At 40.4% G+C, this 109,155-nt stretch overlaps 16 protein-coding genes and 1 long non-coding RNA gene across 31 annotated transcripts; 10 read left to right on the top strand and 7 right to left on the bottom strand.

Moving 5' to 3' along the window:
* Positions 1-9,790: 9,790 nt before the first annotated feature.
* Positions 9,791-14,020, top strand: LOC104420019 (DUF724 domain-containing protein 3-like). 3 transcript variants are annotated; one of them, XM_039302005.1, is made up of 8 exons: positions 9,792-10,500; positions 10,993-11,148; positions 11,179-11,259; positions 11,422-11,548; positions 11,616-11,696; positions 12,301-12,426; positions 12,512-13,187; positions 13,729-14,020. In XM_039302005.1, exons 1-8 carry the CDS (start codon positions 10,042-10,044, stop codon positions 13,730-13,732), a joined length of 1,710 nt encoding a protein of 569 aa, XP_039157939.1. In that variant the 5' UTR covers positions 9,792-10,041; the 3' UTR covers positions 13,733-14,020. The 3 variants fall into 3 exon arrangements, with proteins under 3 accessions (XP_018718329.2, XP_039157939.1, XP_018718328.2); XM_018862784.2 differs by having other exon boundaries at positions 9,791-10,500; positions 10,993-11,259; positions 12,307-12,426; XM_018862783.2 differs by having other exon boundaries at positions 10,993-11,259.
* A 1,968-nt stretch (positions 14,021-15,988) lies between these two features.
* On the top strand, positions 15,989-17,169 carry LOC104420017 (glucuronoxylan 4-O-methyltransferase 1). Its single transcript, XM_010031903.3, has one exon. The coding sequence runs from the start codon at positions 16,087-16,089 to the stop codon at positions 16,951-16,953; it is 867 nt and encodes a 288-aa protein (XP_010030205.1). The 5' UTR covers positions 15,989-16,086; the 3' UTR covers positions 16,954-17,169.
* Positions 17,170-17,651: 482 nt separating this feature from the next.
* LOC104420016 (ras-related protein RABA2a) lies at positions 17,652-19,661 on the bottom strand. The gene is made up of 2 exons (XM_010031902.3): positions 19,216-19,661; positions 17,652-18,412 (listed from the first exon to the last, which is right to left on the bottom strand). The coding sequence occupies exons 1-2, from the start codon at positions 19,378-19,380 to the stop codon at positions 17,930-17,932; spliced, it is 648 nt and encodes a 215-aa protein (XP_010030204.1). The 5' UTR covers positions 19,381-19,661; the 3' UTR covers positions 17,652-17,929.
* Positions 19,662-20,831: 1,170 nt separating this feature from the next.
* Positions 20,832-23,598, bottom strand: LOC104420015 (putative 12-oxophytodienoate reductase 11). Its single transcript, XM_010031900.3, has 5 exons — positions 23,448-23,598; positions 23,023-23,163; positions 22,761-22,891; positions 21,706-21,867; positions 20,832-21,606 (listed from the first exon to the last, which is right to left on the bottom strand). Exons 1-5 carry the CDS (start codon positions 23,516-23,518, stop codon positions 21,014-21,016), a joined length of 1,098 nt encoding a protein of 365 aa, XP_010030202.2. The 5' UTR covers positions 23,519-23,598; the 3' UTR covers positions 20,832-21,013.
* Positions 23,599-29,481: 5,883 nt separating this feature from the next.
* LOC104420014 (elongation factor 1-gamma) lies at positions 29,482-33,258 on the top strand. Of its 2 annotated transcripts, none has more exons than XM_010031898.3 (8): positions 29,482-29,615; positions 29,827-29,871; positions 30,654-30,800; positions 31,082-31,142; positions 31,233-31,285; positions 31,406-31,507; positions 32,000-32,507; positions 32,602-33,258. In XM_010031898.3, exons 2-8 carry the CDS (start codon positions 29,863-29,865, stop codon positions 32,979-32,981), a joined length of 1,260 nt encoding a protein of 419 aa, XP_010030200.2. In that variant the 5' UTR covers positions 29,482-29,615; positions 29,827-29,862; the 3' UTR covers positions 32,982-33,258. The 2 variants fall into 2 exon arrangements, with proteins under 2 accessions (XP_010030200.2, XP_010030201.2); XM_010031899.3 differs by having other exon boundaries at positions 29,531-29,611.
* A 726-nt stretch (positions 33,259-33,984) lies between these two features.
* LOC104420013 lies at positions 33,985-35,456 on the top strand. The gene is made up of 2 exons (XM_010031896.3): positions 33,985-34,222; positions 34,915-35,456. The coding sequence occupies exons 1-2, from the start codon at positions 34,144-34,146 to the stop codon at positions 35,154-35,156; spliced, it is 321 nt and encodes a 106-aa protein (XP_010030198.2). The 5' UTR covers positions 33,985-34,143; the 3' UTR covers positions 35,157-35,456.
* A 1,900-nt stretch (positions 35,457-37,356) lies between these two features.
* LOC104420012 (KH domain-containing protein At1g09660/At1g09670) lies at positions 37,357-41,527 on the bottom strand. 4 transcript variants are annotated; one of them, XM_039301741.1, is made up of 9 exons: positions 41,332-41,527; positions 41,077-41,187; positions 40,469-40,554; positions 39,976-40,115; positions 39,385-39,519; positions 39,180-39,299; positions 38,023-38,166; positions 37,782-37,943; positions 37,357-37,709 (listed from the first exon to the last, which is right to left on the bottom strand). In XM_039301741.1, the coding sequence occupies exons 2-8, from the start codon at positions 41,175-41,177 to the stop codon at positions 37,782-37,784; spliced, it is 888 nt and encodes a 295-aa protein (XP_039157675.1). In that variant the 5' UTR covers positions 41,178-41,187; positions 41,332-41,527; the 3' UTR covers positions 37,357-37,709. The 4 variants fall into 4 exon arrangements, with proteins under 4 accessions (XP_039157675.1, XP_010030193.2, XP_010030195.2 ...); XM_010031891.3 differs by having other exon boundaries at positions 37,411-37,940; positions 41,332-41,526; XM_010031893.3 differs by having other exon boundaries at positions 37,411-37,940; positions 39,180-39,296; positions 41,332-41,524.
* Positions 41,528-42,365: 838 nt separating this feature from the next.
* Positions 42,366-51,203, top strand: LOC104420011 (regulator of nonsense transcripts UPF3). 2 transcript variants are annotated; one of them, XM_018862725.2, is made up of 12 exons: positions 42,366-42,813; positions 43,809-43,915; positions 44,257-44,352; positions 44,462-44,560; positions 44,689-44,768; positions 45,600-45,713; positions 46,630-46,777; positions 47,896-47,975; positions 48,373-48,805; positions 49,612-49,736; positions 49,865-49,916; positions 50,301-50,499. In XM_018862725.2, the coding sequence occupies exons 1-11, from the start codon at positions 42,674-42,676 to the stop codon at positions 49,901-49,903; spliced, it is 1,461 nt and encodes a 486-aa protein (XP_018718270.2). In that variant the 5' UTR covers positions 42,366-42,673; the 3' UTR covers positions 49,904-49,916; positions 50,301-50,499. The 2 variants fall into 2 exon arrangements, with proteins under 2 accessions (XP_018718270.2, XP_010030190.2); XM_010031888.3 differs by lacking the exon at positions 50,301-50,499 and adding an exon at positions 50,506-51,203 and having other exon boundaries at positions 42,367-42,813.
* Positions 51,204-52,053: 850 nt separating this feature from the next.
* On the top strand, positions 52,054-59,292 carry LOC104420009 (shaggy-related protein kinase kappa). Of its 4 annotated transcripts, none has more exons than XM_010031886.3 (13): positions 52,054-52,466; positions 53,777-54,001; positions 54,755-54,847; positions 54,948-55,007; positions 55,142-55,414; positions 55,883-55,957; positions 56,843-56,899; positions 57,040-57,180; positions 57,266-57,316; positions 57,888-57,983; positions 58,497-58,580; positions 58,670-58,772; positions 58,928-59,292. In XM_010031886.3, the coding sequence occupies exons 2-13, from the start codon at positions 53,855-53,857 to the stop codon at positions 59,014-59,016; spliced, it is 1,269 nt and encodes a 422-aa protein (XP_010030188.1). In that variant the 5' UTR covers positions 52,054-52,466; positions 53,777-53,854; the 3' UTR covers positions 59,017-59,292. The 4 variants fall into 4 exon arrangements, with proteins under 4 accessions (XP_010030188.1, XP_010030186.1, XP_010030187.1 ...); XM_010031884.3 differs by having other exon boundaries at positions 53,774-54,001; XM_010031885.3 differs by having other exon boundaries at positions 52,055-52,466; positions 53,847-54,001.
* A 1,598-nt stretch (positions 59,293-60,890) lies between these two features.
* On the top strand, positions 60,891-66,408 carry LOC104420008 (phosphoribosylamine--glycine ligase). The gene is given in 6 exon segments (XM_010031882.3): positions 60,891-61,128; positions 61,332-61,649; positions 62,512-62,688; positions 62,691-62,881; positions 63,174-63,704; positions 65,654-66,408. Coding segments are annotated over 5 exon segments (1,605 nt in total). The 5' UTR covers positions 60,891-61,128; positions 61,332-61,360; the 3' UTR covers positions 66,071-66,408.
* Positions 66,409-68,702: 2,294 nt separating this feature from the next.
* On the bottom strand, positions 68,703-69,776 carry LOC104420007 (NDR1/HIN1-like protein 1). The gene has a single exon (XM_018862244.2). The coding sequence runs from the start codon at positions 69,610-69,612 to the stop codon at positions 68,980-68,982; it is 633 nt and encodes a 210-aa protein (XP_018717789.1). The 5' UTR covers positions 69,613-69,776; the 3' UTR covers positions 68,703-68,979.
* A 4,765-nt stretch (positions 69,777-74,541) lies between these two features.
* On the top strand, positions 74,542-77,744 carry LOC104420871 (phosphoribosylamine--glycine ligase). Its single transcript, XM_010032642.3, has 4 exons — positions 74,542-74,830; positions 75,301-75,671; positions 76,003-76,533; positions 77,223-77,744. The coding sequence occupies exons 1-4, from the start codon at positions 74,542-74,544 to the stop codon at positions 77,640-77,642; spliced, it is 1,611 nt and encodes a 536-aa protein (XP_010030944.1). The 3' UTR covers positions 77,643-77,744.
* Positions 77,745-77,963: 219 nt separating this feature from the next.
* On the bottom strand, positions 77,964-78,975 carry LOC104420870 (NDR1/HIN1-like protein 1). Its single transcript, XM_010032641.3, has one exon. It carries the CDS (start codon positions 78,968-78,970, stop codon positions 78,137-78,139), a length of 834 nt encoding a protein of 277 aa, XP_010030943.1. The 5' UTR covers positions 78,971-78,975; the 3' UTR covers positions 77,964-78,136.
* A 1,222-nt stretch (positions 78,976-80,197) lies between these two features.
* On the top strand, positions 80,198-84,220 carry LOC104420006 (stromal 70 kDa heat shock-related protein, chloroplastic). Its single transcript, XM_010031880.3, has 8 exons — positions 80,198-80,890; positions 81,297-81,549; positions 81,774-81,853; positions 81,961-82,103; positions 82,215-82,313; positions 82,533-82,722; positions 82,844-83,242; positions 83,426-84,220. Exons 1-8 carry the CDS (start codon positions 80,327-80,329, stop codon positions 83,852-83,854), a joined length of 2,157 nt encoding a protein of 718 aa, XP_010030182.1. The 5' UTR covers positions 80,198-80,326; the 3' UTR covers positions 83,855-84,220.
* A 3,481-nt stretch (positions 84,221-87,701) lies between these two features.
* Positions 87,702-93,709, top strand: LOC104420005 (MACPF domain-containing protein At4g24290). Of its 2 annotated transcripts, XM_010031878.3 has the most exons (8): positions 87,702-88,102; positions 88,585-88,888; positions 89,750-89,988; positions 90,503-90,701; positions 91,050-91,118; positions 91,219-91,405; positions 91,682-91,848; positions 92,174-93,709. In XM_010031878.3, the coding sequence occupies exons 2-8, from the start codon at positions 88,628-88,630 to the stop codon at positions 92,858-92,860; spliced, it is 1,809 nt and encodes a 602-aa protein (XP_010030180.2). In that variant the 5' UTR covers positions 87,702-88,102; positions 88,585-88,627; the 3' UTR covers positions 92,861-93,709. The 2 variants fall into 2 exon arrangements, with proteins under 2 accessions (XP_010030180.2, XP_039157594.1); XM_039301660.1 differs by lacking the exon at positions 87,702-88,102 and having other exon boundaries at positions 88,730-88,863.
* Positions 93,710-93,906: 197 nt separating this feature from the next.
* On the bottom strand, positions 93,907-96,495 carry LOC104420004. Of its 3 annotated transcripts, XR_005546471.1 has the most exons (6): positions 96,300-96,495; positions 96,083-96,181; positions 95,921-95,983; positions 95,444-95,513; positions 94,766-95,237; positions 93,907-94,289 (listed from the first exon to the last, which is right to left on the bottom strand). It is a non-coding gene; the product is annotated as an uncharacterized LOC104420004 (long non-coding RNA). The 3 variants fall into 3 exon arrangements; XR_005546470.1 differs by lacking the exon at positions 95,444-95,513; XR_005546472.1 differs by lacking the exons at positions 95,444-95,513; positions 95,921-95,983 and having other exon boundaries at positions 96,012-96,181.
* Positions 96,496-98,750: 2,255 nt separating this feature from the next.
* Positions 98,751-102,449, bottom strand: LOC104420002 (60S ribosomal protein L3). Of its 2 annotated transcripts, XM_010031876.3 has the most exons (7): positions 102,315-102,442; positions 101,283-101,414; positions 101,063-101,169; positions 100,583-100,693; positions 99,947-100,251; positions 99,355-99,764; positions 98,751-99,220 (listed from the first exon to the last, which is right to left on the bottom strand). In XM_010031876.3, exons 3-7 carry the CDS (start codon positions 101,145-101,147, stop codon positions 98,962-98,964), a joined length of 1,170 nt encoding a protein of 389 aa, XP_010030178.1. In that variant the 5' UTR covers positions 101,148-101,169; positions 101,283-101,414; positions 102,315-102,442; the 3' UTR covers positions 98,751-98,961. The 2 variants fall into 2 exon arrangements, with proteins under 2 accessions (XP_010030178.1, XP_010030177.1); XM_010031875.2 differs by lacking the exon at positions 101,283-101,414 and having other exon boundaries at positions 102,315-102,449.
* Between the last annotated feature and the right edge of the window lie 6,706 nt (positions 102,450-109,155).

The raw sequence follows: 109,155 nt of genomic DNA, 5'->3' as shown, positions 1-109,155 counted from the left end.
TTGAAAGGTTGAACAATTTCTCCCATCCAAAAAAATTGGTAAGATTTCTTGCTTTCGAGCATGAAAAGATGTTCATGCGATAATTGTTAATGAAGAATCAAATCCATTTAGGTTGATAATTTTGAGTTCATCAATAATACCTTATTATTTCACGTGACGAGCGAGATGTTTTATCAATATTAGAATTGTATTTCGAATACAAAATTATTTGTAATTGATGGCATAGCTATATGAACATATGATTGTTCGTCATATATTGAAGCACTTGATGAGATTCTACAAGTTAAAAGGACCTTTTTTGGATAAATGAGTGGGAAAAATCTACACCTCTATCTCGAAGCAAACTTGATCGGGGGGCTCGAGTGTAATATTAGGTAAGTTTAAATAAGATTGGTTGGTGAGAAACTTTGGCATTGTCCGTAGAATGGTGCATGAATTCCTTAGAATTGATGAATAAAGGCAACACATTATTGTCAATCTTTAGGTTCCACAAATTTATACAACCTATACGACCACGACATTTATCTCGAAGAAGCTAAAGAAGCTATTTGATTTAGGTAGAAAATCAAGAAGATGCCTGACGTGGATGCTTCTTCCGAAGAGCAAATTTTAATGAACACATACGTTTTCTTCCTTGTATTGGACTAAGCCTTTCCCGACGGGGAAAATCAGGCGAGAAGAGAAGACACTTATGCAGAGAGAGGAAAGAAAACGAAATGAAAAGGAGAGGACACGTCATGATTCGTGAGAACCGTGATGAATCGAAAGAGGTGACTGGATTTTTTTGGAGAAATAATACTTTTCTCCCCGGGCGGGGGCGGGAACACATGTGCAATATGCCTTTCCCTATGACGTTGAGAGTTTTGGACGATCCAGCCAACCACCCTTCGTTTCGTCGCCTTCCCCTGGTCGGCATTGAACAGCGGCTTTCGAGCTCATAATAATGCGGCCGCTCTCCCCTACCAACCTGACGATCCCCACTCCCTAAAATTGAGGCAAACGCCAATCCACGCCAGACGCCTTACCGATTCGCAGTCAGCACAAGACACGAGTCGAGCCGGACCGACACTTTCTCTTTTCATTAATTAATGCGGTTAGAAAAAACTAGATGCTTCGTTCAGAAATTAAAAGGTTAGTCATGACGTATTTGATGACGTTTCTTTTTGTCTATCTTTCTATTTTTTAAGATCCTGAAGTCAAAAAAGAATAGGGATTCGTTCTTTACCAAAAAAAAAAAGAATAGGGATTTGTTTATCTACATTGATTAATTTTTCTCTTTTTTATAACAGAAAAATAATCGAAAAATAATCACCGTCTGCAATGACTCAGTTGGATAAGCGCTCCCGTGACGTCTGCCTAGGACAGAGGAATTCGAATTCCTCAAGTCACACGGGATCTTAAGCGCGATATCAGGATGGTAGGTCCTCACTCACATCTAGATCCATTCTTCTGGAGGTTAGTTATGACATATTTGATGACGTTTCCTTTTGTTTATATTTCTATTTTTTATACCTTGAAACGAAAAAGAATAGGGATTCGTTTGTCTACGTTGGTTAATTTTTTCTATTTTCCATAATAGAAAAAGTAATCGAAAAATAAATTTGGAACTTAAACAATAAGTAAAAATCTACCTTTTTTTTATTCTCGGCAAAAAAAAGTAACAATATCATTTTAGATAAATAAGTTTAGCGTAACCTAATGTTCACCTTTACACAATCTACACAATATCTAAGCAAAAACCCACATCTAGACCCGTTCTCCTGGAGGTTAGTCATGACATATTTGATGACGTTTATTTTTGTCTATCTTTCTATTTTTTATACCTTGAAACGAAAAAAATAATAGGGATTCGTTTGTCTACGTTAGTTAATTTTTCTATTTTCCATAATAGAAAGGTAATCGAAAAATAAATTTAGAACTTAAACAATAAGTAAATAAATCTACCTTTTTTTATACCCGGGAAAAAAAAAGAAACAATATCATTTTAGATAAATAAGTTTAGCGTAACCTAATGTTCAACTTTACACAATCTACACAATATCTAAGCAAAAACCCACATCTAGACTCGTTCTCCCGGAAGTTAGTCATGATGTATTTGATGACATTTCTTTTGTCTATATTTCTTTTTTTATACCTTGAAATGAAAAAAGAATAGGGATTCGTTTGTCTACGTTAGTTAATTTTTTATTTTCCATAATATAAAAGTAATCGAAAAATAAATTTAGAACTTAAACAATAAGTAAAAAAATCTACCTTTTTTATTCTCGGGAAAAAAAAAAGAAACAATATCATTTTAGATAAATAAGTTTAGCATACCTAATGTTCATCTCTACACAATCTACACTATATCTAAGCAAAATCCCACATCTAGACCCGTTCTCCTAGAAGTTAGTCATGACATATTTGATGACATTTCTTTTTGTCTATCTTTCTATTTTTTTATACCCTGAAACGAAAAAAGAATAGGAATTCATTTGTCTACATTAGTTAATTTTTCTATTTTTCATAACATAAAAGTAATCGAAAAATAGATTTGGAACTTAAACGATAAGTAAAAAAATCTACCTTTTTTTTTATTCCTGGGAAAAAAAAAACAATATCATTTTAGATAAATAAGTTTAGCATAACCTAATTTTTTTTCTTTTTATGACCCGGAAACCCTCATACAGCTAACAGCTCGCGAGGTAAACTCGGGGGATGCTAGCATAACCTAATGTTCATCTTTACACAATCTACACAATATCTAAGCAAAAACCCACATCTAGACCCGTTCTTCTGGAGGTTAGTCATGACATATTTGATGATGTTTCTTTTTGTCTATTTTTCTATTTTTTTATACCTCGAAACGAAAAAAGAATAAGGATTCGTTTGTCTATGTTAGTTAATTTTTCTATTTTCCGTAATATAAAAGTAATCAAAAATTAAATTTGGAACTTAAACAATAAGTAAAAATATCTACCTTTTTTTATTACTGGGAAAAAAGAAGAAGAAGCAATGTCATTTCAGGTAAATAAGTTTAGCATAACCTAATGTTCATCTTTACACAATCTACACAATATCTAAGCAAAAACCCACATCTAGACCCATTCTCTTGACTCAATACAAGTCCTCATTTTTTGGAATAAAAAAATAAGTATTAAGTGTCAGAAATTTAGGAAAAAATTTAGAAGTTATATTTTGAGTTGCTTTTACTGTAAATTCAAGTTTAGGATTAGTTTGGCATAAAAAAAATATGAAAATATTTTGCTGAAAATTGAATTTAGAATTGAAAAGGTCTGAAGAAGACATGTTCTTCTCTTAAGATTATATTGCATGCATCATTTAAGATTATTTACAATTATGCTTTAATAGAAAATACATGCATTGCATTGCCGTTTGTTTTTTTTTTATAGCAGTCGAATAAGGTTGTGCTCCATAAATTTTCAATTTTATTTACTCGAAGGTTTGATCAGTTTGTGCAAATAAGCGCACTAACTTTAAGATCGCCTCCATCCTAAGTTGTTTTGTCCTTCCCATTGCACGAGACTATATTTACTCTTTTTCTTACAGCTAAAAAAAACTCAAAAATTCTACGCACTTGGTTTTATGTTGTTATATGTCTAACCATCCATCTTTGACTAGCAACACGTTGGTTGTCTAAGGCCATCTTGGAAATTATCGACTAGTTAAATCCTTACAAAAGTCCAATTTTATCCGGATATGAATTATTAAGTCTCCACTAGCATTTTTATAATTAAATGAAAAAACCTGCGAATATAAATTTTTTGAGTCATGCCAAACACATTTCTGTTTTTTTTTTTCCTGAAAATAAAAATTATGTGTAATTACAAAACACATTATTATTTTAAAAAGAACTATTTATGAATAGAAATTTATTCATTGAAATAGAAATATTACCATACACACCCTTAACAATCAAATGACACGGCTTGGTGTGATTTGTTTGATTTATAGAAAATAATTTTTTTAAAAATTCTTAACAATTGCTTTGTATCGAGTATAAAAATGAGTGAATAAAACATATTTTCAATACCTATGAAACTATTTAGATATAAATTATTGTCAATGATCAATTTTGCATTATTTAATTATTATGAGCAACATTTTATAAATTATTTATTTTTCACGAAATAAATGTAATGGCTAATCCATGCTTTATTAGATTTGGGGTTTAGTGGGGCCGCCCGTTATGGGCTTGACCCAAACCTCGTGCATGGGAATTTTGAATAGTTGTTATTACCAAATTGCAATTGTTCATGGCCTTTCTTATTCTGTTAACTTCAAACTGTAAGGAAAAAACTCCAAGCCAAAATGTTTTTTTCCCCACAAATAGCCCTAAAACTCATCCTTATTTGTAAAATTAGGGAAAAAGGACACATTCAGATAAGAGTGCCGAGAAATGGAAGCGAAATTACTAGCGTAAGCAAAAGTTCTAAAATGAAAATGGTTGATATAAACTTAATTCTCTCAAAGACTTACGTGCCGAGATGAGATTAATGTTATTCGTCTTAAATTCCTAATTTATCGTTTAGTTAATTATAATTGTCTGAAAATCATAAATTAACTTTATTAGTAACCATACGAAGTTTGTTAACAACCAAGGCCATATAGGAGATTGTGTCCTCAATATCGCTTGGGAAATGATTTATCGCTAAACCAAAAAGAACTAATTAGAGTCCATAATACAACATAGAACTAATTAGAGTCCATAAGACAACATCTTAGTAAAAGATACTATAACATCAATCATTTGCAAAATCAACACGCTGAATATTGTGTAAACAATTTTATGGCCAGGATAATGAATATTACAAATAAGTAACTTTGGCCTTTTTTTTTTTTTTGGGCGATTAGATGCTTGTCTAGAGTCCAGACTAGTTTGATCCATTTTTCTGCCCCTTGACTAGTCTACATCTACTGGTAATTTTAAGGGTGCATTCCTCGTATCGACTTGGTACATTCAAAATTTTATTCTCGAAATGTTCTTAATAAGACTTGAATCAAGAATTATAAATAGATCAATAAATTCATTTCCCACTTAAGTGAACACTCTATAGCGATAAGCATATAAACGACGATGCCGCTACACTTAGCATAAATAACCAACGTTAACCTTAGGGATGGTCCCAACATAAATTCCAATATCTTCACGAGACTATGCTCCCCAAGTTTTTTTTTTCCTCATCTCATCAACACCTCGGCACTTCTACATGGATTAAAAGTATCTGTTGGAATTAATTTAAAATACAAAATTATTTGTAATTGATAATATAGCTAAGATTTCGATGATTACTATATCAAGTCAACCCCGCGATGTATTGAAGCATTTGACGAGATTCTACTAGGGAAAGACCTTTTTTCGTAAATGAGGGGGGAAAATCTACACTTTTATCTCGAAGCAAACTTGATTATGGAGGGCCGAAGATGTAATATTAGGGGAGTTTGAATAAGGTTAGTTGGTGAAAAACTTTGGTATTGTCAATTCTTTGAGATTGGAGAAAACGGGCAACATATTATTGCCGATCTTCAGGTCCCGCCAAATTCATAAGACGATGGCACATATCTTGGAAAGGCGAAAGAAGCTATTTGATTTAGGAAGAAAATCGAGAAGATGGCTTAATGTGTCCTGGAAAGCAAATTTTAATGAACACGTACACGTACACGTTTTTCTCGTCTTAGACAAGAGCAACTCCCGATTTGAAAATCAGACGAAGAAAAGACACTTATGCGCGGGGAAAGAAAGCAAAATAAGTAAAGGAGAAAGGACACGGCGTGAGTGTGACTCGTGAGAATAGTGATGGATAGAAAGAGGTGACCGGGTTTTCGGAGAAATAATTCTTTTGGGGGGGACCTATCTGCAATATGCCTCTCCCTACGACGTTGAGAGTTTTTGACAATTCTGCACAGATAGATCCAACAGGCCATCCATTATTTTGTCGCGTCGCCTTGGCCTGGCCTGGCATCATCGTACAGCGGCCTTTCGGCCCTTCTTTTTTTTTTTTTTTTTTTTTTAAAAAGCTTTTTGGTTCCTTTCGAGCTCATGATGCGGCCGGCCTCCCCCGCGAACCTGACGATCGACTGCACAAACAGAGGCAAAGGCCAATCCCCGCCAGACACCTAACCCATTCGCAGTGAGCACAAGAGACGCAAGTCGAACCGGAACCGGAACCGGAGTGGCACTTTTTTCTTGGCGTTCGCTCCAGCTTTCTTTTCACTAATTAAAGTGGTTAGAAAAGCTAGATGTTTTGTTAAGAAATGAAAAGACTAGTCGACAAAAAAAAAAAAAGACTAGTCGACACGCGTTTTGCTATGTTTTTACTTCTCCATTTTTATGTTATTTTATTTCTCGAAACAAAAAAAAAAAACACACATAAATCCGTTTATCTATGTTAATTTTTTTTTTTTTTTCCATAATGAAAAAGTAGTTAGGAAATAAATTTATAAATGAACAATAAATAAATAAAATCTGCCTTTTTATTCCCATGAATAAAAAAGAAGGTCATTTCAGAAAAATATGCTCAACTGACTTAATGATCGTCTTTATACAATTGACACAAGATCCGGGCAAAACTCACGTTTGGATTGGATTTTTTGACCCAATCAATGTCCCCATTTTTAGGAATAAAAAATAAAATAAAAATCAGAAATTTAGGAACAAAAATTAGAAATTATATTTTGAGTACTTTTTGGTGTTAATTAGTATAGAATTATTTTAGCATAAAATATGCAAAAATCTTTTGCTAAGAATTAAATAAGCTTTGAGGACTTCACCATATGGATTTTTGGATGCCATTTTCTTCTAGAGACAATGTTAGGTCACGATAGTTTGGCGACTTCGCTTAGAGAAGACGTGTTATTCCCTTAAGATTCTATCGTAGGCATCTTTTAAAATCATCTACAGTTATGTTCTAATAGAAAATTAGATGACTCTTAACGATTTTTTTTTGCATTACCATTTGTTTTGTGTTCATAGCAATCAAATAAGCCTGTACTCCATAGATTTCTGATTTCATTTGGTTGAAGATTTGATGAGTTTGTGTAGATGAGCACACCAACGTTAAGATTGCTTCCATCCTTAGTTGTTTCTTCCTTGGCCATTCCATGAGAAAATACTTGCTCTTCTTCTTGCAGCTAAAATAGCTCACGAAGTTTATGCACCTGACTTTTCTATGTTCCCATTCCCAACAATTCATCTTTTGACTAACAATGCATTGAATTTTCATGGCCATCTCAAAAAATCTTGATTAATTAAAACCTTACAAAAGTTTAGTTTTATCCAAACATGAATTGTTAAGTCTCCACTAACATTTTTATAATTAAATGGAACAAGTTGGGAATATAATTTTTTTGGGTTATATAAAACGCATTTATGTTATTTTTCTATTTCGGGAATAAAATTTTTGTGCAATTATCAAACGCATTATTCTGCTCAGAAAAACTATTTATGAACATAATTTGTTTCCTTGAACAAAAATGTTACAAAGTGCACTCTTCCTCCACAATCAATTGACAAGACTTGATATGATTCATTTGTTTTGTAGAAAATAAATTATTTAAAAAAATACTTAATGATTGCTTTGTATCGTTTATAAAAACAAGTGAATGAAACATATTTGCATTGTTTATGAAAATATTCGGATATAAGGTGTTGTCAATAATGGATTTTTTATTTAATTATTCCAAGCAATATTTTTGAAATCACTTGGGGTGTATGTGGTAACTTTTTGTTCTCGTGAATAATTTATATTCAAAAACAAATTTTTTTCTATTTTTGTTTCTTATACGAGTTTTTGAGCATTCGAAAGCGTTTGATAACATAAAATTTATACTCCTAAAATAGAAATTTATTTGGTACAGCTCTAAATATTTTTATGACTTATAATTTATTTTAATTTATTAATAATTTTATTACGCATTTGTCTTTTTTTTTTTTCTTTTTTTTCTTCTTCTTCCTCTAGCTTGTCGCTCACGAGGTTGTTGGCCTCGAGAAAGCCTCGCCGATGGCTGGATGAGGTCAAGCTTTGCCCAACCATGACAAGGCTTGGGGGGACCTTGCTGATGGCCGGCAAGCTCGGGGCAACCTTGTCGAGGGCCAAGGAGGCTCCGGCGAGCTCGTTGGCAACTAGTTAGGGGAGGAAGAGGATGAAGAGAAAAAAAAAAAAAGAAAAAAAGCTTATTCCTTGAGTTGTAACTTGTTCTCAAAACAAAAAATGAATTTTTTTTTCTTATTTTTATTCCTAATCTATTGACGAGAATAAATTGTTCCTGAAAAAAAAAAAATTATCAAATAGATTTTTATTTTGAGGAATAGAAAAAATGGAGAAAGTGGAGCGTTATCAAACAAGCCCTTGTTTTTCATGAAATAAATAGAATCGCCCGCAAATGCTTTATTGGATTTTGGGTCAGTTAGGCCGCCCGTCATGGGCTTGACCCAAACCTCATACATGGGAATTATGAAACAAACCTTTGTTTTTCATGAAATAAATAGAATCACCTGCAAATGCTTTATTGGATTTTGGGTCAGTTGGGCCGCCTTCATGGGCTTGACCCAAACCTCATACATGGGAATTATGGATAGTTGCTATAGCCAAATTGCAGTTGTTCGTGGCCCTCTTATTCTATTCACTTCAAATGGTAAGGAAAAAACTCCAAACCAATATGTGTGTTTTTTTTTTCACAAACTATCCCTAAAACTCACCCTTATTTGTAAAATTAGGAAAGAAAGGCACGTTCGAATAAGAGTGACAAGAAATAGAGAAGAAATTACCAGAGTAAGCAAAAGTTGTAATTAGGGTATCGGGGAAATCGGTCTAGATGATTCTAAAATGAAAATGGTTGAATATAAACTTAAATTCTCTCGAAGACTTATGTACCTGGAGGAGATTGATGTTAATAGTCTTAGATTTATAATTTATCATTTAATTAATTATAATTGTCTAAAAATCATAAGTTAACTTCGTTAGCAAACCGTACGATACTTGTTAAAAACCAAGGTTGTACAAGGAAGCATATCCTTGATATTGCTTAGGAAGTGAATGATACCATGTCTGCTAAACCAAAAGAACTAACTAGAGTCCACGATACACTATCAAGAGTAAAAGATATGATAACATAAATTGTTTGCAAAATCAATGCACTAAATATCTCACATTACTCATATCGACTCGGTAGATTCAAAATTTTACTCTCGGGATGTTCCCGATAATACTTGAAACAAGAAATATAAATAGATCCAGTAAATTCATTTGCCACTTAAGCGAACACTCTATTGTGATGAGCATATAAATGTCGACATATATATGATGATGCCATTACGCTTAGAATAGGTAAGGTATGTTAATCTTAGGGATAGTTCCAACATAGATTCCAATTTATGTGTGGGACTACACAACCCAAGTTTCTTTATTTTTTTTTGTCACATCGATACCGCACTTCTACATGAACTTAGAAGTATCCATCATCCGTACGACCGTTAAAAATCTAATGTGTCAGCATTCATTACAGTTAAGAATTCGACGTTGATTATAATCTCGATAGTAGTATCACGTGAATCGAGTTTATCTGGGAATTATGTACGAATATGGCCTCGATCAGATTTTTACAAAGGCCATTGTAAACGGAAGCTGAACGGATTCCATTTGTTAATCACTGATCCGAATTCAGAACGCCAACGTTGACACGGCAAAGGAGGAGTGGATCATCCTTAGAACCCCCCCAACAGAAAAAAGGAGAAAGGGAAAAAAGGACAAGGCAGGGGTATGCTCTAATTCCATGCCAAGTCCACTCCGCACCGCAGTCCACAGCAAGGCGCGTGAATCGCTTTACAGAACTCCCACTACTACTACTGCCGTGCTCTGCAACGACGAAGAAATTCCCCCTAAAACCTTTCCGCCTTCCCCCCACCTCTCTCTCTCTCTCTACCTCTCGTCCCCGCGAGGAATTGACCCCAGTTGACTCCCCCAATTGACTCTCCCCCACCCCATTTCAAGGCGTCGCGGTCTCCGACTCTCCGGCGTTTGTTGCGGCGGGCGAAAGGGGAAAATGGGGAGCGCGGATTGCTGGAGCAAAGGGTCCCGCGTGGAGGTCACCAGCAAGGAGGCCGGGTTCAAGGGCGCGTGGTTCGACGCCGTCATCGTCGACCCCCCGCTGTACCACAAGTCCAAGTTCAAGAAGAAGCGCCTCGCCCGCATCGAGTACACCAACCTCCTCTGCGACGACGGCCAGACCCCGCTCCGGGAGTACAGCGACTCCATCTACATCCGCCCCTTGCCTCCGGGGGAGGCGGAGGGGGAGGAGGGCGCCCCCTTGGAGGAGAAGCTGGTGGTCGACACTTTCGACCGGGACGGGTGGTGGACCGGAGTGATCGCCAAGGTCACCGCGGAAGGCAAATACTTGGTGGCTTTCGAGGACCCCCCGCATGTCCTCCAGTTCGACCGCGATCGACTGAGGCTGCACTGGGAGTTCCAAGATGGGAAATGGAGCCTTCCCCCTAAATGCCTCGTACTCATTTTCTCTCCCCATTTCTTTTCTTTTACATGTTATAATGGATGCGTGGGGGTTTGTTTCCTTTCATGGCCGTCGCAGCGTCTCGTCTGTTCATTTATTTATTTATTATTATTTTTTTTTTGATGAGTTTTTTTCTTTGTATCACGCTTTTCGTATTAACCTAGGATAAGGTATATGGTGAGTTTGATTGAAGTGAAGTCCCAACAACTTTGTGATTTTGATGGCCACCGTTGGGCTACCAGTGTGAAAGGTTGCTGGCTGCGTGAATTTGCCCCCCTTAAGCATCCTCGCCCATTTCCTGTTCTTGAAATCTCAGCTTTAACAATCCATATTTACAGCAGGTTTTCATGGAGAGAGAGATAGAGAGAGAGGAATCTGTCCTGGGACTTTCAGTCCTGTTGGGTTTCTTTTTCCCCAATTTTTACGAGTCTTTACCACTTTGCATGGTCCAATTTTTCACGCTTTATGTTCTGATTTTGCTTGCAGGAATTTTCTGACCACCTCAATGAGCTGATTATTGCCTTTGCCAAAGGCCATAACCCCATTTCTGGAAAGGATGCTGAAGTTAGCGTCGCCACTCCTATGCCATGCTTAATCGAGCAATCAACTCCTAATGGGACGCTCGCTTCTTCAACTGTCGGCAGCTCCAGCAAGAAGGAGACTGAGCAGCAGCGCTCCAGCAAGAAGGAGACTGAGCAGCAGCGCTCCAGCAGTGATTCCCCGCGTGTTCTCCCTCCCAAGAAGCCTAAAACAGTAAGTGCAGCTGGTGACATGACTGAACCGATTAGTATTATCATCAAATTCAATGCCCTTAGTGCCCATCTCTATTTTAATGTTTCTATGAATATCTTTTCTTCATGGCTTCAACTGAACCATCATCCAATTTGGTCCTCCTCCTGGATATTTATTCCGCAGCTAAATGAACCCTCTAATAAGAAAAAATCTACTTCCCAAGGCAAGGATACCGAACAGAGTCAGCAAGGAAAGAGACGAAGACTTGTGAAGTTACATGCTATGCCTGAAAATGCTTCTTCAGCGAACGGTATAGTCATTTTAAGCTGCTACTATTTGCTCTCTTGCACAAGGAACATTGATGGATTACTATGCAGGCAAGAAGAAGGGAGCAGATGAGGCATCTTCTGCGGCAAATGGACTGGGGTTCCCAGTGACTCCAGTGGAACATCTGAATGGTATGGCCCTCGTAGACCAGACACCAATCATTGCCAAAGTCTTTAATGATACTTTTAAGAAGATTGCCTTAATGAAACTGAATACTTTTAGTGTGATCGTGCGCATACATATTTTGTTTCCTTTGCTGGTACCTGGATAGATGCTTTCGACGTAAGCATATAATGGCTTTGGTTTTGGCATGTATGACTTGATCTGATGTAAATAATCTAGTATCTCGCAGCCATTCACACACATATTTCCATACTCTAGCCATCAAAAGCTTTTCAGATTCGACATTTAAGGCCGTCTCTTCTTGTTCTGAATTTCATGGAGCATGTGTCAAAGACATATCCTCTGTCTTCACGAGATATCATGCGATTGAGTAACTGAGTTGAGAGACTTTAGTTAGAATACCCTACCTAAAGTATCCAACTTAAAAATGTATTCACGATTTACAATCTTCCAACTATGGGAATAAATAGCTGAGTTTATGAGAGACATATTGTATTCAGCATGCATCTGCGGAAACTGTGAGAAAAGATCATTTGGTCTGGCCTACTTTTTCTCGCATCCATTCCCATTTTCTCACTCATAGTTCTCAAGATGCATCTGCTGAAATGTTAGGTGCAGCTTCCAAAAAGCATAGGGTGGCAAAAGTAGCAAAAGATGTCACTGCAGGGTATATAACCAACTCAGGGGTCAAAGGATTGTTGCTCAAAGAATTCAACCCTCAAGTATTGGATAGACCTGGTAAGAAGTTCCTTTCTCCAAGAATTAAATTAGTTTAGGAAAGAAGTTTCGCTTGAATTGACTTTTGTGCTTTTGTTTTATCCAGAACATTCTCATCTTGGTGGGGCAAACCAAGTGAAGGAGGCAATAGAGGTTATTCAGCTTGAGGCAGATGGGAACCTTGAGGGTGACAATAGGCCAAATCAATGGCCAGCATTGCCTTTTGTGAAAACCTCACCAATATGGAAAGCAGTGGAATCTTTGGAAGTATTCAAAAAATTTCCTCAAGCACCTCATTTTCTACCTTTGAGTGATACCAAAGCAGGATCTCGTGAAGGACTGGCCATTGCCAAGATGGTGACTTTTGCTAACACAGTACAGATGGCTTCCAAATTGAAGATAACCGATTGCAAAAGTAGATTTACTGCCTGTTTGGAAGACCTTGTAGAATTGGAGATGCATGGTTTTGATGCCCAAGTGATCAAGAGTCATTTGTCGAGGCTGCTTTCGATAAAAGATGGACTAGAAAAGCTTGACAAAAAATGGGAAGAAGCTGAAGCTCAAATTTCAGGGCTTAAGGATGAAAGAGCCAAAATTGCTGAAAGGGTCGAAAAGATCATTAAGGAGTTGAGACTTTTTCAAGAGGAACTGATACTAGCCTTAGCAGAGAGGGAGGAGAAAGATTCTGAAATCACAATGTTGACAACCAGTGTTGACATAATGCATGAAGCGGTTCAGAGTGCCCGGCACGAATTCGAAGAACGTTTAAACAATTTCCCCGGGTAAGCATGTCCTTGCACTTCTTTTTTTCCATCACTTGTGTGTGTGTGTGTGAGGTGCATGTCAAATAAGGTACTCTGTTTTTTCCCATGATGCTCTAGAGTGTAGTATGTATATTAATCACAACAACCAACCCCCCCCTAAAAAAAAAAAAAAGGCGGAATGGCGTACAATTGGGCTGTTTAGTTCATGATTCTGCTTACCTAAAGAGAGCTTCATTAGGAAAAGTTATGATTTTTTCATCAAGGGGGAATTAATTATATCCATAAACATGGAAATTGCAGCATGAGCTGCATTATGTGACTCCGGCACATGTAGATGTACCTCTGTAAAAAAATGCTGAGTAAGACTTTAATTGTGGATTGGACAAGAGGACGTGTAAAAAATCCTCTGGGCCTTCCATATAGCCACTCTTCATCTGCAGCTTCAAGTGAAATCGTCTTGCAAGTATCGCGAATGAAAATCATGTCTAAGTATGCATTACTTGCTGGGATTCTCTATTGGGTCGTAATAACCGGCTTGTCTAATTGCGTCTTGCTGCAGGTGAGGAGTGGTGGCGCGGGATACCACCAGTAACCTTAACTATCTTTCTGTGGATTTGCGTGGGAAATATCCTCGTCTTTTTTTGTTTAGCAGTAGCACTATCTATACTCATATCGGACTTGGAAGTATCCCGCCTTTACATTAGAGTTGGTCTTGTATATTGTTAGGTCAGGAGATGACAGGTTCAACTCTGCAAGTGTTATACTTGTGTGTTTAACATCTGATGTGTAGTTGGAACTTCAGTTTAATGTAGATGACAGTTATTCTATGACTTGAAATTTTTTGTTGGTCTCTTGTTTTTTCCTTTTCACAGTTCAACGTTTGCAGATTTGGCTGTCCATGGTTTGTCGGAATCTGCACAATGTTAGAACTTGGATGGTTTAACTGGGTTCGGTATTCATTCTGCAGATTTGAGGGCATGCTTTGGTCATTTAAGCATGGTACAGTTCAATTCAGCATGAAAATTTATGAATGCATCTGGAACCGTGGTTTCAGATTTCGGGTGGGAAACTCACCTCGGTCCTTCTTAATGCTATAATACACCTCAAATTGTCCTAAGGGAAAAGCACATATTTCACCATTTCCATCAGAACACGTTCAAATAACAGATTGGAAATAATGACATTCAAACAGAAATTGAGAATTATAATGTTCCTCTATTCTTTGCATTCCATTTCCTTTTCTCCCCAAATTCCTTTTATGTTTTACTTCTAATGTTAAATGCATGCCCTCTTTTTCATAAGCCAGACACCCGAAATCTGCAAGGTCGTATGTGAATATAAGCATTTAAAGTCGTACTTGAATTTTTCGGGATATTATACAGGTCAATCAAGTTTTCTGCAAACTGGTCTAAAAAGGGGAAAGGCCCTTGAATCCCATCCCACCAAGCAAAGCAAGGAATTGCGACGGGTCGAGCTCTTTAGTCTCTTTACATTATTTTGAAGAAAATGTGAATTGGTAACCCAGCCAAGCCAAGGCTAGCGTTTCATTCCAACCGTCAAGATTGCATTTTTGCACCCTTTGCCCTTCATATGATCGTCTCCAAAATTTGAAGAGACGCTACACTTTTTTTGTCTACTTTTCTTTTCTTTTTACTTCTTTTAAAATGCCAATCATTAGTAAAGTAAACAATAAAGAATTATCTTTGAGCAACAAAAGAATAGCGAAATTTTTTCTCGATAATCCCCCCTCGCGATTACAGGTTCCCAGCGATCCATAGAAAGAGACAAAAAGAGCTAAACATTGAAGTCCCACGACAACTTTATCTGTGGATTACAAATTTACAAATTCAAACTTCATCTTTTTAACGATCTAGTCGAGTCTTCCGGATACATCATATAAGAATAGATAAAGCATATTCCTTAACTTTTCAAGGCCTAAAGCTTCAAGACATTCTTTAGCCAAAAATCGGAAAAAAATAAGAATAAAAACTTTTGACAACAATCGAAAGTTGGTGATTTAATTATTCACACGTGTTTAGTAAGAAATTACGTTACTTCATCATAGGAAACAGTATGAAAATTTACTCTTTTCAAATAGCGTGACATTTAAATATAATAGAGATGATCCATGCCTGTGAACATATATTTAAAGAGGGTTACTTAAGGAACATTCGATGCATTTCAACCTTTTCACTTGGCTCTTGCTTTATTGTTTGATAACAATACGAAAGCACTATCTTAGAAGTTGGTGTTGGACATAATGTAGTTACAATACGAGACAACAATTTTCAAAATGATTTTGTGGGTAGGACTCTTTGCTTTTTATTTCCTTTATTATGGTCAGAATAGAGAGTGCAAGACGAAGACATGAAAACGGTTTGCGATGATTCCTGCTGGGTTGAGAAGGGAAGTGGGGCACGTCTTTGCCTTGCACTCTCTATTCTGACCATAATAAAGGAAATAAAAAGCAAAGAGTCATACCCACAAAAATCATTTTGAAAATCATTTTGCGGATGATTCCTGCCGGGTTGAGATTCGAGAAGGGAAGTGGGGCATTACAGTAAAGACGACTCGCCTCCTCCCTCCCATGCTAAAGGAGTGTCCTGCCGTCAGACCAACCATCCTACGACACCAACCTCGATATGAAATCTAAGGTAAACTCGCATCATCACTTCGGATCCACCAACAAGGCGTTGCTTCATTGGCACTGCTGGTAGCTCTCTTGTCTTCTTCAAATCACCCAACGTTTCTTCCCTTCCTATCTAAGCATTGCAACTTACGCGTCCCATCTTCTCCCATTTAAGACTCCCCAGCTTCTACAACCTAAAATTCAACCTCCCTATTGCTTCACATTCGACAGCGCAGAGAGTTCTTTCTTATCGCTTCCTGGATCAAAACGAGGGATAGAACTAGAAGCATGAAGCCCAAGGCCACTTACCCCATCAACCACAAGTTCCTTCTCCTAGGCATCTTCCTCGCATTTCTCGTTATCTTCATTTTGAGATCAAGCTTTTCTTCTTCCAATGAAGTCTCCTCTTCCGTTTCCCAAAACTCCTCCTTGAAAGCCTCGTCAGAAGCAAAGGCATCCGACTGCTCGCCGACTTGTTCCAAGATCCCGAATCCACTAGCACAAGCTCTCATCCACTATACAACGTCGACCATCACCCCTCAACAAACACTCAAGGAGATATCGGTGACTGCTCGGGTCCTCAAAAAGAAATCGCCATGCAATTTCCTCGTGTTCGGACTCGGCCACGACAGTCTCATGTGGAGCTCCCTCAACTATGGCGGGCGAACTATCTTCCTAGAAGAAGACGAGGCGTGGATAGAGCAAATCAAAAAAAGGTTTCCGATGCTGGAGTCATACCACGTGAGTTATGATAGCAAGGTGAACCAGGCGGATAACCTAATGGAAGCAGGGAAGGTGCCGGAGTGCATGGTGGTGAGCGACCCTAGATACTCCATGTGCCAACTCGCGCTTAAGGGCTTGCCAGACGAAGTTTACGAGAGACAATGGGACCTTATCATGGTCGATGCGCCGACGGGATACTATGAGGAGGCACCGGGGAGGATGACGGCGATATACACAGCAGGGATGATGGCTAGGAATAGGAAGGAGGGAGAGACGGATGTGTTTGTGCACGACGTTAACAGGTCCGTAGAAGACAAATTCTCCAAGGAATTCTTGTGTGAGGGTTACATGAAAAAACAGGAAAACAGGTTGAGGCACTTCATCATCCCTAGCCACACAGGCGAGTCCAGCATGCCCTTCTGTCCAGTCTAAAATTAGAGGCCAAAGCCAAATTTTCGGATTTCTTTCTCATGGAATCTGGGGTTTTCTTGTTCATGGAGCGGCCACAGGGCCACCGACGCGGGTCTAGGACAGCGTTTTGAGCTTATAAATAAGCATGTGTGCTGTAGTCCTTCCTTGTCATAAGCATCACTTTTCTCCCCGCAATGTAAAAATACACTTGGGCTATTTCACTCTTCTTATATCTTCCTTCGATCCACAAACCATGTCTGCTTAAAAGCCCCGTCTTGTTCAGGGCTACCATGCGTTCTCTCTTTAGGTAACCCCAAAGATCATGACAAGGAAATTCAGTCAGTCTGCCAGAGGATACGAAAAAAGCCTCCAGCGTCCATGAACTCAAAGTTGCATTCGCGTTCACATCGAAATCGTTGGCGGTCGTTTTCATTTAATAAGATAGAGGACCAAGCCGTCTGTTCCACATCATAATCCGCAATCCCACAGTAAAAGATGCAAGGCTGTTCCCTAATGAGTTTGACGAGCAGAGTGCAGACAGCTTAGTTGTCAGAGAATATGGGTCAACACAAAAAAGCAAGAACGCATAAATGTTTCCTTGCTTCCTGTGTTACTGCTTCTGTTCCACATCATTAGAGATTTACCCACAAGAACATGACAGTGAAGTGCGTTGCTCTCAACACTTCCTCCTCATACAAGAGAACCATGCAGCTGCCCTATTTAAATATTCACCCTCAGTACACACTTCAACATTCCAATATTCTTCTACACACGCTCTTAGCTGAGGAAAATTTCCTATATAAATCATCATATAGAACAATATAACTCAAGCCATCACAAAAGATCGTCAAATGACCCAATAATAATCTTGGAAACAGTCAAAAAATTGGAAAAGAAAGAGAAAGAAGAAAAACAAATTGGAGACAACATATAAACCAGCAGAGAAACTAAGGAAACAAGGACCACAATGGTAAGGGAAAAGAACATAGGATGATCTTCAAGACGAAGAGCAGCATGCCTTCTTCGTGTTGGCTTCTGATTCGCCAACTACAATGGTTTTCCCTTCTTTAATGTTGGCCGGGGCTGCATCTTCTGAGGACAGAGGCTTCTTACTAATTATCCTGTATATCTCTGAGAGAATAGTCTGGAAAGCCTTCTCCACATTCGTCGCTTCCAGGGCGGATGTCTCGATGAACGAGAGGCCCTCTTTCTCGGCATAACTCTGGGCATCTTCAGTAGCCACTGCTCTAAGGTGCTTCAAGTCAGTCTTGTTCCCAATTAGCATGATGACAATGTTGGAATCGGCATGATCCCTCAGCTCCTTCAGCCATCGACTCACATTGTCAAAAGTAGTCGGCTTTGTCACATCGTATACAAGAAGAGCCCCAAGGGCACCCCTGTAGTAGGCGCTGGTGATTGCTCTGTATCGCTCCTGGCCAGCGGTGTCCCATATCTGTGCTTTAACAGTCCTTCCCTCAACCTATAATCAACAAGCAAAATCATGCACTGGTGATTACTCGGAACCAAACACCCCACGGAACGGGGGAACTTTGGGATAACTACATGCCAATTCAGACACACTGCTTTGTGGAAGAAGAGAAGACACACACTAAATCTACAGAGTGAGGAAGAATGACAGATCATAGTGAATTCAACTTTAGTAATATTCTCAGACCCAGATGGCTTTGAATCTACAGAGTGTGCAACCAAGATCTATGGACAATAACGCAAATGAGTAACTTTTTTCCAGATATGCAGTCGGATCACAGTTTGCGACTGGTGTGGCTGTATTACAGCAGCACAGATTCAGATGTCGTCTTGCCATTGTTACTTGTGGAATGAGAATCCGGTGGTGCCTTTTGTGAATACATTCGATACAAGCAGGACAATAACCCTCGATTCGATTCAGCACAAACTCCAAGCAGCAAAATGCCCAACTTTAAGTGCATATCAGATGATTTTGTTCCTTTACCAGCACACCCATTCTCGCATGCAGGAATTCCTCGAATTTCCATGGTAATAAAAAGAAAGCAAAGGGTTGGCGAACACAGTGATACCAGGAAATGAAGTAAGAGAAAGCGTGAGGAAGAGAAACATCGACGGCGGCATAAAATCAGAAGGAGCGCAGGCACAAACAGACAGCGGATCGCTTTAAAAAAGGAATGTTAGGAAGGGCAGATCGAGCGAGTCGAAGACCCGAGTCCCCGCGCATCTAAACATCGACTTCCGAAAAGAGGACCGGGGGGATCTAAGGGAAAGGGGGAAAAGAGAGGGGGGATTTACTTGGAGGGTGCGGGTGGCGAATTCGACGCCGATGGTGGATTTGGACTCGAGGCAGAACTCGTTGCGAGTGAATCGGGAGAGGAGGTTGGATTTGCCGACCCCGGAATCGCCGATCAGCACCACCTTGAACAGGTAATCGTACTCCTCCTCCGCTCTCCTCGCCATTTCCAACCCCTCCCCCTACTTTATCCCTCCCTCTTCCTCCTCTTCTCTTTTGGGGGATTGGTCGGAAGAAGACGAAGAAGAAGAAGCAGAGAAAAGGAGAGCGGGATGAAGCCGAAGCCGAAGCAGAAGCAGCAGCAGGAGCAGGAGCAGGAGGAGATGGGACCCTTCGTCAGCGGCAGCGGGAAGCGAACTCAACTCAACTCGACTGCGAAGGAACAATGCCCAATTAGCAAAGAAGAGGAGGAGACTTTGATTTGAATACACCGCTGCCGAGATTTTCTTCGTTTTCTCTGATTTTAAAAAAAGAAAATATCTAAAACTGCTCTCTCTCTCTCTCTCTCTCTGTATCTGTCGTTGTGGTTGCTATTATTAGTTTTAATTATTCCTCTCCCCTTTTCTTTTCTCTCTCTCTTCATTTCTTTCGACGTTAATAATAACAACGAAAAATAATTATAAAAAAAAGGAAGGAAAAAGAATAAGAAAAGAGAGGGGTTCGGGTTTTTGGTTGCCAGCCAGAGTGGAACTGGCAAAACCTCAGACGAAAACTGGCATCCTTAAACCCGAACAGCACACTTGGCCCGATTGTCTTTTACTTCCTTAGCCCATTCCTCATCTTCGTTTATTTAATTAACAATATCTTTTTTTGTCTCGCCCCTATCTTCGATGTATATGCATCCCTTTATCGATAGGGTTGCATGCCCGTTGCTTGAAAGTAAATGTTAAGAGCTCATTTTGTCTCTGTTTTACTCACCTTCTTTTTGTTTTAGGAACTAACATAAATGGTTCGTGGAATTTGACCCACTGTGTAATGACATCCCTAAAACTTTCAATTTATTTGATATGATCACTACATATTCAATTTAATCAAAATGACATTAAATATTTTTATATAATTTAGGGACTAATTTGAATATATATTAAAAGTCTAGTGAATGAACAACATTGCACGTCAACTCAAAATTTATGAATCACATCGTATGTTAAATCAAATTTTAAATACTATTTTGTTTATATAATCAATGAGCCAAGAGGAAAATTACAATTTTGGAACCTTCTTCAATTATTTATTTCAAACCTCGATTTTTACGTATTTAACCATCTTTTTCCTTACTATGCTTTACATACGTTGGTGTACCCACCCAACCGGGTGTTCCTAATGTTTATTTGCTTTTAAGAGAGTCAACAGTCAACAGGACTTTCCGCCCCACGCGGTCACCTGCTCCGTCGAAAAGACTCCAATGTTTATCATTCACTCCGACGACATCCGGTTCTCGGTGGCTGCGGATTGGTTCCCCAACATTTATTTGATTATTTCTGCAATTAGCGGGTCGTCAAGATCCACGATTACCAACCAAAGACATGAGCAACTTATCGTGTTTCTTCTTTGATGACGAGGACCTATGTACCGACTCTTGTTTTCTGACGAAATCTGCGTAATACTTCTATCAATCTTGGCAAACAAAGGTCACCTTCTCATTATAGAAAAGAAGCTGAAAAACACTCCCTGTTCTTAATTTTTATTGTATTGTTGGATTATCCAAACGAGAACGAGGGAGCTTTTAGGGGGTGTGGTACATCAACCGAGTTCGTTCTCTGCAAATACAGAGCCGGGCCGGTGGATGGATGTTGAATTTCATGCAGGGACCTCGAGGAATGGATAATCGGTGTACCCGACCACCGGATCTGGGATGTAAAAGGTGTTCCTGTCGTACTTGTTGAGCGGCGCATTCAGCTCGAGCCGCCTCGGCAAATCCGGGTTTGCTAGGAACACGCGGCCGTACGCTATCAGGTCCGCATAGCCTTCCTCGATTGCCTTGTCCCCGTCGTCTCTTCTGTACCCTCCCGCCGCAATGAACGTGCCCTTGAAGGCCTTTCTCATGGTGAAAAGGCTGTGTGGACTCTCTAGCTTGTCCCCCATTCGGACCATCCTTGGCTCAATCACATGCAGGTAGACTAATCCATAGTTGTTGAGTGCATTGGCCATGTAGAGCCCCAGCGCGTTCGGGTCGGAATCCGCTGTCTCCATGTAATCGGCAAACGGCGATAGCCTCATCCCGACTCTGTCAGCTCCAATCTCATTCACCACTGCTTCTACCACTTCTAATGCGAAGCGACAACGCTTCTCCAGGCTCCCCCCGTACTCGTCGGTCCTATGGTTCACTTGGTCTTTCATGAACTGGTCTATCAAATAGCCATTCGCTCCATGGACCTCCACTCCATCAAATCCTGTCACCACCCATATATATGCACAGTCACACTTTCGTATCGACTACCTTGGTATTCTGGCCATCACGGCTCAATGAATGCAGGATAAGAACTTCTCACCTGCTTCAATCGCATTACGGGCAGCAAGCCTGAAGTCGTTGACGATGTGAGGGATTTCATCGACTCGGAGACGATGGGGAGGGGACCAGTCCCCTCCATCAAGCCCGGGGGTCACCCCCTTGTCCGTACTTGACATCGGAGCTTCACCATTCGGCTGATAACCTGCAGCGGACGAGTTCAAGCATTATGCTCAGGGCCTGCGATCTGCAGCAATCCTTTTCGACGTTTTCGTCACACGCGGCATTTAACATGTGAATGAAGCTAGCCCATGCAACTTCATAACAAGACAAGAGAGAGAGAGAGAGAGAGAGAGAGAGGGAGGGAGAAAAGAAAAAGCCAAATGCATCCTTTTCTTTTGGACCACAGTGAAATTGAACGATTACTTTTCTTTTTTAAAGTCCGTCTCTTCTCTGTTCAGCTGAAAGCCTGAAATCCATTGTCACGACTTCCAAACCAAAACGCCAGCACAGGCATGAAACAGAGATACATAGGATTCACACGTTCTCAACCTCAACCCCACGCATCAGAATAGTCTAACAAAAAAAATATCGGACCGACTATGATCCATCTAAACTAGTTAGGATCGATCTAAACCAGTCCATTTCTGATAGGCTGTCTTGTGTTTCAAATAAGTTGTTTAATAGTTGGCATGTTGAATCGTATCAGTAATAAATGGGTTGGTTTAGATGGATCCATCTCTCCCTTCTTGGAAATGCCCTTGTACAATTGGCTGGGGCTTGCTTTTTTCTTTTTTCTTTTTACTTTCTTTTCCGTAGGACAGGAGCATATGCAGATTCACCGGGAAAGCCACAGAGCACGGCCAAGTGGACAATCTCTTGCTCTAATAATCGACCTCCTTGTGGTTTCTAGCGAAAATCGCATGCTAATACATTCGTTTTCACATCAAAATGCCTCTTAATTTGTCTTTTGCTCATGACAACAACATGAATTCAGTGAATCAAAGTTCAAACCACGGTATTAGAAAGTTTCTGGGAACCAAAATTCAGGTTTTTCATTTACTTCAGTAAATGAACAAAATTAAGAGGTTTTCTTACTATAGCTGGAAACACGACCGACATGCCAAATCTGGCAAAAGAAAACTCCGCCCTTTTCATGAACAGCATCCACGATCGGTTTCCAAGCTTCCACTTGCTCTCTTGTCCAAATACCAGGCGTTTCTGGATACCTTCAAGCATATTACAATAGCGACGCTGTGTCATACTACTTTTGAAGGCAGGAGTCCAAAATGAAATGTCTCGTGTGCAAGGAGGGGGAGAGCATGAAAAAGATATGAAACAAGGAAACAGAGAAATATACCCTTGGGCGGTATTGGAAATGCCCGTGGCTTCGGCGATGAGAAGGCCACCGGGGGTGGTGCGCTGGGAGTAGTAAAGGACGGCATGGGGTTGAGGGATATTGCCGTAGGACCGGCTTCTCGTCAATGGTGGCAACACGATCCTGCGATGATGTTGTGCCGTGAAGCAAACAAAAGGAGTTAAGATCAAGAGACGAGAACGGGTTAGCGGTCCACATCTGATAAACTAAAGGAAAGCTGCATATCCAATCACTCAAGAAAGGACAAGCAAGATAAGCTGATGCTGAAACAGGGGAATACAGTTCTATTCGCTCCTCATTAAAAGCAAGAAGAAGTAACAGCACAGATAGCTCAGGGAGAGAGAGAGGAATTGTGCTTGGAAATGGAAACATGGAAGGGAAACACAGAGAGAGAGAGAGAGAGAGACCTGTGGGACAGGTTGAAGTTGCCCATTTTGTAAGGAGTGAGGAGAGGGATGGAGTTGGGCTTGGCTGCCATGGCTGTTCTTGGCTTATGCTGTCTCGAGCTCTTTACCTGTGTTGTATTCGTTTTCTTTGCGATTCAAAGTTTTAGAGCTGATTCTTATAGATCCGAGGAGAAGATATGAATTTTGCAAACAGGGATGGAACATCATAATAATAATAATAATAATAATAATAATAATAATAATAATAATAATAATGGGGAAAGAAAAGGTTGAATGTGCAAGGAAGGTCCTTCCTTTCAATGAGAGGACATGTGACGACTTTTTCTTATTAGTGCATTGGACCAGTTCACATTAACAAAACATGCAAACTTTGACTTCGATTTTCCCCTTCCAGATGCGTAGCTTTTGCCAACACCACACATCATGTCCTTTCTAATCATTTCCCCTTCCTTTCTGCTTTTAAATACCTAGTTCATCTGATTATATATTTACACGCTTCAATCTTATGTTAAATCTAATCTTACATGAAATGAAATGTTAAAAAGCATTTAAATATTAAATCACACTTTCATGTTATATATTAAATTCTTGAAACGATGGACGTTAGTCTTATGAAATTTCAATATTTATGAAAGAGAAAATCGCTCCTCTTCCTTCATGTGTCGAGCCCCTTGACGTGTTCCGCTATCTAGGTAGGATTCCTAGTCATTCCCAGGGCCAATAAATGAAATCCCCCTCCAAGTCCCGATCACCTCATGCAATGGAGAAGAGCATATTTGGGAAGAAATTCCTCTTATTTATTAAAATTTTCAATTCATGCGTTAGCAAAATAAGGACCTGTTCTCAAAAGGATCCTATAATTTAATTATTGATCTTTGACGTATACCTAACCACTTGATAAAATTTTCTAATCAAGAATGGGATTAAAAATAGATCCATGACCAGCAATCTCGATCGTAGTACAACTGCCCCCAACAAACTTTGCCCCCATTCGATGGATTTTAACCCATGGCGGACCTCGAGCGTGAGATTAGCGTCTTTCATAGTTTAGTTGGGAGAATTGTCCAAAAAGTCTTAAACCTATTGCAATTTTGCTAATTCAGTCATAAACCTTTCAATATTGCCATTGAGTCATAAACCTTTTGTCGGTTTGCCAATTGAGTTCATTCCAATCAATTTCGCCGGAAAATGCCGGTGGTACGTGACGACGCCGACGGCGCCATGTTTAAAAATATTTTAATATTTTTTTTAAACATTTTCTATTTTTTCCTTTTTTTTTTTTTTGAGATCCGCCCTTTTCCAGTATGGTAGAAAGATTCATGTATTTCTGGCCTCGGCGGGCCGACATTTTTTTTGGGCGAATATTTTCTGTTTTTTTCCTTTCTTTTTCTTTTTGGCTTTTCCCTTCACCGTTTTAAATGGCCAGCCTTGCCGAGCGAGGCCAGCTGGCTGGCCTTCGCCCGCCACCGGCGAGGGAGCCCTCACCGAGGCTCACCCTCGCCCGGGCGTCGGCCTCGCACGGCGAGGCCGCCCGCCTTGGCCTTGAGGGGGCGTCGGCTTGTGGTCTGGTCTAGGTCAGGCCGACGCTCGGCCAAGGTGAGGCCGAGCCCGCATGGGCGAGGGCGAGCCGGATCTAGCGAGGCCGGCTTTCACTAGCGAGGCTAGCCTCACCCGACGCGTCGTCGCCGTCACCATCGCCCTCGGCCTCCCTCGCTTGTGGCGGGCGAGGCCACGGCTGGTTGTGGCGGTGGTCGGCCACCGGAAAAGGGCAAGGGAAAAGCCAAAAAAAAAAAAAAAAAAGGAAAAAATATTTAAAAATAAAAAAAATTTAAAATATTAAAATATTATTAAAAATGTCCACGTTAGCGCTGGCGGTCCCACATGGCATCACCGGTGTCCACGTTAGCATTTTCCGGCCAAAATTGGCCGGCTCAATTGGCAAACTGACAAAAGGTTTATGACTCAATTGGCAAGATTGAAAGGTTTATGACTGAATTGACAAAACTGCAATAGGTTTAGGACTTTTTAGATAATTTTCCCTAGTTTAGTTGGTCAATCCTGTGTTAGGGTCACATGCTTAAAGGGAGGCCCCTTGGTCCCTTGCTCTTCTTTCGTTGGTGGTAATTGGAAGGTTACAATGCTCGTCCGAACTAACCTCATATTTGTCGTTTATTCATTTTTACCATGCCAACACTTTTGATTCACGAGAGTGCAGGAGTCCGTAGCAATATGGGTTCAAATAGTGTAGTCGTTTGACCTAGGTATGTTGATGATTATAATCGGTCGTGATTACAGTTTGATCTTAATCTAATGGTGAAGGGCGTGTTATTGTCTGCAGCTGTATATGACCATGCCAACCTCTCTTGCAATCGACTCGACAGAGGACCTAAAGAAACGTGGTGACGGGCTTAGTAGTGCATTAGTCATGGTTTTAGCAATGAGGCCAATAGACTTTATAGAAATAAGAAAGAACTGCGAAGACTATTTTGAATTGGATGAAATGTAAGATTACTAATTTAAATCCCAATTCGAGAAAATTTATAATTAGAAAGGCTTAAGGACATATGGCATTTCGACAGGAGAGCTGAGCACAAGAACAATGCTATAGTTGAGTAAATATGCAAATAAATACTAATGTCCACTTGATTGACTTGAGAAGGTAGTCATTGGTAACTGCTTGTGGTGCCTTTATTAAAATATTTTTTTCCAGAGACAATTCCCATGAAGGAGTTTAAGATTAGGATGATCTGAATTTTAATCGGAATGCAAGATAATTTTAACATGAATGATGACCCTCTAGTATATATAGATCGTGAAATTGTCAGCCGAAGTGCTAAATATTATCAATCACTTATCTCAATATGGCGCATGGGTGATAATGAGTAAAATTTGGATGTATTTTTTTGGGCTATCAGAAATTTCAAGGTTGAAATATATGTGAATTTGGTTTATATGTGGCAAGAAAATATATCAAGTATTTAAAAATAATTTCGATCTCAAGAGAGATGGGAAAGTACCTTTATCCTTTTTTGGTCAGTCGAAAGGACTTCCATTTGCAAGCAATGCTAATTATTGGTTCATAAATCTGGTTTTGCAAGTGACTTGTTAGGCGTGAATGAACCTTTCAAGCAATTGCACCCTATTTAAAGATCAACAACGATACCACATGACCACCGGCCGTGGTGGCTCCGCTAGGTAAGCTTCAATGACCTTTTGCGTAGAAGGGGAGAGGTTCGAAGCCCTTGTAACGCAAGAAGGCTGGCATGAGACGCTAGGTGTATTAAGTGTGACGCCGTGGTGGTGGGTCTTGTGCTAGCGTCACCAGGGGGTTTACGGTGCGGCTATCGGCTGCAAGCCTGTTCCTCCTATCTCAAAAATAAAAAAAAAAACAACGATACCACATGTACCATCAATCGCGGTGGCTCCGCTGGATAAGGCATGATCCTCAATCTAAAGGTGAGGGGTTCAAACCTGAAGATGCTAGCGTCACCGGGGGTTTACGGCTCGACCGACGCTATAAGCTAGTTTCCGTGTCCCAAAAAAAAAAAAAAAGAAAAAAAAAACAACGATACCGCATGTCATTTTATAAACCAAAAAAAAGAAAACAACGATACCACATGTCACTTTATAAACCAGGTTAAGTATGACATTTCCCTTCTTTGCATCTGCCTTCAAATCCGGCTAGCCCAAATCGGCCCACTATCCATTAAAAGAGAGGGATAACGACATAAATTATCTTTAAACTTTGATCTAATGTACAGTTTAATCCTAAACTTTTAATTTGTTCAATGCGATTTCTGAATTCTAGTTCTATATGTAATATAATTCATAAATTTTAATTTATTTAATATAATCCATGAACTTTTGGTATATATTGAATATAATTATTGTATTATATGAAAATGTTCAATGTTGTTATTCTATTATAGATATAAAACTATGTCACCTCTATTGTTGTTGGCTCCAGAGAGGATCGAATAAAAAATGTGGTGGTGAGCCTAGGGGTACCTTTATCGTGATTTTAGCAATGAAGCCAAGGGACTTGAAAAGGCATAAAAGGAAGCATGAATACTATTTTAATTACATAAAAAGACGACCAATTTAAACCTCATCTCAATAAAATCCATGTCAAAATTTGGGGTGATCGGTTTCATAATCGGTAAATTTTGAATCTAGGATCCATCTTATCAGGCTGGTTCCCCATTTCTGTAATTGGGAACTAATCTTGTTAACCTCGAAATGGTTGGTGTTTTTCTTTGTCTTTTTTTTTTGGTACCATTTTATTATGTACAAATATGCCGTGTGTCAAACATGAATGCTATTCTTTCTATTTGAGGATAATATTAAAATATGTTTGATTTCAACAAATATTTTCTTTTTAAAAAGAAGTAAAAGAACTTATTTAAGGTATGGAGTAAACTAATTTAGAATCGGTTTGATTCTAGGTTTTGTAGTAGAATCAGCCTTGTGGGTTCTAAGTTCTAGCTTCCCAAGGAAAATTGATTGGTTCAGGGTATGGAATCGAGAACCAAGCTAGTCTAGGCTGGTTCTCAATTTTTGGAATAGGGACTTGGACTAGTCCTTATGTGAATCGGCTCGGTCATCCTTGGTGACAATAGTGTAAGGACAAATAATACACATATCTAAAAGTAAATATAGCATTTGATAGGAGAGTCGAGCACAATAACAATAACAGAGTTGTGTTAATATGTCAAAAAACCTAATATCTAATTGATTGAATTGAGAAGGCGATCCACCGGAAAATAAAGGATCACGTCTAGCATTACCTAATGCCGAGTGTCATTGGTGATCAGTAGTGGGCCTAACGATCCTAGGTTTAAGGATCAATGGTCCCTTTACCATATTAGTTTTTTGGGATAAGTGGATTGGAAATTTTAAATCCTATTATAAAGTGCAATTGAGTTTCTAAATTTTCAAAAACTGCAATTAAGTTTTTCATTAACTCCATTAAACATGGTTGACGTGCTCTTTTTATTATTTTCTCTCAAACAAAGCATTGATGCAGTTATAACATTAAAACATAAAGCCAAAATAATGTTGTTTTTGTTCGAATCTTATTTTTAATCCAAATCTAATCCAACTCAAACAAGCTAAAATTTAAAAAATAAATAAAAAGAAAATAGAAATTCTAGTCCCTTGCCATCGTCATAAAAAAGGGCTAGCAATGGCGGGCGACCCTCCTCAGCCATTGCCCCACCATCGCCACCTGTTTTTTTTTTTTTTTTAATTCAACTAAATTTTTAAAATCAAAATAGCTTGAACCAAAACAACGTCATTTTACCCTAATACTTCATGTTTTAGTCACGAACGAAAGAGAAAAAAAGAAAAGAGAAACTACCTTAACATTTTCTAATTTGATAAGTTTTAGAATTTGATTTTACATTTTAAAAGTTTTAGAACTTAATTGTATTTTTGTGACAAGATTTGAGGTTTTCAATATAGTTATCCTTATTTTTCTCTAGAAGATAATGGCCACAAATGCTGGTAAGATTAGGACAATTTTGATTTTTAATGGAAATTCGAGATAGTTTTGATGATCATGACAATTCTCTAGCAAAGCTCGATTGTAAAATTGTCAGTTGAAGTGGGATAATAAGTGAAATTTGGAGATACTTTTCTCTGTCTTCCAATAAATTATGGGATTAGCTTAGACTTTTAGGATAGTCAACTGTGGTACCACCAAATTCTCACGTGGTACTAAATAAGGTGTTGGATTTATTTGTCTTTCAATAAAATTATGAGATTAGGTTAAGTTTTTAGAACAGTTGGCTGTGGTGTTATCAAATTCTCACATGATATCAAGTGAGGCGTCGGATGCTAGTGACCCTTTAAATAATCGTGCAGTATTTTAAGTTTGCACATCACTTTATAAACTGATTTTTTTTTTGAATAAACTAATTTAAGTAACAGCGTTTCCTTCCCCCGCAAGTCCCGTCGGGTTCAGGCCCAGCCCAAACCGACCGACTATCCAATTAAAGAACGAAGGAACGACCCGACCCGACCCGCGAAGGAACCCGCATATGCCAATGGTATATTTTTATCTCAAGCCCCACCAAAACCCTAAAACGCAGGCTTGGCACATCGCGCCCTCACTCCATCTCCGTCTGCTCGAGCTTCTCGCTGCTGTAGGAGCTCTCCCATCCGTAGGTATCGCCTCTCCCTCTCTCCGCTGCGAGTCGAGTCTCTTTCGATTTGCACGCGCATGTCCGAATCGCGCTCTCCGCGATTGCTTCTCCGCCGATCGTTCTCAATCTGGTTTCTCTGTCGTTTTCCGTTCCATCGCGTCGCCGATTTGCTATTTTTTGACTTATCCGATCCCCCCCCTTCCCTTTTTTTGCACTCGTGTTTCTTGATGCAGATCTGAAATCGGAGTTGCGAGATTTCCCGCGACGCCATGGCTCTGGTTAGTTCGAATCCGAATGCGTTATCTTTTTCTCACATTATACGTGAATCCGGGGGTGGATGTTTAATCAGCGTTATTCTTACCATTGCTTTTTGTCTGATTTTTGCTTCTTCCTTTTTTTTTTTGTCGTCTTCTTTCTGGGAATGAGAAGGATTTGAACTTTTGGTTAGTGGGCGTGCCTTGGAATGGCCCTGATCTGTTCAGAACGTCCCCTTCGGATGTCCCATGGTTTTTGTATTCCGGCTCAACCCGCGTATCTCTGTCTCCGTAGATTTGTTGCCTGACCAATAATCCTATGCATGTACAGTACAACCATCGTGACTGGTCTCCTAACTGAGTAATCCATTAGATTAATAATATGATACTGCTACTATGACGCGTTCATCACCAGGGACAGATGGTAGGGATTTTTTCTTGTCAGGATAAAAATTAGATCAGTAATTATTAGATTAATTAACATGGTGTTGTTACTATTGAAAAAATATGCTTCAAATTAAAGTTGCCTTGTTTCGTGTGCCTATAGTACTATTTTTCATGGTTTTAGAGCTGTTTTCTAAGTTTTATCAGTTTGCGGGGACAAACTGAAATGGAAATTTTCACTATTGAGTTATCTGCATATCTTCTTGGAAATTTGATGGGGGCAAAATTTATTCCTCAAAGCCAACGTAATATGAAAGTTATCATCCATTTTTGAGTTTTGGACAAGGGCAAGAGCCCCGTTTACCTTCAATATAGGTTTGTCCCTCTTCATAACTCACGCCGCTACTTGATCCCCATTGCAGGTTGTGCACGCCACAAGTAACAAAAATGTCTACAAGGCACTCATTGCTGCAGAATACACTGGTGTGAAAGTTGAACTGGCACCGAATTTTGAGATGGGTGTTTCAAATAAAACTCCCGAGTTTATCAAGATGAACCCTATTGGAAAGGTATATAGATGCCATTTTGGTATTTTATTTTTGTGACAGACTAGTTAACTGAATCCAACACAGCTTAATCTATTGAAGTCCGTGATGATTCGTCATTCCTTTTTCCCCTCTCTTGCCTAGCAAGACAGCTCTTATACATCAGGAGAGGCAACGATGCAATTTGAACTGTGGGGAGAATGCGTGACTTGATGGGATTTTGTCTTCTTGCTTAGTTTAGGTTTAAGATGGTGTAGTGCCAATTTCATATTTATTTTGTTGCTGAAGATTTCTTCTCTCTCTAGATCCCTGTGTTGGAAACACCTGATGGCCCTGTCTTCGAGAGCAATGCCATTGCCCGTTATGGTATCTTTTTCTCTCCCTGTTATTTCATTAGTAACTTTTGGGCAGTGCTCACTTTTACCACATATGATTGTTTGATTCTCTTCAATGCAGTTTGTCGGTTGAAGGCAGACAATCCCTTGTACGGATCTTCTTTGATTGATTATGTAAGACACTTTTATGTGTTTTGCTTGCTTACTTAATTTCCTCTTCGTTTACTTCTGCATTATTTTCTGTTGAGAAACTGACCGTATCTTTATCATATATTGGTGACTTGTCGTTGGCAGGCTCATATTGAACAATGGATTGATTTCTCATCTCTGGAAGTTGATGCCAACATTTTGAACTGGTTGAGACCGAGAATGGGACGGGCAGTGTACCTTCCTCCGGTAAGTTGCCCTTGCCGATATAAAGTGTAGCTTTTCAACTTGTTTTTTTGGACTTGGACATTTTTTATTGGTCCCTACTATAATGAGAATGCTTATTCTACTTCTTCAACACATGATGAAGTATTTTCCAGTATGGTAGGATCAGTTTCTTTTCACAGGCTAAATCCATGTGATACATAGCCCATTTATTCTGAAGGAAAGCTTTGGGTTGACCCTGCATTTTTTTTTCTCTACAATGGGTGATTAAGAGAGTTTCTTCTATTTTTAAGAGTAACAAGTTGGTAGTTTCTTTTCTAGAGGTAACTTAAGTATCTAGCTGATGTGGTGCCTAGAAGGTGCCATATATGAAACCATGTTGCTTTGTTATTTGAGTATTGCTAATTCTACAAGGGGGATACTCCTTATATGCCTTTTACGATGGTATTCTAGCTTGGTTTATCTCATTGTTCTCTGTGCTAATTATAACGCAAAATCATAAAATTTTGCATGAAGGCTGAGGAAGCTGTAATTGCCGCCCTGAAGAGGGCGTTAGGTGCTTTGAATGTGCATCTTTCGTCCAATACCTATTTGGTCGGGCACTCTGTGACCTTGGCTGACATTATCACGACCTGCAACTTGTTCATGGGATTCACCAAACTTTTGCCCAAGAGCTTTACCTCAGAGTTCCCTCATGTAGAGAGGTACTTCTGGACCATGGTTAATCAGCCAAATTTCAAAAAGGTGCTGGGAGAGGTGAAGCAAGCCGAATCTGTTCCACCGATTCAATCAGCAAAGAAGCCTGCCCAGCCAAAAGAGGCAGCTAAACCAAAGCCCAAGGAAGAGCCAAAGAAGAAGGAAGCTCCAAAAGAGCCCAAAGCAGAAGCTGCTGAGGAGGAAGAGGCGCCCAAGCCAAAGGCAAAGAATCCTCTGGATCTCTTGCCTCCGAGTAAGATGATATTGGATGAGTGGAAGAGGCTCTACTCAAATACCAAGACCAACTTCCGTGAAGTTGCAATTAAAGGTATCATGTCATTTATATCTTGATTTAATCTTGTTCATTTAACTTGCCAATGAGAATTTATGTTTACTTCATTTGTGCTATTTTCCTGATGCAGGATTCTGGGACATGTATGATCCTGAGGGATACTCACTGTGGTTCTGTGATTACAAGTACAATGATGAGAATACCGTTTCTTTTGTCACCTTGAACAAAGTAGGTGGATTTCTGCAGCGTATGGACCTTGCTCGCAAGTATGCATTTGGAAAGATGCTGGTGATCGGGTCGGAGGCGCCTTTCAAGGTGAAGGGTCTGTGGCTTTTCCGCGGGCAAGAAGTCCCGCAGTTTGTGATCGATGAGTGTTATGACATGGAGCTCTATGAGTGGAAGAAGGTCGACATTTCAGACGAGGCCCAGAAGGAGCGCGTTAGCCAGATGATTGAGGATCAGGAGCCATTCGAGGGAGAGGCCCTGTTGGATGCCAAGTGCTTCAAATGAGTGAGGGAAGGGGAGGCCCCAGATGATCTGATCTAAACTTTTTTTCGCTGTCTCTTTTTTCCCCCAGCTTTTAAATTTTGATTGATTTGGGTAGAGTCTGTACTTGCAGTCTGAACAGAAACTGAAGTAATAGCAATTTGTCATTTGAGTGACACACGTATTTTGACTTATCCTCGTGGATTTCTACTAGGATATTAAGTATGTATCGTTTATTTTTGGGGTGCCGTGGATCACTGCTTAATACGAAAATGTAGTGAAATGTGTGCTTTTCAGATTATAATGAGATGCTTGTTAGCTTTGGATTTATTGGGTCGAGGATGGCAGGATGGCAGCATGAGCATATGACAGGATGGCTCGTTATTTTGTTGGGACCATAAGTAGGGCGGTGGCGAAGGGAAACGAGTTAGCAGAGGTGATGAGTGATTTTGGGGAGAGGGGGCACTGGCATCGTGTGCTTTTTTTTTTTATCTTGGATCCGTTTTTGTTTTTTTTTTTTTTTTTTTTTTTTTTTGGGGGGGGTTGGTAATTAATGAGCGTGTAGCAAACGTAAATCCTATTGCTTTCGATTCAATTGCCGAGAAAGAAATTTGTCTCTCCTTCAGTTATCTTGGGAATAATAAGAGGAGAAGAGAGGAAGAAATGTTGAGAAACGCAACCTTCCAATTTATTCTGGCGGAGAGTGAAAGAGAAAGAAGAGAAGTCTCGTAAAAGTGGAACTTTCGATCTTTTCAAGTGGCCACCGACAGTGAAGCATATTTGCATAGAAATGCTGACGGATGGTCTGGTTTATATATAAGCCGAAGAGGTTCTCTTAAGGACCATCGACACACGACATGACTTGGTAATTCATATGATTGGGTAGGGAATATGTCCGATCTCAACTTGATGGGCCCAGTTAGCCCAACCATATATATATATATATATATATGTATATCAAATGGAAATTAGAAAATGTGATAAAACAAATTGCGATTCAAAACGAAAGAATAGATGTAAGAAGAAAGAAAAGGCCAAATTTGGTTGGAATTTCATCATCATCATCGTCTCTGGCTTTCTCGGGGAAGGCGGTTGCGGAGGAACATCGAACTACACGTCTCCCCATCTCTCCCGACACCACCACAACCATAACCCGAACATCATTTCCCCAGGAGGTGGGAGTGCCATGAGAGAGATGCCCCCCCCGCTCGGATCGCTTCGATTTCTCCTCGTGTTGGCCTCGATTCTCCTTCGACTTTCCCCAGGTTCCCTTCTTCTTCCGTATTCTCTCTTAATTTCCTGGGATTCCTGTTATGCTCTTGGTTTGCTTGCTGATTGGGTCGCGTCCTCGCGGGCGGGCCGGCGGTTTTGTTTTCGGGGCGATCCGGTAGGTCTTTTGCTTTGTGTTCGTTTCTGCATGCCCAACTGGTATACGACTGATCCCCTTTTCGTGCTCGCACTTGGATTTGATCTGCTCCAATCTCAGTGAGGTCCTCAATTTGTGTCCATTTAATGACGTTTGGGAATTCGCTTTTCCTCAATTCACCGTGACTCCCCGACTTCTACTCTGCATATTAGCCTTAGCCCACCCACCGGTACCCCCGGCCTCTACTGATTCGGAGCTTCAGTTATGTCTTTTGCTCTTTTTAGTTAGTTGACGAATCGCGATTGTTGTTGGATCTGCATTCCGTTTTACCTGAATGCCTCTTGATTGTGGATGTCCGGCTCTTGTCCCTCTTTGGCATCTTGCCTCCCAGTTGTCTGGTCATTTTGCTGCCGTGGTCTTGCGCACATTTGGAATTTGTTTAGGTCACCCCGTCCTCCCCCAGTCCCCCATTTATGCACTCTCTTTGAGGCGGCGTCATCCTCCTTTTGCACCCTCTTCATTTGCTTCACCTGCTCTTTCCTTTTCCTCAGTCAAATTGTGCATCGTAACCAATTTCCACTGTCTTTTCAGGCTCTTCTGATGACGCATCGAGCTCCAAGAATGGCACGAAATCCGAGACTCATGATAAGTCCAGTGGTAACACAGGGTCTATGGTACTGGTGGTATTGGTCGTGATCGTGGTTGTGGCCCTTTTCTCTTTCGTTTTTTACAAGTTATGGCAAAAGAAGAAGCGGGCTGAGCAGTATGCACGGCTTCTCAAGTTGTTTGAAGAGGATGATGAGCTCGAGGTCGAACTTGGTCTGCGAGATTGAATTTTCACGGCGGACTATTCATTATTTGTAGGTGAGACGAAGATGTTTCTGTGTTTATATGATTATATATGAGCAAAGATTCTATTTTGTCCTCATGAGGTTCATTGTGAGGTTGGAATCTACTATGTTTGGGCTCATTTTCCATGAACTTTGGAAGGGCCTGTTGGTGACGGTAGGGTTTGTAGCGTGGCTGAGATGAGTCCTTCTCTTGCATATCTTTGCAGTGCCAACAGGTCCACAGCAGCCATCTTGTAGTGTTCAAATGTTAGGCAGTCTATAATGAGATGGAAGTTTTTTTAAGTTGATGTCTTTTTAGTGGTTAACGTTTGGAAAAATGACACAAATGATCCTTGAACGTTAACCCAATGTGCAATGTCATATCTAAACTTTCAATTTGTTCAATATGGTTCCTGTACTTTTGATGTGTGTTCAATTTAATATTTGGACCATATAAAAATGTTCAATGTTATCCTTAAAATTAATTTAATTGAAAGATAATATTGATTTTTCCGTATAAATTAGGGATTAACTTGAATATGTACCAAAAGTTTGGGGATTACCTTAAACAAACTAAAAGTTCAGGGATGATATTATACATTGGGCTAAAGTTCAAGGATCACATTGAACTTATTAAAATTCAAGGACCACATTGTATGTTGGGTCAAAGTTCAAAGACTATTTGTGTTATTATCTCTTATCGTTTTAACTCAAACTTTGTTGCTTGTTATTCTTTCTTTATGAGTTTATTGATTTCACTTTGGCTGAGCAGAAGAGCTTTTGTTTTTTTTATTCTTTTTTCTCTCTGGGTGTAGTCACTCGCAGCATATCTCTCCCCTACTCTATGGAGCGGAATGCTCTGCTCTTCTGAACTATGATGGCTGTATTTGAATTTAACAAAAGACCAGGCAATTGATTCGGAGGGTCAATATCATGCATCTGAAGTAAACTGTATGTCTTGCATAACCTGCATTATGTGTAATCTTTATGTGAAAATGTTTCTAAAAGGGGCAAGATTGCCTTTGATAATACACATTGCGACATCAATTGGAGGAGGTGGTTAGATGTGAAGTGGTGCTCTTCGAACTTGGCGTATTCTCCTGTTTTAGTGCCAGTGCCTTTGCATTGATATTGATGACAGTTTCCTTTATTTTTGTCACAGGTCCATCTTGGCTTTAATAGCACGTTCAGCTTGGGAATTTTGTGAACAAGATTCTTGTCCTTTTTCCAGTTTATAAGTTGTACCTTTTGTATTCATATTCTCAGAGAGAGTAATTTGTGAGAATTTAACTTTGGTTGGCCTTAGATGAGAGAATTATAAAGTGTAAGAAACATTTGGAGGGGTTATATTGTATGTCATGTTGATATCACATGAAATCAAGGAAATGCAGGTATTTTTTGTTTTTTCTTTGGGGGAGGTCCAATGTCTCTGAGTGCAATTGGATGAACGCAGTTGTGAAATTTCAAAACTTAAATTGTCGGGTGAGGTTGTCTTGCTCACCATTTTTCATTCTTAGGGACAATGACATGATTGATTAGGTCAGGAATACTTGAGCTACCTGGTGTGCAATCCCTCCCTCCCTTTTTTTATACATATATGAATTGTAAGGTAAAAGGGTCTGCGTCCTCGTCGAATTCTCTCCCTGGTACAGCATGAATATGTTCCATGTGCCGGTGGCATGAAGTAAATTTACTGTTTTCGCAGAAATATGGGTAGTGACGAGTCCAATCACATGATTGGATGTGATGATATGTCACGGTACTTCCCCGGTATACTAATCTCCTTTTTTTCTCACTGTTCACCAAGTCATCTTCCTTTGGCTAAGTACAACTGTTGGGTTGTCCTCTTCAATGTCGGGAAAGGGCACAATATCTTTGCTCGGTTCAAGCACAAGAATTTGCTCAAACCGGTTGGGTTAAGTGCAAATAGTGCTTGCTGGGTGAAACATCCTTTCACTTGTAGCCTTGGTAGCAGGTTATATGCATTCAGACAACCCTGCATCCAACCGGAAGCAAGTCCTGATGCAGGCATGTCCTGACCATATATCTCGCAGTGGTCAAGCCATTCGTCTAGTTTAAGCCTTTAAAAGGACCTTCTCGATAAGCAAAGGTAATGTTAGACATAAGACTATGCAGAAGCAATTCGAAAATCAAATGGCAACTAGATCCAAAGCAAAAACACCATTCAGGGAGTGCTTGAAAGTAAGAAAACGCAACTATCAATTTAATGCATTCAGTACAATAATCAACAAAAAAATTGACTGAAGGACTTAGCACCATTCCACATCTACCTACATATTATTGAGATTAAGAAATACAAAGTACAAGAAATCTTAACAGCAAAGAAAGAGAGAAACTGCAATGTCTCAGTTGAAACAATATTGATTCCAGAATTAAATGGATAAAATATTAATCACATGGACCACGGGGGCATCAATCAAAGTTCATGCAGCTGATGCCCATCGCTGATATTAATTAACCCAAATCTCAGTCACGGTTTTGTTATACTTGGACACTGGCTTCCCCAGATTCCGTTCCTTGAGAAGCCGTTCAAAACTGCAGTCATCTTTCATGGATGATCAGTCAATCACATCTGTCTCTTAGACAATAATTCAAGAACATACATACTTATCTTCCTGTCTTTGCCCTTTTCATTCCTGTGCTGTTAAAGGGTGACATGCTCGGACTCATGCTAGGGCTCATACTAGGACTTTCTTCCCTTAGCGTACCATTGAGCATAGCTAATTCCCTTAGCTGTTGTTTCTTGTAGTGATCCAAACATTCATCCTGCTAAAGAGAGAGGGAGAGGAGGTTATTAAGGCAAGTGACGGGCAAATCAAAGGAGAATGTGAGTGTTTATGTTGCTTACCACTGGCTTCAGAAGGTTCTCTAGTACAGCCACTGCATGTTCCAACCTTGAATTTATTATATCCTCTGGAAATTCAGCTTCCACTAGAATGTGTAGAGGTTCATTAAGATGCTCATATCCAGGCTTATCCTTTAACTTTTCTTCCTAAAAAGGTGTAAGAAATGCACCGTCAAACATGCATGCTAATTAAGAAGCAAAGTACCCAATATTCTAAAAGAACAGATTACCATTTACCGACAAGTCCATGCCAACACTAGTTAGATTTAACAATATAATAAAAATTACATCCTAAATTTTTCGGTTTCTAAAACAAACTACAAGCAATTCAATATCTTTTAAAAGCGAGATAACGAATGATGTTTCAACACTTGGCAAGCAGATTAGGGGAACCATGCTGCATACCGGCCAAACTGCAATACATTCTTCAGCAAGACCCAACCCGAGGAATTTTACTACCATATATGAACTCACAGGCAACTTGGCAGAAAAGGTGCTTATCCTCCCTTGTTTATCCACGGGAAGAAATTATAGGCTACAAAGCCCCAAACACAACTTTCAAATTGGCATACCATACAATAATTCCCAAAATAAATATCTGATAGGAAGGATGAAGTCAGATGAGGCAAAAAGTATTGGGCCAAAGAAAAAGAGAGACATAAATAAAAGAAGTGAGACTGGAAAAAAAAACCCTGACTTCCAACCTAAATTTGAGATACTAACAAGACATCTATAAGAAAGGATGAAGTCAATGAGAGAGAAATATCCGGCCAAAAATATATCTAAAAAGAAGAGAGACAGAAATAAAAGAAACAAGACTGAAAAGAAAAGCTCGACTTCCAACATGCCCTAAGGTTGTTGCATTTAGAAAGTATTTTTAGGGAAATTTCAGTAATGTCAAATGATTCAGAGAGGAACCATGAAAAGGTAAAAGGCGAGATTCATCCAATCCAAAGTTCACTGATGGAGAGGAAGGCAATTTGGACTTGGTGCTTGGCAGCCAACTTCAACTCAATGACGAAATTTGGTTTTTCAATTTTTCAAGGGCATGACCTTCTCCCTTTTTCTGAAAAAAGAATATGAAGCGCTTGACCTTATTTTTATGCGCTAAATAGATCAAAACATCGCATTGTCATTGCGAGGAAGTTGGAGTTGAATACCTTCACAGAATCCTTCACCGAGCCCTTGCCTCTTATGTACACTCTACATTGTGTCAAAGCTTCGACTCTTTTAAGGGAGTTTCCACGTGGTCCAAGGATTCTTCCAACAAAATTATACTGCTAAATTTTAGAGTTAGAGCCACTACTCAATATGTAACCAGAAACCACAAGCATTTTGACATTGGCTAGAATTTTGTGAACATACGCTTGGATATTTGTCTACAGGAACATCAAGCCTGATGACTTTCTTCACTACAGGAGTGGTTGGTACACCGACAGCTCCTGGCCAACCAACCGAAGAAGATTGAAAGAGACCCGCTTTCTGGAGATGCCCATTTTCCTGATGCAAGAGGCTTAGCTTTAGTAAGCACATATTGGAAGTAGCAATAAACTGTTTCTTCTTGACCAAGCTAATGTGAACTCAGCAGCCTAAACAAGAACCATTTGACTTATTTCTCTTAGCATAACAAATGAAATCTCCAATTAGTCAGCTCACTTTTAGAAGGTTCTATCTGAGGCTTAAAGCAAAATATTCATATGCTCTTCTAAGAAGACAGCGTACCTTACAGTCCGAAAATAACTCAAACTGGATATCAAATTAAGAAAAGCTTTTTAGATAAAAGAAGACGTGTATTAATATCACAAAGACATGCAAACTGTGAATCAGTCCCATAATAGATGAATGCAGATCGACAGCAACACAAATGGCCACAAGCCCAGAATCACAGAATCGGCAGCTCCAATGGAATAGCAGCTAAACACGTCACCATTCCCATGGAAGTGACCTAGGTATTACCTCCATTTGCATGACAGACCACCTGTCCAACTCCAAGGGCCTCCCATTTAACTGTGGATTAAATGGCCTATGTGGGCTCTCATGGTCAAGTCTCTCGTGATCCAGAAAACTTGTACCATAAGCTGATACCCGTCTAATTTCTGCAGAAACCAAAAGGCAGGATAAATGAAAAATAAAAGGGAAATAATACATATAGGGCCACAAACGTGTATCCCTTTCAGCATCAACAACTCCATAATTTGCTCAGAAGAATTTAAGCAGCTTCTTATATTTTGCCACCCACGCTCATCAGTAAATAAAGGACCATATTCAGCTTGATGCTAACATGACAAAGGCTGAAGATCGTAATAACACGCACTCAAACAAGGGATACTATGTACCAGTCTTTGCCAAGAGGTTGTCATCAAGATAAGTACGGAGATGAAACCAACACAGACAGAAGGACTCCTAGATGACAGAGAATCGAATATGATCAATAAAATGAGCAGCAGACCTTGATTAAGGAGCCGGCCACAATTCGGAAGGACCTGCATAAAGGGTCCAAACTTCTGCCTCTCAGCCAATAGTTCAGCCAAGTATCTGCAAAAAAGATAAAACGATCTAATTTGCTACCACATAGCAACATGGAGAAGCCACTGATTTATTATTCGGGCCAATGGGACAAGGACCAATCTCCCACATGAAGACTAAAGTCTTAAAATGAAGTGTAATGGATACTAGATAAGTGATGTAAATTCCATCAATTCAAGGCATAACTACTAATCTCTGCGAAGGGGGCCAAATTGTGAACTCGAAAGATAACCCAAAATAAGCTTTTGCACATTAAGCGGAAAGTGAAACTCGGGAAAATTCGGAGGTTAAATAAAAGCAAAAGCCATGTGGGGAGGCTAATACTTTCAATTCCTTCAACGAGGCAATGCAGAATCACACCGCCCACCAATAAAAACCATCGCAAAAGGCAAAGCCGGTATTCGTAAAAAGGGGGAACTTTAAAGTTAGAAAACAAAAACATCGGGAATACAAATCACGGAGACAGCAGCAGAGAAAGGAATTGACAATAACTAAACAAAAGGGGGGCGAGGGGGATGGTAAAGAAGAGACCTTTCTCGATCGGGAGGAAGGGGAGAGGAGCGGTGAGGAGAGGCATGGAGGCCAGAGGGCGGATACTGGAAGAAACTCCCAGACTGGATTCTCTCCCCCATCACCCAACACCTACCAATCAACCGCCATCAAGAAAGAAACACAAAAAAACACAAACGTCAGATCGACCCATCTCTCTCTCTCATCTCTCTCTGCCCACGAGAACAAGCACAGCAAAGCACACAGAGATAGAGAGAGAGAGAGAGAGGAGCTTACTTGATGGGAGGGGCGCGGAGAAGATGGATCGGAGACTGCCTCCCTTTTTTCGCTTTGTGTGGTTGTTGGAGTGAAGGAGAGAGAGCAGACACAGGCACACGCACACGCACAGGGCTCAGACAGCCCTACTGCCGCTATGCTCCTCCTCCTCCTAGTCCTGTCATTGAATGTAATGTAATGAAATGAGGAGAGGATCTTTGAGTTTTGGCTTTTCCACTTGCTTTTGATTTATATTTAGTGTTTTAGTCAACAAGATTCATTTTCACCCTCTTAATTATCTGAAAATTTTGGCTTTTCCTCTTGCTTTTGATTTACATTAGTGTTTGGTCCACAATTCGTTTTCACCCTCTCTTATTATGTGAAAATGATTGCATTTGTAATCGAGTCGTCTTGTCCATTTTGCTCGTTTGATGTTGCCTTGTAAAATATCAGGGACCATCCCCCTCCAATCTGCCCCTTCCCTTTGTGATCCCAATGCGAAAGCCTCATTTTATTATTTTCTCTCGGTCTTCTAACTTAAGATAATGCATCGATGCGTCGAGAAAAGTCAATGATTTCCTCGAAAACAATTCGCCATCTTCTCCATAAGCCACCATTATTGACGGACCAATCCTATTTTCATATTCATTGAAAAATAAGAGTAATCGTCAGGGGAACACCACCCCCAATAACCCCGTACTTACTAAGGTCACTAACGATCCAATTGATTGCCTTTTTCCTCGTCAAACAATGGTATTTAATAAAAAACTTCAGAAATTCAAGAACCAATGAAAAGCTGTCAATCGACGTATTTGGTAGATGTTATAAATGCGGGTGAGCTGCCCATATAATCTTTTTCGCGGGCCGGGCCGATTGCTGACGGACTGCCCACTGCCCACTGCCCACTCTAGAAAAAAACGGCAGCTCGTTTTTCAGTTTCTGCGGGCAACGCGTCACGACTTTTTCGGATTCTTTTTAATTTTTTTCGATTCCGGGTGGGATTTAAGGAAAGGGGAGAGAGACCTCAAGAGAATTCGAAAACGCAAACCGTATATATAACGCACGGGCGCACCTACGCAGTCCTTTTTCCTCTTCTCTCTGCCTCCTCCGTCCTCATTTTTCTCCTCTGTTTCTCACTCTCGATATTCCTCCCCGCTGGGAATGGAGGTGCCGTGCTCAATCCCGATCTCATGACCCGCTTCGTCTTCCCCGCCGAGCGCTCGATCATGCCGTACAAGATGTGATCTCCCGGGCGTGATTTCCTCCTCCGACTCGATTTCTCGCGAGGGCTCAGTTTTCCACTTCTTCGTCGTCGTCGTCGTCGTCGGGGCCAGGGTTTTTTTTTTTTCTCCCAATCGAGGGCATGAAAGGCCATCCGGATCGGACCAAGGTGGTTCTACGGCACTTGCCGCCGTCGATTACGGAGGGCATGCTCGCGGACCAGATCGACACCGCCTTCGCGGGCCGCTACAACTGGTTCTCCTTCCGCCCCGGCAAGACCAGGTTAGGGTTTCTGCCCTCTTCTTCCTCCCGCCTCGTGCTTCGGTGCGATTGTGCGTACGGGGTTTCTGTGCGTTCGCATTAGGTTCTTGCGCCTCCTTCCTTTTCCTCGATTGCCCGCTTTGCCGCTTTACTCGGTGGACCGAGATTACGCGTCAATTCATCCGCGTACGCAATGGGAGACGCTTATGGGGTGCTTTTTCGAGGTTTTAGATGTGTTATAGAGTCGAGATTTGTGCCCTATTTTTCGTTGATTCTGGTTATTTCTATATTAACTAGTTAGTGAGCCGCTGAAGCTTTGGGGCTATGGTTCCCACTTGCAGAATTTAGTCCGTTTTCGTTTGTTATCAGGTTGATCGCGACGGGTCTATCTCTGAAGTTAGGGGCCGAATATTTTGCTTAACTTGTGATGATTTTTCCCTACTTCTCCAGAGAAGGGTAGTGTTCGCAATTTTCATTTGCTGGGGGCGGTTTCTTTAAGCTCTCTTGTCAGATGGTGACCTCATTAACTTTGTGTCTTTGAGATTTTGTTGCCTTCCTCTTACTTCGAGGATTGCTCCTTGACCAAGAAGCTTCATTTTCGGAATAAAAGAAGTAGAATATATTGCGAGGTTCAAGGGGATGTTGATAATTATCAGGGAGGTATTCCTAGGTATCATAGGTAAGATGACTCCTAGTGAAACGACAAACCACCAGGAAAAGAAAGAGTTGGAAATTATTTCCCGTATTTCCTTGTTGACTGATGCACCAACAGGTCCAATGCCATTTAACTAAGATGGTCCTACATTTTTGTGAAATTTTCAATTCAAAGATCTTCTAGCAGGTTTAGTAGAAAATCTGCTCCGACACGGCGAAAATATGCTATAAAGTGTCTTTGTTTTCCTAGTTATGGGTGGGGAGATGTCATGAGGATTTTTTTGTCTTTGGACACTTGCAAAACAAGCTGTCTGCTCTGATGTTGTGCTTTGCTTTACATGGTTCCTCAACTTGTTTTGCAGCCTGAAGCACCAGGTCTATTCAAGAGCCTACATCAACTTTAAGAGACCTGAGGATGTTATTGAATTTGCTGAGTTTTTTGAGGGGCACGTGTTTGTGAATGAGAAAGGTAACTTTGGCAATCCAATGAAATACATTTTTGTGTCTGTCTGTTGAGGATTTTTATTTTATTTCACAAATCATGCCTCTTGAAAAAAATTCTTGGTTCATAATTGAGCTCTATTTTTTTGTGAGGTAACTGAACATGAACTTGCCATGCTTTTTAGTTGTAATTTTCCTAACTTACTCCTGTGACAAGCATATGGGCTTCGCATGTTTCGCAGTTGCTTGTGACCCGGCGCATTCTGATATGTGAGCTTTGTGTGACAGCCACCTCTTGATATAGCTTTCCACTAGAATCTCGCGATGTTTGATTCTTCATAAGTTTGATATAAAAATACCTCTTGTTAGGTACTCATTTCAAGACTATAGTCGAATATGCTCCTTCACAACGTTTACCCAAGCAGACATCTAAAAAAGATGGCCGTGAAGGGACCATAATGAAAGGTATTATCTTTCTTTTCACCTAAGCAGAACCATTGAGAAAATCAATGATGTTTTAGATATTACCAGGCATTTAATTGTTTAATTCATAATAGCTCTCTTGAATTTGCAGATCCTGAGTACTTGGAATTCCTTGAATTTATTGCAAAGCCAGTTGAGAATCTTCCAAGTGCAGAGATACAATTGGAGAGACGTGAGGCGGAGCGATCTGGTACAGTTCGCTTTCTGTAGTGTTATAGTGTTGCTTGTTTGTAATGGGTGCACAATCCTTGATATTAGTGCAGCCTGCACTCCTAATTTTGATTCTTCCGTGTTTTGGTGCTCATTTAACATTTGTAGGTATTGCAAAAGAAGCACCTATAGTGACTCCTTTGATGGATTATGTTCGCCAGAAGAGGGCGTCAAAGGGTGGATCTCGGGTACTTTATTGATGCTGTAGTTACTTTTAGAATGGGTCATTGACAATATTTTTGTGATAGTGGAATAGTCGCGGGAATCTACTAGGACAGTAGATGATTGACAAATGCTTTCGAGATTAGAAGTTATTGTTTGCCGGATCAATATACTCTAGGATAAGTCAAAAGGATATGCTGTCTTGAGAAATTAATATGATGCATGTAAAAATATGGGTTTTGTATGTTCTTTGATTTGGAGGTAGTGACGTGTTGACATGTTAAGCAGGTCACTTATTAATTTGATCTGTTTGTGCCTTCTTGCCGTGGAGATTGGTAATAAGTAAGCATGAGGTGTTGGTGGAGTTACTCCCACTCCAATACAAAGTTGCTTAGCTTGAATTGGTTTTATAAGCTCTTCTTCTTTTCTGGCTCATGGTGCCCCCAAAAGGAGGCATATACTTCCAAAGTATCGTTTGTGCTTTTATATTATTTTTTGGTCGAGGAGGCAATTTTATTTGTCATTTAGGATTTTTGTGCAAGTGTTGCCATCTTATGCCAACCTTGGTGTTTCTTGAGAAAGGAAATCCATTTTCCATTTCTGTATGCTGATGTGCTTATTTTGACTGTAACAATATAGCTAGTTTACATTTATTATTTCCATACATGCTTTTTACAGGATAGAGTGCTTAATTTGCATTTCCATTCTTGATTAGTTTTGAGAAATTTTAACATAAGTGGTTATATTATTCTTTGCAACGTTTTCAACTGTTATCATTGCACTTGGGTTTGGATTTTTGCTCCCCTAGCACCATTGCTTAGTAGACTCTCTTAAAGTATTTTCATGCTTGTCGGCAGAGGTCAATCGCTAATGAGAAAATGAGTGGAAGAGGAGGTGGATCGTCTGCTGGAAGCTCTAGTTCTGCACCATCGAAACGAAATTCTGAAAAGAGAAAAAGTTCTACTGCAATGGTACTGTTCTTATGGCATGTTGCACATACATATTTATATGTTTTGTATTGTGTTTTTTTAGATGTTTTGGTATGGTTGCCTAAAGCAGCTCACACCATTGAGGTGCTTTTGCACATCTTCTGATTGATCCGAATTTCTAGTCCTCATACTTCCTTATTTGCATCTGTAGCCACTGATATGCATTGTTTTTCAACGGAGTAGTCTAATAATTTGTAAAGTGGGAGATGGGTTCTGACTGAGACATGTATCCTTTTCTCTCATAGAGTTGAGTTGCATTGCTTAACAATGGATTCCTTATGATTGTTTTTAAAAGAAGATGGTGAGCTTAGGTTTTTTGAATTGCTTCCACTTTTGGCTATTATCTATGTGATTGTCCCTTTGTAAGTAGACTATCATAAATCTTTTGGCTTCTTTAGTGTCATTACTTTGTAATGGGTGGCATTGCCTTTGTTTTTTTTTTTTTTCCTGGTTACATCCTTCTCCTGCATGTTGAGTATGTCAAATTTAAGTAGGTGGTGGAGTTTTTGTAGAGAAAATGAGGAATTCGAAATTGAAATGGAACTTGTAGATGTGGTCCTCAATACGTTGTAGTAGTTAGGAAGCTTTACCGTTGATGTTATAGTTTTTCCTGGGAGTGATCAATGGGAAGTGTCACTGCAAGCGTGTGATGTAATGTTTGACTTTTCTCCATTCTGACCTTGTTATCATGGATTACGCGACCTGTTTTGGGAACTTATTGAGGTGTTCGATGTAATGATTGGTTCATTTTCAGCTGGAGCTCTTTAGTGGTGGATTATTTGCTCTTTGCGAGCCTTGTAGGTCACAGTCTTAGTTACATCAAGACCTACAGTTATCAAATTGCTTCCAAGGTTCATTGCTGAAGAATCATAACTGAATTTTTCGGCAATTGTTACAGTATATTCAAAGAGATGCTTCGAGGAGCAGCAGTGGCAAGGACAAGTCCATGTACATTCTGTCTTCCAAGCGAGATGATCCTCAACTTTCTGACAAAGCTAATCTTTCAGCAGTGACAAGTGGAGCTGGACAACCGGAAGATGGCAATGGTGAGGCCCAGATGATGATACTCATGTTTGGGCAATTTCTTATGACACTGCTGCAATCTAAACCTTTTCTTTTGGGCTTTTGTGTTTCTATTTTGGGAAAGTAGCAATAAGTATTAAGCCATTTGGCGATACTAGAACTAATTGGAAAAAAAGAGAAGGGGTTTTCTTTTCCTTTTTTTTTTTTTTTTTTTGCCGGGGGTGGTGGTGGTGGGTGGTTTGGGGTGGGGGTGGGCTAAACTAAGGTGGAGTTTTATTCATTGCCATGGTTGACTTCCATTATCCCCTATATGATATGAGGATAGTTTATGGGAACATTTTTTCCCCATAGAGATGTATTTATTTTTCATGTCTATTTGCAGCAAATCATTTACAACAACACGAGTCTACATCTTTATTTTCAAGGCGATTTTCACAAGTCAGATCGGGCGAAACATATTTTTTATTTTCGGGCCTAAACGTTGCTGAAATAAGGGGACCGTGTTTTCTTGAGGTTTTACTTTCTTCTCTGGGAGTGGTTGATGTCTTCCGTTTCTCAGTGGAGGTGGGGTCTGGTTGTAATATCCTTTTCTGGGGATTCGAGGCAGGTAGCTAAATCGTCCACAAGTGCATGGTAAATATGTGAAGATATTAAGTCTAGGCCACTGTGAAATGTCCAACACCTAAGCACTCCTCTTGGGGCTTCCAACATGATTTCAGGTCTGATGGTTGATTGTTTGAAACTACAGACCTTGGTGTGATGCTAGTTACATTCGCTTTGGTCTTGGGATGGTCCAACTAGATTGGTTCCAGAGGGAAGTTCTTGGGCTTGATGCTATTGTTTATCTTGTTATCTTTATATGGAACCTTTTCTTTTTATACCACTGTTACAATTTCTGTGTACCTGAGGCGTATTGTTTCGATCTATTCATAACTTTTTGTTCTAGAAGCAAAAAGTGTCATGTGCCTTCATTGATGTGTTCTTTAGTATATTCATATGGTATGTTGGTCATATTTCAGAGAAATCTAATGATACACTTCCATTAGCTGTAGCACATGTAATTTGATTATTTGTTTTTGTATCTGAGATGGCTGCTGCTTATTCTATAGAAGAATTACTTTGTCTCCTGACTTTGTTCTAGGGACTATTGGATTTGGAATTGCTGGTGCTGGGAAAAAGAAGATTTTGCTTTTGAAGGGGAAGGAGAGAGAGATTTCTCATGTTAGCTTCTTCTTCTTCTTATTCTTCTTTTGCTTACAAGTCGATCAGCTTATTTATCTTCATTGTCCATCGCGAAGGCATCCTTCTCCTGTTCTAGACAAACATCTATTGGATTCTTAAGTTATTTATTTATTTATTTTTTTTGTATGGTTTTATGACTGTTCATTCATGAGGTGGCTTCCAAATATTCTTTTTCTCTCCTTCATATGTTTCCGAGACAAACATGGTGCCCTTGCTGTGATTTCAGCCAATTTATATAAATAAGGATGTGATTTTCTTTTCCAGGCTGTGTGAATGATATTCAACTTGTCAGAACACAGTCGATTTGTCACCATGAAGTATTCTCATCCCATCTGTTTGGAAATCAGCTTTTTATTGTATTTAATTGGTTATGCAGGTCTCTGGTGGTGTATTGCAGGAGCAGTGTCAACTAAAAGATGTGATGGGTTCAACCACTGACAAGCAGAAACAGCGGCATGAGGGTGGTCGGATAATTAGAACTATACTTTTGAACAAAGATGCACGCCAAAATCAATTGGGAGTCCCATCTGAAACTCAAACACAGACTATGCAGTTAGGAAAAGAACGGAGGCCTCCTCGAGGCCCAAGCACACAAGCAGTTCCAAAAGATACAAATGGTGCTCCTGATGAGAAGGTCCATGGGAATGGCCTGTCTGGTTTTGGTAGTGAAAAGCTGGAAAGACGTGCCAGAAATAAAGATAGACCCGATCGTGGTGTTTGGGCTCCTCTCCGTCGTTTAGATGGATCCCATGCAAGTGATTCAACAATCTCTGCTACTTCTGCACATTCAACCTTGGATTCCTCAGAAGGTATGACAATAGGCCTTTGCTTGGAGTCCTTGTGACCTTTGCTTGGAGTCCTTGTGACTTGTCAAGTTTATCATTGTTTTATTGTGGAGTTATTTGTAGACCAGAAAATAAGAATATGTGCTGTTAAACATACCCCCATACTCTCACATAGAAGAGGGATCAAATTATCATTTTAATGGGCCATTGCATCAGCTTAAAAAACACTCTTACCCCTTTCATCCAGTGTAATCTCTCTCTAGTAGAAAACAGCAACACTAATAGTAGTGCAAGAACACTTTAAAATCCAAGCACTCCAGATTTTTCATTTAAGTTTCTGCTGATGTCTTTTCAGATTTGCATACACTTTTTAACTCCATCCGGATCATAAAGTCTCATCTTCTCGTTGCTCTATTTAAAACACATTGCTTTCATGTTCAAAGCTGCCCAGTTAATTTTCTTACATTTCCATCCTCATTTGGACCATACCTTCCTTCATCTTGAGTATTCTCATTGCTTATTTCATCTTGTTTTAAATGAACACATCCATCTAGGATTGGGCATAGAAAGCAGCAGCTTTAATCAATTAAAAATTGGTGTGCATCACATCTTCATGCATTTAGATAATGGTTTGCCTTAGGAATTCCGTGTGAAAGAAAATTCGTGATGCTTCTTGAGTTCTGATGCACAGAGATAATGAAGTTCTTCTCCTTCTCCTTCTTCTTCTTCTTCTTCTTCTTCTTTTTTCTTTTTCGCACTTGTAGTTTTTACTGTTACTATCTTGCTTATAGCTAGAGCACAACAATTTTTTTTGCCCCCATTTTATACAGGTTTCCGTAAGTCTGTTGGTCGTCGGGGATCGTCTCAGGGTGGGAAAGATAATGATGGCTCACCACTTACGAGTGAACAGAAGTCTTCAAAAAGAGGAAGTGCTTCTGGTTATAGTTCCCATGAGGTGCTTTCGTTTGCTTATTTTATTTCAATTTTTCAATAGGTCATGCGCATAAATATTTGCCATCAGATAAGTATGACTGTTAGAGATAAGAACACAAACTTAAGGCAAATCTCTTTTTGGCCTTGCAGAAGCAAGTGTGGGTTCAAAAGTCAAGTTCTGGATCTTAGTGTCTGAAAAGTGGTAAGCCTGTCAGTGTATTATGATATATATTTTCTATTTATTGTTGCTTTATGAAGAGAATCTTCATGTTGGCAATTTCTATCTGTCTTAGGCTATAGATAGAGCTTTAGATATCAGGAGGTTGAATCCTAATCTCTCAATACTGTATATTAGCTATACTCTTTGAAGTAGGTTTCTCATACTGCATGACTCCTCAATACATTTCTGAAGGAGTAAATAAACTTCGAAGGAATTATTTTTCCTGGTAGTTCGTAGAAGTAGAAGAATGCTTTTATGTTTAAGTGCTTTGCCTTGCTTAGTTGTATAGATCATGTTTTCATGATATGGTTTGCTTGTTCAGCTTATATAGTTATGGTATGTCCTTTCCATTTATTACTTTGCCAGAGGTTATTAGGGCTTTGACTTCTCTTGGATGGTGCATGCGTACAGTTGAAGAGTATTTCTGTTCGCGTGATATGTTGCAATCAAGGCAATGCAGGGGTGGACTTGGTTGCTTAAATTGGGTTTTTCTCTGCAGTTAGTTGTGTGGAAGCTTCAATCTCTTCTGGGTAATGTTAATCTGTTGTCTTATGTGGCTCTTGTTCTACAGTGAAATGCTTGGTGTATTGTGAAATTGATCACACATATCTGCTAGTGGCTGGAGGCTCGTCTCTTTTGCTAGACAGGTGGTCAGAGTGGAGAAGGCTTTGGCAGCAAAAATGGTTTCTCGGGAAGAAACTGTTGGTTGGTACAGCTCGAAGAGGGGAGGATGGAGATATTGTTGTAATTAACAGTTGGGTGGGTGAGTTGAATAACCCGGATTTACTACTACGCAAGGCTGATTTGGATTAGTTGGAAAGAGAAGGAGAAAGATATCGTCACCTAGGAACGTACATAAGTTACAACAGATCCTGTCCCAGTAACTTTCGGGAGGGTTCTTATCATCGCTGAAGGAGCTACAGATAACATTCTTGCCATCGACTCTAATGAGGGGAGCGTGATATTTTAGCTCATAGGATAAGGTTCTTGGTTGGACTGTAAATACGAAGGCGGGAGCAAAGGGTTTACTGCCTCTGCTCTTGTCAGTTGTACATCTTTGTTGGGCAGAATATCATACTCTAGTTATGGTGTGTAGTTGCTCTAGCCCATTTTGTTTTAATGGCTTTCTGAATGGGGGTTCTTCCTGTCGAATAGAGAAAGATATATGTCGGGGGATGCTCTTTCGCATTGTATCCTCGAATTGTTGTCTATGTGGAGAATGTTGATATGGAGTTGGAAATCGGATGGCACTCTGTTTTGGATTTCTAATGTTTCGGCTGTTGTATGTGGTTGCGATCGTCCGTTAGAACCTTTACACTGTTGATTCAATTTTGATGTGAACCTCAAAAAAAATCAAATGGTAAGACGACATACGTATGTTTGGAGTAATCAAAAAGGGAGGGGAGGATTCTTTTCTTGCGGTGGAGCTGCTTTGGGAGCGTGCGAGACGTAGTTGTCATTTGGGCTTTGTGAGAGTGAGAGGCAAACATGGATGGCGACATGATGGTAAGCCAACCCATCTCCAGAAGTGAGGACCACCCCTACGTCGTAGTCGGGCGGGACGGGGATGCGTTGCCATTTCTGTTCTCCTCAAATAATAAAGCAAATCCCACTCGATTCGCTTTGGACTTTTTTTTTTTTTTTTTTTTTTTTTTTTTTTTTTAACTTTGCTCGATCCCTACTTTCCGAAGCGAATGTAATTTGGACAAACGGGTATCAAATGGGATCCGAGATTAGACGGCCTGGATTTGCAAGAGTGCTTTTTGGAGGAGGATAATGCGGGGAGTCTAAAAAGTTGTGATGCTGATGCTGATGATGCTGCCGCTGCTGCGGCTGCTGCGAATGTCAAGGTATCAAAACATTTCCTACTTTGGTGGTGGATGGATGAATGGATGGAGGTGCGCCCGTTTGTCGACATGATGACTCTTTTGCCTTTATTACTTTCCTTCTAGCCCTTTTTTTTTTTTTTTTTTTTTTTTGTTTTTGGCTCTCACCAGTAAAATCCCAGAAAGCGGTGTTTTAGAAAACGCCGCATTATTTAGAATAAACGAAAACAAAGGGGCACGCCCCTCCAATCAAAACAGGCTACTACCCTGTAATGGGATTAGGATGGGGTGCACCCCTTTTTAGATTCTAACATTGCCATAAAATATAATAAAAAATGAATCGGGCGACAAAATTAAGTCAAAACGGAAGGAGGAGGAGGAGGAGGAGAAGCGATTGTTTTGTGAATGGGCGGGGTGAGAATCAGATCTGGTGTCAGTCAGTAGCAGCGGCAGCATAGTAAATGAAGTGAAAGACCGAAGAAGGAGGAGAAAGCTCCATAGCCTCTCTAGGCTCTCCGTCCTCTCTATCTATCTATCTATCTATCTATCTATCTAAATCTCTAAATCCGCTGTTCATCTTCAGCGCCCTTCATTATTTCACTTTGACCGAGTTGAAGACCATTTTTGGATGAAATCGGAGGGCCCTTTTCAAATGCCCCATCGTCTCTCGCTCCTGCTCCTGCCTCTCCTCTGCTGACGCTCCCAGGTAGATTCCCCTGCCCCCTCCCTCACCCCCCATCGTTTCTTTCTTTCTTTCTTCGTGTAATTTGCCCTATTCTTCGATTAGATTCTCTCGTTTCCCAATTTCAGCCCCTCGCTTGTTGATTCGTCGATTGATTGGTCATCGCTCTGTCGATCCCATCCCTGTTTCCTGCTTCTCCCGTCACTCCTCTTTGCTTTGTAAACTGGCTTTGCGGGCATGATCTCTCTGTTCTTCTGCTTCCCGCATCGTGATGACACCAGTGTTTGCTACTCTGCCGCCCGCTAGTTGATTCTGCCGGAACGCTAGACTGAACACGTACCAACTGCTGGATCCGTCGAGCTCTTCACTACTTCCGACCGTGTTACATTTGGGCCGGTTTCGCTGAGAATCTGTGAAATTCTTCCCCTTTCAGTTCTAGGCTCGCCTTATTATCTTGTTCTCGTCATTCTTGAAGTTGGAGCCCTGTAAATTTCTGGGCTTTTCTTAGTGAGAATGTCTAGCCACTATCCTGATCGCCCACGACCCCTGATTCGCTTTGTTTAGGATAGATCTTCCATTGCTTTGCGGATTTTGCACTCAAAAAGTCTTTTCTCTTTACAGTTCTGACTCGTAATTGCTTATCCTTCCCCTACCGCCGCTGCTAGATGCACTCAATAGAAATTGGGAGCTCTTGTGCCTGTGTTTGTATCTAACTGAAAGCGGCAGCATCGCAATCGAGGCGGTTGATTAGGTGAAATAGGAATTGCTGTGAATTTGGAATCAAATAATGTTGATATTCACTCTAGGAGAGAGCTTTCTTTGTCTCCCTATCCAAGATGTTTCTCCTGCTCAAATTTGTCAAGTACTGCATAAATTAATTGTGTGGTGCAAGAACAATTGCTCGGAGGATTTTCATGTGATGATGCAAACTGCCTGCCTTCAGCATCATTTTGGATGGGGCAATTATATGAAGGGCAATGCGCATCATCTCCCGATATGTTTGTATATGCTACCAATTTCAGGAGCTGGTTAAGTCAGTTTCTTTTTCTTTTCTTTGGTGTGTAAATTCTGAAAGAGCAACTTTCCTTAAGTGCATCTTGACTGAAAATAGGTAAAAAGTGGGAAGAGAGATTATCTACTTTGGGTCCTGAGGATGCTTCTCTTCTCCTCTTGGCCTTCCTACTAAAGACGCTATATTTGATTTTTCTCGCTTCCATGAATGATATTTTCTTTGCTTTTTTTTGCCTGCGTGAAATGCAGTTACTTGATTATCTTTTTTCTTTTTTTATCCCATCCCTTCACATTGTTGACTTTTCTTGTTATTTATTAAGAAGTTAGGATTGAGGGGCAAGGCAATGGATAGTTATGATGCTATCGAGAACTGCTATTTTTGACTATCCCCAGATACATACATGGCTTCTGCTAACCGTGGGAATGGAGGAGTTGGCAGTTCCAGATCCATTCATGCCTTCAGCAATTCATCTAGTTCCGTCGACTGGCTTGGCAGAGAGATGCTTGAGATGAGATTGCGAGATCGGGTGGAGCATGAAGAGGATAGAGTATGTCTTGCATTCTTTATCTGGTTTTTGCTTCTTTTGTTAGCTCTTATAAGTAGCGACTTGGTATTGGTTTGCTTTGGCAGAGGATTTTAGCATCTTGTAGAACCTTAAACTCCACACCACCCACACTATCACCACTTTCATCCATGCAATCAAATCCTCCACTTCTCTAACATCACCCCTCATTCATAAATGGATCATAAGAATTGAACCAAGTCCAATTAAATTGGGAATTTCCTGCTAGCTATTGATCGCGTGATTTGGTTTCGGCAATTAGTGGCTTCTGCCATTACTTTTCTTGTTCTCTATATCTCTACACATGCATATCAAATAACTACCTAAGAAGGTCATTAAGCTTTGGGTAAGAGTCATTTTATTTGCACAAAATTATGTTCTATGTCTAAAAACCAAAACTCGCAATTGCTATGTGAATTTTTTCATGTTGGACCAGAAAAATTAAATAAAAAAAAAAAAATCTTTCCTATAGTCCCAACTACTCAATATGAGATTATATTGAAGTGTTTTTTTTTTTTTTTTTTATTTGAGTTCTGAGATGTAATGTTTGGGATTTGAATGAGAGAGCGTTTATTTTTTTCATTTTCCAACTCAATAATGAATTTGGAAAAAGAGAGCCCAGATGCATATGTTTGAGGAAAATCTATTTTCTACAAGTAGAAAACTCTTAATATTTTGCAGGGGTAATTTATTTCGGTAAGAGTTCTTACCAATCTCTCCTTATTACATCTCTTGCAGGACAGTGAACCAGACATCATAGATGGTGTAGGTGCTGAAACAGGGCATATAATAAGAACCACAATTGGTGGTCGAAATGGTCAATCTAGGCAGGTTTGAGGGAATGAGGCTGGAATTCTAAATTATTTGGTAAAATTTTTGTGCAACGCACATGGTTATGACTTTATGGCCGTTATTTCTCATTATTTGGCAGAGAGTCAGTTATATTGCAGAGCATGTGGTTGGAACAGGTTCTTTTGGCGTCGTTTTTCAGGTACATATGTTTAACGCATTTAATCTCTTGAGTGTCTTTGAACCATTTATGTGGACATGTATAATTGGAAATCATCATCTAATCTTCTTTTTCATTGACCGGTGTAATTGAGATGGTTTTGGCTGTTGTTCCAGGCAAAGTGTAGAGAAACTGGTGAAATTTTTGCTATAAAGAAAGTTCTCCAAGACAAGCGCTACAAGAATCGCGAATTACAGATTATGCAAATGTTGGACCATCCAAATATTGTGGCCCTCAAGCACTGTTTCTTCTCAACTACAGACAAGGAAGAGCTGTATTTGAATCTTGTGCTCGAATTTGTTCCTGAAACTGTTAATCGTGTGGCAAAGCAGTACAGCAGGATGAACCAGCGGATGCCCTTGATATATGTTAAACTCTATACATACCAAGTACGTGGGTGATAATTTCTTGGCCCATAATGTGATTTTCTGGGTGATTTACAATTCACAGCTTCATGAAGCAAATGGCATGTGTTGAATGGAATCCATAAAAGCAAATAACTTGAAGTTTGGCTCCAATGAGCTGAGCGCTAACAAATGTGTAGAATGTTGCCTTCAAAAGTTCTGTTTTAAACCACATTGATCATGGCCTTTTTCTGTTTCTTTAATGTTTTTGGCGTGTTACTTTTGTTCTCTCTCTCTCTCTCTCTCTCTCTCTCTTTTTTTTTTTTTTTTTTTTTGGGGGAGGGGGAGGGGGAGGGGTTTGGTTTGGTTTCCATGGTCTTACTGTATTTTACTGATTTGACTAGAAGGATCTTATTTAGAGTTACTGAATGAGAGGCCAGTCCTATGTCCTCACAGCTTGTACATTTACTGCAATGTATAAGTCATGTTTTTGGTTTTTCAATTTTGCTGCAGATCTGCAGGGCACTTGCATACCTACATGGTTGCATTGGCATTTGTCACCGGGATATCAAGCCTCAGAATTTACTTGTGAGACCCTCATCATTCTCTCTCTCTCTCTCTTTTCTCTCTGTGATCTGATATGAGCATAAATAAACTCTTGGAGTATGATGATTATAAGATTGACATGGTGATTGCTCTCGGCCAAGCCATCGAAATCCATGAATCAGTGCGCACTCATGCATTCAAATTCTTTCTTCTACATTCTCGTTATGTACTTCATTTTGTGTATTAGTAACATATTAAAATCTGAGGGTTAGGTACTTGATTGAGAAAATATGTTAGCAAAGTATACTATTTATTCTTTTACTCTAGGTGAGTTTTCGTTTAGGTTCTTGTGCACTTTTTCATCATAGATCCTCATGAACCATTTTGTCAGTGGTTTAGTCCCTATGCAAACAGGCATGCCTCTTTGTTCTAGCCACAGGACAGATGGAAAACAGAGTTTAGCAGAATCATATGCAAGGGAAGTTGGACTAAAATGAAGAACTATGCAGTGCGGAAACTGAAACAAGAACTTGCCTAAAGTATAGGGAAGAATAAAACTGGCTTGCTTGATAACAGGAACAAAAAGAATGCTTTTCCCATGTTCATGATCTGAGTAATTGGATTGGTTATCATCCACAATTTTCATGTGCTTCCGATGGGATTACCTGTAAATGATGTTATTAATGCTGAAGGTTTTGGTATGAATGAATTTTGTGTCCTGCTATGTGATTTTAGTCTGTTCTTCTGGTCAATGAGTCTTCGGTTCTTCCATAGCAACTTTATGCTTCAGTTGAGGTATTTGCGATTAGTAAATGTGACCCGTTCTCTTACTTTATTTGCTCCAGATTGTAATGGGGCTTCTTAGTTGTATCATAGGGAAATAGTGACCACAGTTCCTCCATATTAAATGATATTGCTCTTTCTCAGGTGAATCCGCACACACATCAATTGAAGCTTTGTGACTTTGGTAGTGCAAAAGTTCTGGTAATTTCCGAACTCATGTAATTACTAGCTTATCCAAAACAGAAGTTTCTTGTAATTTCCAGTGCTGGCTATTGTATAGTGGTGGATCATCTTTCGCCATTGGAGTATTGATTTGTGGCTTAAGCTTCCATTTTCATCAGGTGAAAGGAGAACCAAATGTTTCTTATATCTGCTCAAGATATTATCGTGCTCCAGAACTCATATTTGGTGCAACTGAGTATACAACTGCGATAGACATATGGTCTGCAGGTTGTGTGATGGCTGAACTACTTCTTGGGCAGGTAGATGCGTAGCATGCATGAACATCTTTTGAGACTAACAATTAATCTTATTCATCCAATATCTTGCTAACTGAGCTTTTGGCAGCCCCTGTTTCCGGGAGAAAGTGGAGTCGACCAATTAGTTGAGATCATCAAGGTGAAATATCTAGTCATGGGGTTATGATTATGAACCATCCTATCTGGCTGCGTTGTCCACTTTTTAAAACTAAATTCTAGCCATCTTGGATGTCTGGAATAGAATTTTTGGTAACTGAGGCGCATAGTTAGGTAGAGAAGTGATTCCAATGAATTTGAGTTTCGGGTGAATGTACCGAAAATTTCCTGTTTAAATTCGAATGATGTAGAATTGCAACTTACTTCTCGCACCTTTTAATTTTAGGGAGAAATTGAAGGACACCTGTTGCCTATGTTGAGAACAAAACTCCCAGTTGCTTAAGTGAACCTCATCTTCTTTTGATGTAGAGAAACTAGAGCTTTGTTTAGATTTGTTGTGAAAGAAATCAGTCTTCTGCGACAGAAATTACAGAACTATTATCCCCAAGCAGACTCATCTGGGAGATGATATGTCAGCATATGTTCAAAAGTCTTTTCATCGTATATGAAAGAGTTTTGTGCATGCCTGTGTGTTTCGGAATAAATATTTGGAAAGTTGTGCCTATGTCTCATCCTTCTAATTTTCTTTTCATCCATCAAAACCTTGTTACCAGGTGTTGGGTACGCCAACCAGGGAGGAGATAAAATGCATGAATCCTAATTACACTGAATTCAAATTTCCACAAATAAAGCCTCATCCTTGGCATAAGGTACGGATTTTGCTTGATAGTAGGTGTAAACTGTGCTTATGATGCTTATAAAGCTTCATTCACAAGAACGGTGTTTGTTAGTTGCTTGCTACTCTGGAAGCCTTGGATGGTCATTATCTTTTATTGTTGAAGTTATTATTTTTTTCATTTGGCTTGCCATTTTTTATAAATGTGAGGCTGCATGCTCATTGGAAGTAGTCGGTTACCTTACTGGCTTTTGGGAAAAAGGTGCCATTCCTCATTAACATCCTTTACCATCTAGGTTGTAGGATGTTTGTACCCTATAGGTTGCCTAAAAAAATGATGAAGTAAAATGATGCACTAAAGAAAGCTAAGGTGCTATGTGAGGAGAACTAGGCACTGCTTTATATGTCTGTTTCATTTGAAATATACGCATCTCTCTAGAACTTGTCATTTTGATTATTTTTCTTTTCAGAACTTTAGGTAAACAAACACGTAATTCTAGTGTATAGCTGGTCTCTGTTGTAAAGGTTGACACTGTTTCCCTTCCAGGTTTTTCAGAAACGTCTCCCCCCTGAAGCAGTTGACCTGGTTTGTAGGTTTTTCCAGTATTCTCCAAACCTACGTTGCACTGCTGTAAGATCAGAAGTCTTTTTTCCTTCTCTCTTGATACTCATTGGAAGTATTACTCAAGGGTTGTGCTGTTGCTTTCTGCGATTGTATAGTTGGAAGCCTGTGTCCACCCTTTTTTCGATGAATTGAGGGACCCAAACACTCGCCTTCCCAGCGGTCGCCCTCTTCCTCCCCTGTTTAACTTTAAGCCCCAAGGTTTGTTCAAATTTCTGCCTCTTTATAATGAGCATATAACGTCATTTTTAAGAATAGAGTACTTAGGTAAATCACCATTTGTCATGATAACAATTTCTTTTCCTGTTTTTGTCATTAATGGAAGTATATTGACTCTGTGATTTCCTTTTGGACAGAACTCTCGGGCATACCACCCGAGACCATAAACAGGCTCATACCCGAGCATGCTCGCAAGCAGAACTTGTTCATGGCTCTGGACGCGTAGTGGATCTTACGACGTCTGCTTTTAGTATCTTCCCAAAAGGACGGTGTCCGTCTGAATATGTATGTAGAACTTGAAGTCGGTGAGCTGCATAATTCCTCTATCCAGATTGATTATCGGGCATGTTTGCTTGCAATTCGGTAATGAGGAGCTCGGTGTGCTCCAAGTAAATCTGTAATGTGTTCGCTTTTACTGCCTGCTGAAATATTTTTTGCATTTCAGCTCCTTTCTTGAAGCTCTCTCCATTTCGACCTATAAAATATTGTCCGCCAATTCTAAGGCATGTGAGAAAATAGACAATACTGTCAAAGCTGGTTCTTTAGTACGAATAGGGACCAGATACAATCACGGCCATTAGATGTGGGTTGCGCAACATCAATTATTAAGATTCACCAAAATCTGATGCCTTTTCTGAGCGTGCATGAGTCAAATGAGCCGGGCCCGTGCCAAAACCGATCAATTTAACATGATAATGCTTGGAGACTTGCAGATTTTGTTCGACAAGTCTTTAACAGTCATGAGTGAATCCTAAACATCCGGAGTGTTCGTCTCCAGTTTCACCCTGAAACGGCTTGGCCGTTGACCCCAGTGCCCGTGGCTTATTCACACACTCGTTTGTTCTTTTCTCCCCGTCGGTCATGAAGTTCTTTTGCTAAGCAGTATAGGATACAAAAAGTTGACCTTGCGAATAAAACTACGAAAAATGGCCTGATCGTGTCTACTTATCTCCCGCAGTAGACTGTATATCTGATGATTGTGTGAACTAGTATGACTGGTGCACATCTTGATTTCTGTGTAATGCACACCCCACGTTGGAAGGCTCTACTTTCAGAGCAGCAGTTCGCGCAGGCTCGCTTGAGTCGATGGCAACTTTATAGGACAGGCAAAATGTCTAAGCAAGGCTACGTTGCATGCAGGCATCGAGATAAGAAGGTTTCGGGATCCTATTACGGTAAGTTCTTTTTTATTTGGAAGGAGAAGGAGGATGGCATCAAACCTTCTGAAACCTTTAGGGATATAATTGAATTTAATGAAAGCTAAGACACCGACGAAAGTTCAAGAACGCAATTCGGCCAATCGAAAATTCAAAAGATAAAAGTTAAAACTTCGATGAACATGACTGAATTCAGTTCGTGGATGACACTTCATGTTGGACAAAATGATTAGAATGATTCAGAAAGAAAATTAGGGGAGATACCAATAGTGATATCACAATTTCCATATGGAATTTCTAGTGCGGACTAATTGCTAACCTTTTAAGAGTTGAAACTCAAACTCTAGACACTAAAGTTACACTAAGCATGCAACTCTACACTATCTATCATTCAATTTAAAGAGAATGGAAACAAAAATTTGTAATCTAAAAAATCTATAACATCCAAAATAGGTAAAGTCATCTCTTATATTCAAATATGAGAGTATGAAATTATGAGGAACTAGTTTATCTTTTAGTCAGAAATTATGAGGAACGAGTGAAGTAAGTTGTGAAATATTGAGTATAATTGGATTAAGTAAATCAAGTTTCCTTTACGAGAATAACATATTTAATTTAGCCGGTCGAGTTGAGTAAAATTCGAATTTATGAAAAAAATTAATTATGTCGAGTGTAGAGTCTGAACATTTACATATTAAGCTAATTGTCTTACCCTCTTATTAGGAAAGGCTAAGGGTTCGCATCATTTTTCGTTTAGGATGATTTTCCTTCGCTGATTGCAGGCTGGAGTGTCAAAAAAATTTGTCAAGAAAAAGAGAAAAAGAAGAACGCAGGGCTGTGCTTGAAATGAAGTAACGGGGGCAGAGGGCAGACTTGGGAATTGCCATTGAGAAATGCCACGTCAGTCGGCTTTCTCCACATTCGGACCATATTCCTCCTCTTTTGCCACGCAGCTTTCCCTTCGGCTTCAGTTTCGGACGCGCCGAATTGCAGAGAGAGCCACTGAAAAATCAGACTGAAGCGCCGTCGCCGACCGCCGCCGCCGCCCGCCGCCGCCGCGACGAAACAGACGAAGCTCCGTTCAGTTCAGTCGCTGCCGGAGGAAGCTCCTTCATTCGATTCCGTCGGTTCTCACTCCGCCAATCGTCCTCCGCCTCGTCCCCGCAGCAGCTCCGCCTCAGGTATGTCGCCGTCGAACTTCCATCCGCTTCGCGTAATTTTTCTCCGAGCCATTGTTTCGAATGAGAAGCATGTCCCTCCGTAGGCTTGGCTTTCGTCTCCCAGGCTTCCCTTTTGAGGGTTTTAGACTTGAGAGCCCCGGCTTTTTACTTATATTGATGGCTGCAATGTCCAATTCCTGACCAAAAAAAACCTTGGATTGTAGCTGCATCATTGGAGGTTGGAAGCGCGAGTATGGCTTCTTCTAGTGCCTCCACCCTTTCAGCTTCTCTGAAGCTCAATAGCCACCTCTATAGATCCTCAAGATCCTGTTTTTCAAATTACAATACTTGTTGCTGGTCTTCTGGTTCATGGTACTCCGGACATGTCAGTCTGAGAATCGGCTGGAGCTCATCTCGCCACCTCGAGAGTGCTCGAGGCGTGCCTTCGCTTGGCAATTCTCAGTTTGTGTTCAAGTGTGTCGGCCGGGTGTTGGAGCCCTCAGTCTCCATCGATTCATCTCAAAATAACAATGCTTCTGATGGTAAGATTAGGGGCATTCATATGGATTTACTCTGGTGTGCCTTGATCATTTGACTCGGGATTAATATTCGTTTGCATTGTATATCTCTTTCGTAGTCTCTGTCTTCTCGTCTCAATGTCATTGGGTGCTTTTGACTGACATGGAGGTATGCTGTTGTTGGGAGCGTATTTAGAGATTGCCCTCACTACATTTGGAAGCTTCTTCATCAGCTCAACTTTTTTGCTGACCTTGGCTATTGGAAACCTTTCGAGAAAGATAGATGCAAAGCAGTGCATTTTGTGAAACCATTATTTTATTCTTTCTGAATCTTACCACTTCTTCCTTCTATGATTTCTTGGTGAGATGATCTTGCCACTATTAATGAAATCCTTGTTGACTATTGTCTGATCATATCAGCCCTATCCATCTAACATTTTATGTCATCCTTTTAGGTGATTGTTAGCTCTTAACGTCAAAACTTAAGCTCATTATGAAAAATCCAGTCGTGTTGGTCATATTGATGATGGCTTTGTTTGGGGTACTTATGTTAAATTTCTACTTCTGGTTGCCATTTGGTGCTCAGGCTTTTCTTTTTGCTCTTTTTAATCTTTAATAATTTTCAACGCCATGAATAAATCTTGTGCGGTTTATATGTCAAGAAATATTTATCTGTATATTGTCTGTCAGATACACAACACATATGAAGAGATATGTTTGTGCGGATTCATCTTTTTTTTAAAAAAAATAAAAATTAACTTTCATTCATTTTTTTTTATTTTCTATGGGTAGCGTGAACTTATTGTAATTTTTAGTTCCTTTCCTAATGCGTACATGGAGAAGGTTTTCATTCATCTATTTCCTTTTCCTGATGTCTTTACACAAGAGAGAGTGGTGGTGCTCGTCATTGGCGGAGGAGGGAGGGAACATGCACTATGCTTTGCGTTGCAACGATCCCCATCATGTCAGGCAGTCTTCTGTGCACCTGGAAATGCTGGCATTTCCAGCTCTGGAGATGCCACATGCGTTTCAGATCTTGATGTTTTGGACAGTACGTCTGTTATATCTTTTGCCTGAAGCAGGGAATCGGATTAGTTGTAGTCGGACCAGAGGCTCCTCTTGTTTCAGGTTTGGCAAATGATTTAGTTAAGGCTGGAATCCCTACCTTTGGCCCTTCATCGGAAGCGGCTGCTTTAGAGGGTTCTAAGAACTTCATGAAGAATTTGTGTGACAAGTATGGCATTCCTACAGCCAAGGTATTTCCCCTTCTGTTTTTTTTTTTTTTTTTTCTTTTGGAGGGGGGCAGAATATACATCTTCTAATGAGTCAGAGATGTAGCATTGGCTTCTTCTCTATTTGGTTAATGGACTTATTGTTGAACCAAATGAAAACAATACTGATCATTGTTTCCAAATACCACTAAATGTTGCTGACCATTACATGGAATGTCTAAGAATACTGCATCTTGCTGTTTGCTGAGATATCCATATCTTTCATGCGTGTTCATGGGACTTACTTATTTACAATGTTAATGAACAACTGGTGCAGTATAAAACGTTTACGGACCCTTCTTCAGCGAAGCTATACATCAAGGAGCAGGGTGCACCAATTGTTGTAAAAGCGGATGGGTTAGCAGCTGGGAAGGGAGTTATTGTTGCCATGGCAGTGGAGGAAGCATGTGAAGCTGTTGACTCAATGCTTGTGGAGGGGGTTTTTGGTTCTGCTGGTTGCAAGGTCATCATCGAGGAATACCTTGAAGGAGAGGAAGCTTCTTTCTTTGCACTGGTGGATGGGGAGAATGCCATTGCTCTTGAATCTGCCCAGGACCATAAACGAGTTGGGGATGGTGATACGGGACCTAATACTGGTGGAATGGGTGCGTACTCTCCAGCGCCTGTCTTGACTCAAGAGTTGCAATCTTTGGTCATGCAGTCCATCATTCTCCCAACTGTCAAAGGCATGGCGGCCGAAGGTTGCAAGTTTGTTGGTGTTCTCTATGCTGGACTCATGATAGAGAAGAAATCCGGAATGCCTAAATTGATTGAGTACAATGTGCGTTTTGGAGATCCAGAGTGTCAGGTATGTCAATATATACATAGAATCAACAAATATTTTTGAATCTATGAAGCTATGAAGGGTCCAGCCTTAATGATCATGGCTATTTTTGGATTTATTGAGTTTTGGCTAATTAATATGAATGTTTACAGTCACCACAGGCGATCTCTATTTTCTTCTTCTTCTTCTTTCTTTTTTGGCTGAGATCTCTTTTCTCTATCTTATTGAATCTGAACCTGGAGTTTTTTTTCCTGAATATACTGCTCTGTTTTGGGCACTTTTGGATGTACCAAAATTCTCCTGTTATTGTGCTGTAGAGATTGATAGGGTAGTACGATTCTTTGTTCACATCGATCCCTGGTAATTTTCAGATTTCAAATTCAGACCTTTTCAGCGGCAGTCTTCCCCCCTGCCCTGAAAGGTGAATTCATCAATGTGAGCAGGTGTGTCCTGCAATGTGTAAAGTAACTTGAATGCTGAGATAAATGATCAGCAAAAATGGAGGCTTGTGTTGCTTTTCCATAAGGGGTAATTGTTTATCAGTGTGACATAAGTATTTGTAAGGGCAAAAGAACACTTCAAGTGCCATAACTTTGGCCAAAGGGTCACTTAAGTGCCATAACTTACGAAAGGTACACTTAAGTGTCACTTTCAAGAAAAAACGGATCACTTGAGTGCCAATTCGGCGAGAATCCGGCCAAAATGTCGACGTGGCACTTTTCCGGCAGGCGAGCTCAAAAACGGCGCGCCGTTTTGCACGCCGACGTGGCCAAAACGGCGTTGTTTTGGCTGATGTAGCAAAAAAAAAATAAAAAATAAAAATAAATTAAATTAAATTTATTTAAAATATTTAAAAATAATAATTTTAAAATTAAATTTAGTTGAAATATTTTAAATTAATAATTAAAAAAAAAAAAAGGAAAGAGGGGAGGCGGGCGAGGGATTAGCCTCGCCGCCCTCCCGCCGCCGCCGGAAGGGCGGCGACGGCGGGGGAGGGTCGGCCGAGGTCGCCGGGCCATGGCCGGGGTCCGCGACCACGGCCGATTGGTGGCGCGAGCCCTCACTGGATGGGCGAGGCCGCCGCCGCTAGGGCGACCCCCGGCGGGCGGCGGCCCTTGGCCCGGCCGGGCGAGGGCCGTTGACTCGCCGGATGCGGTGAGGGCTCGCGAGCCCTCCTGCCGGTCGGCCGGGTCGCCGGCCCTTGGCCGGGCCCGGTGACCCCGGCCGACCCTCCCCCTGTTTGTTGCCCGGCCCTTCCGGCAGCGGCGGTGCGGCGGCGGTGACTGAGGGCTAATCCCTCGGCCGCCTCCCCCTTTCCTCTCTTTTTTTTTTTTTTTTTATTTCAACTAAATTTAATTTCAAAATTATTAATTTAAAATATTTTAACTAAATTTAATTTTAAAATTATTATTTTTAAATATTTTAAATAATTTTAATTTAATTAATTATTTTTTTTTATTTTTTTGCCACATCAGCCAAAACAACGCCGTTTTGGTCACATCGGCGTGCAAAACGGCGTCGTTTTGAGCTCAGTTCGCGGGAAAAGTGCCACGTCGACATTTTGGTCGGATTTTCATCGGATTGGCAATCAAGTGATTCGTTTTTCTTGAAAGTGGCACTTAAGTGTACCTTTCGTAAGTTATGGCACTTAAGTGTCCCTTTGGCCAAAGTTATGGCACTCCAGTGGTCCGCGCGTCTATTCGTAAGCTACTGGATAGAGATGACAATTGGGTGTGAGGTTAATTTCATACTTGGCCTTAATGTTTCTTCCTCTTTCCCTTTTCTTTGTCACTGAACCTATGTCCCTTTCTTTTCCTCCTCTTGAAGTCATACTCACTTTATAAATTCCATTTTACTTGTTGACAACTTGATGTGGAAGACTGTCGGTGTTGATTGACTGAATAAATTATTATTTTGGCACTTTTTATATTTCCTTGGGTCTTCTCATCCTCTAGCGTTCCCTTTTTATGTAGGTATTGATGGTTCGTTTAGAATCAGATTTGGTACAAGTGTTGTTGTCAGCTTGTAGAGGAGAGCTGAGCAGAGTGACACTGGATTGGTCACCTGGATCTGCAATGGTTGTGGTAATGGCAAGTAATGGCTATCCAGGGACCTATGAAAAGGGGAGTGTGATCCAGAATCTTGAAGAAGCAGAGCTTGTTGCTCCATCTGTTAAAATATTTCATGCAGGAACTGCTTTTGACTCAGATGGCAATTTTATCGCAACCGGAGGCCGTGTTCTTGGGGTCACTGCCAAGGGGAGAAATTTGGAAGAAGCTCATGAAAGAGCTTATCAAGCCGTTGAAGCTATCAACTGGCCAGGAGGATTCTATCGGCATGACATTGGGTGGCGAGCACTTCCAAAAAAGCAATTGGCAAAGCACAACTAAGCTAATATCAACATGGTGGGGCTGGCCTATCAGGAAACACAATTATTTTAGTCGACGAGGCTAACAGACAGTGTTAATTACCAAGGACCAAGGGAGAAAGCTAGGGTGGAACAACTATTCTCATAAGCTGGTTACTCCTACTTACTTAATTGACAAGAGGTAAAAGTTTTGTGAAGATGGTAGTTTATTTTGTTTGTTGCTGCCTTGCCAGTAGGATTATTCAAGATGCATTGATTATTTCAAGTTCTCACAATACCATAGTGTCACAGAGAACACACTGGCATCACATATTGTGCAACCTTGTTTGTCCTGGATATTGCATCCAGATCCTTTTGTCATAAGGCTGTCTGTGGTTTATCTGTCTAGGTAGGGTAGGTTGTGTTGGTAAAAGACCCAAAAAAAAAAAAATGAACAAGGAAAAGAAGATGAAAACAGGAGCTTTATATCTAGTGGCAGGAAGCTTGAGAAAAAGTAGATATTTAATCTCACTAACTAGACAAACGAGGAACCAGAGGATCTGCGTTTCATGTCTGCCTTCCCGGATGTGTTTGTTCCTTTCAACTTGCTTCTTCTTAAATTAGTGAACAGATACATCAGGTGCTTACTAGTGCAGTAAAGACCAAGTCCATCTTTTCTTAGTAGTTAGGAAGTAGGAGCGGTGGAGAGGGGGTTTAGAGTTGTTTAGGAGTTGGTCATCTCTCTTCTGATGTACGCAAGCACGTTTGTGAAATCAACCCGTGGCAAATATTTATTTATCAATCAGTCCTCCTCACCCTTATATACAGCTATCTTTTTCTATCCTGAATAGTCGTATGGAATGGATAGAACTTCCGGGTACATTGTAACTGTATGGATGCTCGTGTCGGTCCAGATTTCTTCACGTCACGCCCAGAATCACGGTTCCTATCATCAGTCCAAGATGACTAGTCAGTTTTGAGCTGGATGTTTAACTAATCACTCCCTCCGTGAATGCTTCGCAAGGGTCTATGTAGTCAATCTTCAATTCGGCAGCACAACCCAGCGTCGGTTCATCGGATGAATTTTTTTTGAAAGAGTGCATTAAGGGCACTTAATGAAAGACCAAATGAAATGAACTAAAAGGCTTAAAAGTTTTCAATGTGTTGTTGGAACACTTGAAAATGGAACGTGTCGTTTTTAAGGGAAGTGGACTCTAACGTAAACCTAATCAAGTACACACTCACCGTCTGCTCTGGCGACATCTTTTGGCGTAAAGCAGCCTAAAAATTGACTTTACCAACAAACGAAGACAAGAGGAACTCCTTGGACTCTACCTAATCCCATCAACTTGAGCTAATTGAGTAGACACCAATAAACACGTAGCGGCCGTTTAGTATCTAATCCGGTGGGTGTCGATTCATAACTAATGCCTAATCTGAATCCTAATCCTGATGGGCGCATCCGAGTCCGGTCCAACTTGATCTCCGATTAAAATAGTGAGAGATGTAGGTTCATCCATGAACCGGACTCTAGACCAGAGAGGCTCTGAGGAGTTGACTTTCTGGTACTCGAATCTTCCATTAACTCACATAAGATATGAGGAATTGGTTCCATCATACGCGGCTTTTCAATCAGCAATCGTATTATATACTTCAATCTCGATTATTCTTATGAAGTGATGATCAAGCGAGGAGGACCATTGGTGCTGTAGATGCTTCTTCGCGCACAAAATAAAAATGGAGGGGAGGGTTGAGAAATGCGAAGAAACTTCTTTCATCCCTTTTAACGACATGATGCAGCAAACCTCCACCAAGCATCACCTGCCTTAGTTTAGTTTTCCCTCTTCCTTACAATGTCTACTCTTGCCTTAGGAGGCCGGCTGTACTGGATCGCTTTTCCTTTTCCTTTTTCCCATGTAAGCTTGAGATACGACATTCACACGTTAATCCCAAAGTGAAAAGACCTTTTCCTGCAGGAACCTCATGCTAATTTTTCTTACTAATTATGCTAGCCACTGAATAAGACGATTGATAATGGTGATTTGACTTCTTTCTGCTTGGTTACTGCAGTTGAAATCATTCACTAGGGCCATGTTATTTTTTCTTCCTGTCCGCCCAGAAAGGTTAGACAAAGTTGACTTGTTAGCCTTAGCCTCGAATATAGCTATCCTCAAATTTATATATACGCTGGCTTTGAATGGGTTTTTTTGGCGCTCTCTGTGCAATGTGATCGACAAGGTCAAATATGGATGCAACGGTTGAGCATCTTTCTCCTGTAGAATCAAGTCTATAACACTTTAATGGAGCCGACCTAAATCTGTTTGTATCCTTGGTTTACATTCTCGTTACCTCCTTAATAGGGAAGGCAAAGAGTGTCCACCAAAACAAGAACGCTTTCTTCCTTAGGCAACAAACAAGGTCAAACCCAAGAAAAATAAAAGCCAATTAGACAGTTGGCTTGCAATATATTGTTGTTAAAGAAGGGTCTTTCGCTTTTCTTTTTTGGCCATCCAGAATCAATGAGCGTAAAGGCATGAAGAAGCCACCCATTGGAGCTAGAGCAAGTATTTGCAGTCGGAAAAGGACGCCACAACGAGCATTACACACGACAGCGATGTGCGGTCGTCACCGTCCATTTTGACATCTATCTTACAGAAATGATGACCCGCTTTATATACACATAACAATGTAGATAAATATATTAATGGCTTTGCTGACATATCCATCTTCTCTTCTGGAAAAACTTTTCTAATATCATTCACATCATCCCATAACTCTACACATGATTGAGGGAATCACCGCTGTACCCACTATATTGCAGAAGTCAAAAACATAATAAATAAGGACAAAGTGGGGAACGAATTATTGATGGAAGCTAATTAAGAAAAAAGAGAAGCTAATCGACGAGTTGTACCATAGCCAGTAAAATATGCATAGCAGTAGCGTTGATCATCAGACATTAACGTCGCAAGCCTTCATCAACTGATACTTGACCGCGTTGTTCCCAACCGCGATCCCCGTGCTCTTGCTCCCGAATGTAATATACGCCGGACAGTTGACGAAAATGTGGTACCCTCCCGAGGTGAAAGACCCAACTCTCCATCTCACCCGCCCGCTCAGCTTAATCGTGAGTATCACGTACCCGTGATTCTGGTCCTGGCTCAGTGCAGCCGCATAATAGGGAGAGATGGGGACGGAGACGCCGGAGAGGAAGGGCGACCACACGTTGACGCTGTTGGTGTCCTCGTAGGTGGGAGGGAGGCCGGTGCTGAGCGTGATCTGCTGGTCCTGGTAGGTAGCGTAGCAGTCCAGGCGATCGTAGTAGATGGCGATGTTGTCATTGGGGTTGCGGGAGGAGATGGTGACCTGGAAGGTGGAGGTGAGGAGGCTGGGGTTGGCGGAGGCGTTGAAGGCGTAGACGGTGGCGTCTTGGAGGGTGAAGCGGGGCTTGTGGGGGTGGAGGATGGCCCATGTGATCAGCACTATGAGCAGGATTATGAAGAGCACCACCAGGCTGACCTTGAACACTCTCCTCCATATCTTCCTCCACTTGTGGCCGCTGTGGTGGTGCGGGCACTTGGACATGACGACGACGGTGAAGAAGAAGAAGAAGAAGAAGAAGAAGAAGAAGCGGTTGGTGGCGTTTCTGGTGGTGGTGGTGGTGGCGTGGTGGAGGGACTTGGAAAGTGGAGTTTTATGGCTGGCGAGTGGCGACTGGACAAAAGGGAAGGGGCATTTGGACTAGGATGGATATGCATATGTATATATAACCAAGATTCTCGACATTAGGTTTACTAACTTTATGGCGTATTCTTAATGTTTGAAAGTGATACGCTTATGCAAATACTTTATACAACTTCTATAACTTACCATATATCATATCATTTAGGAAAGATCCCTGATATGGTTAATAATATCATTAAAGATAGTTTCGAGTATTTTTGCCTAAAACAAGCGTTGTTACCAATACCAAAAACAGATACTTTTAGCCCTGTCTTGTCTACGAAATATTACAAATTAAAGGGCATCTTTTACCATTTTCTTTGTGAGAGCCAAGTGAGGCTGAGCCGTCCCCGGAGGGGCTTTTCTCCTTTGCGTGTAGAGGAAGATGAAATTAGATGAAGATCGGGTCATGTTAATATCATTTGTTTAGTGACCAGTTGCGTACTCCGCCTTTCCAACTTTTCCAACTTTTCCAAGGTCGTTTCCTTAGTCGTCCCTTTTTCTATCTTTTTCCCTCAATTTTAGCAACCATGTGAAACTTTCTTGATAGAAAAAAGTGTTGACTCCCGTACATTTGGTTAAAAAGAAGTTTTGAAGGTTCATCAATTTCCATCTCCACCCATTGCGTCTTTTACTGGGTCGAGCCGGGCCGTGCATTAGACGTCCAGACTATTAATTTTAGGGCAAACTCTTAGAGGAAAATTGCCCGCCTAAACTTGCCCATTTATATCTTTGGGATCAATATATAAGGCTCAAATGAGCCTATGAAATCACTCGACTAGTTTTAATTTTTTTTATATCAATGTAAGATCTAGCAGTGTTATCCTAATTTGTAAAAAACGGCTATTAGTTCCTTCTTCGAGTACTTGCTAACAAATGAAAATGTAATTTTCTTTTAGAGATTTAAATTTCATAATGATACGGTTATGAATTCGTTCAATAATGATTTTCTTTTTTTGGTCAAAAGTTCATATATGATGACGGGGTAAATAATTAACACTGATTACAATGCAAATCATTATGGAATCATTTTCATAATGATGCAGATATCCATCTAAAATATTTCTTACATGCTGGTTCATAGTCCCAAAGGTTATGTACATGCAATCAAGTTCCAAACCTTTAATTGGCTTAACCAAATACTAAACATTCACCAAAGAGTTGATTGAGTTTAGTACTGAATCTTTATTGAAAAATGTAATTAAGTCCTAAGATTATCTTGAACAACGTACTTCAAAAATGCCGTATAAGCACATTTTAAGTGACACATAAGTAATTTTAGGATATTGCTCCTTGCAAAGACTTGAATGCACTTTGTGAAAAATGTCTAGGACTTAATAGAACTAATTGAAATGTTTATGACCTAATTGACCTAATTGAAAGATTTAGGACTTGCTTACATTCCATATGCAAGATTTAGGATTTCTTGCTCAGTTTTCACCGGTACGATTTCCTTCTAAGATTGGAACTTCCCATAATTTTATTTTCCCTTTTCCGATTCCCACCGTGCCCAATCTTTGTTTTGGCTAATTGTCAATTTCAAGCGGTTGGAAATTGGAATGATTACAAGCACGTAAAAACCGGATGTACAACAGATAATTCAAGTATACACTTGGTTGGTTCATACTCTTGTTTCCAATCCAAGTAATAATCTCTTCCCTTTATGTATTCTCACTTATGCTGCTATGTTATATAGCATATAGGGTCAACTTTGCCCAACAAAACATAGATATGTATAGTTACATTGATACACGGGGGCTATCCTTCCCTTTGAAGACAAGCGATTTCTGCACTCTAAGCTTTAGCTATTATATCTCCTTCCCGAAACATATCCTACCGAATAATATATATATATATATATATATATATATATATATAAAACAATTCATATTGAATTCTACAACAATTATATACTAATTTTCATACCTTTCTCGTATTTTCAAATGGAAATTTAAAAACATTATCAGTATTGAAAATGTCATTGTAATTGGGTAGTAAAGACGAAAAAGAAGAAGAACACAACTGTGAACAAAATTGTTAGTTCAAATGAAATAGAGAAGTAAATTTGGACATCGATGCCATAAGCATTCTACTAAGAATACTCATTCACTCAGTATCACAGAAATCTATCCACACAAAGAAAAAAGGATGCAAATAAGGATGCAGATTGGATTGCTTCGTGAAGAAGAAAGCGAGAGGGCGAATGGAGAAGTTACCTTCTCCTTTTGCTTCTTGCTTTTTTACTGCTTTAGAGGGTCAGATCATCCGAACACAGAAAAGAAAAAGAGTACAAAAATAAAAGAGCTAAAAAGAAATCTCTTTTCTGGTTTTTTTTTTTTTTGGCTGGGCAGTTTTATTGATCCAGTATACAAAGCAGAGTTAAATCTGCTGAAAGAGGAACCAAAATGCAGCACCAAGCCTCATTCTAATCTTCTTATCTCTTGGCCCATACGAAACATGAAGATGGATCTTATAGAAAATGATATTGCTAGAAAACACGAAGCTACTTCCAGGCAACACATCATGTCACTTTAAACATCATGTTTGAGATGGATTTGCTTTTCCAAGTGCTACACGCCCACTTCGACTTTGAGTCCCATCTGAACCCAACTTGAGTAACTCCACACTTTGCATGTCATATTTTTATTTGAGGCCCTGTTTGATTCAGCTTTCCTAAGAGGCTTTGGGAAAAATATAAAATGTTTTGCAAGTGTATATTGGATCCCAATTGAGAAGGCTGAAAGTTTAAAACATATAGGGGTTTTCAGCATTTTAGAAATGCAAGTTTACGTTCACTATTCATTTTCTACTATTGGATGCTAACGATTGGGTCACCTAAGGGGTCGTATGTCCTCGATGACAATTGCCTTAGGGTTGCGTCGCCTAGGGTCACGTGACCTTAGGCGAGGCTATCTACGGTTCAGCTCCCCTCGATTTAATTTTGACTTAAAAAAAAATAAAAACTCTTTGCAAACAGAAGTTTTACCAAATGATATTTAAGCCAAAATTATTTTCCAAAGTTAAAATTTGCCAAATACCATAACATTTCAGAAAACTCTTTTGGCCTAGAAGTATTTGCATTTTCTCAAAATAATTTTTACCAATCAAATGGGGCCTAAAAAAGGCCCCGATTGAAGGAGCATTTTTTAGATGGCCCTTATATTAATTAGTTTAATGGTTCAAAATAGTCCATCGATTTTTTGCCAATCAGACTCCATAAATCATATGTTTTTTGGTTGCCGCATTACTGGTAGTCTTGCTTCATTTTGGGCGACTAAATTCAATTTCGCTTGGCAAAATAAATCTTGGATGGAGAATCTTAATTGGGCTACTGGTAGCTTTCATCAGTTGTTGGCCCAGTTTGGCTTTGGAGCTCTTTGCTATATCATTTGGAAAGAGCGAAATAATATCCTATTGCGTAATCAGATCCTCTTCTTCTTGGCGATGAAGATGCACCTACAGAAGGCTATAAAAGACAAGGCTACAACCTAAAAGCATGTTTCGGACACTCCTAAGAATGGAAGACTACAACAGAGCTGGGATATTCATCCATCTATCTTTGATTAATGGAGGTTCCCTTTGTTCGAGTTGTTAGCCTTTTAGTTTCTTTTGTTTATAGCTTTATCTTTCGGTCTTTTTTGGAACCATGGCACTCTTACACTTTTTTTGACTTTATTGTCTTCTTGAGTGTTTGCCTCTTGTAGGTGTCGGGCTTCATTCCTTGTATATTTTCGACAAACTCTATACATATCTTACCTTTACAAAAAAATAAATAAAAATAGTCCATTGATTTTAATTTAATTTTCTAATCAATTCGCGATCAGCTAGATACTATTCCTAATTTACCAATGCTGTGCATATTTTTTTTTTTCGGTCGAAATTGCTTTATATATATATATATATATATTTTTTTTTGCTTTGCATATTCTAATTTTAATAACAGTAATCAATTTACCATTTTATTTTTATATATTTGGCGCACGTGTTAGGATTTCGCACCCTCGATAGTCGATAGCCGTGGAAGATGAATTATTTTTGTAATTATTAATATAATAATAATATTATTATTATTTAAAAACATTTTTATATAATTTTATAAGTATGATTTTACACAGAACATTTGAACGTAATCAAAGGTGCGCCTCCCTCCCTGTCTCTCAAGACGCGAACAAGAACTTTACGCCTTCTCTCGTCAAAAGCTATAGAAGTAATCTCTCTCTCGATCGATCGAAGTGCAAAGAAAAAGCCTGTTCTTGGGCGCGTGTTTTTGCTTGAGATCCTGTAAGAGACATCATCATCTCCCTCCTCCTTCGTTTCCTTGTGTCTTTTGCTTGCGGAATCTTTTGTGTACCCACTAGTTTTCTAAGCCAGGGACGGGAGAAGGTGGTGAAAGGGTGCAAAAAAATGAGAAAGAAGAGGACCGAGAACGCCCAAAAACCGATCGTCTGTCCATGAAACTGACAAAGTTTAGACCTTTGCTGGCCAAAATCCGTCATCTGTCCATGAAACTAAAAAAGTTTAGACCTTTGCTGTTGGATGCTGAAAACTCTATATAATCTTCACCCTTCATCCATATGTCTATGGAACGATAATAACGAAAGATATCACCTTTTTTTTCACTCAGATCTCACCTACCTTCATCGGTGCGTATGAAAACCAAGTAGCTGTTGAGATTATAATGTTGACACGGCCAGTTTGCTTCACTTGGGAATTTAGCCACAGGGGCACTTGCCACTTGGGTTTGGCAAAGCTTATGTTTTTCCTCTGATCACAGGTGCATTGGTAGTGGGCATGGCTTCCACCGCTGCCTCTAGCCTCTTAGTTTCACAGAAACTTTTCCACGGAAGCTACGGCTCTATTGGATTGGGATCCCCCATCCCTGGCTTTTCAAGTTTCAAACTTTCTTGCCGCTTTTTTGGTTCATGGAATTCGGATCAGGTTGGTGCACCTATCAAATGGAACTCAAACTCACGCCTCAAGAATGTTCGATATTCGCCTTCTTTGATCTTCTCATGTGCCAGTGGGACGTCCGAGCCCTCAGTGTTCACAGATTCATCCCCCCGTGGGGGTGCTGCTGCTGGTAAGAACTTTTACTGTAAGCTGCTCTTGATTTTGTGGCTCACTATCATATGCTTTAATTCGGCATTTTTCTTTGATGATACCCGCTTCTTTCTTTTCTATGTAAATTTGGCTGCTCTTTTTCGAGTTCAAGGTAGTAGACTGCGGCGTGATAATAAATCAAATCATTTTTACGTATTTTACATGGGTTCTACTCACGCCAACTTGACAATGTATATGTCACTTATCATAGAAGAAGCGTAGCCAACCGTTGCCTGCTTATGTTGGCGTTGTCTAAGAATAGTGAAAAATAGATGTCAGCATTTATCCATGTTTTTATCTAAGAAGAGACAAAATTTATGTCAGCATTTATTCATGTTTTCTTTCGTTTCATCTTCTTTCTATTTTTCCTTACCATATAATATTCTCAGAGGCAATTACTCTCAGTTTCTTTGCTCATTGGTTTCCTTCTACCTGTTTTCTTTATTCAAGAGGGAGTGGTAGTGCTGGTCATTGGTGGAGGAGCAAGGGAACATGCACTTTGCTGTGCCCTGCGACGATCTCCATCATCTGGTGCAGTCTTCTGTGCACCTGGAAATGCCGGCATTTCTAAAGCAGGAGATGCCACTTGTGTCTCAGACCTTAATATTGCTGACAGTCCAGCTGTAATTTCTTTCTGCCGCAAGTGGGGAGTTGGACTTGTTGTGGTTGGACCAGAGGCTCCTCTTGTTGCTGGTCTAACGAATGATTTAGTTAAGGCTGGAATCCTTACCTTTGGCCCCACAGTAGAAGCTGCTGCACTGGAAGGTTCTAAGGATTTCATGAAAAGCTTGTGTGACAAGTACAACATTCCCACAGCCAAGGTTGTTTTTGTTTTCTTACAATGTAGCATGAAAATCTAAAGATATGTGCACATTAGCTACTTCTCTCGGTTTGTTCCTCTAAACTTCAATAGCTGAGAATCATAAATAATTTTTCAGTGTTTAAGGACAGCCACACTTTGTTTATGCCTGATGATATGTGCTGATTTTTAATATGCCTTAAAGCATTGGACCAGATGAGGTCATGTGTGCTCTCATTAGTGACGTCTTTCTGCTTTGGCTGTGTTCTTAGCTGAGATATTTTGTTGCATTCCTTGTGCATTTTGAAGGGAAAGGACCAATAGCTAACAAAGTTTCTGAATTATGGATGCAGTATAAAACGTTTACTGACCCGTCTGCAGCAAAGAAATACATCAAGGAGGAAGGGGCACCAATTGTCATAAAAGCAGATGGGTTGGCTGACGGAAAGGGAGCTATTGTTGCCATGACATTGGAGGAGGCATATGAAGCAATTGACTTGATACTGGTTATGGGGGCTTTTGGTTCTGCAGGTTGCAAGGTCATTGTTGAGGAATTTCTTGAAGGAGAGGAAGCTTCTTTTCATGCCCTGGTTGATGGAGAGAATGCCATAGCCATGGAAACTTCTCAAGACCATAAACGAGTTGGGGATGGCGATACAGGGCCTAATACTGGCGGGATGGGGGCTTACTCTCCGGCGCCGATCTTAACTCTCGAGCTGCAATCTTTTGTCATGCAGTCTATCATTCTCCCAATTGTCAAAGGGATGGCAGCGGAAGGTCGCAAGTTTGTTGGCGTTCTCTATGCGGGACTCATGATTGAGAAAAAGTCTGGGTTGCCTAAAATGATTGAGTGCAATGTGCGCTTTGGAGATCCGGAGTGTCAGGTTTGTTAATCGTCAGGCATACACCTAAAACAAGCACGGTCATCTTTATAATTAAGCATTATGTTGGCTGATTTTGTGTGGTCAGCTAATCTTTCCATTTACTTTAAGCTCAAGCCAGATCCTTTGTTTTACATAATTCCTGGTTTCAGTGCTGAGTAGTGGCTATGGTTGCACTTTACTGAATTCTCTTATTGTCATGTGCAAGTATGCATACTTTGAAAGGTAGTCTGATTTTTTCCCATCATTGCTTGTAATGTTTATTTGTTTTATTTATTTTTTTCTTTTACAAATTCAATTGTCCTCGTCAACGGGTTTCCCCAATCCCGTGGTGGGGAGTTGGTTGTGCCGCACAATAACCTTTGTTTGGTGCGTACTGAAGCTGCAGATCAATACTAAGCTGATTTTTTTCTCCCAAGGTTTTGCTTGATAATTTTTGCTTTTCAAATTCAGTCCTTCCTAAACCTATATATGGCCACCATTCCTAGCAATGGTACTGCCCCGCAAGCCCACAGTTATCCCTCCTATAATTCAACACGACATTATGATGAATTAGTTGTTTGACAAAATAATATGGTCACTTGCTCAGTGCTTATGCTAGTTATGTTGAAGTGCCTTCCGTTTCCCCTTTCTTTTTGTGTTTTTTGCACTTGTCCATCCATTATTGCATTATATTCCTCTTTTATGTGTAGGTATTGATGGCTCGTTTGGAATCGGATCTGACTCAAGTGCTGCTGGCAGCTTGTAAGGGAGAGTTAAGAGGAGCAACACTTGAGTGGGCGCCTGAATTTGCTATGGTGGTGGTAATGGCAAGTAAGGGCTATCCAGTGGCCTCTGTAAGTGGAACTGTGATTCGGAATCTTGAAGCAGCAGAAGCTGTTGCTCCATCTATCAAGATACTCCATGCTGGAACAACTTTCGACTCAGATGGCAATTTTGTTGCTGGTCGAGGCCGTGCTCTTGGGGTCACTGCCAAGGGGAGGAATTTGGAAGAAGCACGTCAAAGAGCTTACCAAGCAGTTGAAACCATCAACTGGCCAGGAGGGTTCTGCCGACATGACATTGGGTGGAGAGCACTTCCAAAGAATCAATTCACAGAAAAAAGTGGTTGAGCCTCAGATGCAATCTCATCGGGCATATTCCAATATGAGGAGTTTAGTTTTAGATTTATTAAAGGCAAACTGAGGAATTTTTTTGGCCTCGGTCGAGAAGGTTTTGCAGAATCACTTTTCGATGTGCTCCATCCATAGTAACTGTTGGTGGAATAAAGTTTAATGTTGTGGACTATCCAGATATTTAATGAATTAAAGGCCTGTGTAGTTGGTGACTAATCACGAGTGTGAGAGGCATGACGAAATAAAGTCCTGCTTAATGTTGCAGACAATCCAGATATGACGATAAAGTCCTTTGAGAATCTCAAAGGTGTTGTCGGTAGTCGTGATAGGTAGATGAACACGAGAGATGAATGTTTATTATGCGCAAGCAAATTGACAACGAAGATGACGATAGGTAGCGTTACAGGTGCACTGTGGGCATCCAACTATTTCAGACATGGAGGTTAATAAGGGGTATCGATTGGCATAAAACTTGTGCTCGTCCTTTCCTTTCACAGGCTGACACTACAGCTCTGCATCAGCTGATACTTGACTGTGCCGAGCCAGAGCGGAACTCCTTTGTTTCCACTCCCCGTGTTGATATATGCAGGGCAATCCACTGAAATGAAGCTTCCGGACGTGAAGATCCCGGGCCTCCACCTCACTTGTCCTTGGAGCTTCACTTCCATCTTGAGAAATCCGTTGCTCTTGTCCCGGTTCAACGCGGGGCCGATTTCTGGAGCGATGGGCGTGGAAACCCCAGACACAAGAGGCGACCACACATCGACCCCTCCACGACCCTGATAGGTCTGGGGCAGGAGCGTTGCGGCCGTGATCTGCTGGTCGTGGTAAGACATGTGGACGTGAAGGTCGTGATAGAGGATGGAGCGGGGGTTGCCATGCGGGTTGCGAGAGGAGATGGTGACCTGGAAGGTGGCGTTCAGGAAATAGGTTTGGTTATCGCTGGCGAGGGAGACATTGAGCGTGGGAATGGTGATGTCTTGGAGGGTGAGGCGGGGCTTGCGCGGGCGCAGTATCTCTCGCGCGGTGAGGGTGGCGCTGACGGTTACGGTGACTGTGATTGTTATGGCGATAGTGATGATGAGGATGCGGCGGCGGCAGAGCCCCAAGAAGTGGCGGCATTTGCATTTCGCGCACATGAAGGAAGATTCAGCTGCGCGATGAGGCGGGGATGGTGTGTTTCTTGGTGGGGTGTGAAGTAGGAGCGCAGACAGCTTGTGAGAATGGGCATGTGAAGGGGATGGAACCCGTGTATAAAGGGCAAGATGAGAGAGCACGGAGTAGTAAAGATAATCTAGCACTGTGTGATGGCCACAAACGGCCATTAGAAGAGAGCGTTAAAAACAGGAGAAAGATAATGCCAAAAACTTGGTAATTCGAAGCTGATTGGGAGAGGATGGGAGTAGCCTAGTAGGGGCAAATATTGAATGAGTAATCATATGGGATTGAAAAACAGGAGATACCCTTTTCCTTTCGGGTGGCAAGTCTTCTTCACTCGGGGGGCATTTAGTCAGCTTTTCGTCTCCGTAAGATAGGTGGTGTTGGGTACCTAAGTGGGTGGTCGCGAGAAAATGACCTGTTGTGAATATATAACTATGCTCGTTCCTAGCTGCTCCCATGCACAGACAAAACAAAAACAATTAAAAGAAGAAAAAAACTGTTCCCATGCACAGACAAAAGCAAGAACCTAAAAAAAACTGCTCCCATGCTATTAGAAGTGAGGGTGATTTTAGGACAGAAACTGAAATTTAAAAGTCACAATTTCTACAAATTATTCAAGGAGTTGGCAGTGTGACTGCTCATCAGGACTGTAGCGTAGTTATAAGGCATGCTACGTAGGTTATGGGTTCCAAAAATTAGTAAATCCATTTCGATGGTTAAGTTCTAAATTATAGGTAGGTAGAACTCAGAACCTGAAATAAGTTTTTGTATTTTTCTTTATCTATGTTTTCTCGTAATCCTATGGTATTATTTGGAAATACCAGTTTAAACTTCCATTCTATAATTGATACTTTAACTATGTTGACATTTCATATTCTTTATGTTTCTAAAAAGAAGTTGAGATTCATAAATTGTAATAGTGAGTCAAAGTCATTAAAAGTGATGACTTATTACAATCGTTCAATAATACGGTAGAACTCGAAACCAACCCGAGATCTTATGATAGGGTAGGTTTTCGATTTCAAAATATGCAAGGTAGATTATATGTTTCAAAAAATAAGGAATCTATTATAGTGAATAGGTTTTGGGTTCTGGATAAAATTTGGATAGGACTTAACATCGCTCACTCTCGCATGGCATTGCCACTGGCCCATTGCCATGGACCGACCCGAACAACTTGAGGATGAACGTTCAGAGCTCAACCTCCAGCCTCAGGCCCATGGGCTTGTCGGGTCGGGCTCCAGGGAAGCCTTCTGTTCGGGGAAAGCCCATCAATTCTCACTCGGGTCGGGGGTGGGGGGTGGGGAAGGCGGACGGTTCTAGAAGGTGGACACGTGGCACCACCTAACCCTCTGCTCCTTTCATAAACCCTCGGTCCTCTCCCTTCCTTTCCTTATCTTCTGCTCGAAAGCTTCTTCCCCAACTTCTCCAGAGACGCGAAGAAGTGTTGGTGGGTGCGCGCGGAGGCCTTCCCCGCCCTCGGTTCCATCGCCGCCGCGTCCTCCGGCAGTGCATCAAGAATGGCTTCTTGCGCCGCCCAGGTCCACTCTCTCGGCGTCACCGGCCGGGCCTCCTCCGCCGCCTCTAGGACCCCCAAATCCGGAGGCCCGCCCTCCCAGTCCCTCTTCTTCGGCCAACCCCTCCGCTCCAGGACCTCCGCTTCCTTCTTGAAATTGAGCTCCCGCGGCGCTTCCCGGCGGCGGCACCATGTGGGTCCCGTCAGGGTCGTCAGCGAGAAGGTCGTCGGCATCGACCTGGGCACCACCAATTCCGCCGTCGCCGCCATGGAGGGAGGGAAGCCCACCATCGTCACCAACGCCGAGGGCCAGAGGACCACCCCCTCCGTCGTCGCTTACACCAAGAACGGCGACAGGCTGGTCGGGCAGATTGCCAAGCGGCAGGCCGTCGTCAATCCCGAGAACACCTTCTTCTCCGTGAAGAGATTCATCGGGAGGAAGATGTCCGAAGTGGATGAGGAGTCGAAGCAGGTGTCTTACAGGGTGGTGAGGGATGAGAATGGGAATGTCAAGTTGGAATGCCCTGCCATTGGCAAGCAGTTTGCTGCCGAGGAGATTTCAGCTCAGGTATCGTTTCGAGATATTGCGGGCCTATCTTAAAAGTGCAATTTTTGCCACGATTGGTATGATTTAACTGCGCAACAGATTTATTTCAGCTCAGTCATCACATGACTTCGCATATCCCTTTTCATATGCTTCGCCCTTTTGAATCTGTATTGCTTAGTCATGCTTGTGGCTATGGGTTAAATGTAGGCACTAACTTGGGTATTGTGACTCAGTCTGTGGGATGTGAGCTCAATAACAATCTAAATGTTTTGCCTTCAATTCGTGTGCAATCCCACTTGGAAACCGAAGAGATACTAAAATGCGGAATAGCCTGAAATCAGAATTTGCTTTTGGTGGCGTGTTTACTAGTTTCATGGTGAATCTACTTTGCTGTGGGAAGAGGCGCTCCTCATATTATTGAATGCAGGTGCTGAGGAAGCTCGTGGATGATGCGTCCAAGTTCTTGAATGACAAGGTGACCAAAGCAGTTGTGACTGTTCCGGCTTACTTCAATGATTCGCAGAGGACAGCTACTAAGGATGCCGGTCGTATTGCTGGCTTGGAAGTTCTTCGCATAATCAATGAACCTACCGCTGCATCCTTGGCTTATGGATTTGAGAGGAAGAGCAATGAGACGATCCTGGTATTTGATCTTGGAGGTGGTACTTTTGATGTCTCAGGTACTACTACTGCCTTTGAAGAACTTAAATTCCGCTTGTTTGCACCATTGACATGTTCCTGATATATAATATGACTTCCTTCTTAACTGTTGGGATCATGTAATTTCTGCGACTGGCGTAATATGTGTGCAAAAAGATGTGAGAACAAGACTACACATATTATTTTGCATTTGCTATTTGAAATTTGTTAATCTTTCATTTATCTATCTATTCTTTTGCATCAGTGCTCGAGGTTGGTGATGGAGTGTTTGAAGTGCTCTCAACATCAGGAGACACGCATTTGGGTGGTGATGACTTTGACAAGGTTGGTGTCTCGGTGTCCAAATGAGTGCGCTTTCATTACCCTCATCACCGTTTCCGTTGACTTTTAGGGCCCGTGAGGGAGTTCTGAAAATTTCGTTTTCTGTGTAGAGGATTGTTGATTGGCTTGCTGCCAGCTTCAAGAAAGATGAAGGCATAGACCTCTTGAAGGACAAACAAGCTCTACAGAGGTTGACTGAGACGGCTGAGAAAGCTAAAATGGAACTCTCATCTCTGACACAAGCTAATATTAGGTGATGTAACTTGATTGCGATTCCCATTCCCCTTTCTTTCCTTCTTCCAGTTCCTTTTTATCTCTTCTCCCCATAACTTTGGTTTTATTTCTCACTTGCTGTTTCCTACAGTTTGCCTTTCATTACAGCCACTGCAGATGGTCCGAAGCACATTGAAACCACACTTACAAGGGCTAAATTCGAGGAGTTGTGTTCAGATTTGCTGGACAGGTAATTTTTTTCCATCTCCTTTTACGTTGAAAGCATTGCAGTGAATTTACGAAAGCCTGCTGTTATTTCTACTTCTCAATGACTGTGTCTCTTGCAAAGACATCTTTTTTCTTTGCAACGTTTGCTGCTATTGTAATTTCATTTTGCTTGTTGTTGCCTCCACAATAAAGGTCGATTACCTGTAGCTTTGTGATCTAATTGATCTGTTGCATCCCGTAGGCTTAGGACCCCTGTTGAAACCTCTTTGAGGGACGCAAAACTCTCCTTTAAAGATTTAGATGAGGTTATCCTTGTTGGGGGTTCAACACGTATTCCAGCTGTTCAAGCGCTTGTGAAAAAGATGACTGGGAAGGATCCCAATGTTACGGTCAACCCTGATGAAGTTGTTGCCTTGGGAGCAGCTGTTCAGGTGCTTTTTTTGTTTTTTGGTTCATGCCTCTTTTTCGATGGAAGGAGGTGGGGTCTCTTTGCTTTATGTTTTTTCCCAATATCTGAGTATTCTCATATCTGCCATTTTTTTCCTTTTTAAGGCTGGTGTCTTGGCTGGAGACGTGAGTGATATTGTGCTTTTAGATGTGATACCATTATCACTGGGTTTGGAAACCCTCGGTGGTGTTATGACTAAGATCATCCCAAGGAACACAACCTTGCCAACCTCAAAATCAGAAGTGTTTTCAACGGCTGCTGACGGTCAAACGAGTGTTGAGATTAATGTCCTTCAAGGTGAGAGGGAGTTTGTGAGAGACAACAAATCCCTTGGCAGTTTCCGACTGGATGGCATCCCACCTGCTCCACGTGGTGTTCCGCAGATTGAAGTGAAATTCGATATTGATGCTAATGGTATCCTCTCTGTAAGTGCTGTGGATAAGGGCACTGGAAAGAAGCAAGACATCACAATCACGGGTGCTAGCACTTTGCCTAGTGATGAGGTACACATCTTTCTCAATAATTGATTTGGTCAGGGCTGTATGATTTCTTAAAAGTGGTGAATTTCCTTCAGGAATTTTCTGACATATAAATGCCGAGAGGAATAAATTGTTTCTTTATTTCGTATTTTGGGGCGGTGGGTGTTCCCTGGGAATACACTAATCATCTCTAACTGGACAATTCAGGTTGAGAGGATGGTTCAGGAAGCAGAGAAATTTGCCAAGGAGGACAAGGAGAAGCGAGATGCCATAGACACAAAGAACCAGGCGGACTCTGTTGTCTACCAGACAGAGAAACAGTTGAAGGAGCTTGGAGACAAGGTTCCTGCACCAGTGAAGGAGAAGGTGGAGGCTAAACTTGGAGAGCTGAAGGAAGCAATCTCTGGTGGTTCAACACAAGGCATTAAGGACGCCATGGCTGCTCTTAATCAGGAGGTCATGCAGCTGGGTCAGTCCCTCTACAACCAACCAGGTGCTCCTGGTGCAGGTGGTGCACCTGGTGCTGGTGGTGCACCTGGTGCTGGTGGCCCCTCAGGTGGACCTACCGATTCTTCATCGGACAACAAGGGTCCAGAAGGAGACGTCATAGATGCCGACTTCACTGATAGCAAGTGAGCCAAGGATTGTGGTAGGAATTTTTTGGCTGCCTATCATCAGGATTGATCATCTCACGAGAATTGAGCCTTTGGAGATCGGCTTAACTGGCGAATATGTTCCTGCTCTGTTCTCACTATGTTGGTAATACAAGAGAGCACCCAGTCTTAGGAAGAGGATATGGAGTTTTTATCTATGGTTATCAAAGTGAACTTGTGTGATGATTAGGCCCAACACTAGATTTATACTTGGAAATGTCCATATTTTGGGGTGGAGACATCATGCGGATACCGATCTGCCACTCTATTGTTGTCCTGTTTCTGTTCTTTCAATAGAAACCAATTTTGGCAATCCTCCTTTGATCGGCTATTGGAATCTGTTCATTGAGTTTGGTATACTTTTGCCAGATTGCGTGTGAATGCGTCGGCTGCTGCTAGATTTCGGGTGAGATACACTATGTGCGAGTTATGTAGCCATCCAGGTTGTGCTTGATATTGCTTCCCTGTACATAGCATAAAACTTGCAGCGACCTATGTGGTTGCGGGCTTTGGGATGGTCCTACTGCTGCAGTATCCCTAACGATGGAGCATGATGCTAAGTGCTGGTAATTTGTGTTTGCATGTTGTGTGTTGTTGTAAATATATATATATATATATATATATATATATATATATATATATATATATATATATATATCTCAACATAATTACATAATTTTTTCATAAAAAATGAGCGCACGCTTGTCAGTTCCTATTAGTTGCTTATTAGTTTCTAGTTAAGTTGTGTCGGTGTCATATTGAGTTTGTGTTTTTTTCGTCAAGAATTGCTACTCCTGTTCTCAGTCATGCAGAAAGTTGATAAGGAAGCCGGTTTGTGTCATGCAATATCCTAGTTGCCTAGGTAACATGCCCAATGACATTTCATTATCTCGTAGAATTCTGCCAAGGACGGCATCGCAAGGATATTCTATTCTGTCGAGGAAGTCTTGCTAGATCATCTTCTCGGTGGGTCTATGGTGCTGTGAGTAAAACCTCCGTAGATTTCCCATTCTCAAATTCAGCATTCGACATTGATGAGCTATAAATCTAATGGTTGAGAAGACACGGGATCCAACGGTGGCGCTGACAAGCTTGAATGTAACAACTGATACCGCCATCGGCAATTTCTTGGTCTCGTCTTTTAGGCCTACTCAATTTTAAAGGGATGCCATTTAATTGCTGAAGTTTGACTATGTAGCATTTGTCCACATTATTCCGCAGTGTCCATTTTAATTAAAATGGAAAATCATCGATCGTTGAGTAGATGGTTCTGCTCTATCTTGGGGACTGTTGGTTCTCTGAAGAAAGAACAAGTAACAAGAATGGAGAGCACAAGCCAAATGGCAAAACAAGAAAAGAAACGGATGGTGCTCTACATCTTATGCCATGCCTTGAAGAAACTTGATTCAACCTTAAGGTTTGCAAAATGAAAAATACCCTCGTAAATTCTCTATTTTGCAAAGTGAAAATAGTGAAATACACTGGTAACTGCCGAAAAGAACAGTTGATGATGATAATGTAGACTTAGAGCATGCAGCCTTGGGGATGCAGCAAGACACTGAAGCAGCAAAACCACTGGTCTGCCTCATCAGCTGAAGTAGGAGGACGAAGAGCGTCCGAGTCTTAATACACGCTAGGGACTTGAAAAAAAGTTGCACATTCATGGCGTTTAGATAAATAATCTTTAGAGTCCCAGAAGTCGCTTGCAGGCTCTGAAGATATTGACTCCCGTGTTCTTCTTCTTCTTGGCAGATCCCATTACCTCCTCGCTGCCTTCATCGTCGTCCGCCTGCGATGACAAGGTCACGGATTGGGCATGTATCCGACAATACCTCTCAGAGACTGAAGAAGATCTTCTCATGGAGAACACTCTCTTCACAATCCCAGCATTTTTCCGCCTGTCGAACCTGAATCTGTCGGAAGCGGTGGAGACCGAGCTGCTTCTACCGAGTATCACCCCGAATCTTTCTCCATCCGAGTAGTCATCCTTCTCTTTCTCTGAGAAAGAACTGTCTTCGGGCCTTGCTTCCTCGACGCCTGCCTTCGCGATGGGTTTTGGAGTTGGAGCAGGAAATGACGGCAACAGTTCTGAGAAGTCCACGGATCTCGACTTGTTGGTTCCGAAAGCTTTCATCTTGGAGTAGCTGTTCATCCTCGCTTATTGAGGGATGTAGTATTGATAACTATGGATCGGAGATGAAAGGCGGAGGAGCTCGGATTGAGATGGGAGCAGCTAAGCTAATGAAAGGACATGACAAGAGGCAAAAGGGTTCTGAGAGAATGGGGCCATGGAGGGATGTGGACATAAGAGAGCGACTAAACGCCAGGAAACAAATAAAAGAAAAATGAAAATGATGGACGATGAGCAACGTGGGTAGGTCTGGAGATGGAGACATGGAGTTGCAAGGTAGTGGTGGAAATGCCGGTGGAGGGAGGTGAGAAGTCCACCATATGACAGCCGAGTCAAATTTGAGGAGCCCATCTCTTTTGTTCTCGTTCAAGTGCTGACAAAAGGAGATCACTTTCACCATGACAAATTGTCGAAGGCCGCGGCTCGAAATGTGTGAAAGTGAAAACGGGTCTTCAGTTGGTAGATTTGGTCAAATGATTTTGGAGTAAACAAGTCTTTGGTCGGTCGGTTCTTTTGTACTACAGATGTGGATTCTGGTCCTCATCCCAAACCAAGAAGATGTTCGATGTGGCCTCGACAGTGGGAAAGGATGGATGGATGCACACATATTAGAAAATTCAGGCATGTGTGGAACCCTAGGAACTATGGCGAACAAAGACCAGGAAAGGCATGTGAGAGACACGTGCATAGCTTGGAAAAACATGTAGATCCTCGGTTATTTTAAGGTTCACTAATGCAATGCTGTCTGTCAGGCATTGGATTGTTCCTCCATGTACAGGTCGTGACACGGCCGTGATGCATGAACTCATCAATGTTCTTCCAAATGCCTGATTCTGCCGTCCGGTAGTAGGCTTGGTAAATTGTGGGCAAATGCCGAAAATTTACTCAAAAGCTTGCGTTCCCCTTCTGGGTGCTTCATGGCCCCATTGAAACTCTTCACATCAACCTTGCTATCGTCTGTAATCCTGAAAAGAATCGAGCCAACCAGCAGAAACGACCAAAGTACCTAAAACCTTTAAAAGTTGCTTATGTTCTTAGCAATCATTTGGATAGAAGGACGATGCTTCCTCCTTGTAGCGTGGCCAAAAACACACGCCTAGACAGCGCACAAAGCCACAAACCATGTTGAATATTTCGATTGGTGGCACATGTGCTGGACATAGAAAGTATTAAAAGTACAAATCTCCAAAGGGTTGACATTGGATTTTGACCCCTTTGTATTGCTCTCCACAACGTATGTTTGCGGTGTTTCTGAACACGTGGATAGTTCAAGCACCCTGCACTCGGTCAAAATGCACCATCCATCACTCAAGATACCGCGTCTAGCTCCTCTAAGAAGTTAATCATTAAGGCAGTAATTCTACATTTAATCTTAAGCATCAGATTCTACGGAATCAAACCTTTCAAATATATTATTTAAAAAGAGAAATTGAAAAATTTGGAGTGATGTATTACTTTTCTTATAAGATTCTTTTTGAGAAGAAAAGGGATTAGCTTCAATCGACCTCATCTGCCATCGATCAAATCCTAAAACAACAACTATACTGAAAGATCAAGACGGACATTGGGTTGGGCCGTGCGATTACCGTGAGCGTATCACGACTGGTTTGACCTGGCTGTCTGTCTGGCGCGCGGCGCGCGGCTCACTTAAGTCGCTGTCAATTTGGAGTTGCGTGCGTCTCTCTTCTCCCCGCTCCCCAAATATTCTATGGGTGGTCAAACCGAAATCACTCTCCCAATTTCGTCAACACTCCCCACTCTCACTCTCTCTCTCTCTCGAGAAAATATTCTCTCTCTAAGCTCGTCATCTCTATCAGCTGGCTAGGGTTTTTATTTTTTATTTTTAAAATCTTCTTCTTCTTTTTAATGGTTCGGCACCTGCACAGTCGAATATTGCGGTTTCTGCTACAGTGCGTTGGATCAATCCAAGCCCGAGAGAGGCGCGGTTTGAGCCGAATGCGGTGTGCTCACTGACAATGCGAGCTCACCTCTCCTCGCCCAAGTGAAGTTGGGGCCTTGCTGCTGATCGATTCCCGCGGCCGCCGCAATCCGCACGACCGGGAACAATGTGCCCCGTGATTCCTCCTTAGCTAAAATTTGGTATTCCTTCGGCCTCTTTACACTGTTCAGATCTGGTTTTTGGGTGCAAAATGTCGTCTTCGACACGATTCTCCATCTCCGGCGCACGAGTTGTGTTTACTGGTTCGGCGTCAATCTGTGGGTGCTTTATGGTTCTTGAATGGCTAGTGACGCATCTCTGAACTATTGCACATTAGATCTTTCACGGATTTCAGCACAATGTGACTGACCCTGCCTGCCTGCGTGGATCCCGGCACGCTTTTCTTGCTTGCTTTGACTGACTGCATGAGAGATAAATCTCCAGATTTCTTTCCTTAATTGAGGGGATCCATGCCCTTAAAAATTTCAAATTTTTTTATTTTTTATTTTTTTTTCAACTTATATTTTTATGGAGCTTTTGCGTCTGCTACGCTCTTTGCTTCTGGCTTTCGGATGGAAATATGATTGAATTGCGCCGCTGGTGACCCTCTTTTGGCCCCTCTTTCTCCCCCGGTTATTTTCAGACCCTCCCACATGCGCTTCTGGAGAATTCCGAGGCGTTGAGCAATGGCTCTAAAGCTTCCAGGTCCAGAAGCTGCTAAGGTGGCCATTGGATCGATTGGACGTGGATATGATGTAGCGGTGGATCTGAGGCTCAAGTACTGTAAGGGCAATCCGAAGGATTCGCGATTGATTCAAATAGATGAAGACGATGGATGTGAGATTGTTCTGCCTGGTGGGCTCTCCATCCCAAACGTCTCTAAATCGATTAAGTGTGACAAAGGAGAGCGTACACGTTTCAGGTCCGACGTACTTTCTTTCCAACAGGTATTTGTTGTTGCTTGATGTCATTTGTACCTTCTTGACATTATTCCTTCTACTCGTGCCCCTTTTCAGTTTATGTTAAGTGACCATTTTCTTCATCTTTGTCACTGTCGTAACTGTTCTTTCAACTACTAAAACTTGGAGGTTTGCTTCCTGTGAGATAGACCGTGTTTAGTAATGTTTTTTTTTTTTTTTTTTTTTCCCAATCTGAAGTTTTTCTCTTGTTCCTCATTCAGCGTGTGCATGATCATGTAGCCACACCTTTTTAGGTGTATGCATCTGGGTTTTTGTGGAGTTTGCAGAGTAAATGACATTGCTACGTTACTGATCTTATCCTGAACTTTCGTATTAGTAATATGTGATTTGCATGCATTTTAATTAGAAATTTATCTCTTCCCTTCTTGGGGACACTAGGTTTAGGTAATTAAGTTTCTTCAAATGCCATAGAGGAGGTTGCTGCACCTGATTAATCTAGGATTTCTCTTTGTTAATTTTTCTTGAATTCTTCTGGCATGTATGCAATAATCCTTTCAAAATATGTTCCACTGGTGGTTACTGCCTCCTTGATGTTTTAAACATCACATTCATTTTCTTTTCCTTATCCACAGAATCTATAAATGTTAGTTAATATGCGTGTCATTGTAAAGTTTTCTTTCTTTTATCGGGGTTAGTAAAGTAGAAGCATTTCAAAATAGAGGTGCTGAGGGGCTACTAATCATCATACTTTGAGACTCAAATCCCCCCCAAAAGATTAATGTATAAGAAAATGCGTCTAATGCTTGTCAGTGCATGCTCTGTCCCTTTTTTTCTCTTTGTACCATGTATCTCCAACTTTTAATTGTCTATTTCTTTTTTCTCTTACAGATGTCCGAGCAATTCAATCAGGACATGTCTTTAACTGGAAAAATACCTTCAGGCCTCTTTAATGCAATGTTTGAATTTTCGGGATGTTGGCAGAAAGATGCGGCAAACACTAAGACCCTTGCCTTTGATGGGGTGTTCATCACTCTATATACCGTTGCGTTAGAAAAATCTCAGATAGTTCTCTGTGATCATGTCAAGAATGCTGTCCCAACGACATGGGAACCTGCTGCATTGGCAAGGTGGACTGCATTATTTTCATAATTTTGACTGCAATCTTATCATGAGATTGTGTCCGTCTTTCAGAGTTATAGTGAAATTTGTTCCTTGTCATGAATTCTGGTTTAGGACTTCTTTTGCACTTTTTTCCATTTTTACTGCATAGTATTTTTGAACTATATATTGATACTGACAATTTTTATTTTATATGCTGATTTTGAATTGGTAGATCCAAAATCCCATTTTCTGCATATTTTTGTCAGCTAGTGTCTTTTCAAGTTATAAACTTCTATTTGCATATCATCAAGTCTTTAATAAGTCAATTTGCCCAATGAAGTCTTTGATTAGTCACGTGAAACCTCTCAACCTCTGGTGTTTGACTAAGTTAGTATATCCTTATTGTTCAGTGGTAAGATTTTTTCACAAGATAAATGCAATGACAATGGAAGTTGGCTGATGTTTATCTTTAGTAGGTGCAGCGCATAATGGGTGATTCCATAGAGCTTGAACATTTAATCAATATAAATGTGCTTCTAGGTTCATCGAGATGTTTGGGACCCATATTATTGTTGGCATAAAGATGGGAGGGAAGGATGTGATATTTGTGAAGCAGCAGCATTCATCAACTCTTCAGCCTGCTGATGTACAGAAGAGGCTGAAGGAAATGGCTGATAAGAGATTTCTCGATGGTAATGGACAGTATATGGCTTCTGAACAAGTTTACCAGCATGATAAGGTTCGTGAAGTTGCAAAAATAGTACATAAGCTGTGTCCAATTGTAGTGCTAGATATGGAGAATTGCACTTTTAAAATGTTCACATATTTGGATCTTTAGGCCTTTCTTAGTTATTTTTCTATTGGATGGATCTTAGGCTTGTCCCCGATATAATCATCTCTTATCTGAAGTTTTTGTTTTATCTACTAAGATATTATCATTGCATTAAGAGCTGCATGTTTTAAATAGAAGAGAATTATCTTCTGATTTCTAGCTACTTGATCTTGGGATGAATTCAACTCTCAGAAAGTCATTGCAAAATGGATATACCAAAACTATCGCTGTCTTATTTAACCATTTATTTTTCAGTTTGATATCAGGGAGCAGCGTCTACGGTTTGCAGATGCCAGTTCATCAAGTTCTTATCTGCCCAAGGAGGTATTGTTCGATGTTCAAGTTAAATTTATCTTCTAAAGTTCCTGGTGAGTTATCCATTATAAACGCTTTGTGAAAGTTGTCCCCTGTTTGCTAAATGCAGGACATTGCAACCATTTGCAAGAGGAGAGGAGGGAGTGGTAGTAAACACCTGTCTCATAATGATTGGTTAAACACCGTTCAGTTGGAACCTGATGTCATCTCAATGTCATTCATTCCCATTACCTCACTACTCAGTGGAGTTGCAGGAAGTGGCTTTTTGAGCCATGCAATTAACTTGTATTTGAGATGTTAGTCATTCTTCCCCTTGTCCATGTATTAATTTGGTTATTGGCACCTCTTTGTTTTGTTAGCTGTAATGTTACCTGTCACTGTATTCTCATATGATGGATATTCCTCAGTGATACTAAAAAAAAGATAAATAATAATAATAATAATACACATTGAAAAGCTATTGTAAAGCTTTTTATTGAACTTCCATGAGATATTTCGAACAGGAATTTGTTTAGTTTGTGTTGGTGCCATCAATATGTAGCTACCTCATCACCTTTATCTCTACTTTATAGATAAACCCCCAATAGATGAGCTCCACCAATTTTTGGAATTCCAGCTGCCCAGGCAGTGGGCACCAGTGTTCAGCGAGCTTCCTCTTGGTCCCCAGCGCAAGCGACAAAGCACCAGTTCTTTGCGTTTCAGCTTGATGGGACCCAAATTATACGTGAATACCACCCCGGTAAAGTTTTATTAGTCATCTCTCACTTATTTTCTTTTCATTATGCTGGCTCATTGTGTCATATATCATTAGGATTTTTCTTTTTCTTATTTCTTTTTCTTTTTGAATGCATCATATATTCTTAATTAGATTGAAGGGATAAAGCATGGAGGAGTTTCATGTTGCACAGTTGGCCCATTTAGCCATAGAGAAACCTAGAGCTATTGTCAGTACTATATTGAGAATAATTTTGGTGGATTCATATAGAACTTCGGAGGAGCATTATTATTTTATAATAAGTATGACCTATATTCTGGCTTACTCTGTTCCTTGTGTTGCATGATAGGTTGATGTGGGTAAGAGGCCTGTTACTGGCCTAAGGCTTTATTTGGAAGGTAAAAAAAGCGACCGCCTAGCGATTCATTTGCAGCACCTCTCCTCTCTTCCAAAAATATTCCAACTCATGGATGATCCAAATGGCAACTTCGCCCATGAATCTTATGATAGGAAGTACTATGAGAAAGTCCAGTGGAAGAACTTCTCCCATGTCTGCACTGCACCTGTTGAGTCTGATGAGGATCTTTCCATTGTCACTGGTGCCCAATTGCAGGTAGAGAACTATGGGATGAAAAACGTTCTTTTCTTACGACTCCGCTTTGCCACCACGTTGGGTGCCGCTGTAGTTAAGCGTCCAGAGTGGGATGGATCTCCCGGATTAGCAGCCAAGTCGGGACTCATATCAACATTAATAAGTCATCACTTCTCCACAGTTCAGAGACCACCACCCAGGCCTGCAGAGGTGAATATAAACTCTGCTGTTTACCCTGGTGGACCGCCAGTGCCTGTTCAAGCACCCAAGCTTCTAAAGCTGGTTGACACTACAGAGATGACAAGAGGGCCAGAGGAGTCTCCTGGCTATTGGGTTGTTTCTGGGGCGAGGCTCATGGTTGAGAAGGGAAAGATCTCTCTCCGGGTGAAGTATTCATTGCTCACTGTCGTATTACCAGATGAAGAAATACTCGAGGACCACTAGCAGTTCTCATCCAGTCTTAAGCAGACCAGATGAAGAAACACTTGAGGACCACTAGCAGTGCTCATCCAGTCTTAAGCAGACAATGGAATCCACTTGAAGTGGTGCAAACAGCAGTTGTAGCACGCTCCGAAAATTTAAACTGCCAAAGCAAATAGCTGAATTGAGGCAGAGCAGAAGGTAAATTACGCGTAGAAAAGTTTTTGGGCTTTGAAATTTCTCTGCTGGGTGGGCTGTGTCCTTGTTCGTACATTACAAGTAATATCTTTTTATCTAAATGCGTAAAGCTAAGGCATGCAATTTCTTTTCCCAATCAGCATTCATGTAACACCCCAGCTTCGTAGGATGATGCAGTAATTCTTAAGTCCATTTCTGCAGAGAGCGAAAAGCAATTCACATAATTAAGAAGAAAGCTGAATTTCCATGAATCTCAATATACTGCAGGCTTTTTTTTTGTCTGGGGTATTAATGTATGGCCACTTTTTTGTAATCCCCCGGACTATTGTTACTAGCTGATGCTATTGTCATTAACAACTCACATCTTCCTTCTAGGATCATCAAGGCACAAGAACGCAACTCATGTGGTCTAACCATTCTTGTTCCTTTTTCTGCTTTCTATTACATATACTGAGAACACCCCAAGTGAGATTGGCGAAGGTTGAAGATGAGAACCTGCAGCCTCGTCTTTCCATCTCCTCACTAGTTCAGTTCAGTTCTTTCTTCGTGAACTTCATTCTCTGTTTTTTAGGTCAGGCAATCCCACGTACTACTATTCCGGCAAGAGTTGTTAATGCTCATTTACACGGTGAATGTATGACATTCAAGTGAAGTGAGATGCACAGCGTTTCGGTACATCTGTTTCCATTTTTTCCATAACTCTGTCTGCCACGGAACAGTAGCAAACAACATTTTGGTGCAGAATTAAGACTTGATCAAGGTTGAGTAGTAGCGCTCCATTTGTCGTCACTTAGAGATGGACTAATTCACCTGGGGAAGCTTCCCTTCTCCAATACTGAATTCATGCTTTTAAGTCACGGATCTCTTAGATCTTATCAAGCTCTTCACTCATTTTCATTGATGCATTATATCGTACATTGTAGAATGAAAACTGAACCCGAACTTCCCTCGCTGCTCCTATTCGTCTCCATAAGCCTAAACTACTCATTTATCTCGTTTCTTTTTTGTTGCGAGGGGTGTTGTAAAGTGAGATGCGGTTCACAGATGAGGATCTCATGCCCCTATCGATATACAAGCAGATTCAGTGATGGCTCTCATTGCGGGAACTACGTACTGAAAGAGAAAATTTGTCTTCATGATAAGGCCGATAAAATCCTTCTCTTGGACAGGGGAGAGGAGCAGGTTGAGCAATGTAGGTAGGACAGTGCTGCGCCGGCATTAGCACCGGGATGTCTGAAGCATAGTGCGTAGACACCTGTTTTACAAAATGAAAATCTTGATCAGTTTTAGAAAGCTCAACATGGTACATGAGGTCTTGTTTCTTTTCTCATAGTCTTCTACGCGTCCTCTTACGGTTCTCTTCCGGTAGCGATATTTAGCAAATAAGGGTCTATCCCAGAGGCCACGTTAGCTTGTCCAGGCGAGTGGCGTTAGCTTCCCCTTTTTGACTGACTCTACAATGGGTATGAATGAACTAATGCCCACATGGGGAAAAATAAACAGAAGCTAAATGCAGAAATGAAGTATCTAAGGCTGATTTTTGTGATTAATATTCTTCTAAGAGTGAGTTCAACGAGAAGCTCTTTTCCCAATTCGGCATCAAAAGGATGAAACTCGAACTGTGAATTCACAAGATCCCTGTAAAGAATCTTAAAAAGGTCTTGCTAGTCCAATAGATTGTAAAAGACGATAGAAAGGGAATTTTATGGATAAAATGAAGGTGAAACTTACTAGCTGCGGATTGCGAAGCTTCTCTGTCTCTCCTGCTTCCAGAGAACTGTTGTTCATGGGTTCAGGTGAAGTGAAAGAGGGACTGGGTCTGAACAGATGTTCAAAGATAGCCATAATAAGGAACAAGGATATCAAAATTGCTGTGGCAACAAATCCAAAAGATATGGCATTCATTGATGCTCCAAAGCTTTTCCATGGAGTTTCCCTATCTAGTGTTGCTTGGGATGAGCTCGGATCTGAATTGGTATATATGTTCCATGGCTTTGGTCTTTCAGAATCAAATCCATCCATGGTTGTCCAGGAAAAGTTCGCTTTTCTCGATTCTTCTTTCTTGGCAGTTTATGAAGGTCTTTTTTTCCAGACTATAAGAGGCGATTTTAATTGTTTCCAATGATCGTGTTCATCTCTCGATAAGTCCAGATAGCTCTATCTACTGAATCCTCTGAAAACTCTATCTGCTAAGTTCTTATCCCTGCATAAAGATTTAAGCATGATAACAATATCACGGATCATCCCACAAGTGCGAAGGCATGCTGCGAACTCAAAAATTTCTTTGAAATTCGAACTACTATCACATGCTCTCTACTAAAAGCTATTTGAATTGATAACGTATTAAACAATCGCTTAGGAAGGTATGAAAGAAAGTGAAGAATGCTGAACTGTAAACTGTAAATGAACCTTGAAAGAGCGAAAAGAAGGGAGAAGAATACGGGAGAAGACTACGATGATCCATCTCCATAAATGCGGCCTGGATATTTTGACAAGGAATTCAGATGGATTTCCCAAATAACCTAGATTTAGTATTTAACAGAGACACGGCCTATATTGCCGAAGCTAATTGACTTGCGCTTATTGAGGTGGTTCAGGAAGAAGAAGGGTGGCTAATGAGGCAAGACAAAACTCAGTACATGACTTCCTTATATGAAGTGAATTTACTTTAACAGAAAGACAACCCAAACTTGAAGTGAACTAAAAAGAAAAGCCAAATTTGACAGCACATCATTTCAAACACCGCTACCACGAGTATTTCACCAGGTTTGGAACTAAATGACTGGTTTCACAAAAAGTGCGCTCAGACGGCACTTCATCAAAACTTATGCATTTTGAGGTAGATACTCATAGACTAGTATTCCAGATTGAGGAAAAATAGCTCACCTCAGTTTTAGCGGCTGTGTCCTCGGTATCTCTATCAGTAAAACACCAATGTCTGGTAATGACCTACGATGATATACATGTATCAACTAACCTTGTCTGGATGTGGCCTTAAAAGATCCAGTCTGGATCCTGAAAATGATTGGGAAGTAGGAGCATCCTTACTAGGCTTCTGGTCCGAAAAGCTTGAGCTTCTATGAAACCATCCAAAACCAAGACACGACTTCTGAACGGCGATGTCTAGAGCGCAATCTTTTAAGCTACCTTTATACCCAAGTAGAAAAAGTAAAGACAAAGTTAAGTAATAGTACTTTCCCTTTTCTTCCTCTGTTATGTTGTGATGTTGCATGTTCTTTGATGCTTAACTTAATGGATACTATACCTTGTCTGGGTTGGAGACTCAAAACAAGTGGACAAGGAATGGGCCTTCCTGTCTGGGGAGTCCAAAAGCAGTGCTTCTTGAGCAGTGTCTCTGGTTCTTCTGGTTTCAGAAAATGCTCCAAGGTCCCAACTCTTACATCAAGTCACCAAGCCACTTATCCAAATTTCTCTTGGTTGGGAGGGTGAGATTGTTTTAGATTTCCTAATCACACTCATTAAACACCCTTTGACATGATTATAGAGTTGAAATACACATGGCTTTTGTGGATAAGCTTAATTAGAGGTTAACTTCTTGGCTTAAATGACTGCATGATGGCAATAATGTGCAATGAAATCTATATCCAACATACCCACTTTATGGTAATAATGTAAGGTAGAAATGTCCAACCACAGCTCCATGATTATTCCCTACCAAATAAAGAAAGAAAGAAAAAGAGAAAGAGAAAAGCTGCTAAGACGGAGCATAACCTGAAAAGAAAGAGAGCAAAATCTGCTCCACAATGGGCTTATTTATGTGCAGAAAAGAAAAGGTAATTTTAGAGCCATGAACATGAAAAATCAGAGACATTTCTGGTCAGATGATAGTTTGGACATTTATAATATGGGAGAAGAACATTCTAGGCAATGACTTTGGACCAAGTCCCCTTACAAGAGTATGGTATAGAATTCTCAGGATAGACAATAAAATAGAAAATGTACTGATTATTCATAAGATAACACGAGACACGAACTACTTCTTGCATCGATATCTGAAAACTGAATTTTGGTTTGCCAAAAGGAGAATATCATGAAAATGCAGTTAATCAACCTTCCTACAATTACTGTCAAAGTGTTTCTAACGTGTAATCATCTAATAAATTGACCAAGAGGGACTACTTTCATTTTCCTTCAATAGTAAGATAAAGTAAGTTCCAAGTGTTTTGCCAAAGATAATTTATACTTTGTCATAGTGACTTTGCGTAGTTATTTCCCCAAAATTTAGATTGATTTGAAAGTTTGATTAGATACATTATAATTGAAGAAAAGAAAGAAACCTACTAGTTGCCATGACAAAAGAGATTCCGATATGCATGTATTTGCTTTTGTGACTAACACTGGTGCTATCTGTATTATCTTAAATCAAAATTTTCTTACTTTCCAATAAATTGAAGCTGGAACGAAATCTCGATTTGTCATGCAAGAAAAGGAGAGTTACCATCAAGAAAAGAATATTCTTGATATAGAATAAGGTCCTGGGGTAAAGGCTATACTATAGTGACTTGCATGAAAGCTGAAAAAGATATGAGAGAGAGAGAGAGAGAGAGAGAGAGACCATTCGGAAGTGCCATGAATTAAGGACTTTCGTCAACAAGGCAATCACAATGTCTGGTAAAGACATAAAGCCTGCCTGGTCCAATACACCAAAATGAAAAGAAAAAAAAACTAAGAAAAGAACTAAAAATCAAAGAAACGAGATGTAAGCAGCTGGAGCCGAAAGCAATAGGCACATGTGCTGCGATTTTGGCAGACGAAAGACTGAATCTATACAAGCACACATAATCAATGTCGTGAAGTGGTGGAGGTCATCATAGTGAAAATATGGTGATTCCTCTTTTGCATGTAAGACATTTTCAAAAGGACGAAGGGGACCCCATTCCTCATCATCACTCTTGACATTACCAGAAAGCATAAGCTCTCCGAGACATTATGCCGTATGGAAAAAGGTTCTAGAGCCATAATATGATATTTTCTCTACCTCTTTTCTCTGACCTTGGTCTCCTTCTCAAAGCCATCTTGTATTTTTCTCTGCCATCGGGGAATATTTTGTTAAATTCAACCTTACTCATTTAGCTTGAACATTCACGGAGTCTCGTGAAATTGAATCATCAAAGGTAAAAGGAGTGGACAGAAACCCCATGATGTGACTCGAGTAACTGTGCTCTCGCCTTGCCTCTCTATTGCTCTCTCTCTCTGTTCTTATTCCACGGTTCATTTTCTCCCATCGGAGTGTTACGTCGGGACTGTAGAGCTTGCAGGCAGGATATGACTGATTGATGCTGACGTGCTGTCATCATGCCATCTGAATCAGAATTTTCGCAGATGGGAGGCCACCTGGGCTTGCGATAATTTAGTTTGATTGAACATGGCATCATATTTTTCTTGCGCTGAGATCACATCACTAGAAAGGCTCTCATCCAAGTCTGTGGACCTTGCATCGTGCTCCTTACGTTCCTTCCCAATCAATGAAGGTTGGACAATTGACACTGGTTCGCGACGTTTCCTTCATGTGACTTAGGATGCGATGGCGCCACCAATAGGCAGGATCCAACCTTTAGGATGCGATGCCCCTATAAGTTTGGCGGATGCACAGTCGGAACCCAAAACAAAGAACTCAATTTTTGCATCATGCATGAAAATACTTGGAACAAGTAAAATTCCATCCAATTCACTTGACCGTGTCTGTAGACTAAGCTGATTTTAAACAGGCAAAGAAGTTTAAAGAAAATCAAGAATTCCATTATATTGTTCATTTTCGAAGGCTCAATAATACTACTAAATCGATGGAATACAGCGAACTCGAACAGAAAAATAAGTCGAAGAAACTTTCAAGTTATATGGGTTGAATTGAATAGTCTCCGGAACAGTAAAAGGCCAAACGAGAGATCTTAAGTTCTGGATAGCTATCAAGCCTTGAGCCTTCCAAAGAACCTGGCCTTTTCCTGTGTTGTCTGGAAACGACCATGGCCAAACTTGGAGGACGTATCGATAAACTTGAGTTTGATCTCCTCCATGGCCACTCTAGAAGTTTGTTTCAATAAGGACTGCCTTAACGTGACAACACGCTTCTTCGGTCCCACGCAGCATCCTTTTATCATCAGGTAATCTTCCTTCACCACACCATAATGGGGAAACCCTCCCATAGGTGTAATGTCTTTCTCAGTCCTAGAATCAAGACATAAAAAGCCACATCAGACACATCCCTCCCAGTTTGAAGACTTCCCTCATGTTTGGTAAGAATGTCATGCTTTGACCATCTCTTGAGACTCTAAAAATGCAAAGAAAATAAGCTAACAAACCTGTCAAATTCAGTCATAGCAGAATGAGACTCCTGACCCGCTTTCCCAACCTTGTAGAGCTTTTTATTCATCTCAGTACGGTGATGATACCCATTCTGACCAGCCCTAGCAACTGTGAATGAAACCCTAGCAGGATGCCAGGCCCCAATACAAGCCACCTTGCGAAGCCCTCGGTGGGTCTTACGAGGAAGGCGAGTTACACCCCACCTGGTCACCACTCCCTCATAGCCCTTACCCTTGGTAACTCCAATGATGTCAATCATCTCATCCTTCTGAAATACAGCATCCACTGGAATCTGCTTCTCAAAGAATCCATAAGCATAATCAACTTTCTGGGCAACAGTCCCACCATTCACTTGAATCTCCATGAGATGGGCTTTCTTCTGCTTCAGTCCCTTCATTTTTCTTATCTACATAATCAGACCATTAAGAATCAGAAAGAATCAGTTAATTAGACACCCCACCATAGTAGGAAGATTCCCAAATCATATATTATGAGGCACATGCAGCCATTCAAATCCATCAGATGCACAAATTTTTGCATTGCATTGGAGAAGATTACGAGTTTAGCAAGGAAGCAAGTAATGTTCACCTGGGTGTGGGCCAAAACACGGATAACAGAGCAGTACTTCTTCAACTTCTCCAATTGTGACTGAATGTCCTTTTTCCCATCTTCAGATTCATATTTCTTAGTATACTTGGTGAAAGCCTTCTTTTTGGACTTACACCAGTTCTTGTAGAATCTTCTCTTCACCTCTTCGCTAAGATGCTGAGCCCAGACAGTGTTCAAAGAGCGGAGCCCACGAGGTGTTTTAACATAGCCAACCAAACCAACCACAACCATAGGAGGGGTTTCAATCATAGTAACGGCTTCACATGTTTCCTTCTTGTGAAGTTCTGCATAAATCCATTAACAAACGGCATCAGGCAACTTTGCTAAAAACTAACTCAAAAGCTTCTTTCAAAAGATTATTACAGTTGCAGTAAACTAAGTCAGTGGTGAAGAGTTTTGCTCAATTCAGAAACTGATTACCTCCAACCTTCAAGGTTTACTGCTCAACATGAAGTAACTATAACATCTTGGTAACAATAATAACAAGTTGACACAAAAAAAATCTCAATATACTGCAGATTAGTTACATATATGATAGGAAAACTACTAATAAATGCCTGTATGAATAGACTTAAATCAATAGTTTGCACTACATTGGGCACACATGAAACTCACTGGATCCTGGCTTTTCAACTTCTCTGACAATATGAGTCATCCCAGCTTTATATCCCAGAAAGGCAGTTAACCTACATGGTTTTGTTGCATCATCCTTTGGGAAGGCCTTGACTGCAACATAAAAACATGAACTGAAATTTAACTTTATTCAGAATAAGAAGAAGAGAAGCAATTTAGAATAGGACGATAGAGTGAACATGAGAGGATACAGCAGATAACATCAACAAGCCAGTCATTTAGATTGTTTCCACCACAATAAAATGTTACTACTTGAGCATGCTTATGTCACCAATATAGAACTATATCACATATATCACACAGAATACCTCAAGTGAATCAGCAACTTGCTACAGAAGTGTATGTTGTAGACATTTGATGTGTCAGTAAGTCAGGTTTTTTAGTATAACTGATTACAACTTCTAACCATGAAATTACAGGTCTTCAAATTGTTCATTCAGATAAGGGAAAAGCATCAAAAACCTTTTCCTCTGTGGCGCGAAGCTCTTTTCCGAGGAAGAAATCCCAAAGAGCCATGTCTTGGGTGTTCAAACTTACGATGAGACATACTTCCTTCTTAGGGGTAAATTCTGCATAACTCATTAAGAGAAGGTTAACATTTTCCGACAAAGAAACTCAAACAATTGTAATAAACTCAATTCAATTTTACTTTGCAGAACAAGAATTTCCAAGCCTGTCATACATGAACAAAAAATAATCAATGTCTGCATTCAAGAACAAAGTATCAATAGCTCCTCAGACTCCTGTAATCTTGGGTGAAAGCGCAGAAAATTTAGCTCCAACCGGGTGCCCACTAGTCGAATAATTCATTCACCTGGAGAATGGGGGCACTAAACACTTGATAAAGAACTGTGTACCATACTATACAGTCATTAAATTACAGTATTTCCAAAATATTTATAAAGATGGCCAAATTAGCTTTGTATTGGGATAAAAAGCATCTAGTCTTGGTAAATTTCGAAAGAAGAAAAGTCAAAGTAACACTATATGGTAAATTGAAAAACTTTATTTTGCAACAAAAGGGGAAAAAAAAACATAAAAACCAGGGAAGGATCTAATACTTAAAACATTAATTAAGGAACACCAGCACACGCTGTCACCACCAACTCAGCAAATGCGAAGAAATGCCCCCATCAAAGGCCTATGACATAAAGCTATGCCAATTCTCTGGCTCAATGGTATCTCTTTCCAAAACCCAGATAAGGGTCATGGCAAATGAGCCCCTTTGAGACTCCAGCCTTGATTACTGAATAATTTTTTTGGGGGATGTCATTTCAACCATTGCTGGAAGAGGCGATGCAGCAACATGCCAAAGAGAGGATTCCACGACATAAGTTGATATCCAGAACACTTTTTTTCGCAAAATAGGATCCCATAACTACATATCATCTCATAATTCATTCCAAAGCATAAGTCACGAGTCTAATACTCATATCTCACTGTTTAAAGCAAGATCCAATCTTGCAATAAACATAGAAAGCACCAAACGCCCGTATCATGATATCTGCAAGACTTGTACTCGCAAGCGTCAGCATCCTACAACCATCTGCCAAAACTCATGAAAGGTTCCAAACACATATAATCGCCGACCATCTAAAGTGAACTCCATATACAGATCAAACACAAAGCTGAGCGGCCATAAGGCACTCGCGATTCCGGAAAGCCACCTACAACGACGAGCCATGAATCAATTTATCGAGCTAAACCGAAGTACCTCGGCTCGCAAGCGGTGGCTCCTCTCCTTGAGCGGCACCGACTGCAGGTCTGCAACGATGCGGAATGACTAGGGTTTCGCGGGATGCGGCGCTTATCAAGTGCCTGCAATCTCGTGTCAACGGCTGCGATGGATCTTCTCCTCGGGACTGTCCGTTGGATCGCGAAACAATAGAGTTGGCTTTCTAGGTTTTCCCCAAGCTACCGCCGTTGTCACTGGGCCTAATGGGCCTGCCCAAAAAATGAGCCCATGAAAATGGGCCTAGTTATTTGGGCTTTCTCGAGACACGGATCAAATAATAAATATCCCTGCTTAGGTCCAATCCATCATGCACTAACGATGCCAATCAAAACTAGTCATGAGGAACCTACACGGTCAATAATTTTTTTCTTTGGATCGATGGAAAGATATTAGGGGGTAAGCAATTTCGGATCTTGTATAGGTTCCACTTGGAACCTAAAACCTACTTGCCAAAATAGGTTCTTTATTTTTTGAAACCTAAAACCTATCTCGTATATCCTAGAACTTGGAACATATCATGTCACGGTAACTACGATCAGTTCCAAGTTTTACCCAAGTTAGACCTATATTATTAATTGAATGATTGTAGTCAATCATCATTTTTAATAACCATCACTTGTTACTATAATCTATTGACTAAAATTTATATGTAGACACATAAAGAATATGAAATATTAATAAAGTAAAAGTCTCGGTCATAAAATGGAAGCTAAGACTATTAGTTCCAAATTATACACTTGTCATTGAAAATCATGAAATGCCGTTAAGTTGCACAAAGATATAAACCTAGAAAAACACAAAATCTTGTTTTATCATCTATTTAAAACTTGGAACTTACCATTCGAAATAGGTTCCCAAACTTTTGGAACCTAGAACCTACTAGAACTGAATAGATTCCCGTCAGCCCGATTCGTTGGTTTTAGATCTTACTCTGGAACCATGCTCACTCCTAAAAGATACCATAAGTGCAGCTAAATTAACATTACAAGGATTTTTAAACTCTCCGTCGTAAAAGAGTAAGGAGAATGTGTCGTTTGTCTTCATAGTATTGTCATTCGATAGTACGCAATGCATAAGATTTCACAAAAATTGCAAAGATCAAATCAATTTTACAGGACTCTTTTAGAGCTAACATGACAGTGAGTGAAATCATGTAAGTTGTCCAGGAACGTGGTCTTGGATTCTGAGTATACCGCTCTCCTCAACTCATCTGACCTCCTCAACAAAATATAGAATGTGGAAATGATAGGAAGTCGATGTTTTCACAAGCCCAAAGTGAAGAAGAGGGTTCATTCTACCATCGGTCTCATTATACTATGGTCGTTTAGCTCTATTTTTTCCTCTCTCTTTTTAAGCCATCATTGGCGGCAATACATGGTAGGAAGGAGCAATAATGGATTGAAGAAGCATGAAATAATGAATGAGAGAGAGGGAATCGATACCCTTGGAGACGAAGATGCAAAGGAAGGGGGGGCGCAATGAATGACAATCATAGCAGAAGAAGGGTAGCAAGTGGGCAATGGTGACTTGGACTCCACCATCTGTGCGTTTGCATGGCTTTCTGCTGATGAAGATGGATGAACCCCACCCATCCTCGCAAGGTCAATTCTCATAATGTCAACCGTGGGACACCTCATTTATTACGTCCCTCGCCACCTCCGCCTGTCATTATCCTTCTTACCACCTGATGTAACTTGTATGATCTAATCAAATCTCCCCACGATCGAGAAGCAAATGCCCGTCTTCCCCCTCAATAACATTATCAAACTTCGCATGATAACGCGAGGATTCAGCGGTGGACCAGGAGGATGTCACTCGACGTGGGAGATAAAAGTCGATTTTGCGTCACCAACGACGTGCTCCATATGGGGTCTTCCGGCATTGCCGAGCTTTAAAGTCATCCTCCAAATGAAAGGATATGCATTAGGTAGGATGGGCAAATCCATGGCCTTGTAAACAGACGACCAAGTAACCCAGATGGACCCAGCTTCTTCAAAAGTCAGCCAAATACTCTTCATAACACAAACTTTACTTCAATCCTCAATCTTCTTAGGCCCAGAGGCCCCTCTTCCTTTTACGGGTAAACAAATAGCATCTGAGATCAGCTTAGCTCCTATCGGCATCAGAGCTGTCTCTCTTCCTTAACAAAGCCCTAACATTTAAAGATCTTTTTAGGAAGTATAAAGTTCTTATCCCAGTATTTGACAATACCCTAAACGACATAGCTAATAAGCTGCAATCTAGCTGCATAAGAGAGCCTTCTAGCAGTCCAAATATGGTTTTGGACTATATAGCTTTGTTTTCTGATGAACAGATCTGTAGTTTATACCCGCGTGCTTGGGAAGTAACATTTGAACGCGGTCCGATCCAAGTTAAAGGGTATGTCTAGTCTAGGAATGCACAAGATGCCAAAAGCAATATTTTATCTTTTGCCAAGCAGAAAACACGAGGATGCATGTGGAACAAAACGAAGCGTCGAGCTTTATAGATACATGAGGACAAACTTAACCATGCAGTCGGTAACTTTTTTTTTAACGTCTTTGATCTTTATTGATCGCTGATGATGTTTTTTCAGGTTCGCAGGTTTACGAGATTTAGTGTCAGAAGAAGGTCAGAAGAATCCATGGCACCGCACGAGAATCTCTTGAGAAATACATTCTGCATTTTTTTTTTTTTTGGAGAGCCGATTACGTCAAATCCCATGCAAATCTTGAAAGATATACTGACCCCATAATGCGAATTAAGAAAGGAAAGATCTCATACTTTAAAATCAATGCCATAAAAAAGAGAGCAAAAGATGGTTTGGTGGATGTCAAGCTTTAAATATAATAAATGGTTGCAGGAGAATTCATTGAGTTCGAAGACAAATCAATCCGAGGTGTTTCCCACTTCTACGCTCAATATATACTCTTATCTTACTTTTATGTGTCCATCTTTGATAGGGATTCAATCAAGCCTAGTCAAAGCATGTATAGTACCAAATTCAAGCTTAGTCTACTCACACACTTGATACTCGAAAATTAATTTACTAGAGTTTAACGAGTATTTAGTATTTCATTTGAGCTTGACTTAAACATAAAAACGAAATATTTGAGCTCCACTTTGTTGCAACCAAGTTAGGAATGAGTTTGAGCTTGAGCTTAATAAGCTTTGATGCTTTCTCTTGCATTTGTTTGTATATTAGGAATTTACCGACATCTCCATAATATAGTATGTTATTGGTTTCTTTCGAATTTTACAAGCCTCTATAAGGAATTTTTCATTTAGTAAATAACAAACATTTTTGAAATTTTATAAGTATAACTAGCAGATTACCAACGTTATAATGAATTTATATGTTTTTTTTTTTCCAAAACTAAAAACTTAATAATAATAATAATAATAATAATAATAATAATAATAATAATAATAATTATTATTATTATTATTATTAATTATTATTAATTATTATTATTATTATTATTATTATTATTATTATTATTATTATAAATTCGCACCTTTGCAAGCCTCTTTGAAATGCAACATTTGATGCCTCATAGCTCGAATTAACCCAAAATTTTCAAGGGCTTGTTTGTTTTCTCAAAATGTGAAAATGCAACTCTTTGTTGTCCTACCACTAGTTAAATATTATCCAAATTTCAAAAAAATTAAGAAAATATAGACATGGTTATACATGTAACATTTATATATTGTGAAAGTTTTTGATGTTATGAGATTAAAACAAAAACAAAAACGAGCTTGTTACGATATGTAAATTAAAAAGAAAATAACTTTATCCAAACATGCTCGGAGAGAAAGTAGAATTCTATCCAAATATGTCCCATGATTTAGGATCCATTGACAATTCCACAATATCATGCTCTTTGTTCATGTCTATGTCTCTTTTATCATTTGCATTATCGAGTAAAATCATCCTTTTATCTCACTTATTATTCTTTTTGAAATTGGGAAAAATGGAATGAATAGGTAATAGTTAGTATCCATACATCGTCCATTCTCTCAACTCACAAAAATAACTATTCGCTTCTTTTCACTCCAAAATTTGATTATTTTTGTCTTAATACATGTCTACTCATTCAACTTCTTTTTATTTGAAGATCACATGGCTTTCAAGCTAGTTTTTCCGCACTTCGACTAGTTCACCTCTCCTAGTCATATTAACGGAGCACTCTATCACATCGGCTTGATGCATTTATCTTACTCCTAGAATGCTCCAAACAAGGCTTCAATTAGGATCGCAGGGAAATAAATAAACTTTCCTTCTATCTAAGCTTAACACTCTATTAGTCACGTGTGTTCAACTTTGCACGAACGCATAGTGCGTACAATACAAGTGCACACTATGGAAATTATTAATTCTTCTTAGAATTATAAATTGATCAAATTCCAAAAGAGAAATTTTCAACAACGTCCTATTTTTCAAATAATATAGAATATGTATTGCAACCGCAACATGTTATTTTCTAAAATAATATGGGTTCTTTCATGTAGATATACTTATATATTATAGAATAATATAGCAATATAGTATTTTCCTAAAGTGCATAATTGATACAAAACTATTTATTGGGATGTTCCTAAATTCTTTAGAGGGGTCAATTTTTTTTTTCTTTTGTCTAGCGGGGGTGGTAATTTTACATCAACACTTTATAATGTAAAAGAAGTTGGTAATTTTACTAAACTTTTTGGATGTTGGTAAATTCATTATAGGGTTGGTCTTTTACAAAGCACACTTGCTAAATTTCAAAGTTGCAAATTTACTAACTTTTAAAAATGTTGATAAATTATTTATGGAGTTTGTAGTTTACTTAATAATACTTGTAACATTTTAAAGAAATCGGTAACTTACTAACCTAATGGAATGTTGGTATATTCCTTGTGGGTTGGTATTTTGTTAAACTTCAAGAAATTTGTTAATTTACCAATAGCATCGTTATCTCACTAGCAACACTTGTTATATTCAAAGGAGCTAGAGAATTGCTAATTAATTGGTATATGGGTAAATTCTTTGTAGGGTTCATGTGTTATTGACTACGCTTACAACAGTTTAAAGAAGTTGAGAAGCTACTGACTAATTGGAATTTTGGTAAATTTATTATTGATGTCGGCAATTCACTAAAGGCACCTTGTAAAACTTTAGAGAAATTGATAATTTATTAATTCATTTGAAAGTTGGTAAGAGTTGAAAATTTTGGTAGTTTCCTAACAGGTTGCCTAACAATCAAATTATCGGTGATACTTCTGTACCACCAATAGTAAAAAAATTATTAATAACTTTATACTTTTATTAATTATGGAAAATTTTCTAGATTTGCCTTTGATTAGACCCCACACTTGTCCATACCTCGATTGATTCTTTTATGATGAGAAAACCATCTTAACTAGATAAAACTTGAGTTATATGAAATATCCTTTTACCCACACATATTAGAAAAAGATGCGGGCCCAAAATTGAAGTGGGGTCCTAACACTAACAGTGAAGTAAAGTATATTTGGGGGGGCTGGAAAATCAAACCATTATCGGGTGAGGCTAATTCACACACAGACGAACACATTCTATGACCATTGACCACTGAGTCGACTATGGGTTGGACGAGAAAAAGCAAGTCTAGCAAAAGACATACATAACTAGAGCCCAAAGGTGATGAGCAGTGGTGGAAGTCTTCTTTTTCTTCTTTTGCCCTTTCTCTTTTCTGTCTTTTTTGTACGGGTGCGTGTTGTCTTTGGGCTGCTAAAAGCAGTGGAGTGGGAAGGCCAGATAGAGAGAGAGAGAGAGAGGCTAGCAGCCTAGGCAGCTGGGTCCGAGTCTCGAAGTGAGTGAGAATGGTGCAATGTAGTTAGTGCCCACTCTCTCATCAAATTTCACTTGTATCATCATCTCATTGTTTGACTCACCACTTTCATATCATTCTCCCCGTAGATGAATGCAGGGCCACTGTCTGCTGGTACTCCCACTTCGGAACCTGTTTCCATCTCTTAGACTCGCCCTACCAATTGACTACATCAACACCCTGTCTGTACCGTAAGATTCTGCAGCTCAAGCCTGAAGCTGAAAAACAAAAACAGAGCATTCATAAATCCCAAGACTCAAGTGGTTGGGTATATAATTGAGTTGAGGTGCTGGTGTGCTTTCCAATCAGTACTCCTTTTCTTTTATGGTTTCATGGGCAGAGTGGAGCGTGGTTGTCTTCCTCTGCATTTATCATGTGCTATTTCTGGGCAACCTGTGTTGGCATGAGACTTGTAATTGGAGCTAGCTCTGGAAAATTAGACCCTTCTAAGGACCAGACCACGCCATACGTACATCAGCATCACAGATGCTCATCCAGTGAAAAAGCGGAAATGTCATCACTTCTCATTGCTTTCTTGTGACGTTATGTTTTTGGTGACGCCCCTCGGATCTTCTTTATATCCTATAATGTCAATGCGTCTTTTAGCGAATCATGAGTACGGCCCGAAGGAACAGTAATCTCTAGTTCTACTCCACTAGAATGGTACGCTTATAAAAGTAAATTCAAAGATGCCACTTGGGCGACTTGCTGTTCACATGTGTGTCGAAATCAAGTCGATTTGAAATTTTGCATACTCGACCACTAACATGTATAAAAAGCAAATGTCTAGTATGAGTCTCATTCACTGCCATACCAGATTTATGCAGAATCAACTGTCTTAATCATGTTTTGTCCTATGCATATGGATGCATTACGATATCTTAGCAGCTATCGGTCCTGTCACTCTCTTCATGAATTTGCTGACTCCACCAAGATCTAAAGCATTGGATAGTTGAGGCCCATGATTTGATTTGAATGGTTATCAAAGA

This window comes from Eucalyptus grandis, chromosome 9 (genome assembly GCF_016545825.1).
Source record: "Eucalyptus grandis isolate ANBG69807.140 chromosome 9, ASM1654582v1, whole genome shotgun sequence".
Lineage (NCBI taxonomy): Eukaryota > Viridiplantae > Streptophyta > Magnoliopsida > Myrtales > Myrtaceae > Eucalyptus > Eucalyptus grandis.
This window is presented reverse-complemented; position numbering and strand designations above follow the sequence as displayed.

What these genes read in the sequence shown, in the direction of transcription:
- LOC104420871 (XM_010032642.3), top strand. Translation starts at nt 74,542, where the DNA reads ATGGCTTCCACCGCTGCCTCTAGCCTCTTAGTTTCACAGAAACTTTTC. An exon ending in ACAACATTCCCACAGCCAAG is followed by an intron (nt 75,672 to 76,002) that starts GTTGTTTTTGTT and finishes TTATGGATGCAG; the next exon opens with TATAAAACGTTTACTGACCC. An exon ending in TTGGAGATCCGGAGTGTCAG is followed by an intron (nt 76,534 to 77,222) that starts GTTTGTTAATCG and finishes TTTTATGTGTAG; the next exon opens with GTATTGATGGCTCGTTTGGA.
- LOC104420019 (XM_018862783.2), top strand. Translation starts at nt 10,042, where the DNA reads ATGGGGAGCGCGGATTGCTGGAGCAAAGGGTCCCGCGTGGAGGTCACC. An exon ending in AAATGCTTCTTCAGCGAACG is followed by an intron (nt 11,549 to 11,615) that starts GTATAGTCATTT and finishes ATTACTATGCAG; the next exon opens with GCAAGAAGAAGGGAGCAGAT. An exon ending in TCAAGTATTGGATAGACCTG is followed by an intron (nt 12,427 to 12,511) that starts GTAAGAAGTTCC and finishes TGTTTTATCCAG; the next exon opens with AACATTCTCATCTTGGTGGG.
- LOC104420005 (XM_010031878.3), top strand. Translation starts at nt 88,628, where the DNA reads ATGGCTCTAAAGCTTCCAGGTCCAGAAGCTGCTAAGGTGGCCATTGGA. An exon ending in AATTAACTTGTATTTGAGAT is followed by an intron (nt 91,406 to 91,681) that starts GTTAGTCATTCT and finishes TCTACTTTATAG; the next exon opens with ATAAACCCCCAATAGATGAG. An exon ending in TATACGTGAATACCACCCCG is followed by an intron (nt 91,849 to 92,173) that starts GTAAAGTTTTAT and finishes GTTGCATGATAG; the next exon opens with GTTGATGTGGGTAAGAGGCC.
- LOC104420002 (XM_010031875.2), bottom strand. Translation starts at nt 101,147, where the DNA reads ATGTCTCATCGTAAGTTTGAACACCCAAGACATGGCTCTTTGGGATTT. An exon ending in AGTTGAAAAGCCAGGATCCA is followed by an intron (nt 100,252 to 100,582) that starts GTGAGTTTCATG and finishes GGATTTATGCAG; the next exon opens with AACTTCACAAGAAGGAAACA. An exon ending in GTGTTTTGGCCCACACCCAG is followed by an intron (nt 99,765 to 99,946) that starts GTGAACATTACT and finishes CTGATTATGTAG; the next exon opens with ATAAGAAAAATGAAGGGACT.
- LOC104420015 (XM_010031900.3), bottom strand. Translation starts at nt 23,518, where the DNA reads ATGGCAGCCAAGCCCAACTCCATCCCTCTCCTCACTCCTTACAAAATG. An exon ending in AACTTCAACCTGTCCCACAG is followed by an intron (nt 23,164 to 23,447) that starts GTCTCTCTCTCT and finishes ACATCATCGCAG; the next exon opens with GATCGTGTTGCCACCATTGA. An exon ending in CGGTCGTGTTTCCAGCTATA is followed by an intron (nt 21,868 to 22,760) that starts GTAAGAAAACCT and finishes CGTCCGCTGCAG; the next exon opens with GTTATCAGCCGAATGGTGAA.
- LOC104420007 (XM_018862244.2), bottom strand. Translation starts at nt 69,612, where the DNA reads ATGTCCAAGTGCCCGCACCACCACAGCGGCCACAAGTGGAGGAAGATA.
- LOC104420014 (XM_010031898.3), top strand. An exon ending in AGATGAACCCTATTGGAAAG is followed by an intron (nt 30,801 to 31,081) that starts GTATATAGATGC and finishes TTCTCTCTCTAG; the next exon opens with ATCCCTGTGTTGGAAACACC. An exon ending in CCGTGAAGTTGCAATTAAAG is followed by an intron (nt 32,508 to 32,601) that starts GTATCATGTCAT and finishes TTCCTGATGCAG; the next exon opens with GATTCTGGGACATGTATGAT.
- LOC104420006 (XM_010031880.3), top strand. Translation starts at nt 80,327, where the DNA reads ATGGCTTCTTGCGCCGCCCAGGTCCACTCTCTCGGCGTCACCGGCCGG. An exon ending in CCGAGGAGATTTCAGCTCAG is followed by an intron (nt 80,891 to 81,296) that starts GTATCGTTTCGA and finishes TATTGAATGCAG; the next exon opens with GTGCTGAGGAAGCTCGTGGA. An exon ending in GTGGTGATGACTTTGACAAG is followed by an intron (nt 81,854 to 81,960) that starts GTTGGTGTCTCG and finishes TTTTCTGTGTAG; the next exon opens with AGGATTGTTGATTGGCTTGC.
- LOC104420870 (XM_010032641.3), bottom strand. Translation starts at nt 78,970, where the DNA reads ATGGCCGTTTGTGGCCATCACACAGTGCTAGATTATCTTTACTACTCC.
- LOC104420011 (XM_010031888.3), top strand. Translation starts at nt 42,674, where the DNA reads ATGAAAGGCCATCCGGATCGGACCAAGGTGGTTCTACGGCACTTGCCG. An exon ending in CGTCAAAGGGTGGATCTCGG is followed by an intron (nt 44,769 to 45,599) that starts GTACTTTATTGA and finishes GCTTGTCGGCAG; the next exon opens with AGGTCAATCGCTAATGAGAA. An exon ending in CTGGTTATAGTTCCCATGAG is followed by an intron (nt 49,737 to 49,864) that starts GTGCTTTCGTTT and finishes TTGGCCTTGCAG; the next exon opens with AAGCAAGTGTGGGTTCAAAA.
- LOC104420017 (XM_010031903.3), top strand. Translation starts at nt 16,087, where the DNA reads ATGAAGCCCAAGGCCACTTACCCCATCAACCACAAGTTCCTTCTCCTA.
- LOC104420012 (XM_039301741.1), bottom strand. Translation starts at nt 41,177, where the DNA reads ATGGGGGAGAGAATCCAGTCTGGGAGTTTCTTCCAGTATCCGCCCTCT. An exon ending in GGTCTGTCATGCAAATGGAG is followed by an intron (nt 39,520 to 39,975) that starts GTAATACCTAGG and finishes CTCTTGCATCAG; the next exon opens with GAAAATGGGCATCTCCAGAA. An exon ending in CGGTGAAGGATTCTGTGAAG is followed by an intron (nt 38,167 to 39,179) that starts GTATTCAACTCC and finishes ACACCTTTTTAG; the next exon opens with GAAGAAAAGTTAAAGGATAA.
- LOC104420009 (XM_010031886.3), top strand. Translation starts at nt 53,855, where the DNA reads ATGGCTTCTGCTAACCGTGGGAATGGAGGAGTTGGCAGTTCCAGATCC. An exon ending in GAAATGGTCAATCTAGGCAG is followed by an intron (nt 54,848 to 54,947) that starts GTTTGAGGGAAT and finishes ATTATTTGGCAG; the next exon opens with AGAGTCAGTTATATTGCAGA. An exon ending in TCAAGCCTCAGAATTTACTT is followed by an intron (nt 55,958 to 56,842) that starts GTGAGACCCTCA and finishes GCTCTTTCTCAG; the next exon opens with GTGAATCCGCACACACATCA.
- LOC104420013 (XM_010031896.3), top strand. Translation starts at nt 34,144, where the DNA reads ATGAGAGAGATGCCCCCCCCGCTCGGATCGCTTCGATTTCTCCTCGTG. An exon ending in TCTCCTTCGACTTTCCCCAG is followed by an intron (nt 34,223 to 34,914) that starts GTTCCCTTCTTC and finishes CTGTCTTTTCAG; the next exon opens with GCTCTTCTGATGACGCATCG.
- LOC104420016 (XM_010031902.3), bottom strand. Translation starts at nt 19,380, where the DNA reads ATGGCGAGGAGAGCGGAGGAGGAGTACGATTACCTGTTCAAGGTGGTG. An exon ending in TCGCCACCCGCACCCTCCAA is followed by an intron (nt 18,413 to 19,215) that starts GTAAATCCCCCC and finishes TGTTGATTATAG; the next exon opens with GTTGAGGGAAGGACTGTTAA.